Below are 144,179 nucleotides of genomic sequence, written 5' to 3'. Positions count from 1 at the left end.
CATGGCACCATCTTGTGGATATTTTATCAAATAGCTGAGCTATGCTAACATTTATATGGAAACATGGAGAATGAAGGCATTTGTGGAAAAATAAAAATAAAAATATTTTTCAGATTAAATTCTGTAACTTTTTTTAACACTATTGGTATGACTTTATTTTATAAAGCCATACAACTTTTAAGTGTACAGCTAAACAAAACATCATCTGCACATTGTATCATGTGAAATTTTTTTTATTTAATTGATTTAAATTTATTGTGTTTACATAGATTTAAGTGTCCCACTGAATACATCCACCCCACCCCCATGTTCCCCTCGACATTCCCCTTGCCCCACTTCCCCCAACACCCTCCAACCTTCCCTCCAGGATTTGCTTTCCTGCTCTCTATACGCTGTGTTATGTATATATAATTTCACCAATCTCTTTCCCTTCTCTGATCCCATCCTCTCATCCCCTTTTCCTCTGCCTGCTTTTCCTCTGGTCCCTTTGATCCCGCCTCTGCCTCTATTCCATTCCTCAGTTTACATTGTTCATTGGATTCCTCAAATGAGTGAGGTCATATGATATTTTTCTTTCTCTGCCTGGCTTATTTCACTTAACATAATAGTTTCCAGGTCCATCCATGTTGTTGCAAATGGTAAGATTTCCTTCTTTTTCATGGCCCCATAGTATTCCATTGTGTATATGCACCATTGCTTTTTTTTTTTTTTAATTTTATTTATTCATTTTAGAGAGGAGAGAGAAGAGAGAGAGAGAGGGAGGAGGAGCTGGAGGCATCAACTCCCCTTTGTGCCTTGACCAGGCAAGCCCAGGGTTTCAAACCGGAGATCTCAGCATTTCCAGGTCGATGCTTTATCCACTGCGCCACCACAGGTCAGGCATTCACCATTGCTTTTTAATCCACTCGTCCACTGACAGACACTTGGGCTGTTTCCAGATCTTGGCTATTGTAAACAATGCTGCCTTAAACATGGGGGTGCATTTCTTCTTTTGAATCAGTGTTTTGGTGTTCTTAGGATATATTCTTAAAAATGGGATGGCTAGGTCAAAAGGTAGTTCCATTTTTAATTTTTTGAGGAATCTCTATACTGTTTTCCACAGTGGCTGCACCAGTCTGCATTCCCACCGGCAGTGCAGGAGGGTTCCCTTTTCTCCACATCCTCGCCAGCACTTACTATGCGTTGTTTTGTTAATGAGTGCCATTCTGACTAGTATGAGGTGATATCTCATTGTGGTTTTAATTTGAATTTCTCTAATGATTAGTGATGTTGAACATTTTTTCATCTTCCTATTGGCCATCTGTATGTCCTTTTTGGAGAAGTGTCTGTTCATTTCTTTTGCCCGTTTTTTGATTGGATTATCTTGCTGGTGTTGAGTTTTACAAGTTCTTTATAAATTTTGGTTATTAATCCCTTATCAGATGTATTGTCAGATATGTTCTCCCATTGTGTGGTTTGTCTTTTTATTTTGTTCATATTATCTTTAGCTGTGCAAAAAGCTTTTTAGTTTGATATAGTTTCATTTGTTCATCCTGCCCTTTATTTCCCTTGCCTGTGGAGATAAATCAGCAAATATATATTGCTGCGAGTGATGTTGGAGAGCTTACTGCCTGTGTTTTCTTCTAAGATGCTTATGGTTTCCCGACTTATATTAAAGTTTTTATGCATTTTGAGTTTATTTTTGTGAATGGTGTAAGTTAGTGGTCTAGTTTCATTTTTTCTGCACGTAGCTGTCCAATTTTCCCAACACCATTTGTTAAAGAGATAATCTTTACTCCATTGTATGCTCTTACCTCCTTTGTCAAATATCAATTGTCCATTAAGTTGTGGGTTGATTTCTGGGTTTTTTGTTCTGTTCCATTGATCTATCTGCCTGTTCTTATGCCAGTACCAGGCTGTTCTGAGTACAATGGCCTTGTAGTATAACTTGATATCAGGAAGTGTGATACCACCCAGTTTATTCTTCTTTTTCAAGATTGCTGAGGCTATTTGTGTTCATTTTGGTTCCATATGAATTTTTGAAATATTTGTTCTATATCTTTGAAGTATGTCATTGGTATTTTAATAGGAATGGCATTGAATTTCTATATTGCTTTGGGTACTATAGACATTTTAATGATGTTTATTCTTCCTAACCATGAGCACGGTATATGCTTCCACTTGTTTGTATCTTCCTTGATTTCTTTTATCAATGTTTTATAATTTTCTGAGTACAAGTCTTTAACCTCCTTGGTTAAATTTACTCCTAGGTACTTTATTTTTGTTGTTGTTGCAATAGTGAAGGGGATTGATTCCTTAATTTCTGTTTCTGACAGTTCATTGTTCGTGTATAAAAATCTAATTTTTATTTTTATTTTTCTGAAGTTGGAAACGGGGAGGCAGTCAGACAGACTCCTGCATGCACCTGACCGGGATCCACCCACCACGCCCACCAGGGGGCGATGCTCCACCCATCTGGGGCGTCGCTTTGTTGCAACCAGAGCCATTCTAGCACCTGAGGCATAGGCCATAGAGCCATCCTCAGCGCCCGGGCCATCTTTGCTCCAATGGAGCCTTGGCTACGGGAGGGGAAGAGACAGAGAGGAAGGAGAAGGGGAGGGGTGGAGAAGCAGATGGGTGCTTCTCTTGTGTGCCCTGGCCGGGAATCAAACCTGGGACTCCTGCACGCCAGGCTGACGCTCTACCACTGAGCCAACCGGCCAGGGCCACCTCTGATTTCTGAGTATTAATTTTATATCCTGCCACCTTGCTGAATTCGTTTATTAGGTCCAGTAGTTTTTTGAGACTTTAGGGTTTTCTATATACAGTATCATATCATCTGCAATAATGATAGTTTTACTTCTTCTTTTCCAATTTGGATGCCTTTTATTTCTTATTCTTGTCTGATTGCTGTAGCTAGGACTTCCAGTACTATGTTGAATAAGAGTGGCGAAAGGGGGCAACCCTGCCTTGTTCCTGATTTTAGGGGAATTGCTTTTAATTTTTGTCCATTAATTATAATGTTGGCTGTGGGTTGGTCATAGATGGCCTTTATCATGTTGAGGTATGTTCTCTGTATTTTCACTTTGCTAAGAGTTTTGATCATAAATGGGTGCTGGATTTTATCAAATGCTTTTTCTGCATCTATTGAAATTATCATATGGTTTTTCTCCTTCCTTTTGTTTATGTAGTGAATCACATTAATTGATTTACGAATGTTGTACCATCCTTGCCTCCCCAGAATAAATCCCAGTTGATCATGATGTATGATTTTTTCAATGTATTGCTGGATCCGGTTTGCTAATATTTTGTTGAGGATTTTAGCATCTAAATTCATCAGGGATATTGGCCTATAATTTTCTTTCTTTGTGTTGTCTTTGCCTGATTTTGGAATCAGAATTATGCTTGCCTCATAAAAGGAACTTGGAAGTGCCCTGGCCAGTTGGCTTAGCGGTAGAGCGTCGGCCTGGCGTGCAGGGGACCCGGGTTCAATTCCCGGCCAGGGCACACAGAAGAAGCACCCATTTGCTTCTCCACCCCCCCTCCTTCCTCTCTGTCTCTCTCTTCCCCTCCCACAGCCAAGGCTCCATTGGAGCAAAGATGGCCCGGGCACTGGGGATGGCTCCTTGGCCTCTGCCCCAGGCGCTAGAGTGGCTCTGGTCGTGGCAGAGTGACACCCCAGAGGGGCAGAGCGTCGCCCCTGGTGGGCGTGCCGGGTGGATCCTGGTTGGGCGCATGCGGGAGTCTGTCTGACTGTCTCTCCCCGTTTCCAGCTTCAGAAAAATACAAAAAAAAAAAAAAAAGGAACTTGGAAGTGTTCCTTGCTCCTGAATTTTTTGAAATAGTTTGAGAAGGATAGGATTTAGTTCTTCTTTGAATATTTGGTAGAATTCACCAGTGAAGCCATCGAGCCCAGGAGTTTTGTTTTTTAGGAGCTTTTTGATAACTGTTTCGATCTCTTTTGTTGTAATTGGTCTGTTTAGGTTTTCTGATTCTTCCAGATTGACTTTTGGAAGATTATATGTTTCAAGGAATTTGTCCTTTTCACCTAGGTTGTTTAATTTTTTGGCATACAGTTCTTCATAGTATTTTCTTACAATATTTTGTATTTCTGTTGTGTTGGTTGTTATTTCTCCACTCTCATTTCTAATTTTATTTATTTGAGTCCTCTCTCTTCTTTTCTTGGTGAGTCTTGTTAAAGGTTCATCTATCTTGTTAAACCTTTCAAAGAACCAGCTCTTGGTTTCATTGATCCTCCATATTGTTTCTTTAGCTTCTATGTCATTTATTTCTGCTCTGATCTTTATTATTTCCTTCCTTCTACTACCTCTGAGCCTTACTTGCTGTTCTTTTTCTAGTTCTTTTAGATGAAGCATTAGGTTGTTTCTTTTTGTGTGTGTGATAGAGACAGAGAGAGTCAGAGAGAGGGACAGATAGGGACAGACAGACAGTAATGAAGAGAGATGAGAAACATCAATTCTTTGTTGCAGTTCCTTAGTTGTTCATTGATTGATTTCTCATATGTGCCTTGACCAGGGGGCTACAGCAGACCAAGTCACCCCTAGTTCGAACCAGCAACCTTGGCCTCAAGGTGGTGAGCCTTGCTCAAACCTGATGAGCCAGCACTTAAGCTGGTGACCTTGGGGTCTTGAACCTGGGTCCTCCACGTCCCAGCCCGACGCTTTATCCACTGAGCCATCACCTGGTCAGGCGAGTTAGGTTGTTTATTTGAGCTTTTTCAAGCTTCTTAAGGAATGCCTGTAGTAGTATGAACTTTCCTCTCAGGACTGCTTTTGCTGTGTCCCATAAATTTTGAGTTGTTGTTTGCTCATTATCATTTGTTTCTAGAAATTTCTTTTTATTTCTTCTTTGATTTCATTGTTAACCCATTCGTTATTTAATAACATGCTATATAGTTTCCATGTGTTGGAGTGTTTTTCAGTTTTTCTGTTGTGGTTGATTTCTAGTTTCATGCCATTGTGATCAGAGAAAATGCTTGATATGATTTCAATCTTCTTATATTTGTTGAGACTGCTTTTGTGTCCTAACATGTGGTCTATCTTAGTGAATGTACCATGAGCACTTGAAAAGAATATATATTCTGCTGCCTTAGGGTGAAAGGTTCTAAAGATATTTATTAAATTAAGTTGATCTAGTGTGTCCTTTAAGTCTGCTGTTTCTTTGTTAATTTTCTTTCTTGAGGATCTATCTAGTGATGTTAGTGGGGTATTGAAATCTCCTACTATTATAGTATTGCTGTTGATCTCACCCTTTATATCCATCAAAGTCTGCTTTATATATTTAGGTGCTCCTATATTAGGTGTGTAGATATTTATGATGATTACATCTTCCTGTTGGATTGCTCCCTTTATCATTATGTAGTGACCTTCTTTATCTCTTACTATAATCTTTGTTTTAAAGTCCATTTTGTCTAATATAAGTATTGCTACCTCAGCTTTTTTTTCATTTCCATTTGCATGAGATATTTTTTTTCATCTTTTTACCTTTAGTCTATGTGCATCTTTTGTTTTAAGGTGTGTCTCTTGGAGACAGCATATGTACAGGTCCTGTTTTCTTATCCAAGCAGCTACTTTATGTCTTTTGATTGGATCATTTAATCCATTTACATTTAAGGTTATTATTGATATGTAGTTGTTTATTGCCATTTTATTCTTTAAAGCTGTATTCCTCTTTTGCTATATTCTTTTCCCACTTTGATCTGTTTACAACAGGCCCCTTAACGTTTCCTGCAGCATTGGTTTGGTTGTAATGAATTCCTTGAGTTTGTTTTTTTTTTGTCTGAGAAGCTTTATATTTCTCCTTCAATTTTAAATGATAGCCTTGCTAGATAAAGTAGTCTTGGTGGTAGGCTCTTGTTCTGCATTACTTTGAATATTTCTTGCCATTCCCTTCTGGCCTCAAGTGTTTCTGTTGAGAAGTTGGATGACATCCTTATGGGGGTTTCTTTGTAGATGATAACCTTCTTTTCTCTAGCAGCTTTTAATATTTTCTCTTTATCGCTTAGCTCTGGTATTTTAATTATGATGTGTCTTGGTGTAGGTCTTTTTGGGTTTCTCTTTAATTTTTCTTTTATTTATTCATTTTAGAGAGGAGAGAGAGAGGGAGAGAGACAGAGAGAGAGGGGGGGCGAGGAGCTGGAAGCATCAACTCCCATATGTGCCTTGACCAGGCAAGCCCAGTGTTTCGAACCGGCGACCTCAGCATTTCCAGGTCGACGCTTTATCCACTGCGCCACCACAGGTCAGGCTTGGGTTTCTCTTTAATGGAGTTCTCTGTGCTTCTTGAACTTGTGAGACCCTTCCTTGCATCAATTTAGGGAAGTTTTCAGCTATGATTTGATTGACTAAAGTTTCTATCCCTTGTTCTTTCTCTTCTTCTTCAGGAACCCTTATGATGTGGATGTTATTTCTCTTCATGTTGTCACAGAGCTCTCTCAGAGTTTCTTCAGACTTTTTGAGTCTCTTTTCTTTTTCTGCTCTGCTTCCATGCCTTTGTTCATCTTGTCCTCCAACCTGCTGATTTGATCCTCAGCTTCATCCATGCTGCTTTTAATTCCTTCTATTGTGGTCTTCATTTCTGATATTGTATTTGTCCCCTCTAACAGATTCTTTTTTAATATTTCAATGTTCTTTTTTATACTTGTTATCTCTTTTTTTTATCTTATTTTTTATTAATTTTAATGCAGTGACATTGATAAATTAGGGTACATATGTTCAGAGAAAACATCTCCAGATTATTTTGACATTTGATTATGTTGCATACCCCTCACCCAAAGTCAAATTGTCTTTTGTCACCTTCTATCTGGGTTTATTTTGTGCCCCTCCCCTCCTCCACCCCCCCTCTCTCATTCCTCACCCCCTCACCACCCCTTACCCCACCCCTTGTTACTATCACATTCTTGTCCATGTCACTGAGTTTCATTTTTATGTCCCATCTATGTATGGATTTATATAGTTCTTAGTTTTTTCTGATTTACTTATTTCACTCCATATAATGTTATCAAGGTCCATCTACGTTATTATAAATCAGCGGTTCTCAACCTGTGGGCAGCGACTCCGGCGGGGGTCGAACGACCAAAACACAGGGATCGCCTAAAGCTATTTCTGTGTCTCTGCCTTTCCTACCAGCTCAGTGTGGTTCCTTTGGTGATGTTTGGTTATAGATTCCTCTTAGTTTAGTTCAAAGTTGGTTTTTCAAGATGATTGTTCCTAAGTTAAGTTGTAATCCACTTTGGTTCTGGGAGATGGGAGTTGTGATGTCCACCTACTCCATCACCATTTTTTTCTCCGAGGTCTTTATTTTTAATGTAAGCATTTCTCACTGTAAACTTTCCTCTAAGTATTGCTTTTGCTGCATCTCATCATTTCTGGCATGTTGTGTTTTTTGTTTTCATTTATCTCAATATGTTTTCTAATTTTCTTTTGACTTATTCTTTGACCGTATGAGTGTGTGTTGTTTATTTTCACATATTTGTATATTTTTCAATATTCCTTCTGTTATTGATTTCTAGTTTTAGTCCATTGTGGTTGGAAAAGATACTTGGTGTAATTTAAATCTTAAATTTGTTAACACTTTTTTGGGGACCTAACATATCATCTGTCATAAAGGATGCTCCATATACACTTGAAAAAATGTGTATTCTGCTGTTGTTAAATAGACTTTTCTGTGTATTCCATTAGGTTCATTAGGTCTATAGTTTTGTTTAAATCTGTTGCTTCCTTGTTTCTTTTCTGTTTGGATGTTATATTCAGTTTTGAAAGTGGGATAATGAAGTCTCCTACTATTATTGTATTACTCTTTATCCCTCCTTTAATGTCTGCCCATGTTTGTTTTGTATATTGAGACATCTAATGTTGAGTGTGCATATATGTGCATAATTGTTATAGTGTCCCTTTTTATCATTGTAGAATATTTTGTCTTTGTCTCTTATGGTAGTTTTTTTGTTTCTTTGTTTGGGTTTTTTTATCTTATGGTAGTTTTTATAAGTTTTTTAAAATTTTTATTTATTCATTTTAGAGAGGAGAGACAGAGAGGAGAGAGAGAGAGAGAGAAGGGGGGTAGGAGCTGGAAGCATCAACTCCCATATATGCCTTGATCAGGCAAGCCCAGGGTTTCGAACTGGTGACCTCAGCATTTCCAGGTTGACGCTTTATCCACTGCGCCACCACAGGTCAGGCCTTATGGTAGTTTTTAAATTAAACCAGCCCTTGGGTGATGCACTAAAAGACTGGGTATGGTGTGGGCATTCTTGACTCTTTCCCCTCCATTCTGAGAAAGAAATCTCAGTTATGTGCTTTTTTCCAATTTTGCAGAGCCATGCCAGCTGCAGGAATGTGTCCATTTCCTTAACTACCAAAAGCATATGGACTATGACAGTTCTTTCAGTGATCTTTGTGACATGAGACAGAAGTGGCCCCTTTACAAGTGCAATGAAAGGCCAGAGAGTTGGAAGTTGCCCCACTCTCTCTACCCCACCCCAAAGGAAAAGTCACAATCTATTGGTGCTGAGCTGTGATATAAATAAAATGAAATTTCTCTTTTACCCATTCAGCAACTGATTTCAGCTTTGTGCTTGTGTAGAATATTGCAACTTCTTAATTGGAGTCTGTACTTCTCATAATGGTATTTTGTTACATTGTTGTTAAATCTTTAGGAATCAAGGGCTAAAACTTCCTATTATCATCTATTATGAAGATAAATATGCTGAAGGTAAATATTTTATAGGGTTGACAGAAATTGTTCAATTTTGTTCTGTGTTATATATACAGTAAGGTCACTGTAGCTACCACATATAAGTATAATAATTATTTCTTATGAATTTCCCCAACTGTTTTTTGGAATACTTTTTGAAAATAATCTAAACTTAAATGACATAAGTATTTTCTGGTCTATGATATCAGTAAAAAAGAAAAAAAAAAAGCATCTTGAAACTAATTTTTTTTCTTTTAAAAAGTCTTTAATCAACAGACAGCTCACAGAAAGAAAATGCAAATACTTCAAACACATGAGTAAAAAAAAAAAATTTCCCCCTAAGAAAAAGACATTATAACTAAACTATGATATCATTTCCCTACATCAGCCAAAAAAAAAAAAAAAAAAAGGAAGTGGGGAAATAGAGGCATTCTCATACATTATTTTAATTGAGCATTTTATATGATTCCATTTTCTCTTTCTTAGCAATCAATTATACATATTTTTACATTCTTTTCATGCCCTAGAGATGGAATATATATTTACAACTAATCCAAGTCCACTTTCTACTAACACTATAAAACTTCATGGGTAGTGTGAGTACCATATAATAATACAATATCCTAATTACTCCCTCCCATTCCTTATATTATTGTCATTCATGTTACTTATATATAAGTATACACACATATAGAAATAATTGACTACATTTGGTATTATTTTAAATATACTGTTATATGTTGGGTCAATTGAGAATAATAAAAGTAAAAGTTTTTTAATTATTCTTTATTCTTTCTCTGATGATTTTCCTTCTCTCTAAGGACCTTCTTTAAATATTGTTTGCAAGGCAGACTTACTAGCAACAAATTTTCTCAATTTTTGTCTGAGAAATTTTTACTCTTCTTCACTTTTTCTTCTTTTTCTCCTTCACTTTTTTTTTTGTATTTTTCTGAAGCTGGAAACGAGGAGGCAGTCAGACAGACCCCCGCATGCGCCCGACCGGAATCCACCCGGCACGCCCACCAGAGGGCGATGCTCTGCCCATCAGGGGCATCGCTCTGTCATGGCTAGAGCCACTCTAGTGCCTGGGGCAGAGGCCAAGGAGCCATCCCCAGCGCCCGGGCCATCTTTTGCTCCAATGGAGCCTTGGCTGCGGGAGGGGAAGAGAGAGACAGAGAAGAAGGAGAGGGGGAGGGGTGGAGAAGCAGATGGGTGCCTCTCCTGTGTGCCCTGGCCGGGAATCGAACCTGGGACTTCCACACACCAGGCTGACACTCTACCACTGAGCTAACCGGACAGGGCCCTCCTTCACTTTTAAAGGATAATTTGCAGGATACAGAATTCTAGGTTGATGGTTTTTCTTAACACTTTAAAATTTTCTCTCCACTCTTTTCTTGCTTGCACGACTTTTTATGACAAGTCAGATGTAATTTATCTTTGTTTCCTTAAAGGTTAAGTTTTTTTTCCCTCTGGTTTCCTTCAGAATTTTTTTTTTATCTTTGATTTTCTTTAATTTGAAAAAAAATACCTATGAGTAGTTTTTTCATCCTGCTTGATGTTATCTGAGTTTCTGAATCTGTGACTCGATGTCTGGCATTCATTTGAGGAAGTTCTTAGTCATTATTTCAAATAATTTTTTTCTGTCCCTTTCTTTCTTCTCCTCCTGGTATTCATTCCAATGGCACATGTTAAGCTTCTGCATTTATCCCATAGTCCTGTTGTTTTTCTTTCTTCAGCTTTTTTTTCTCTTTGCTTTTCAGTTCTGTCGTTTTCTATTGATATATCTTCAAGCTCAGAGATTATCTGCTCAGCCGTATTCTGACTACTAATAAGCCCATCAAAGGCATTATTCATTTCTGTTATATGTTTTTAATCTTTAGCATTTATTTTTGGGTCTTGCTTAGGATTTCCTTCATTCTGTTTACATTGCACATCTGTTGTTCTATGCTGTATATCCATTAGTTCTCTTAGCATATTAATCATTGTTGTTTTAAATTCCCATTATGATAATTCCAACATTTCTGTCATCTCTCATTCTGATGCTTTCTCTGTTTCTTCAAACTGTATTTTTTGCCTTTTAGTATGCCTTGTAATTTTTTTCTTTGTAGCTGGACATAATGTATTGAGCAAAATAAACTGCTACAAATAGGCCTTTATTATAATGTAGTGGTATGATGTCAAGAGAGGAGAAGCAGTCTATAGTCCTATAATAAAGTCTCAATCTTTTAGTAAGCCTATGCCGTGAATGTGAACTTCACAAGTATTTCTCAGTTTACTTCTCAACCCTCAGGTGAAGTGGGATGGCTAAATGGGGTTGGAGTTGGGTATTTCCCTTCTCTAAGAACATTTAGGCTCTGATAATATCCCAGCAGGTTAGTCTCTAGCTAATTGTTTTTTCCTCAGAACTGACCCTGTCAAGAACAGAGTAGTCTGGCATATTTCAAAATGGTTCCTTTTCTCTTCCTCCTGTTGCAAAAATGAGATTTTTCTCCAGTTCTTACTGTGGAAACCTGGATGAATTCTAGGAGAGAAATCTCACGACTTTGTGGGGGCCCTCCTATGATTGATTTTACTGAAGTTTTCAACTCTCAGATTTGTCTACATTGAGCCTCCAGAAATTAATCAATTACAGTTTAGGTTTTCTTAGCCTGGCACTGGTTCCTGTTGTGGTTTCCCATCATGAGTCACCGCACTGGTAAGCTTTGACTCACTGTGTCACTTGTCTGTCTCTCTAATCTTGGGGGTGGGGATAGTTTTCCCTGTGTCCTCCCCTCTTTTATGGATCTAAATTGAGTTATTTGTTTTTCAATCTGTTCAGTTTTTTACTTGTTGTTCGGATGCAGTAGTGACTTCCAAGCTCCCTACATGTGTAACTGAAAACCAGAAGTCCTCACACATTGTTAATGGAAGTATATGATGGTATTTTCATAGAAGAAGGTTTGGCAAAATTTATAAAAATTGCAAATGTATATATCCTTTTAAATAACAATTCTATTTATATGAATTTATTCTACAAATTTATTTGCAGATATATACTGCTCACAAAAAATAAGGGATATTCCAAAATGAATATGAAGCTATAAAATATCTCCTAATTTTTGTGAGCAGTATGTGATATAACATGTAAAAGGTTATTCACTGCAGCAGAGTTTTATATTCATCAACTGGAAGCTTGTTATGTTCATACATTCATATAATGAAAAACTAAGCAGCTATACATATGAAACTAACACTAGTTACTTGATGATAAGGGAATGAAAATGGAAGACAGATATTTCATTATTCACCTAATTGTATCTTTTATATGTTGAACAACCTGAGTTTATAACCTTTAAAAATATATGTAACAGAATTAAGCCCTCTGCATTTGCAAACTTTGGTTCCCCAAATAATTCAGACCCAAGATAGGCATATCTAGGGTGACACATATGCACCCTGGAGATCAACTACACTGTGTGGATGATCTCTGCAACACAGTGGCATTATGGTCCCTGACTACTTGTAAAATCAGCCTCTCCAAGCTCTGATATACTAGGTAGACTCATAGTTACAACTGGTAGTTTGAAAATGCTGATTTGCCCTGGCCAGTGACTCAGTAGAACATTGGCCCAGCATATGGATGCCTCAGGTTCGATTCCTGATCAGGGCACACAGGAGAAGAGACCATCTGCTTTTCCTCCACTCCCACTCCCCCTTCTCTCCCTTTCCCCCTCCTGCATTCAGTGGCTTTATTGGTTTGATCGTGGCCCTAGGTGCTGAAGATAGGTCCATTGGAACACATCAGCCTCAAGTGCTAAAAATAGCTTGGTAGTCAAGCATTGTCCCCAGAGGTATTTTCTGGGTGGATCTTGGTCAGGGTGCATGCGGAAGTCTACCTCACTATTTCCCCTCCTTTCACCTAAAAAAAAAAAAAAAAAGAAAGAAGGAAAGAAAAAGTAAAAAGAAAATGCTGATTCAAGTTTACATGGATCCAGAGTGGAGTTGTGTCTTGCCCAAGGTCATGCAACCAGTACAGTCCCAGAACTATGTCACCTGTCTTCCAGACTGGTCTTTTTCTTTGCCCCCATTAAATAATTTTGCTTTTTGCAAATAAATAAAGGAATGAACAAATAGATAAATAAACAATCTCTAAATATTGAAGAATGCCAAGATTCACTTCTTAGTTCACTCCTTTTTTTTCTTTCTTTCTTTATAACTCCAGACTGGACTTTTCCTTTGAACTCTAGACATGTTTATCTAATCAATTCCTTTCCATGTTTGTTTAGATATTTAATATTATATGAAAATTAATATGTTAATTCTCTTTTTTTTAGATTCTTTTTTATGTATTGATCTTTTGAGACTGGAGGAAAAGAGAGACAGAGAAGGGGGAGGAGCAGGAACCATCAACTCATAGTAGTTGCTTCCTGTACATGCCTTGACCGGGCAAGCCCAGGGATTCAAACCAGTGACCTCAGTGTTCCAGGCCAATGCACTGCATCACCACAGGTCAGGCCTGAAAATTAACGTTGAAAACTGGGATTAACCTGCTGATTTTATATATTTGGTATTCTAATTAGCTCAACTGATTCAACTAATTAAGGACATTTAACTTTTTCTTTTTTAAGCAAAGGCTATCTTGCTATGTGTGTTGTTAAATGGAATTTAAGAGGGTGGAGATGTTGGAGGGGGGAATAAGGGTAAGAACAAGACTGAATTTCCATTATAGTAAGGTGACCAACCATCCTTTTTTAGGGAGGATAGTCCTTGTTTTGTAAGTTCCATCCTCTCTTGAAAAGTGTCCTCCTACATGTCCTCCTTTTTGATATTGGAAGACTAATCTGTAAATGTCCGTATTCGATTGATGCAGAGTCAATCCATTGCATGTGATGTGATGTATTTGTATCTAAATGAGTACTTTTTCTTACAATTATTATTAAAAATTAATAGTCATGTAAGCATTATTACAATTTAAAATATTACAAATGTTTTTATTATGCATTTATCATATTAGAGTGTATTATTGTTGCAGTTAATAAAATGTTTCTTTTATTTATGATATTTTTTTCTTCAATTTATTTTTGTCCTCCTTTTCATTTTAAAAAAGTTGGTCCCCTTAATTAAAGACCCAGGCAGCAGCCAGGACAGCAGAAGAAATGTGCTGATGCCTGGCTTCATGGAGTAAAGGGTTAAAACAGCCTTTGCCTTCAAGAAGGGCAAAAACAGGTTCATGCAATGATGCAACACTATAGTACTGGTGCCTGCTGAAACTTCATATAAGTTGTATTAAGAACAAGCAGGCAGCCTGACCTGTGGTGGAGCAGTGGATAAAGCCTCGACCTGGAATGCTGAGGTCGCCGGTTCGAAACCCTGGGCTTGCCTGGTCAAGGCACATATGGGAGTTGATGCTTCCAGCTCCTCCCTACCTTCTCTCTCTGTCTCTCTCTCTCTCCCTTTCTCTCTCCTCTCTAAAATGAATAAATAAAATTAAAAAAAAAATTGTTTGCCTGACCTCTGGTGGCGTAGTGGATAAAGCATCGACCTGGAAATGCTGAGGTTGCTGGTTTGAAACCCTGGGCTTGCCTGGTCAAGGCACATATGGGAGTTGATGCTTTCAGCTCCTCCCCCCTTCTCTACCTCTGTTTCTCTCTCTCTCCTCTCTAAAAAAAAAAAAAAAAAAAAAAAATATATATATATATATATATATATATATATATAACAAGCAGGCCTTGTGTTGGTTCACAATGAAATTGAACCATAAACCATCCAGCCTTTTACACAATACGACCTTTGTTACAATGAAAAAGATTGCAGCTTTGCAACAGAATCTTTGCAATTTCAAAATGTGTTTAACTGAAATCTATTTTCAAGACAACTCTGTGCTCTAGTAAACTTGGCAATGGAGCAGGAAGACTAGTGCAAGCTGTACTAGGGAACTGGCTAGATTTACAGTGGAAATAAAAAATGTGGTGTCAGGAAAAAATATCTGGGCTTGACCCCATTCTCTGGACTCCCTCTTGCCCCACCCAATGGAGCTTACACCCTGCTGAGGAGTACAGCCAGAGGTTCTTTCAGTGACTAAGCCTAACAGGCAGCTGGCAGGCGGAGGCAGATGTCAGGATGCCTTGGGACTTTTGATGACATTCCCCTGGCCCCAGTGCTGGTAAAGAGTGGGCTTGGTGCACAGCTTGGTCTTGATTGCTCACACCCCGGCCCAGCAGAACCAGCCACAAACTGTGGATTGCTAGTGGCTCTAAACAGGTTGCCAAAGCCCAGTCACAGACAGCGTCTGACATTGGCCTGCACCAGAGTCCCTCCCAAGAGGCCCAGAACCAATACACCCAGTGGCCAGATTCAGACAACATTAGAGCAAGATGCAATAAGCTGTACAAGCAGCATATCCAAAAGGTGATATCAGCAGACACCAAACCCTGTTGTGTTGAATTCCGCTTCGGTGAGGGTTGAACCTCACAGTCAGCCAGCCTGAGGGTCTATCCCATGTATGAACAAGCCAATAGCAATCAAGACCCAATTATAATAGGAAGGTCTACTTAACTCACACAAGGGACATAACTGGAGCGTCCAGTCAGTGATCAAGGAGATAGCACCAATGGGTCCCACAAGACACCTAGTACATAAGGCCAGCCCACAAAGACTTGGAGTCATAGCAGATCTACCTAATACCTAAAAATAAACACAAAGAGGCAGCCAAAATGGGGATACAAAGAAACAGATCCTAAATAAAAGAACAGGAGAAATCTCTAGAAAAAGAGCTAAATAAAATGGAGGCAAGCAACTTATCAGATATAAAGTTCAAAGTAATGGTTATAAGTATGCTCAACAGAATGAAAAAGAACTTAGTAACCATAAAAAAAGGACCTGTCAGAAATGAAAAATACAATATTTGAAATAAAGAATACACTTGAAGGAATAAATAGGTTGGATAAAGCAGAGGATCAAATCAGCAATTTAGAAGACAAGGTAAAAAAAACAAACAAACCACACCCAATCAGAGCAACAACAAAAAATAATTTTAAAAAATAAAAATAGGTCTTGGCTGCTAGCTCAGTGGATAGAGCATTGGCCCAGTGTATGGACATTCAGTTCGATTCCCAGTCAGGGCATGCAGGAGAAGTGACCATCTGCTTCTCCCTCACTCCCTCTCCCCCTTCTCTCTCTCTTCTCTTCCTACAGCCAGTGGCTTGATTGGTTCCAGTGTGGCCCCAGGTGCTGAGGATAGCTCCATTGAAGCGCATCAGTCTCAGGTGCTCAAAATAGCTCAGTAGTCAAGCATTGGCCCTAGACAAGGTTGCCAGGTGGATCTTGGTTGAGATGCATGTGGGAGTCTGCCTTACTATCTCCCCTCCTCTCACACACAAAAAAGAATAGTATAAGGAAACTTTGAGACAAAATGAAGTATAACAACATCCACATCAAAAGGTACCCGAAAGGGAAGAGAAAGAGCAAGGAATCGAGAACCTATTTGAAGAAATAATGACAGAAAAGTTCCCTAACCTGGTGAAAAAAAAAAAAAAGACACACAAGTCCTGGAAGCATAGAGAATGCCAAATAAAACAGACCCAAAGAAGCCTACACTAAGACACATAATTAAGCCTGACCAGGCAGCAGCACAGTGGACAGAGCGTCGGACTGGGATGCTGAGGACCCAGGTTTGAGACCCCGAGGTTGCCAGCTCAAACGCGGGCTCATCTGGTTTGAGCAAAAGCTCACCAGCTTGGACCCAAGGTCACTGGCTTGAGCAAGGGGTTACTTGTTCTATTGAAGGCCCGCGGTCAAGGCACATATGAGAAAGCAATCAATGAACAACTAAGGTGTTGCAATGCGCAATGAAAAACTAATGATTGATGCTTCTCATCTCTCTCTCCATTCCTGTATGTCTGTCCCTGTCTATCCCTCTCTCTGACTCTCTCTCTGCCTCTGTAAAAAAAAAAAAAAAAAGACACATAATTAAAATGGCAAAAGTTAAAGACCAAGAGAGAATCTTAAAAGCTCCAGTAAAAAGACAGTTACCTATAAGGGAGCTGCCATAAGACTGTCAGCTGATTCCTCAACAGCAACATTTCAGACCAGAGGTACCAGTGTAGTTTGTGGATCTCCTTTTGGGGGTGACGCATACTACTCTGGCCCATGGGAAACAGGGCACACTACTCAGGCACTCTGGTCATGTGATGCAGCTGCTCTGGCCTGCAAGAGGCAAGGGTATGGGCACTCTGGGTGTGCAGCATAGCTACCCTGGCCCATGGGAAGCTGGGCACAGCTTCTCTGGCACTGTAGGCAGCTACTTTGGTCCATGGGGCAGGGTGTCACATGTGATGCCACTGCTCTGCTGGGCTATGGGAGGGAGGGGAAATGGCCTCTACCCCAGAGCCAAAAACTCTCTGTCTCTGAGTTCATCCTCAAGATACCTTCAAGATAGTCTATACCACAGGCTCAGGCAACAGACTGCTCTGAAGGGCAGAGGGTGTGAACTCAGCTGGGTGGTGCAACAGGGAGCTAGGAGTGTAGGGCTTGTACAGTCCCCCCAGGTTGATGCAGTTTGGAAGGGAATGCTTACCTCAGGAAAGATGGTGTTTGTGGGAGGTATGGAAGAGGGACACAGAGCAGAGACCTAGTGGTTTTCCCTTCAGATTTCACTAGAAATACACACCCCAGTCTTACCTTGCAAGACTCTAGTCTGCTTTGAGCCACCTCCTCTCTGCTGGAGTGTTGGGTGAGTGGTTGTGAATGAAATTTTGTGTACTGGCTCTTGAAGAGTGCACCAGCATTTTTAGCAGATTTTGGTCTCTCCCTGGCAGTTAGAATCCCTGCTGATTTTCACAGCCAGATGTCATTTAGGCACCTCTTCCAGGCACTGTTGCTCCATGGTAGGGGTCCCATGGATTTGGGAGTTAAGACCTTACACTCCTCAGAAGGCACCTTTGTAGCTGAGATATTCCTCCTGACTCTCAGGCACCACATGCGGGTACAGGGTCAGCCATTTCTGCATCTCTGCCCTTCCTGTCAGTCTCAGTGTGGCTGCTTTTGTAAGTTCTTGGTTATATAAATTCTTTTGAGCTAGTCTTCAGTTGGTTATTAAGGTTGATTGTTCTATTGTTTAGTTGTAGTTCCAGTTTGGGCTGGGGCAAAGGTGAGTGTAACTTCCACCTACTCTGCCACCATCTTCTTCCTTTCCTTAAACAATGATTTTTGCCTGACTGGGCAGTGGAGCAGTGGATAGAGCATCAGACTGGGATGCAGAGGACCCAGGTTTGAAACTCTAAGGTAGCTGGCTTGATCATGGGCTCATCTAGTTCAAGCAAGGCTCACCAGCTTGAGCCCACAGTCGCCGGTTTGAGCAATGGGTCACTCAATCTGCTGTAGCCCCCCAGTCAAGGCTCTGCCCCTCCGGGGCATCGCTCTGCTGCGACCAGAGCCACTCTAGCGCCTTGGACAGAGGCCAAGGAGCCATCCCCAGTGCCTGGGCCATCTCTGCTCCAATGGAGCCTTGGCTGCGGGAGGGGAAGAGAGAGACAGAGAGGAAGGAGGGGAGGTGGAGAAGCAAATGAGCGCTTCTCCTATGTGCCCTGGCCGGGAATCGAACCCAGTTCCCCCACACACCAGGCCGACGCTCTACTGCTGAGCCAACCGGCCAGGACCTTATTATTTTTATTATTAATTTTACTAGGGTGACATCAATAAATCAGGGTACATATGTTCAAAGAAAACATGTCCAGGTTATCTTGTCAATCAATCATGTTGCATACCCATCACCCAAAGTCAGATTGTCCTCTGTCACCTTCTATCTAGTTTTCTTTGTGCCCCTCCCCCTCCCCCTTTCCCTCTCCCTCTCCCCCCACCCCCCGTAACCACCACACTCTTATCAATGTCTCTTAGTCTTGCTTTTATATCCCACCTACATATAGAATAATGCAGTTCCTGGTTTTTTCTGATTTACTTATTTCACTCTGTATAATGTTATCAAGATTCCACCATTTTGCTGTAAATGATCCGATGTCATCATTTCTTATGACTGAGTAGTATTCCATAGTGTACATGTAAAGTGGCACTGTTTATATCATATTTTACAATACTCATCATGGGTATCATAGGAGAGGAGTGCAAGAATGAGAAATAATTTCTTCATTATCTGAAAAACTAATGGCTGAAAAATTCCAAAATTTTAGGAAAGACATAAATGAATATAAGTTCAAAAATCTCCCTTTAAGATGAACTAAGAGACTCAAACCAAGACACATTATAATCACACTTTCAAAAGCCAAAACCAAGGAGCAAATCTTAAAAGCATCAAGCAATAAGCAAATCATCACATATACGTATTCCTTAATAAAAAGATCAGCAGATTTCACAGTAGGCCTGAAAACAACAGGCTAATATATTCATAGTGCTAAAAAAAAATATGTCAATCAAGAATCCTGTATCTGACAAAACTGCCCTTGGAAAGTGAGGGCAAATCAAGACATTCCCAGACAAACAAAAGCTGAGGGAGTTCATGACCACTAAACCTGCCTTGCAAGAAATACTCAAAAAAGTCTTGCAAGGTGAAATGAAAGGATACTAGAAAGTATCATGATGTTGTAAAGACAAATAAAGATCTTAATGTAGGCAAATACATTGGCAATTATAAAAGCTAGTATCATTGTAGCAATGGTTTGTAACTGTACTTTTTGTTTTCTACATGATTTAAAGGAATAATACATTTAAAATTTAAAAAATTATTACTAAAAAAGTAGCATTACTATAACTGGTGTCTCTAAATTTTTTTTCTACATAATTTAGGATGCCAGCACAATGAAAAACAATTATTAGTTTATGTTTTGGGGCAAACAATGTATAAATACGGAATTTTGTGACATCAACAACCAAAAGGGGTAAGGATGGGTATGCAAAGCAGCAGTTTTTGTATGTTGTTATAGTTAAGCTGCTGTCCATGTAAGGGTATCCAAATCTGTAGAAAATTTTTATGAGTTTATATGAGCAAAACAGAGGACACACCTAGAAGTAAGATTTCAATAGACTGAGAAAATTCCCTGGAAAATGATGGTTTTTCAATTTCGTAGTTTTTTTTTTTTAATGCATTTGGGATTAAGGAGAGAACTAACAAAGAGTACATGAAGGTAGGACAAAGCAAGGCAGGGAAATCTCTATGATTGGATTACAAAATAGTTAACAGGATTATGTGCTCCCTGAACAGTGGCTAGCCTCCTAGGGGTCTGAAAGAGTATTACAGTATTCTGGCATTTCAAAGTTGTATTAACCTAAATGCAGAAGAACAATGGACAGATCTTCCTTAAGGCAAAAAAAAAATAATAATAAATTTTTTTATATGCCTGGGTATGATTGCCCACCATAACCTGCCAGTTATGAACTTAATAATTAGACGACTCTATGAAGTTAATTTCAGTCAGCTTTATTACAGACCCTTTTTAAAATCCACCCTGATATAAATTCAAATTAAATGTTCCCACTTTAGGATATTAAATGTAACCCTAATGGTAACCACAAAGACAATAGCTACAGAATTTACACAAAAGGAAATTAAGAAGAAATTTTAACATTTTACTACAAAATAATCAATAAACACTAAAGAAGAAAGAAATCCATGAAACGAATAAAAACTATAAGACATATAGAAAACAAATAGTATTGATACAATAACAGAAGTAAATCCTTCCTTATTGATAATTGCTTTAAATGTAAATGGAGTAAACTTCAATCAAAAGACAGAGATTCATTAGACAATCACCTAGTTTACAAGTATTCCTCCCCCACAACCCATTTATATATCTAGTACCCATCTGGCACCATACAGTTACCATAATACTATTGACTACATTCCCTATTTTGTACTTTACATCCATGTGATAATTCTGTAACTATACATTTGTACTTCTTAATCTTTTCACTTCTTTCACCCAGTCTCAAACCCTACTCCCCTCTGGCAACCAGCAGTCCGCTTTCTGAGTCTATGAGTCTGTGTCAGTTTTGTTTGTTTATTCATTTTATTCTTTAGATTACACATATAAGTGAAATTATATGTATTTCTTTGACTAACCTATTTCACCGAGCATAATACCTTCTAGGTCCATTCATGCTGTCACAAATGGTAAGATTTCATTCTTTTCATGACAGAGTAATATTCCATTGTGTGTGTGTGTGTGTGTATGCTATCGCTTTTAAAATTTTTATTTTTAACTTATTGTGTTGAAATGGTTTCAAGTGTCCCACTCAATATAACACTCTCTACATCCCAATAACATGCCCCCCATGTCCCATGCAAAGCCTCTTCCCACCCTCACTTCCCCCCTCTCTCCATACCTTCACCCCCACTTTTGTACTACCACTTTTTTATCCACTCATATATTGATGGACACTCAGGTTGCTTTCATATCTTGGCTATTGTAAATAACACTGCAATAAACATAGGTGTGCATGTATAGTCTTTCAAAATAGTGTTTAGAGTTTCTTCAGATATATACCCAGGAATGGAATTACTGGGTCATATGCTGTACACCTGAAACGAATAAAAAATAATATTGAAAGTAAACTGTAATTGAAAAATAAATATAAAAAGAAAAGGTTAAACATGAAGGAAAAAGTAAAAAGTGAGAATTTATAATAAAATTTACTTTGATTATGTAACTAAAAGTAACATTTTGCCAGAAAATATTCTGAACACAGTACAATGTTGAATTTGGTGGAAGCTCTGGTATATGATAATTCTACTATATATTTTATACAAAAACAAATAAATGCTGAAATTTTAAAGAAATATTCTAAGCCATGCAAAATTTTTCTCATCTACAATTTTAAAAAATATTTTATTTATTGATTTTTTTTTTGAGAGAGAGAGGAGAGAGAGAGAAGGGGGAGGAGCAGGAAGCATCAACTCTCATACGTGCCTTGACCAGGCAAGCCCAAGGTTTCGAACCGGCGACCTCAGTGTTCCAGGTTGACACTTTATCCCACTGCGCCACCACAGGTCAGGCTTCATCTACAATTTTTTTTTAAAAACTGAAAGTATATTAATTTGTGTCTGAGGATATGACTAGGATGTGAGTATTTCTGAATCTCAACAGAAATATGATTCAGCACAACTGAAATTTGTGCAACTGGAATAATGATAATTTTCTTTATCTTGATTGTAATATTGGCTACAGTGTTTACATTTGTCAAAACTCATTAACGTATTCAGTTAATATTTTCACATTTAACTGTGTATAAAATATACTTTGTGTTGGTCAAATATGATATATATATTTGCTCGCTTGTAGTTTGCATTGGGTGTGGGAGACAGGCTGTAAGCAGGCAAGGTCCTTATAGCCTAAGGCTTAGTTTTAAGTCTAAGCTTTTCCACACACCCTTGACTGTTGCATGATAGGGGGTGGTGCACTCTTATGAGGAATCCCATTTATGCCTCAGATAAGTGACTTTGTATCAGAGACTTCCTTGTTTGTATATTGGATTAAAGGTTTTTGATTTCTACACTATAAAATGGGGCAGAGGAGCCCATACTGGAGGAGGGCAGAGAAAGGCAGAAAGGCCACATGGAGGAGAGGAGAAGCAGCCAAGATGGTAGAGTGTTGAAGGAGAAGCCAGTTTGTGCAGAGAGAAGGAGATAGGGAACAGAGGTGAATAAGCCTGGTGAGGTAGAAACCTTTGATTCTAGGAAACTCGGATAAGTCAGGTGCTTTAGGAGCCCTGAATGGAAAGGGAAGTGTTTTCCCACTGAGTGTATTTCTTGCCCGCCGGTGCAAGCTAGAATTAAAGCTAACGGCTCACTGTTCTTGGCTCTGTTGTTTCATTACCGTCTGTCCGAATCAAGTGCGAACCTGCATGGGCCAGGCTGTTATGATGGTGGCCGTGGCTACTGGCTTTACACTTTGATAAAAATTAAGTTGGAAGAAAAGGAAAAAAAGACAGAGATTGGAAGAATAGATTAAAAACACATGACCAATTATATGTTGTTTACAAGAGACTTAAGATCAAAAGACAAACAGGTTGAAAGTGAAAGTATGGAAAAACATAGTCCATGCAAATACTAATTAAAAAGATCCAGAGGGACTATAACAATATTATACAAAATGACTATTAAACCAAAAAAGTTTACAAGAGACAAAGAATAATATTACATATTAATAAAAGTTTCAGTACATCAAGAAAATATAATAATTATAAAGCATTTAGGTACCTATGACAGTCTATCAAAACATATGTACTGCCTGACCAGGTGGTGCTGCAGTAGATAGAGCATTAAACTGGGATGCAGAAGACCCAGGTTCGAGACCCCGAGGTCGCCAGGTTGAGCGCAGGCTCATCTGGTTTGAGCAAAAGCTCACCAGCTTGAGCCCAAGGTCGCTGGCTTGAGAAAGGGGTTACTCAGTCTGCTGAAGGCCCACGGTCAAGGCACATATGAGAAAGCAATCAATGAACAACTAAGGTGTTGCAATGCACAACGAAAAACTAATGATTGATGCTTCTTATCTCTCTCCGTTCCTGTCTGTCTGTCCCTGTCTATCCCTCTCTCTGACTCTTTCTCTCTGTCCCTGTAAAAAACAACAACCGATATGTACTGTACTAATAATGACAGGCCATCAAATCCTTATTGTACATCAAAAGGCACTATCCATTGAGTAAACAGGCAACCCACAGAATGGAAGAAATATCTGCAAATCATATATCTAATAAAGGATTTTGAGTAGATAGAGAACTCCTCAAACTCAATAATTAAAACATTTTTTCAAAAATGCACAAAGCACCTGAATACACATATCTTCCAAGAAGATGTACGAGGCCCTGGTTAGTTGGCTCAGTGTATAGAGTATCGGCCCAGCATGCAGATGTCCCAGGTTCAATCCCCAGTCAGGGTACACATGAGAGGTGACCAGTGACCATCAGCTTTTCTTTCCCTCCCTCTCCGATTTCTCTCTCTCTTCTCTCACAGCCAATGGCTCCATTGGTTCAAGCATTGGCCCCAGGCACTGAAGATAGCTCAGTTGATTTGAGCATAGACCTCAGAAAGGGGTTGCCAGGTGGATCCCAGTCAGGGCACATGTGGGAGTCTGTCTTGCTATCACGCTTCCTCTCACTTAAAAAAAAAAAAAGAAGAAAAGAAGAATGGCCAATAAGCACATGAAAAGGTCTTAATATCACTGATCATTAGGAAAATGCAAATCATACTACAATGAGATATTACCTCAGACACATAGGATGGCTAATATAAAAAACAGAAAACAACAAATGTTGACTAGGATGTAGAGAAACTGGAATCATTACGCACTGCTGACGGGAATGTAAAATGGCACAGCCACTGTGGAAAATAGTATGAAGTTTCCTCAAAAAATTAAAAATAAATTACTATATGGCTCAGCAAATCTACTTCTGTGTATATACCCAAAAGATTCAATAGGAGGGACTCATTGAAATACCTGTACACCCATTGTCATATCAGCATTATTCACAATAGCCAAATATAGAAACAACCTAAATGTTTATCTACAGGAAAATGGGAAAAGAAAATTTGGTATATACATACAATGAAATATTTTTCAGTATTAAAAGAAATGAAATTTTGCAATATGTTACAATATGAATGAGCCTTTGTGGTATTATGCTAAGTGAAACAAACCAGTTGCAAAAAGAGAAAATACCACATAATTCCACTTATATGAGATATTTAGTCAAATCATAAAAACAGAAAGTACAGGAGTGGTTGCCAGAGGTTAAGGGGTGGAGAGAATGGACAGTTACTGTTGAATAGGTATAGACTTTCCATTTTACACAGTGAAAAGTGCTATAGGAACGGAGGGTATACAACCATACCACCCTAAAAGCGCCAGATCTCATCTGATCTCGGAAGCTAAGCAGGGTCGGGCCTGATCAGCACTTGGATGGGAAAGGAGGGTGTCAACAACTGCCCAACAATGTGAATGTATTTAATACTACTGAGCTGTATACTTAGAAATGGTTAAGATAGTAAATTTTATGTTTATTTTACCACAATTTAAGAAAGCTCATAAGTCAGATCAGGTTACCCATCAGTTCAATATCCTTCAGTAGTTTCCATCTCAATCAGAATAAAAGTCAAAGTTCTTATTATGACCCACAAAGCCCTTCATGATTTGAATCCACTCTCTATCACTCTAACTTCACTTTACTATCTACCTCTCTCACATTCTGTTCCTGCCTCACTGTCCTCAAGGCCTCTGCCCTTGATAATCTACCTATTGGAATGTGCTCCCCATAGATATTAGATTGGCTCCTTTCTTTATCTCCTTCAGGTAAGGACCTCCTTAGGCACCCTACCTAAAACTGCAACAATCCTTACCACACACTTCTTATCTACATTCTCTGCTTTAATTTTCCAGCTAACATTTATAATCTGATGTGCAACGTATTTTGCTGATATACGTTTATCTTTTTATTAACTACATCTCCAAACAGAATGTAAATTCCATGAAGACAAGGGTCTTCTCTCTGATTGATACTATGATTTACATAAAATAATCAACCAATATTTATTGGATTAATAAAAGAATATGGTTTAAGAAATTAATCTAATATCTTACATGTATTAAAAAATGATTCATCTAAATCAGGCGTCCCCAAACTACGGCCCGCGGGCCGCAAGCAACCCCCTGAGGCCATTTATCCAGCCCCTGCCACACTTCAGGAAGGGGCACCTCTTTCATTGGTGGTCAGTGAGAGAAGCACTGTATGTGGCGGCCCTCCAATGGTCTGAGGGACAGTGAACTGGCCCCCTGTGTAAAAAGTTTGGGGACCCTGATCTAAATACTAGCATGGGTTATTAATTATAACTTAGAACTGTGCCTGTTTCACTAGATGTTTTCTTCTTTTCCTCTATGCCATAAATGAGAAATGAAATTGCAAGCAAAGGCCCAAATATATAGAAGTACATAGACTTTAGATTCTGACAAACCTGGATTTATATGTCAGATACTTCACTTGATAATGTAGGATTTTTCACCTCTATGTGCTCCATTCTTGTGTAGACAGTGTAAAAGAGTGAGGAAAGTACTTTAGCTTAAGGATCTGAATCTTGGGTTCCAATGTAGTTGCAACTTTGGGCAAATTGTTTAATATAGCACTCAGTCTCAATTTCCTTATCTATAAATTAAGGATAATATCTTCTTCATAGGGTTCTTGTAAAAATGTATAGTAAAGCACCTGACACAGAGGGTGACCAGTAAATGTTCATTTCTGTTACTAATATAGGATAAGTCATTAATTTTCTGCCCAAGATAATTCTGTTCATTGATGAAAAAGAATCCATCCTAAAGGGTTTTGTTGTTGTTGTTTTCATGACTTACCCTTCTAACAAGTCTAGGGAGATTGTGTTTCAATATAACTAGTAATCTATATCACTAGAGACTAAAACCAGAAGCATATTCCTATTAGCAAGATTTTACCAACAAATATACATTCTTAAGGGAATGGAAGGCAATAAATAGCAAGCACCACCACTGTCTGTTTTCTATTACAGGTGGAATCTCATTTTAATGAATACCATTTTAAACATCTGTTTCTAAACAGTGAGGCTATTTTTGTGTTCTAGCAGATGGGCCACAGGGACTGTGTTTTGTTGACTTGACTAAAACAAATTCTGAAAAAATGAACATTCTTTCTTACAAGTGCTATCTATGCAGAAACAAGTATATTAATAAGCAGAAATGATCACTTTTGTAAGTGATATACTCTGACCTAGGATACTTCTAAGAAAACAGAACAAGGGCTGGGTGGATTGAAGGCAAAGGGCACTGGAGAGCAAGAGAAAACTGGAGCAAAGCCCTCAAGTGAGAGCTGTAAGAAAGTAAGAACTTAATGCCAGAACTCCACTTATAAATGTAACCCCTCTTCTTCCATGGCGTACTTCACATGCTACCTTCTCTACTAATCCTTTCCAATTCCCTCTGTACATATAACTCAGTTCTCTGTCTCCTGTACTCTCAACACTTGTTCTGAATCTGTGTAGTAGCATTTACCAATGTTCATCTTACACCTTTAAAGATAATTGTTTTCTGTTCCTTTCCCTCACCAAGACTGAGTTCAGATCTCTAGGACAAAGAATGATTCAACTTACTATGACCAATACCTAGTATAAAGCCTAATACATAATAGATATTTAATAAGTTATTGACTTTAATATATATGAAGGAATATTGATGTGCTTCAGTTTTTGGGTTGTTTTTTTTTTAACCTATCTTGGATGTTCCTTGAAAGGAAAACGTGTTTCATATCTACAGGATTTGACATACAAATTCTCATTGCCACATGTTACTTGAAAAAGTATTACTGCAATTAGTATGCCAAAGTTGGTAAAAACCAAAGTCAAAATTTTGAACTTTAATCTCTTTCAGTACTTGGATACGCACATAAGTATACTACACATTGCCAAATCAAGCACTAATAGTAAATGACTAAAATATACTGTATGCTTTAGGGCAGTGGTCCCCAACCTTTACTGGGCCATGGACCGGTTTAATGTCAGAAAATATTTTCACAGGGCCCTGGCCGGTTGGCTCAGCGGTAAAGCGTCGGCCTGGCGTGCGGGGGACCCGGGTTCGATTCCCTGCCAGGGCACACAGGAGAAGCGCCCATTTGCTTCTCCACCGCCCTCTCCTTCCTCTCTGTCTCTCTCTTCCCCTCCCGCAGCCAAGACTCCATTGGAGCAAAGATGGCCCGGGCGCTGGGGATGGCTCCTTGGCTTCTGCCCCAGGTGCTAGAGTGGCGCTGGTCGCGGCAGAGCGACGCCTTGGAGGGGCAGAGCATCGCCCCCTGGTGGGCAGAGCATCGCCCCCTGGTGGGCAGAGCTTCGCCCCTGGTGGATGTGCCGGGTGGATCCCGGTCTGGCCCATGCGGGAGTCTGTCTGACTGTCTCTCCCCGTTTCCAGCTTCAGAAAAATACAAAAAATATATATATATATATTTTCACGGACTGGCCTTTAGGGTGGGACAGATAAATGCACAAAAAAAAATTATGCGACCGGCATAAAAACTGGTATTTTTAAAATATAATTGCCGAACTTACAAGACCAGTGTCAAGAGTGAGTCTTAGACGGATGTAACAGAGTGAATCTGGTCATTAAAAAAAAATAAAACATCGTTCAGACAAATATAAATAAAATGGAAATAATGTAAGTTATTTATTCTTTCTCTGCAGACCAGTACCAAATGGCCCACGGACCGGTAGCGGTCCACGGCCCAGGGGTTGGGGACCACTGCTCTAGGGGAAACAAAATCAGCTTAGGTCTCTACATTCTCATGGCCGGGTGGGAGAGGGAAGGGGGAGTAAGAAGAGGTAGAGACAAAGGCGATGGCTCCCCAGGACAGGGACTTGGAGGGGCCTGACACAACAGGCTGCCCGAGTGGGTTACTCAAAAGAACCAGAGGCCAGTACAGAGTGCGGAAATTGAGCTCCAAGGAGCCCACTGGAAGGACAGTGGAAACTAACAACCCAGGGGCTGGAGCCAACTGCCAACAGGAGCCACAATCCCCAACGAAGGTCCAGCTTCCGACCGCCCAGTCCCCGACTGCTCAGCCCCAAGTCTGTGACCCTCCACCCTCGTGGTTGGCTTAGTGCAGTGTGCTGGGCCCAGGCTTTCTGGCCTCATGGCTCCAGCTTCTGGTCGTGAAAGCGCAGAAGACTCGCCTCCCCTCCCAGCCAACGGAAGAGCAGGCCAGCGCTGCGGGTGGCCTTGCTGGTCTGCCTGCTCTTCACTTGCCCTTGCTGACAAGCTCTTGTATCTTTCACCCTTCCTAATGCTCCCAGCAAGCTTCAGACCCTCTGAGGGGGAAACGCCCCTGCTCCTCTCACTCCTGTGGATGTTCCGGTGGAGTCTCCCACTGCACGTCTGAGTTAGCAACATGTCACCATTATCGCCCCTGTTTCCTCTCGCTCCATTTCTTGGCACCCACTGGGCTTTGGAGCTTTGGAGTCGATGACTTCCCTCTCCGACCTAGAGTTCCAGGAAGAGCGTGTGCTTTAGTTGACTCCTCTGGCTTGCAATGAGGGTCCCCTTGCCCTGTTTATAAGGGAAAAGCCTGATTTTTTTTTAAAGGATGAAGAAAGTGCTAACTTTATTTTTTTAATTAAAAAATTTTTTTTGTGTGTGTGTGACAGAGACAGAGAGAGGGACAGAGACAGGAAGGGAGAGAGATGAGAAGCATCAATTCTTTGCTGCAGCTCCTTAGTTGTTTATTAATTGCTTTCTCATATGTGCCTTGATGGGTGGGGGGGGTGCTACAGCAGACCGAGTGACCCCTTACTCAAGACAGTGACCTTGGGCTCAAGCTGATGAGTCTTGCTCAAACCAAATGAGCCCGCGCTCAAGCTGGCGACCTCGGAGTTTTGAACCTGGGTCTTCCACGTCCCAGTCTGACACTCTAATCCACTGCGCCACCACCTGGTCAGGCAGTGCTAACTTTAAATTGAAAATGTTGCTCTATTCTGCTCTTCAGAATGGCCTTTGGTATAATGAGATAACCTCTTTCCCCCTGTTCCTTACAGCTAAGCACTTTTTAGAAAAAAAATTAATTTCCTACCACCTGCTAATTAAGGGAAAGGTCTAGACTGTAATGGTAATGAAGCATAGACACTTTGGGGGTACAAAGTAATATCTATGACTAACTTATTCCAAAATTAAGATTTGCTGAACCTCAAAAAGAATAAAGTGGCCCTGGCCGGTTGGCTCAGCGGTAAAGCGTCGGCCTGGCGTGCGGGAGACCCGGGTTCGATTCCCGGCCAGGACACATAGGAGAAGCGCCCATTTGCTTCTCCACCGCCCCCTCCTTCCTCTCTGTTTCTCTCTTCCCCTCCCGCAGCCGAGGCTCCATTGGAACAGGGATGGCCCGGGCGCTGGGGATCGCTCCTTGGCCTCTGCCCCAGGCGCTAGAGTGGCTCTGGTCGCGGCAGAGCGACGCCCCGGAGGGGCAGAACATTGCCCCCTGGTGGGCAGAGCTTCACCCCTGGTGGGTGTGCCGGGTGGATCTCGGTCGGGTGCATGCGGGAGTCTGTCTGCCTGTACTCCCCGTTTCCAGCTTCAGAAAAATACAAAAAAAAAAAAAAAAAGAATAAAGCATAGAACATGAAAAAAAGCAACCGGTTCTACTTATTATAACCAAATGTTTTTCAAAAGGAAATACGATTTTTTTCAGTCAAGAATGTGTATTTAAAGTTAGTATTCTATTTTTGAACCTCTATATTTATACTCTTCTCTGACTATATGCCAAATATAAATTTAACTGTTAGCCTATCTAATGTAATATACCTAATAAATAAGAAAAAGAAAGTTCAGTCAAAATAACCTAGAGATGTTTTCTCTGAACATATGTACCCTGATTTATCAATGTCACCCCATTAAAATTAATAAAAAAAAATTTGTCTCAGGGCTAATTCAGGCAGTTAGAAGAATAGTATAAGGATGCTAATTCTGCTTCTCAGGACACATCCTATAAAAGGGGCCCCAAGAAAATTGGCGATTTGGCTCCTCTGATATTGCCAATTGGATTTAAAAAAATAGGTCAGGAATGCCCTGAAATGGAACTAACAATACAAGGGCATAAATTTAAAGGACTTTTAGATACTGGAGCTGATATATCTGTTATTGCTAAGCTACATTGGCCTCCTTCCTGGCCCATTCACGCAGTGGCCACAGAATTACAAGGTATAGGGTAGAGTAAATCCCCTCAACAAAGTTCTAGTTTTCTACATTGGGAAGATTAAGAAGGTCATTATGGATTTTTTTAAAGCCTTATGTGCTCCCTGGATGGCCAGTTAATTTGTGGGGTAGAGATGTTTTGAAAAATACGGGCGCGCCTGACCAGGCGGTGGCGCAGTGGATAGAGTGTCGGACTGGGATGCAGAGGACCCAGGTTCGAGACCCTGTGGTCAGCAGCTTGAGCGCAGGCTCATCTGGTTTGAGCAAAAGACCACCAGCTTGGACCCAAGGTCACTGGCTCGAGCAAGGGGTTACTCAGTCTGCTGAAGGCCCGCGGTCAAGGCACATATGAGAAAGCAATCAATGAACAACTAAGGTGCTGCAACGCGCAATGAAAAACTAATGATTGATGCTTCTCATCTCTCTCCATTCCTGTCTGTCTGTCCCTGTCTATCGCTCTCTCTGACTCACTCTTGGTCTCTGTAAAAAAAAATACGGGCGCGTTGCTTGTCAGTCCTAATGGTTTAGTCAGTACTCAGATGCTTGATCGACGATTTTTGCCCACTAAGGGACTAAGGGAAAGATCAGTGAGGAATTCTCACCCCCATAGAAATGGCACTCAATACCAGAAGATGTGGATTAGGATATCAAAATTTAGCATAGGGGCCTTGGTAGCTCTTGCTAACTCACTAATGCATTGTACAGACCCAATTACTTGGAAATCAGATAATCCTGTATGGATAGACTAATGGCCCCTTTCTCAGGAGAAAATTAGGGCAGCGGTTCAATTGGTACAAGATCAGCTACAGCTTGGGCACATTGAACCATCTAATAGCCCATGGAATACACTTCCATATTCTGATATTGCCACCTCCTTGATTATCAAGGGGAATAGGTGACCCTTACAGCTTATCAGTTTTGAGCCTCAAAATTATTGTTGTTCCTTTTTTCAAAGGATCAACAACAATGGCTCTGGGAAACTTCCACTAAATGGCAAATCGCTCTTGCAAATCAATAGACAACTTTATACTGAAACTGTCAACTTAAAATCAGCTCAAAGACTAGAATTATATGACATTATCATGGCTTTTCAGCATTTGCCATATTCCTCCTTTAATCTATATACCGACAGCAAATATTTACTTATAGTCCACTATAAAGACTGCTGTCTTAGGGACAACTGCTGATGAACTATTTCAGCAGTTCCTCTTTCTTCAAAGACTTGTATGTCAACATAGAGCTTCATGTTTTATAGGACATACTCGAGCTCACTCCATGCTCTCTGGAACTTTAGCATAAAGGAATGCCCTTGTTGATCAAGCTACCCAAAAGAAAATTATTTGGAGCAACCATGACAGATCAAACAATTTAGTCTCATACTATTCATCACTAGAATGCTGCAGCCCTGTGTAAACAGCTTCAACTCTCTCGGGAAGCAGCACAGCAGATTGATAAATCTTGTCCAAGATGTCCTATACTACAATCTGTCCCTTCACTTGGAGTTAACCCTCAAGGACCCCTACCAGGACAACTTTGGCAAATGGATGTTACTCATATACCTTCATTTGGCAAACAGTCCTATGTCCACATTACAGTGGATACCTATTCTGGATTTATAGTAACCTCTGCCAGAACAGGAGAGGCTGTTAAGCAGGTCATAGCTCATTGTATGCATTGTTCTATTATTGGATTTCCTGAACTGGTTAAAACCGACAATGCTCCTGCATATGTAGCAAAAGCATTTACTGTATTTTGTCAAACCTTTCAAATTATGGGTATTTCTTACAATCTTTAAAGTCAAGGTATTATTAAAGCATACCCAGCAAATATTTTAAGGTCAATTTAAAAAATTTAAAAAGGAGGAGTCATATCCTGGAACTCCTACAGGTCTACCATATCATGCTTTTTACTTAAAAAAATTTAAATTTCTTTTGAATGCTGATGAACAGGAGACACCAAATCTTCTTCTCCTGCAAACTTCTACCTTCTTTATTTGATCCAGCTAATAACACTGTTTTGTCTTTTCCCAAATAGCTCCAGATATACAGAAAAGGTTTATATAGGTGGATGGGGATCCTCAAACCCCTCAGTGAGATCTTCTGAGCATTGCTTTTAAGATACCAAGAGGCAGAAAAAGCCCAATAGAGATCAGGGGAACTGCCAGATTTTAGGATATGCCCTTAAAGGCTCCAACACCCCAAAGGGGTCTCATAGGATGCCATCTGGGTCCTGCTTCAATAGTGAAAAGGAAGGTCATTGAGCTAAAGCCTGCCAGGCTTACATGCCTCTGCTGTCAGGAAACAGGGACACTGGAAGATAGGCTTCCCCCTCGCTCCTCTAAGGGAGGGTTCAGTCTCTTCCAGCCCTGCTCCAGCCACCTATGACCTAACCTTGCCCAGAATGCTGGGGTTTGCCACTGAAGGCTGAAGGGGCCCAGCGCCGTCGGCCCCATCTACGACATGAGCTTAGGGTATTTCTTCCAAGAAGCAGGTAAACTGATCTCATTTGCACAAGGGCCACTTAACTATGTCTTGCCTGAATAGTTAGGTTTTTTATTCTTCCCTCAAAGATCTCTGTTGTGGGTGTTGATAGTCCTATTTTCTGCTGCTTTGTTTAATATAGAGTGTTTCCTTTATTCCTCCTACCTCAATGCCCCACTCATATTTCAAGCTGGGACCCACTCCTAATTTAAAGCTCTCTTTCCCCCTTTTGCCAACTTTTATTGTGAATTTACCTTTGCCATCCAGCTTAGTGTATCCCAAGGTTCTTTTTACCACACCACAGTTGCAGAGCTCTAGGGGAAAGCACCCTGGTCTCATCTCTCCAGGCAGAGGAGAACAGAAGCTCCATCTCCACACATGCTGCAGATGGCTTTCCATTCTACCTGAATCATTACCAGCTAGAAGCAGCGATCATTGGGACTTGGACATGAGCTGCAAAGTATAAAATTGTGACAACAATCCCCGTGCCATGCAGACTTTTCCTGGATGTGGACTTTTCCTGGACTCCTGCTCCTTGTGACAGCTCCTAACGAACTGAACTGGGGTTGGGTTGCCTTCTCAGGGATTTGGAATGGTGTTGTGCCAACTTGGACTCGGTGAACATGTTAAGGACACTACTCTTTTATGGATTCTTGTTGTATTGACCAAGAGTTTGCTTAAAGACTTTAATCAGTGTAAAAAAAAAAAAAATATATATATATATATATATGACTGGATAAAGGTGATGTGGCACATATACATTATGGTATACTACTCAGCCATAAGAAATGATGACATCAGATCATTTACAACAAAATGGTGAGATCTTGATAACATTATACGGAGTGAAATAAGTAAATCAGAAAAAAACAAGAACTTTAAAATTTAATTAAATTAAATAAATTTAATTCTTGGATGGTAATGATGGTTGTACAACAATGAGAATATATATGATTCCATATATTGGTGGGACATAAAAATGAGACTAAGAGTCCTGGCCGGTTGGCTCAGTGGTAGAGCATTGGCCTGGTGTGCAGAAGTCCCGGGTTCGATTCCTGGCCAGGGCACACAGGAGAAGCGCCCATCTGCTTCTCCACCCCTCCCCCTCTCCTTCCTCTCTGTCTCTCTCTTCCCCTCCCACAGCTGAGGCTCCACTGGAGCAAAGATGGCCCGGGCACTGGGGATGGCTCCTCGGCCTCTGCCCCAGGCGCTAGAGTGGCTCTGGTCGCAACAGAGCGAGGCCTCGGAGGGGCAGAGCATCGCCCCCTGGTGGGCGTGCCGGGTGGATCCCGGTCAGGCGCAAGCGGGAGTCTGTCTGACTGTCTCTCCCTGTTTCTGGCTTCAGAAAAACACAGAGAAAAAAAAGAAAATGAGCTAAGAGACATGGAGAAGAGTGTGGTGGTTACGGGGGGGGGGGGGGGGGGGGGGGGGGGCGGGGGGAGGAGGGAGACGGGAAGGGGGAGGGGGAAGTGCACAAAGAAAACTAGATAGAAGGTGACAGAGGACAATCTGACTTTGGGTGATGGGTATGCAACAAAATTGAATGACAAGATAATCTGGACATGTTTTCTTTGAATATATGTACCCTGATTTATTGATGTCACCACATTAAAATTAATAAAAATTTATTTATAAAAAAAAGAAAGTTCAGAACAAATTAGGAGGTTGTACAAACATAGTAAAGTTGAGTAATGTAGAGTCAGATGGACCTCTAAAAAGCTATTTATTAGCAATGTATGACTTAAAGTAACTTTTTTATCTTAAATTTGGTTCTCCCACAACTAAGACCCTAAGTCAAGGATTACGGTACAAAGAACTTTATTTGGTTCTGTGTGAGATTGCTTGTAAAGTATGGTAAGGAAGTGAGACAAGGGAAGAAAGCCCATATAAAGTGTGTTAGTGAGCAAGTTACCACTGCAGGAAATAAATTTAATTCTTGGATGGTAATGACGGTTGTACAACAATGAGAATATATTTAATGTCACCAAACTGTACATTTAAAATGGTAAATTAAAAAAAATGTATTATGCTTTTCAGGTCAAAGAAAAGGGAATTAATATCAGTGCTGAACTAAACTACTTACACTGGGCAGCTACCATCTTCAAATTTAGAGGAGACTCTAACTCAAAGAATTTAATGTATTAAAGTGTTAAAAAGGAAAATGATTTTATGAGTATTAGAAAAGTAAAAAGTTTCAACAGGAAATATGAAACAAAGGCGATAATTGGCAACAAAAACTTTTATTTGGAAATATTTTAAGAATGATTTATAAGGTAAACAAAAAATATTAGTGAAATCATAAAAGCATCTATTTTAAAAAGATAAACAAGAAGAAATAAACTCAGTTCTACTTTATTAGCAAAAATAAGTTGGAAACCATAAGAAGTTTGACACAAAATATCAGATTACATGATATAAAGGAATTTTAAATTACTTTAACTCAGAAAGAAGGCAGTTAAAAAATACCAATTCTACATACTTTAAATATTAACAGTGTGATCTGACACATGTTGGTGAATGCATTGAGAAAAGCTCATGGGAATAAAAAAGACTTAGTAAGCATCTAAGTATTAAGTTCAAGCAACTCTCTTTGGGACAGTGAAAACAATCATTTCACACTAAAAATGAAATAGGTATGGTTTTAGTATGTTAAAGATTTTTAAAGATAATTCATTAGCATTTCAGATAGAAACCATATGAGCTGTTTAAATCACTGTATTCGAAAAATGTTTTATGTGTTAAACAGAAAATAAAAAGGGAAAAGCTCCACATTGTTTTATTTAAAGCATATTGTGGAGGATTATGATTTTTAAGTAGTTTAATAAATGGTAGAAACACTTGGCGCGTATTCTCAAAAAATTCACTTACCAGAATTTACCCAAAAGGGAAAGTAAAAGTTCTCTATTCTTCTCTACTTTTGTGAAACAAAAAATCAACCAAAATTAAAGAGTCACCAAATTACAGAAAGTTGTACAAACAGTACTTCAAGAAATCTTTAAAATAAAATAAATAATAGATTTTGGAAGTTATTTAATTTGTTTTTAAAAGCAAAGTAGAATAGCACTTTCAGAATTTATTTTTAAAAAGCTAAAATTCCTATGTTCATTTAAATTGGCAAACAATATGAGATTTACATGTGGTCAAATAATGGAATCTCCAGAACATTTTGAAAGAATTTCTCCCAGATCTACAAAACAATGAGTTCCTATATCCAAATGGAAGATGTCACAAATGATTCAAAAGTTGTATATGACATATTTAAATTGATAAGTGACAGAAATGAATCACAAAAAAGACTGGTATCTAGGGCAAAACATTCTGGAAAGAAGAAAAATGTAAATCTAGAGCTGTGAATTTCTAGTCAAAATCACATTTGAGTTATTACATCACATTCAAATAAAGCAAGTATATGAAAAAGAGTAATCACTACTTTCATTGGTAAATTCATGACAGTCTTTTCTCAAGTTGAATATATTACTGAAAGCTAAAAAACTGATCTTTCCATAAATACAGTCTTTTTTCTTTTTTAACTACAAAATTGCAGCATTGAGGGAAACACAGGAACATCTTTCACAAATGTAAAGCATAAATTATTCTGATGGATTTAAAACTTGAAGGTCAAGCAGTCTTATGCCAGATAAACAAAATGAGAAAATTAATTGTTAATTTTACATACTACTTAATGAGATGGAATACTTACCATCACAATTGAACTTTCATAGCCTGTTGCTTCAAGTACATTAAGTAAAAGAAAGAAGTGCTCCATAGGTCATGTTGCCACAATAAATTTAATAAGCTTTAGATCACAATGTTTTTCTTCATATTGTTAGTATTTTTTATGTTATTTCTTTTTTCTTTTTTTAGTGAGAGAGAGAGAGAGAGAGAGAGAGGGACAGACAAGGATGGACAAGAAGGGAGAGAGATGAGAAGCATCAACTCATAGTTGTGACACCTTAGTTGTTCATTGACTGCTTTCTCATATGTGCCTTGACTGGGGGGCTCCAGCCAAGCCAGTGACCCTTGCTCAAGCCAGCGACCTTGGGCTAAAGCCAGCAACCAGTGGGGTCATGTCTATGATCCTACGCTCAAGCCAGCGACCCCACACTCAAGCTGGATGAACCTGCGCTCAACTTGGTGACCTCAGGGTTTTGGGGTTTTTTTGTTTTGTTTTGTTTTGTTTTTTCAGAGACAGAAAGAGAGAGAGAGGGATAGATAGGGACAGACAGACAGGAACAGAGAGAGATGAGAAGCATCAATCATTAGTTTTTCGTTGTGACACCTTCGTTGTTCATTGATTGCTTTCTCATATGTGCCTTGACCGCGGGCCTTCAGCAGACGGAGTAACTCCTTGCTGGAGCCAGCGACCCTGGGTCCAAGCTGGTGAGCTTTGCTCAAACCAGATGAGCCAGTGCTCAAGCTGGTGACCTCGGGGGTCTCGTACCTGGGTCCTTCTGCATCCCAGTCCGATGCTCTGTCCACTGCACCACCACCTGGCCAGGCATAGGCTATATTTTTGAAAGTTAAAAAATTCTACAATTTTCATTATATAAGCTTATGTCATTGCATTAAAATACGTGTCAGGTTGATAGAGAAAAGTTTCTGGAGACATTATTTCTCTATGTGTAATATAAAAGAACTGTAATGGGGAATATTGTTACCTGAGACTTCCTTATACACCTTGAGAGAGAAATGAAGTTTCCAAGTACTTTTTCCTCTCCCTGAAGTTTCTATCAATTTATGTGTGAAGGTACTGCACATAACAGGGACTCCTTTAAATATGGGATTAAGCAGAGTATGAAGGAATATCACAGTGAGGTTGTAACAAGTCTTCTTTCTGGCAACAGATTATTTCTCTGTTGAAAAAATATATAAAATAGTTTTGGAATGCCTATGACTATTTCTTTTTCATTACATTAAACATAATGTAGCTTCCACCACAAATATGCTGGCAATCTTTTCTTTACCCATGTACATTTTAGAAAACAGAAGAATATTTGCAGAATAAGCAGGCCAGATGAGCTCCAGGACAGATGATCTTTTTTTCCCTTTCACCTACTCCAAAGGTGCTATATACACTGATTGGAAAAGGGAATGAAGATGCTCCCTTCTGTTATGATTGAACAAATAAGGAAGCCCAAACAAGGTTCAATTAGTTCTGCACTCATTTCACAGTGTTAAAATCCAAATCATGCCAAATATGCATGAGAAAGATGAAAAGTTGATCTGGGTCCCCCTAAATTCAGCTCCTTTTGTACAAAGCATGTGTCTGGGGGAGCACTCCTGGCCATTCCCTCTACTGTTAAAAAATACCCCTCAGGGACCTTTTTCTTCCTTAAATACCTTCTCACCTCTTCCTGTGGCTGGCACATTTTAACTCCTGGTTCATTTCTTCCACAACCTAAGACACCCCCAAACTTCCCTCGTCCCCTCTCTTCCAGGTTTACCTCTTTAACCTAGATTTATGTCTAGGAAATCATGCCTCAGTCACACTATGGTGCCTTCTTTCCATCTCTCTTGCCTTTTTCCTCTGCTGAATAAAGAGCAGATTAAACTGCAAGTTTTTTCTTCCCATTCCCTTTTGTTTATATACTGTTGATTGCTATTGGATATTTTAAAAATCAGATATTTCTCACTGTGAAGATTAATCTTTTATCAATAGCCCTCATTTGGCATGCATATTACATTCATATTCTTTACTAACATAATTCTTAGATATTTTTATGCTAAAAGAGCATCTGTCTCTACCGACCTTGAGCTACATTGCAAAGCCCTAGTATACTATTAACTTTGCCTTTCAAAGTGCCATGCCCAGTTGCCTCTTCCTGATTCTTTCTTTCTTTCTTTCTTTTTTTTTTACAGACAGAGAGTGAGTCAGAAAGAGGGATAGACAGGGACGGAGAGAGATGAGAAGCATCAATCATCAGTTTTTCATTGCGCGTTGCAACACCTTAGTTGTTCATTGTTTGCTTTCTCATATGTGCCTTGACCGCAGGCCTTCAGCAGACCGAGTAACCCCTTGTTGGGCCCAGCGACCTTGGGTTCAAGCTCGTAGGCTTTTTGCTCAAACCAGATGAGCCCGCGCTCAAGCTGGCGACCTCAGGGTCTCGAACTTGGGTCCTCTGCATCCCAGTTCGATGCTCTATCCACTGCGCCACCGCCTGGTCAGGTGCCTCTTCCTGATTCTTAAAGGGTTTTTTTTGGTTTGCTTTTGTTTTTCCTTGAGTATAGCAAATAGGGAGTACAGTAAGGGCGTTCTGCTCCTAGCTCTGAAAGACTTTACAATATAGTAGAAGAAAGCATCTTCCAGGAGCAGGAGCTCCTATATTTCCTTAAAGAGAGGGAGCTTAAGCATAGGCATTCTGGTTGGAAGTGAAACTTAAAGAACTTGTATTGAAGGTGAGCCCACGTAGCAAAACCCCAGTTTTTATTTTTTACCTTAATTTTTTAAATTTAATTAATTGTGTTTACATAGATTCTAGGGTCACCTCGAATGCAACCCCCTCCCCCTATTCCCCTCAACATCTCCCTTGCCCCCCTCCCTATAGCACCCCTCTTCCCTTCAGGTTTATCCCATCCTATCATCCCCTTTCCCTCTGTCCTCTTTTCCTTTGTTCCCTTTGATCTCTCCTCTGCCTCAAATCCATTCCTCTGTTCACATTGTTTTTTGGATTCCTCAAATGAGTGAGGTCATATGATATTTTTCTTTCTCTGCCTGGCTTATTTCACTCAACATAATAGTTTCCAGGTCCCTCCATATTGTTGCAAAAGGTAATATTTCCTTCTTTTTAATAGCACCATAGTATTCCATTGTATATATGTACCATTGCTTTTTAATCCACTCGTCCACTGATGGACACTTGGGCTGTTTCCAGATCTTCGCTTTTGTGAACAATGCTGCCATAAACATGGGGGTGCATTTCTTTTTTTCAGTCGGTGATATGGTGTCCTTGGGATATATTCCTATAAGTGGGATGGCTGGGTCAAAGGGCAGTTCCATTTCTAATTTTTTGAGGAATGTCCATACTGTTTTTCACAGTGGCTGCACCAGTCTGCATTCCCACTAGCAGTGCAGGAGGGTTCCCCTTTCTCCACATCCTCGCCAGCACCTATCGTGTGTTGTTTTGTTAATGAGCACCATTCTGACTGGAATGAGGTGGTATCTCATTGTGGTTTTAATTTGCATTTCTCTAATGATTAGTGATGTTGAACATTTTTTCATTTGTCTATTGGCCATCTATATGTCCTCTTTGGAGAAGTGTCTATTCATTTCTTGTGCCCATTTTTGATTGGATTGTTTGTCTTCCTGGTGTTGAGATTTACAAGTTCTTTATAAATTTTGGTTATTAATCCTTTATCAGATGTATTGTCGAATATGTTCTCCCATTGTGTGGTTTGTCTTTTAATTCTGTTCATATAGTCTTCAGCTGTGCAAAAGCTTTTTAGTTTGATATAGTCCCATTTGTTTATCCTGACTTTTATTTCATTTGCCTGTGGAGATAATTCAGCAAAGATATTGCTGCGATAGATGTCGGTGAGCTTACTGCCTAGGTTTTCTTCTAGGATACTTATGGTTTCATGATTTACATTTAAGTCCTTTATCCATTTTGAGTTTATTTTTGGGCATGGTGTAAGTTGGTGGTCTAGTTTCATTTTTTTGCAGGTAGCTGCCCAATTTTCCCACCATTTGTTGAAGAGGCTTTCTTTACTCCATTGTATGCTCTTACCTCCTTTGTCAAATATCAGTTGTCCATACAAGTGTGGGTTTATTTCTGGGTTCACTGTTCTGTTCCATTGATCTATATGTCTGTTCTTATGCCAGTACCAGGCTGTTTTGAGTACAATGGCCTTGTAGTAAAACTTGATATCAGGAAGTGTGATACCACCCACTTTATTCTTCTTTTTCAAGATTGCTGAGGCTATTCATGTTCTTGAAAAACTCCAGTTTTTAGATTGTATGTTTATTTGTGATGACTTGGGTAGAAGCCAATTGAAATTAAGAAAGGACTAATGTGACCAAATTTCTTCTGAGACTTTTAATATCTTTCAGGTTCCAGTTCTGACTCTATGTGATTTTGTGATACATTTACATGTAGGAGATAGGCTTATGGTGCTATACATAAACTACAAACAACCAAAGTAGGAGAGGGGAAGCAAAATTCATTCCAACAGGTGAAATATGTGATAGCTATATAAAGAAGGTGGCATTTTTACTAAACCTTGAAAAACAGGCAAGCTTTCAACAGGCAAAACAGTGAGTGAAAAACATTCTAGAAGAGCACAACTAGGTAAGTGATGACCAAAGATGGGAAACCTGGATATATTCAGGAAGTGAATATTCTGATGTGAAAAGCATGCATATACCTCAAATAGATGCATTGGGAGATAACTGAAGCAAAATCTAGTTTATTAATTAAGGTAGCAATGCTGTTAAGTATTGCAGTACAGACTTGAATTCAAATCCCATGTCTCCAAATCCTACATTCATCTGCTAGACCATGTTGCCTGCTTGAAAATAAGGAATTAGTAATGTCTTGGCACATTGTATGCTTTCTTTATTCATGGAAGATCTGGAATCCTATGCTAAAGTTTGAACTCTAAAGAGATATTGAAACTATTTGAGCAGGATTTTTGTCTTTTTTATCTTGCTGGCATCATGTATCTCAGTCTGCTTCAGAAATCTCCTTCGACTGTGAATTTAATATTTTGCTTTTTTTTTTTTACCCATGTGTAAGAATACTTCATGTCTTAGATATCTTCATTATTCCCTTTGTGAACCCTGAGAAAGAAGTATGTCCTAAGAAGGTCTCCTGGTGGTTAACTCTTCTCAAATTTTAAAAAAACAAAACCAACCAACAAACAGCCTAGTAGCCATTTCTACACAAGGGGCCTTCACACAAACTACACTTCAGGTAGAAGCCTGCTCTAAGATGCCTGCCTCCTGTACTGAACTGCATGCTTGCAATGTGTTCCTGCCATCTGAGCCAGCCCTTATAAAGGAGTTCCTGGAATTCTATTGCAGCCAATATGGCCGAGGCTTTCCCCTTCCAATTGGAGCTATGCAGTTTCAACCAACCAGAGCAGCTCTATTTTGACCAATCAGGATAGTGCCTTTGGACCAATCAAACTGCGAAGATTTAGAGTCCTTATTTGCATGAAGACAAACCAATCAGGGACCCAGGGTGGGGACTTTTGTCTATATAAGCCAGCTTCCATCTGGCTCTGGGAGCAAGATGTTTCCCTGGCTGAGCTGAAACACTAAAGATGTCTCACATTAGCAGAATGAAACCTGCCAGCACCTGCATGGAGCACAATAGAGGTGTCTAGCTAGAGAGGGGCTTGGCCCCAGAGCTATCTCACAACTGTGCTGTATCACAGTCAAGCTGTTTTGTACTGAATAAAGTTTCCTTCTTCTCCGCACTCCAAATTAGAGATTACTGTTGGCAATCAACTAATGCCAATGACTATCGGTTGACACCTTGAAGCAGAGATAAACTGTCATCCACTTCAGCTCTTCACTCTCCAAAGGTGAGGTGAGTGGATAGGTAGTTTGAGTGTTATATATCCCCCAAATAAATGTAAATTCTGAAGAAAAATTTTGTTAAATTTTTAATTTCATATGAAATGGTGTATTTGTTTTTGATTGTTAAAAACTTAGCATGGCTCAGTGGTAGAGCGTCGGCCTGGCGTGCAGAAGTCCTGGGTTCGATTCATGGCCAGGGCACACAGGAGAAGCGCCCATCTGCTTCTCCACTCCTCCCCCTCTCCTTCCTCTCTGTCTCTCTCTTCCTCTCCTGCAGCCGAGGCTCCACTGGAGCAAAGATGGCCCAGGCGCTGGGGATGGCTCCTCGGCCTCTGCCCCAGGCGCTAGAGTGACTCTGGTCGCAACAGAGCGAGGCCCCGGAGGGGCAGAGCATCGCCCCCTGGTGGGCGTGCCGGGTGGATCCTGGTCGGGCGCATGCGGGAGTCTGTCTGGCTGTCTCTCCCCGTATCCGGCTTCAGAAAAATACAGAAAAAAAAAAAAAAACTTAGCATCTTAAAACAACATAAATTTGTTATTTTGCAGTTACAGTTCTGCGTATTTTCTGAATAACAATGCGTTATTGGAACTATGCTGTAATAAAACCGTACATAGGGTAATATATCAGTTGCTTTTGCTGATTTTTGGCAGCTCCAAAGTAACAGAAAATAGTTGTCTGTGATAGAACTACAGACCCTATAAACAACTATTATTGATACTTGTTTTAACCATATTACCTTGAATGAGGCCAGATGTAGATCAAGAGAGAGAAACCAGAGGAGTTTTACAGTTTGTTAAACTCACAGTTCCCTGGAGAGAAACAGTATGTCACATAGGCCAACTCAGGTCAAGCACCAGGGTTGGTCAAGAGGCAGAGGGCGAGAGGGGAACAATGGGCAGGTGCCTCTATTTTGGTTTCTGCAGAAAGGAACTGAATGAGGCAGGGTTAGAATTAGCTAGTTTGAATCATTTCAGCAGGCTTTGTAATGTAGAAACTGTTCTTAGTCATCTGGTACCTAGCCCTGGAGCAGTTAAGCTGAATGTACAGTGGCCTGGAGTATCCCAGCCCCTTCAGGAAGGTGGTTGGGGCTATGGGCTTAATCGGCTGCTCAAGAAAGGGAACTGACTGGCCTCTAGTCAGGGCCTGGAAACTGGGTCAAGACAGTATATATAAAAAACTATATCACAACACTGAATATAAGGAAATCTTTCACATATGTAGCTTCATGAATGGAATGATATAAAATGTATTTAATGTATCAGACACACTTATAAGGTTGCTTATATGTAATAAGATGTGCTAATTATGTAGTATTGATCTGATTCGCTAAGACTTGGAAGTTTCAGATTGTTGTGGAAAAGATTAGCCTTTTTTTTCCTTTTTTTTTTTTTTTTTGGCCAGTTTTTAATAGATTAATTTATAGTCATATTTGATCATTTCAGAATGTACAATGAGATTAAATACAATAATTGCTCTTTTCACTTCAGAATTTCTTACTGGGATTAGAAAGAAATGGTAGAAAAATGGTAGCAGGACTTAAACAGTGATAACATTTCATGGCGTTGTAAAAGGGGAGTTCAGCCCATTCAGTAAACAGTTTACCATGGAAACTTCAGGAAAAGATTCACATTTTCAGTAGCAATCAGATGAACAATCTTAGAGAAAGAGTTTATTTAGGGTAGGAGAGATTTACAAACTTGAATTTGCCAACGAGTAGCAGCCTTTCAAGATATTTTGGAGTAGTGTTAAGATTACCCTGGAGCCCTGGCTGGATATCCCTGTTGGTTGGAGCATCTACTGGTAGAACATAGGTTGCTGGTTTGATCTCCGGTCAGGGCACATACAGGAACAGATTGATGTTCCTGTCCCTTTCTCTCCCTTCCTCTCTTGCTAAAATAAATCAATTAAATTTTTTTAATTAAAAAAATAAATAAAATTAACTAGTAATTAAAAAAAAAAGAATACTTTGAAGACTGTCTTCTAGGCTGGCTAAGCACTTACCTTATATTTGAAGTTTTGTTCTCTGTGCCCAAACAGCAGTTATAATTGCTCATGTGATAGAAACTTGGAAACTCCAGAATACCCTTCTTAGTTCATAAGCATTTGATTTCCTCCTTTATACTTACCCTCAGGTTACAAATCCATTAAGTTCTGACTTCGGTCCCATCTCCTTTTCAGTTGTATTGATATAATAAGTATTTTTTTTTAGATTTTTTTCATTTATTCATTTTTATTGGAGAGAGAGAGAGAGAAGAGGGGAGGAGCAGGAAGCATCAACTCCCATATGTGCCTTGACCAGGCAAACCCAGGGTTTCGAACCAGCAACCTCAGCATTACAGGTCGACACTTTAACCACTGCGCCACCACAGGTCAGGATATAATAAGTATTCTTGATGTGACAGCCATGTGTAATTTACTCTCCTGACAAACACTCCCATCCTCTCATACTGAAATCTCAGAGCTTTGGAGTTTGCAATGAATCCCATTGTCATGACTTTGTCTTTGTTCTGTTGAGACCCTTCCACTTATTACAGGTATCCTTAGGAAGCAGCAACATCTATAGTTAGAAGGGAATAGATTTCAGAAGTAACATTAATCTTCAACTTTATCTTATATGTTCTATAATATATTATCAATACTTATTTATGTGATTAAGTTCTAAAGCACCCTATAATAACTAAGGATTTCTTCTATTTGTTTTCTTAATTATAGTATTTATTTTATCAATTTTATATCACTCTTAGAAACAAATAATTTTTGTCCCTTTGGATAAAAAATTATATTTAAATAACTTGTTATACCTTTTCCAGTTGGCTTTTTAATAGTTTTATATGGATAATAAATGTACATGGAGTAGAAGTCAAAATATATTATACAAATGGATAGCCACAGTTAGAGAAGCTAAATTACATGAGAAATTTGTTTTCCTCTTAAAATTCAAATTAAAGACTTTCCAGAACAATGTATTAACATTTATTATTAGCAGTGTCAGTATTATTTGTACTTTGTAATTGCATATCTCTCAAGATTTTTTTTTAAGTGAGAGGAAGGAAGATAGAGACAGACTCCCACATGCACCCCTTCTGGGATCCACACAGCAACCTCTGTCTGGGGCTGACACTTTGCCCATCTGGGGCCATGCTCCCAACCAATCTGTTTTTAATGCCTGAGGTGGAGACTCCATGGAGCCATCCTCAGCGGCCAGGGCTGATGCACTTGAACCAATAGAGCCACTGGCTGCAGGAAGGGAAGAAAGAGAAAGAGAAATAAGGGGGAGGGGGAGGGAGAGGGGAGGAGATGCAGATGTCACCTTTTCTATGTGCCCTGGCTGGGAATTGAACCTGGGACATCCACATGCTGGGTGGACACTCTACCACTGAGCCAACCAGCCAGGGCCCAGATGTTTGTTTAAATCTGACAAAAGGCACTAACATAATGCTTTGTGAAGTTGATAATTTAATGAAAATAACAAAGTACTACATATTTTGTTCCTGTGCTAGACACTCCAAAAATCTACTTCTCAAAAACTATATTATATAGTTAATATTATATAGTTATATTATATATATAATATAGTTTTATATTAAGTAATTAATACCCACCAGAGAATGATACAACTACATGAAGAAAAGCAAACAGTGGTCTCTTGATGATATCACACCTGTCTAATTCAAGTCAGAAAAACTAATGCTTAAGTATTTGTCTTAGCTGGTGATGCATGTTTTTTTTGTTTTGTTTTTTTGCCTATGACCCAGTTTCCTTTTGGAAAAAGGTTGCAGTGAAAAAAATCTAGGAAAATGCAGAGGAAACATAAGGGGTAAAACTAGAAGTTTACCTTAGTGAAAGTCAACAGGCTATTCTGTTGTTTGCATAATAAATTTAATAACATAATTACCTATGTTATGTATGCTCTACTAATATAATGTTCAACATTATCTGCTTCTACATTCTTAAACAAAACTCCCTTGATACTGTAAAAAAAAATACTCCCAGTGATTGAATTAGTGACAAATATAGGCAATATCCCTTTATTGACAACTTAATCATTTTATGGATGGTAGTATGAAAATATACATTATCCTGAGGTAACCTTTTTAATTTACACTTGGTTATTAGGTGATTTCCTCAATACCTCTATCACTCTTATTTGCTTATGTGTTTATTATTTGCTTATCTTATTCTTATTTGCTTATGTGTATCTTATTTACTTATTGTTTGCCCCTCCCACTAAATTATCAGTCCCAGGACCCTCTTCTCTTCACAGTATTACTGGCTTCTGGACAGTGTCTGGGACATAGTAGGTGCTCAGTAAATAATCCTGGAGTTAATGAATCCCACTTCTATTGTGTAGCAATTCTTCAAATGATAGTATGAACCATTCATAGTTAAATCCCTACTGTGTGCTAAAGTACGAGCAAAATTTAAGAATGAATTTAAAAGAAGTGTCAAGGGACACAAGAGTGAATAATATATGGCCCTTTTCTTTATAGTACTAACAAAATTCCAGCAAGTTTTTAAAAATGTATACCTTTCTTACTTTCAGAAAGGATTTAAAGTAGTTTTCAGTGAAAGTCACAGAAATAGAATTGATAAAGCTATAAAAGATAAAATCTAGAGAAAAAATGGATGTCATAAAGTTAAAATTTGAGTATTGGAGTTAACATAATTCCATAATCAGGCATGAATTTTTGTTTGAACTTTCTAATATTAAGGCAAAGAAACTCTGGGTATTCTTATTATCTGATAAACACATGGTCAGTGGTCTGAAAAGAATATTTCTTGATTCCAAATTCTAAATGAAGTTTGTCACAGCATCTTTATACTGTATAAGGGACGCTTAGAATAATGTGATGGATAATATAGTTAATGTTTAGATGATTATTCCCTATGCCTATACAATCATTTCTCTATTATATCCTTGCTATAAAGACCTTGCTAGTAAGGTTCTGCCGTTGGGCTTGGCAGCCTTGGGATGGGCTCGCCCGGGTACCGGGCTCACTCCTGGCCCAGCCTTCCGGAAACCGAGTGAATTCCTCGGTCTCCTAGCAACGAGGGACAGACTGCGGACTAAAACCTGCGGTGCAGCCCAGATCGCCCGGCCCAAACGGGAGCCGAAAACCAGAGCTTGAAGGAGTAAGCAGGAAATGGCGGACCAGGCGTTGTTTTTGCTTCTCCATAGCGATATGATGTCAGGAATGTATAAGTACGCGGACCAGGGGAGGTGGAAAAAGGACGTTATTTCTAAGCTGGAAAACATAGGGTTTCGAGTGGGAGAAGGATTTTTGGAAAGGTTTACAAAAGATACCGCCAAGGTTCAAGAATGAATTAGGTATCATGAAGTTCTTTTGTAAAGATTTCTGGACTACAATATTGAAGAAACAAATCGACAATATAAGGACAAATCATCAGGGCAACAAATTTCATCTGCTAACTCAGAGGTCTGCAGGAAAACAGTAATTAGAACATGTATCTAAGTATTTAGTATTTGCATGTGGCTTAATGAGAGGTGACTTATCAAACTTGGTGATAAATAGTATTCTAACAAGAGGGAGAGGGTTGGGGGAGGGGAGGGGCACAAAGAAAACCAGTTGGAAGGTGATGGAAGACAATTGGACTTTGGGTGATGGGAATGCAGCTTAATCAAATGTCAAAATAACCTAGAGATGTTTTCTCTGAACATATGTACCCTGATTTATCAATGTCACCCCATTAAAATTAATTTTAAAAAAAGTATTCTAACAGCTGACTTGTCTTCAATGCCTGCCTGTGATGATAAAGAAGTTATAGAACATACTGAAATAGAAGGCTTCAATAGTGTAAAGAGTTAAGTTATTCACATGTAAAATATTTCAAGTAGCAATGATTTAATTACATTCTTGGACATTTATGCTGATATAAGCTACTTGCTAATTTATATATTGAAAGATGAGTCCTTAAGCAGGAGTAAGGCTGTATTTTATCAATGTAACGTCGACCAGGTTAAAGCAGATAAAGAGACATACAATAACATACTTTACTCAAACTATTCAGAATGAAAAAACCTGATCGTTATTTTGAACATTTTTATTTGCTTAGAGCAGCGGTTCTCAACCTGTGGGTCACGACTCCGGCGGGGGTCGAACGACCAAAACACAGGGGTCTAAAGCCATCGGAAATGTATTTACGATGTTCATTGATTGAGAAAGCAATCAATGAACAACTAAGGTGTCGCAACGAAAAACTGATGATTGATGCTTTTCATCTCTCTCTGTTACTGTCTGTCTGTCCCTATCTATCCCTCTCTCTGACTCTCTGTCTCTGTTAAAAAAAAAGATATCTTTGTAGAGATACTAATACATTGTGGCTTAGATATACTTTCTAATAGTGTCACTTATTGCAAGTAATATTTGATTATATTTGTATATCCTTACTATTTCAAGTTTCATTTGTCTACACCAATGGTCCCCAACCTTTTTTGGGCCACGGACTGGTTTAATATCAGAAAATATTTTCATGGACGGGCCTTTAGGGTGGGACAGATAAATGTATCACGTGACCGAAACAAGCGTCAAGAGTGAGGCTTAGATGGACGTAACAGGGAATCTGGTCATTTTTTAAAAATAAAACATCGTTCAGACTTAAATATAAATAAAATGTAAATAATGTAAGTTAGTTATTCTTTCTCTACGGACCGGTACCAAATGGCCCACAGACCAGTACCGGCCCATGGCCTGGGGGTTGGGGACCACTGGTCTACACTGACTTTGTGAAGAGCCAGATAGCCGTCAGTTCAAGATAATTGTCTGACAAGGATGCAATCATTTATTATTTCCTAAAGAAAAATATGTATTTTATATGATAAAAAAATAATAAAGCATATGCTCTGTTTTAAAAAATTAAGGAGATTGACTTTTACTCTCTCCAAATTAATACCATATTTGATAACCTTTTCCAGGTTTTAATATGTTTTCTGTTCATTAGCTAATTTAATCTTTCCAAACCCCCTAAGGTAGATGTAGTGGGAATGCTGGATCATATGATAGTTCTAATTATAATTTTTTTGTGGAATCTCCATACTGTTTTCTATAGCAGCTGTACCATTTTGCATTCCAACCAACAGTGTAGAAGAGTTCTAATTTCTCCATATTCTTGCCAACACTTATTATTGTTGGTTTTTTTTAGATGGCTATCCTAACAGGTGTGAGTTGATACCTCCTTGTGGCTTTGATTTGAATTTCTCTAATAGTAATGTTGAACATCTATTCATATACCTGTTGGCCATCTGCGTGTCTTCTTTGGAGAACTATCTATATAAGTCTTTAGCCCGTTTTAAAATTGGGTTATTAGTTGTTTTTTTTATATAAGGTGTAGCTTTTATATCTTGGAAATGAACAGACCCTTATTGGCTTGCAAATATTTTTTTTATTCTGTATGTTGACTTTTACTCTGTTGATTATTTCCTTTGCTGTGCAGAAACTTTTTAGTTTGATGTAGTTCCACTTGTCTATTTTTGCTTTTGGTATCAAATTTATGAAATTACTGCCAAGACTCATGTCATCAAACATTTTTCTTATTTTTTTCTAGAAGTTTTGCAGTTTCAGAAGATAATTGGTTTTTTATATAGTGATCTTGTATCCTGCAATCTTGTTAAACTCAATTTTTCTTGTTTATGTAAAATTCCACAGGTTTTTCTACATATATAATCATGTTCTCTGTGTCTCTTAGTTCATTTGAGCTGCTATAATAAAATGCCACAGTCCCTGGTCAGTTGGCTCACTGGTAGAGTGTTGGCTGGGCGTGTGGATGTCCCAGGTTCAATTCCTGGTCCGGGCACACAGAAGAAGTGACCATCTGCTTCTCCATCCTTCCTCCTCCCCCTTCTCACTCTCTCTCTCTCTCTTCTCCTCCCACAGCCATGGATTGGTTCGAGTGCATCGACTCTGGGTGCTGAGGATAAGTTGGTGGGGCCTCCACCTTAGGCACTAAAGATAGCTCAGTTACGATCATGGCCCTAGAAGGGCAGAGCATAGGCGGGGGGGGGGGGGGGGGGAGGGGTCCTGGTCGAGGCACATGTGGGAACCTGTCTCTCTATCTCCCCTCCTCTCATTTGGAAAAAAAGAAAAAAGTCACAAACTGGGTAGCTTATAAACAACAGAAATTTATTTTTCACTATTTGGTGCCTGGAAGTCTGAGATTAAGGCATCTGCATGGCCAAGTTTCATACCTGAAGAGATTCCTCTTCTTGCTGTTTGCTGTGTCCTCACATGGTAGAAGGGACAAGAGATCTCTGTGGGATCTTTTTCATAAGAGTACTAATCCCATTCATGAGGTATCCATTTTCATGACCTAAGTACTTCCAGAAGAACCCATGTTCTAATACTCATTAAATATAATACATACTAATATCACACTGGGCATTAGGATTTCAACATATGAATTGGGGGGGGGGCACAAAAATATTCAGATGATAACACTGAGAATATAAAAATTTCTTCTTTCTTAATCAAGATGTTTTTATTATTTTTTCATGCCTGGTTGCATTGTCTAGAACCTTCAGTGCAGTATTGAATAGAAATTGTGAGAGTGGGTGTCCCCATGTAGCTCCTGATTTTAGGAAGAAAGCATTCAGTCTTTTACCATTAAGTCTGATTTTTTTTTGGTAAGTGTCCTTTATCAGGTTGAAGAGCCTGATAACTAGGATTAAGTTTCCCTTCTATCCTAGTTGCTGAGAGGTTTGGTTTTTTTTTTTAAATCAAGAATAAATGTTGTGAGTTACATCAGAGAAGTGGCACCATGAGGGGTGCTCCCGATATCTCCCCTTGAAATTTCAACAAATTCAACAACTAAAGACAGAGAAAAAATCTCAGGTGCACCTGAAGTATATACACATCAGACAAAGGTATGATTGGGCGAAAAGGTGGCTGAATATATAACCCACTCTAAAGGAAACAAGACAGAGAATAGGGTTTTTCACTTTCCTCAAGAAAGGAGCGCTTTTGTCTGAAGCCGAACAAAGCGGAGGGTAGGAGGCAGAGGGAGGAAGGTGGGTTAGAGTGGATGATCAAGCAGAAGAAAGACCCTGCTAGCTCTGCCTAAAATCGCAGACAATGGGGCACACATGGGTGGTAAGCTCCAACAAAGGTTACCACTGTGGGGTGCCCGTGGGAGCTGGCACTGGTGCCAGCAGCTTTGTGCACTCCCAGCTCCACAATCACGGGCGGTGTGCAAGTGGCTCCACCTGGCACCACTGGCGTGGGCATGCAAACGCACGGACTGGAGGGCTTAGCCTGAGTTTATCGGCAATAGACATCTGCATGGGCTGTTGCCAGCATCTTTGTGCATTCCCAGCTCCACCACCGGCACGGGATGTGTGCAAAGGCCGGGATCCCTGAGCCTGGGACTGTAAGGGCAAGGTACCTCCAAAGGCCTGCATTCCTGGCTCTGACTGAGATCACAGGTGCTGTCCGCCTAAGTAGGCGGGTGCAAGCCTCTGTGTGCACTGCTGGAGTCATGGGGGCTGGCGCACAAGTAGCTTGCTGCAGGGTACTGTGCACAAGGGAGAAACCTGTGGAGATTAGACTCGCAGAGCGCTAAGGTGTACTAGGCCTTCTGGGGGGCCCTTAGAAAGGCGTTTGACGTCGGCCTAGCGTGCGGAGGACCCGGGTTCGATTCCCGGCCAGGGCACACAGGAGAAGCGCCCATTTGCTTCTCCACCCCTCCGCCGCGCTTTCCTCTCTGTCTCTCTCTTCCCCTCCCGCAGCCAAGGCTCCATTGGAGCAGAGATGGCCCGGGCGCTGGGCATGGCTCTGTGGCCTCTGCCTCAGGCGCTAGAGTGGCTCTGGTCGCAATATGGCGACGCCCAGGATGGGCAGAGCATCGCCCCCTGGTGGGCGGGCCGGGTGGATCCCGGTCGGGCGCATGCGGGAGTCTGTCTGACTGTCTCTCCCTGTTTCCAGCTTCAGAAAAATGAAAAAAAAAAAAAAAAAAAAAAGAAAGGCGTTTGATCTGCAATTGGCTCCCAGCCTACAGCACACTAAGATGTGCTAGACCTGTCCGCCAGCCCTTAGAAAGGTGCTGGGTCGGCAATCGACTCCCAGCCCTGCCTGCTTTTGCTGGTGGCTCTGGTTGGCACAGCCTTGCCCAGAACTGTGCTTTGAGTGGTACTGGAGGAAGGACCTGGCTGCTCTTAGAGGCTCTTGCTCTGCAAGCAGTGGCTGAGGCAAACCTCACAGCTAAGTCCTCAGGTTGCTTGCTCATGTGGGAGAGATGTGGGGAGAGGCACCTGGAAAATTGAGCCTTCCATTGTCAGAGATACCAAGCAACATAATAGCAAACCTCTGACCAAGAGCCCCACACTGTAGTACAGTGCCACCTGCCAAAAAAAAAGAGAAATAGCTACCTCTCAAAACCAGGAAAAAATTACATTTTTATAAATTTTTAAATCCACTTTAGTCACCTTATCTTCTTTCTTTTTTATTCTTTCCATTTCCTTTTGAACTTCATTATCAATAGTTGTTACATTTTTCATTCTTGTTTTTTATGAGGATTTCATTTCAAAAACCTTTAATTTTTTTCTTTCCCTTTTTCTTTTCCCCTTATTTGTCACTAATATTATGTTTTGGATTCATAATGTTCTTTGTGGCATTTTGCATGTTTTTTACTTATTTTTTTTTATCTTTTGTCATCTTTCCACAGTTCCTGCACCTTGTTATCTGTAGTTTTTGTTCCACTTCTCATTATACAATTTTCATTTTTCCACTGTATATTTTCAATTTTTATTTTATTTTTAAATTATCTTTTATTATTAGTGTTATTAACAATACCATTCTCAAATGCCATTAAGGAAAAAGGAATCAAATATCATGGATACAAAAGACAGAGATGTAGGCCCTGGCCGGTTGGCTCAGCGGTAGAGCGTTGGCCTGGTGTGCGGGGGACCCGGGTTCGATTCCTGGCCAGGGCACATAGGAGAAGCGCCCATTTGCTTCTCCACCCCCCCCTTCCTCTCTGTCTCTCTCTTCCCCTCCCGCAGCCAAGGCTCCATTGGAGTAAAGATGGCCCGGGCGCTGGGGATGGCTCCTTGGCCTCTGCCCCAGGTGCTAGAGTGGCTCTGGTCACAGCAGAGCGACGCCACGGAGGGGCAGAGCATCGCCCCCTGGTGGGCAGAGTGTCGCCCCTGGTGGGCGTGCCGGGTGGATCCCGGTTGGGCGCATGCGAGAGTCTGTCTGACTGTCTCCGTTTCCAGCTTCAGAAAAATACAAAAAAAAAAAAAAAAAAAAAGACAAAGATGTAGCTCAAATAGATGAAAAATCTCTAGAAAAAAATTTCAATTGCTTGGAAAGCTTAAAGTTAAATGACAGAGAATTAAAAATTAAAGTCTTAAAAATACTCAGGGAAATACAAGAAAGCATGGAAAGGCAATTTAGAGAGCTCAAAATACAATTTAATGAACAAAAAGAATACTTCACCTAGGAAATTGAAACTATAAAAATAAACCAAACAGAAATGAAAAACTCAATACATGAACTGAAAAATGAGGTAACAAACTTAGCTAATAGAACAGGCCAGATAGAGAAGAGAATTAGTGACATAGAAGACAGGCAACTAGAGATACTACAAAAAGAAAGTGAGAGAGACTCATGAATTTAAAATAAATGAGAAAGCCTGACCTGTGGTGGCGCAGTGGATAAATCCTTGACCTGGAATGCTGAGGTCACCGGTTTGAAACCCTGGGCTTGCCTGGTCAAGGCACATATGGGAGTTGATGCTTCCTGCTCCTCCCCCTGTTCCCTCTCTCTCTCTCTTCTCTGAAATGAATAAATAAAATAAAAAGTAATTTTAAAAAGTAAATGAGAAAGCCCTACAGGAACTGTCTGACTCCATCAGAAACAGCAACAAAAGAATACTGGGTATATCAGAAGGAGAAGAGAGAGAAAATAGAATGGAGAACATATTCAAACAAATAATTGATGAGAACTTCCCAAGCCTGTGGAAATAATTAGAGCCTTGAATCCAAGAAGCAAACAGAATACTGAGTTACCTTAACCAAAACAGACCTATTCCAAGGCATACCGTGATGAAATTATCACAAACCAATGACAAAGGAAAAATCCTCAAGGCAGCCAGGGAAAAGAAGAATACAACATATAAAGGAAGGCCTGTTAGGTTATCATCAGATTTCTCAGCAGAAACTCTACAAGCCAGAAGACAGTGGACCCCAATATTTAAAGTAATGAAAGAGAGGAACTTCTAGCCAAGAATACTATACCTATCAAAGCTATCCTTCAAATAAGAAGGGGAAATAAAAACATTCACAGATATAGAGAAGATGAGGAAATTTATCACCAGAAAACCCCCACTTCAGGAAATACTAAAGGGGGTTATTCGACCAGATACAAAAACCAAAACAAAACAAAATCACAAGTAAAAACTCCAACAAGATCACAATAAAAACCAGATTAATCTGTGACAACAAAAACAAAAAAAGGAGAGAGGAAAAAGATTAACAGTAACAAAGTAGAATGGAGTGCAGAAGCACTCATGAGATAATATACTACAATGAATATGATATATATTCTTTTTATTACCTAATGGTAACCACCCCTGAATAAACCATTTCAGAAACACATGACATAAAAAAAGAAGAAACAGAGGAAAGAAGTTTGGAATACCACCAAACAAAAACAAATGATAGAAAAATGAGAAGAACCAAACAAGATACAGAGCTATCAGAAAGCAATATATAAAATGGCAATAAGAAACCAGGCGGTGGCACAGTGGATAGAGCGTCGGACTGAGATGTAGAAGGACCCAGGTTCGAGACCCCGAGGTCGCCAGCTTGAACACAGGCTCATCTGGTTTGAGCAAAGCTCACCAGCTTGAGCCCAAGGTCGCTGGCTCAAGCAAGGGGTTACTTGGTCTGCTGAAGGCCCACATTCAAGGCACATATGAGAAAGCAATCAATGAACAACTACAGTGTCACAACAAAAAACTGATGATTGATGCTTCTCATCTCTCTCCATTCCTGTCTGTCTATCCCTGTCTATCCCTCTCTCTGACTCTGTAAAAAAAAAAAGAAAGAAAGAAAGAAAGAAACCTTCAAGTCTCAATAATTACATTAAGTGTAAATGGATTGAATTTACCAATAAAAAGACACAGAGTAGCAGAGTAGATCAAAAAAGAAAATCCAACTGTATGCAGCCTTCAAGAAACACATCTAAAGAGACAAGATGGCCATGGATTAGGTGGACGTTCCAACTCCCACATCCCAGAACCAAAGTGTATTACAACTTAATTTTGAGAACAGTCATCTTGAAAGACCAACTTTGGACTAAACTAAGAGGATTCTATAGCCAAGGACCACCAAAGAACCCACACTGAGACTGGTAGGAAAGGCAGAGATGCGGAAAGGGCTGCCCCACTTCCAGGAGTGAGCAGCAGCTTGGAGGGATTCTCGTGGTGGGGAGGATTGTCCAGTGAGTTATGGGTTGTGGGTTCTCAGCCCCAGAACTGGAGTTCTAGCCTATAGCCCTGAAGCCTGGAAGGGGCGAATGGACTATTTGGCTAAGGAGCCTAGATACTATTTGAGAGAAGGAGATAGAACTCTTGGATCGAGGTTCCATATTAAAGGGACCGCACAGAGCCTCTCTCACAGTCACCAGCCCGGAGCTCCAGCAACGGGGAGCACTGGGAAGACTGGAGTTTCCAGGGAAGAGTGTGGTCTCGGAGGCACAGGGGGAGACACTTTGAGGGATGGACATCCTAACTCCTGGGCTGAATCACTCCCCAAATGTAAAGTGAACAGTTTTCGTCAGGGCAGCAACACTAGCAAAGGGAAGAAATTAGTCCGTCCACAGGAGGCTTTCCTGCTCCAGTCAGAACACAGAGGTACTTAGATGCAGGCAGCACGTTAGGGACACAGGTAGTGAGTGCTGAGGTCTGAGCTACACTGCCCCCCAATGCTGCTGAGTGCTGGCCAGAGCTGGCAGGCTGGCTGGTGGTAGCAGGGCGTGGCTGCAGGAGTCAGACAGAGCGAGTGCGTGAGGGCACGCCCATGGAGGCAGGAGCCACAGCAGCAGACGCAGAGGTTGGAGTGAGCGTGCAAGCCCGCCTGTGGCTGAGCCCAGGTGCCTGCGAAGGTGGTCTGCGCAGGCACACACGGGCCTGTCCCTGAAGGTGGGAGCGGAGGCGATAGCCATGGCGGCCGCTGTGGAGGTTCAAGGTCACGTGCAATCCTGCCTATGGCGTGAGCCCGCCTTTAGCAGCGGCTGGGGCTTGGGCGACAATGGAAGTGGTCCAAACAGGTGCATGTAGGCTTGCCCACAGAGGCAAAGCTGCCCTGGCTGCTGCCGAGTTCCAAGCTAGCATGCAATCCTGCCCGCAGCATGAGCCTGCCCTTGGCGGTGGCTGGGGCCTGGGCGACCTAGAGGGCAGTCTGAGTAGATGTGTGTGGGCCCACAAGGGGCAACAGGAGCCGCAGTGGCAGGCTGGCACTAGCAGCACCCGAGGCAACAACAGCGGCGGTGGGGGGGGGTGGGGGGCTGGTGAACAAACCACATATTGGGAGCACAGAGTACACACCTACTGGAACTCTGAGACCACACCATTCAGGGTTCTGAAAAAGAAAAAAACAAAATAAAATAAAAAGTCTGGATAGAAAGACATTGGAAGCTAAGAGGCAAGCCACATCCAATACCGTACCTAATATCTGAATTACAGTACTGAGCCCAACAAGTAGCCAGCAAAAAGAGGCAGCAGGAAGTGGATCTCAGGGGAATTTGAACTTTTAAAGGAACTTCTCCTAGGCCAAGAGTAGATAAAAGCTAGTTTAGGAGTACAGCTAAGATGTACAACAGCAATGGGCCCAGCAGAGGCAGCCACAATATCTGGATTGCCTGTAGCTCCAGAAAGTTTGATAAGGGCCAGTCATAGGCAGTGACCCCCACTAAACATAGCTAGGCTTGGAGTACAAGATGGCAGCGGAGTAGGCGGATGCCCAGACGCCCAGCTCTCACCACCAAACTGGAATACAAATCAATTTAGGAAAAATCAGCATGAAAAACCAACTCTGAACTGCAAGAACAGCTCTCAAAAACCAAGGAACAAAGAAGAAGCCACAGTAATCCTGGCAGAGAGCGCCTGAATCTACTCTGCTTACAGGAATGGAGGGGGGGGGGGTGAAGCTGAGAGCCCAGAGGGGATCCCACATAGGGAAAAGAGCAGAAACTACTGCTCACAGCCACTTACCTGGTGACCAGGGAGCGAGGTATGTTGAAAAGACCAGCTTATCTCCCAAGTGGAAAGGACAGGGAGAGGGACAGACTGTGAGGGGCTAAGGAATGCAGGAAACGAACTTAAAAAGCTGACTCATCCATGCTGGAGGCGGCCATAGCTGGGGGAGGGACTGAACCTTTCACAAAACAGAGCTGAAGTGCTTTGGGAGCAGAGATCTCCGGACATCTATCCAGCTCCAATCAGCGCAACAAGACACAGCTGAAAACAAGAAGTGGGGAGGAGGGGCAGTAACTCAGGTCTCTATGGAGTACATGGAGATACACCTCCCCCTACTGAAGCTGAGAAAACACCCTGCCCCCAGTGAGATTAGCTGGCTGAAGAGGCCTTCAGAGTCTCAGGTTACATCCATCGCATTCCTGGATACAGTTTCAAGGAAGCCCCCTGCTGAGATCAGTAAACAAGACTATCACCTGTTAAGAAAACAAACAAATCAAGACTTCAAAGCTGCCCAAATCCGAAAGTGGATTACAGATAATGGCTGATACCAACCCAAGAAGACCTAGAAATAACACAACTGAAAACTGGAGGCAGACAACACCAAGCCTAGACTCAACCAACTCTACAAATAAAACACCCAAACACAATAAGAAGACAAAAAAGTGCAATCCAAATGAAACCACAAGTGACACCTTCAGGAGATGAACTGAGTGATATGGAAATAATCAAACTTCCAGATGCAGAGTTCAAAATAATGATTGTAAGGATGCTTAGGGATTTTAGAACAACAATGGATGGTCACTATGAACACCTAAATAAAGAAATATCAAGTATAAAAATGAATCAGTCTGAGATGACAAATACAATATCAGAAATAAAGACCACAATGGAAGGAATTAAAAACAGGATAGATAGAGCAGAGATTCGAATCAGCGAGTTAGAGGACAACTGGAATGAAGGCATGAAAGCAGAGAAGAAAAGAGAAAAGAGACTCAAAAAGTCAGAGGAAACTCTTAGAGAGCTCTGTGACAACATGAAGAGAAATAACATCCGCATCATAGGGGTTCCTGAAGAAGAAGAAAAGGAACAAGGAATAGAGATGTTGTTCAATCATATCATAGCTGAAAACTTCCCTAAATTAATGCAAGACAAACTCTCACAAGTCCAAGAAGCACAGAGGACTCCATTAAAGAGAAACCCAAAGAAACCCACACCAAGACACATCATAATTAAAATACCAAAGCTAAGCGATAAAGAGAAAATATTAAAAGCTGCAAGAGAAAAAAAAGTTATCACCTACAAAGGAGCCCCCATAAGAATGACATCCGACTTCTCAACAGAAACACTTGATGCCAGAAGAGAATGGCAAGAAATATTCAAAGTAATGCAAAACAAGAACCTACAACCAAGACTACTTTATCCAGCAAGGCTATCATTTAAAATCGAAGGACAAATAAAAAGCTTCCCAGACAAAAAACAACTCAAAGAATTCATTACAACCAAACCAATGCTGCAGGAAATGTTAAGGGGCCTGTTGTAAACAGATCAAAGTGGGAAAAGAATATAGCAAAAAAGAAATACACCTTTAAAGAAGAAAATGGCAATAAACAACTACATATCAATAATGACCTTAAATGTAAATGGATTAAATGATCCAATCAAAAGACATAGGGTAGCTGCATGGATAAGAAAACAGGACCCATACATATGTTGTCTACAAGAGACACACCTTAGAGCAAAAGACACACATAGATTGAAGGTAAAAGGATGGAAAAAAACGTTTCATACAAACGGAAATGAAAAAAAAAGCAGGGGTAGCAATACTTATATCAGACAAATTAGACTTTAAAACAAAGGATATAGTAAGAGATAAAGAAGGCCACTACATAATGATAAAGGGAGTAATCCAACAGGAAGATATAACTATTATAAATATCTATGCACCTAATATAGGAGCACCCAAATATATAAAGCAGACTTTGATGGATTTAAAGGGCGAGATCAACAGCAATACTATAATAGTAGGGGATTTCAATACCTCACTAAAATCACTAGATAGATCGTCAAGAAAGAAAATTAACAAGGAAACAGCAGACTTATTGGAAACACTAGATCAACTCGATTTAATAGATATCTTCAGAACCTTTCACCCTAGAGCAGCAGAATATACATTCTTTTCAAGTGCACATGGTACATTCTTTAGGATAGACCACATGTTAGGGCACAAAAGTGGTCTCAACAAATTTAAGAAGACTGAAATCATATCAAGCACTTTCTCCGATCACAACGGCATGAAACTAGAAATGAATCACAACAGAAAAGCTCAAAAATTCTCAAACACATGGAAACTAAATAGCAGGGTGTTAAATAATGAATGGATTAAGAATGAGATCAAAGAAGAAATAAAAAAATTCCTAGAAACAAATGACAATGAGCATACAACAACTCAAAATTTGTGGGACACAGCGAAAGCAGTGCTGAGAGGGAATTTCATAGCACTACAGGTACACTTTCAGAAGCTAGAAAAAGCTCAAATAAACAACTTAACTCTGCATCTAAAAGAATTAGAAAAAGAACAGCAAGTAAAGCCCAAATGTAGTAGAAGGAAGGAAATAATAAAGATCAGAGCAGAAATAAATGACATAGAGGCTAAAGAAACAATACAGAGGATCAATGAAACTAGAAGCTGGTTCTTTGAAAAGGTAAACAAGATTGATGAACCTTTAACTAGACTCACCAAGAAAAAGAGAGAGAGGACTCAAATAAATAAAATTAAAAATGAGAGAGGAGAAATAACAACTGACACAACAGAAATACAAAATATTGTAAGAAAATACTATGAAGAACTGTATGCCAAAAAACTAGACAACCTAGATGAAATGGACAAATTCCTTGAAACGTACAATCTTCCAAAAATCAATCTGGAAGAATCAGAAAACCTAAACAGACCAATTACAACAAATGAGATCGAAACAGTTATCAAAAAACTCCCAACAAAGAAAAGTCCGGGGCCCGATGGCTTCACAACGGAATTCTACCAAATATTCAAAGAAGAACTAACTCCTATCCTTCTCAATCTATTTCAAAAAATTTAAGAGGAAGGAAGACTTCCAAGCTCCTTTTATGAGACGAGCATAATTCTGATTCCAAAATCAGGCAAAGACAATACAAAGAAAGAAAATTATAGGCCAATATCTCTGATGAATATAGATGCTAAAATCCTCAACAAAATATTAGCAAACCGGATCCAACAATATATGGAAAAAATCATACACCATGATCAAGTGGGATTTATTCTGGGGAGGCAAGGCTGGTACAATATTCGTAAATCAATCAATGTGATTCTTCACATAAACAAAAAGAAGGAGAAAAACCATATGATAATTTCAATAGATGCAGAAAAAGCATTTGATAAAATCCAGCACCCATTCATGATCAAAACTCTCAGCAAAGTGGGAATACAGGGAACATACCTCAAAATAATAAAAGCCATCTATGAGAAATCCACAGCCAACATCATACTCAATGGGCAAAAATTAAAAGCAATACCCTTAAGATAAGGAACAAGGCAAGGGTGCCCCCTTTCACCACTCTTATTTAACATGGTCCTGGAAGTCCTAGCAACAGCAATCAGACAAGAAGAAGAAATAAAAGGCATTCAAGTTGGAAAAGAAGAAGTAAAACTATCATTAATTGCAGATGATATGATATTGTATATAGAAAACCCTAAAGTCTCAGTCAAAAAGCTACTGGACCTGATAAATGAATTCAGCAAAGTGGCAGGATATAAAATCAATACTCAGAAATCAGAGGCATTTTTATACACCAACAATGAACAGTCAGAAAGAAAAATTAAGGAAACAATCCCCTTTACAATTACAACCAAAAAAATAAAGTACCTAGGAATAAACTTAACCAAGGAGACTAAAGACTTGTACTCGGAAAATTACAAAGCATTGATAAAAGAAATCAAGAAAGATACAAACAAGTGGAAGCATATACCGTGCTCATGGTTAGGAAGAATAAACATCATTAAAATGTCTATATTACCCAAAGCAATCTATAAATTCAATGCAATACCAATTAAAATACCAATGACATACTTCAAAGATATAGAACACATATTCCAAAAATTTATATGGAACCAAAAGAGAACACGAATAGCCTCAGCAATCTTAAAAAAGAAGAATAAAGTGGGAGGTATCACACTTCCTGATATCAAGTTATACTATAAGGCCATTGTACTCAAAACAGCCTGGTACTGGCATAAGAACAGGCATATAGATCAATGGAACAGAACAGAGAACCCAGAAATAAACCCACAGCTCTATGGACAACTGATATTTGACAAAGGAGGTAAGGAAATACAATGGAGTAAAGACAGCCTCTTTAACAAATGGTGTTGGGAAAATTGGACAGCTACCTGCAAAAAAATGAAACTAGATCACACCACTCACAAAAATAAACCAGCTTACACCACTCACAAAAATAAACTCAAAGTGGATAAAAGACTTAAATGTAGGCCGTGAAACCATAAGCATCTTAGAAGAAAACATAGGCAGTAAGCTCTCTGACATCTCTTGGAGCAATATATTTGCTGATTTATCTCCACGGGGAAGTGAAATAAAAGACAGGATAAACAAATGGGACTATATCAAACTAAAAAGCTTTTGCACAGCTAAAGACAACAAGAACAGAATAAAAAGACAAACTACACAATGGGAGAACATATTTGACAATACATCTGATAAGGGGTTAATAACCAAAATTTATAAAGAACTTGTAAAACTCAACACCAGGAAGACAAACAACCCAATCCAAAAATGGGCAAAAGAGATGAATAGACACTTCTCCAAAGAGGACATACAGATGGCCAACAGGCATATGAAAAAATGCTCAACATCACTAATCATTAGAGAAATGCAAATTAAAACCACAATGAGATATCACCTCACACCAGTCAGAATGGTGCTCATCAACAAAACAACACAGAATAAGTGCTGGCCAGGATGTGGAGAAAAGGGAACCTTCCTGCACTGCTGGTGGGAATGCAGACTGGTGCAGCCACTGTAGAAAACAGTATGGAGATTCCTCAAAAAACTGAAAATCGAACTGCCTTTTGACCCAGCTATCCCACTTTTAGGAATATACCCCAAGGACACCATAGAACAGCACCAAAAGGAGAAATGCACCCTCATGTTTGTGGCAGCATTGTTCACAATAGCGAACATCTGGAAACAGCGCAAGTGTCAGAGGACGAGTGGATTAAAAAGCTTTGGTACATATATACTATGGAATACTACTCAGCCATAAGAAATGATGACATTGGATCATTTACAATAACATGGATGGACCTTGACAACATTATACGGAGTGAAATAAGTAAATCAGAAAAAAAACTAAGATGAATCCATACATAGAAGGGACATAAAAATGAGACTCAGAGACATGAACAAGAATGTGATGGCAACAGGGGTGGGGGTTGGGGGGAGGGGGGATGGGGTGAAGAAGGAGAGAGGGGTTGGGGGAGGGGAGAGGCACAAAGAAAACCAGATAGAAGGTGACAGAAGACAATTTAACTTTGGGGGAGGGGTATACAGCACAATCAAATGTCAAAATAATCTAGAGATGTTTTCTCTCAATATATGTACCCTGATTTATCAATGTCACTGCATTAAATTTAATAAAAAAAATAGCTAGGCTCTGGCCAGGGAGTTCTAGGGCAGGTATATCCAGTGGCCAGATACAGAGAGCATCAGTTCAGGACCTAACAACCCTTGTTAGAGCTGGAGCTTAAGAAAGGGCTCCTCACACCTGAACCATCTAAGAACTTAGAAAATGCCAACACAAATAGCAAAAAGAATAGTGATAGCAGATAAATAACCCACAGCAGATTAGAAACAACAGCTGATACCAACCCTAGAAGACCTAGAAACAACACAACTGAAAATTTGGAAGCAGACAATACCAACCCTAGACTCAGCTACCTACACAAAAAACACACCCAAAAGAAGAGTATATACACAGACAAAATGGGAAGACAAAGAAAAATGCAACCCAAATGAATCAACAAGAGAAATCCCCAGAAAAAGAACTGAGTGAGATGCAAATAACCAAATTACCAGATACAGAGTTTAAAATAATGATTGTTAGGATGCTCAATGATCTTAGCTGATATTTGACAAAGGAGGTAAGGAAATACAATGGAGTAAAGACAGCCTCTTTAACAAATGGTGTTGGGAAAATTGGACAGCTACCTGCAACAATGGATGGACATAATGAACACCTAAGTAAAGAGATAACAAGCATTATAAAAGACACTGAGGCCTGACTTGTGGTGGCGCAGTGGATAAAGCGTCGACCTGGAAATGTTGAGGTCACCGGTTCAAAATCCTGGGCTTGCCTGGTCAAGGCACATATGGGAGTTGATGCTTCCAGTTCCTCCCCTCTGTCTCTCTCTCCTTTCTCTCTCTCTCTCCCTCTCTCTCTCCTCTCTAAAATGAATAAATAAAATAAAATTTAAAAAAAATACTGGTGCTGCATTAAAAAAATAAAATAAAAAATAAAAGACATTGAAATCATAAAAAAGAACCAGAGACAGAAATGACAAACACAATATCAGAAATAAATACTACACTAGAAGGAATTAAAAGCAGGCTGGATGAGGCAGAGGATCAAATAAGCGACTTAGAGGACAAGATAAGTGAAAGCATGGAAGCAGAACAGCAAAAAGAAAAGAGGATAAAAAAGTCTGAGGAAACTCTAAGAGAGCTCTGTGACAACATGAGAGAAACAATATCCACTTAATAGGAGTTCCTGAAGGAGAAGAGAAAGAACAAGGAATAGAAATCCTGATTGAGGAAATTATAGCTGAAATTTTTCCTAAATTGATGCAGGAAAAAGTCACAAAGGTTCAAGAAGCAGAGAGAACCCCATTAAAAAAGAACCCAAAGAGACCCACACCAAGACATATCATAATCAAAATACCAAAGCTAAAAGATAAAGAAAGAATACTAAAAGCTGCAAGAGAAAAACAGTCAATCACCTACAAAGGAACCCCCATAAGGATGACATCTGACTTTTCAACAGAAACACTTGAGGCTGGAAGAAAATGGCAAGAAATATTCAAAGTAATGCAGAACAAGAACTTACAACCAAGACATCTTTATCCAGCAAGGCTATAATTTAAGATTTAAGGAGAAATAAAAAGCTTCCCAGACAAAACAAAAAAAACCTCAAGGAATTCATCATAACCAAACGAATGCTGCAAGAAATGTTAAGGGGCCTGCTGTAGACAGAACAAAGTGGGGGAGGGGAGAATCTAGTAAAAGAAGAATGTAGATTTAAAGAAAAATATGGCAATAAACTACTATATATCAATAATAACCTTAAATGTAAATGGATTAAATGCTCCAATCAAAAGACATTAGGTCTCTCTTCCCCTCCCACAGCTGAGGCTCCTCAGGTGCTAGAATGTCTCTGGTCACAACAGAGCAATGCCCCAGATGGGCAGAGCATCGCTCCCTGGTGGGCATGCCAGGTGGATCCCGGTCAGGCGCATGCGGAGGTCCGTCTGACTGCCTCCTCATTTACAACTTCAGAAAAATACAAAAAAAAAAAAAGACATTAGGTAGCTAAATGGATAAGAAAACAGGACCCATACATATACTGTCTACAAGAGACCCACCTAAAAACAAAAGATACACATAGACTGAATGTAAAAGGATGGAAAAATATTTCATGCAAATGGAAATGAAAAAAAAGCTGGGGTAGCAATACTTATATCTGACAAAATAGACTTTAAAATAAAGACTATAGTAAGGGATAAAGAAGGTCATTACATAATGATAAAGGGAACAATCCAACAGGAAGAGATAACCATTATAAATATATATGCACCTAATATAGGAGCACCTAAATATATAAAGCAGATTTTGGTAGACATAAATGGTGGGACTAAAAGCAGTACTATAATAATAAGGGATTTTAATAACCCACAAACATCACTGGATAGATCCTCAAGAAATAAAATTAATAAAGAAACAGCCGAGCCTTACCAGGCAGTGGTGGAGTGGATAGAGCATTGGACTGGGATGTGGAAGAACCAGGTTCAAGACCCTGAGGTCGCCAGCTTGAGTGTGGGCTTATCTGGTTTGAGCAAAGCTCACGAGCTTGGATCCAAGGTCTCTGGCTCGAGCAAGGGGTTACTCGGTCGGCTGAAGACCCACAGGCAAGGCACATATGAGAAAGCAATCAATGAACAACTAAGGTGTCGCAATAAAAAACTAGTGATTGATGCTTCTCATCTCTCTCCATTCCCATCTGTCTGTCCTTCTCTCTCTGACTCTCTCTGTCTCTAAAAAAAAAAAAAAAAAAAAAAAAAAAAAAAAGGAACAGCCAACTTAAGGGACACACTAGATCAACTGGATTTAATAGATATCTTTAGAACCGTAAACCCTAAAGCAGCAGAATATAAATTCTTTTCAAGTGCTCACAGTACATTCTCTAGGATAGACCACATATTAGGGCATAAAACAAGTCTCAACAAATTTAAGAAGATTGAATTCATATCAAGCATCTTCTCTGACCACAATGGCATGAAACTAGAAATCAATTACAATAGAAAAACTGAAAAACACGCAAACACTTGGAAACTAAACAGCATGTTATTAAATAACAAATGGGTCAACAATGAAATTAAGGAAAATCAAAAATTTTCTTGAAACAAATGAAAATGAGCAAACAATGCAAAATCTATGGGACACAGCAAAAGCAGTCCTGATTGGGAAGTACATAGCATTACAGGCATACCTCAAGAAGGTAGAAAAATCTCAAATAAACAATTTAACCCTGTAATTAAAAGAAATAAAAAAAGAACAGCAAGTAAAGCCCGGAGGAAGTAGAAGAAAGGAAATAGTAAAGATCAGAGCAAAAATAAATGGTATGGAGACTAAAAAAAAATAGAGGATCAATGAAACCAAAAGCTGGTTCTTTGAAAAGGTAAACAAGATCGATGAATCCTTAGCCAGACTCACCAACAAAAAAAGAGAGAGGACTCAAATAAATAAAATTAGAAATGAGAGTGAAGTAGCAACTGACACAGCAGAAATACAAAGGATTGTAAGAAAATACTATAAAGAACTGTACACCAAAAAAATTAGACAACCTAGGTGAAATGGACAAATTCCTTGAAATATCTATATATAATCTTTCAAAAATCAATCTGAAAGAATTAGAAAATCTAATTAGACCGATTACAACAAATGAGATTGAAACAGTTATCAAAAATCTCCCAACAAACAAAACCCAGGGCTAGATGGCTTTACAAGCAAATTCTACCAAATATTCAAAGAAGAACTCCTATTTTTCTCAAGCTATTTCAAAAAATTCAAGAGGAAGGAAAACTTGCAAGCTCCTTTTATGAGGCAAACATAATTCTGATTCCAAAACCAGGCAAAGACAACACAAAGAAAGAAAACTATAGTCCAATATCCCTGATGAATTTAGATGCAAAAATTCTCAACAAAATATTAGCAAACCAGATCCAACAATACATAAAAAAAATCATACATCAGGATCAAGTGGAATTTATTTCGGGGAGGCAAAACTGATACAATATTCTCAAATCAATCAATGTGATTCATTAAAAAAACAAAAGGAAGGAGAAAAATCATATGATAATATCAATAGATGCAGAAAAAGCATTTGATAAAATCCAGCACTCATTTATGATAAAAACTCTCAGCAAAGTGGGAATACAGGGAACATACCACAACATGATAAAAGCCATCTATGACAGACCCACAGCCAACATTATACTTAATGGACAAAAGTTAAAAGCAATGCCCTTAAGATCAGGAACAAAGCAGGGGTGCCCCCTTTCACCACTCTTATTCAACATAATTCTGGAAGTCCTAGCCACAGCAACCAGATAAGAAGAAGAAATAAAATGTAGCCAAATTGGAAAAGAAGCACTATCATTATTTGCTGTTGATTTGATACTGTACATGGAAAACCCTAAAGTCTCAGTCAAAAAACTACTGAACCTGATAAATGAATTCAGCAAGGTGGCAGGGTATAAAATTAATATTCAGAAATCAGAGGCATTTTTATACACCAACAATGAACTGTCTGAAAGAGAAATTAAGAAAACAACCCCCTTCACTATTGCAACAACAACAACAAAATAAAGTACCTAAGAGTAAATTTAACCAAGGAGGTTAAAGACTTGTACTCGGAAAATTATAAAACATTGATAAAAGAAATCAAGGAAGATACAAACAAGTGGAAGCATATGCCATATTCATGGTTAGGAAGAACAAACATCATTAAAATCTCCATATTACCCAAAACAATTTATAAATTTAATGCAATTCCTATTAAAACACCAATGACATACTTCAAAGATATAGAACAAATATTCCAAAAATTCATAAGAAGCCAAAATAGAACACGAATAGCCTTAGCAATCTTGAAAAGGAAGAATAAAGTGGGTGGTATTACATTTCCTGATATCAAGTTATACTACAAGGCCATTGTATTCAAAACAGCTTGGTACTGGCATAAGAACAGGCATGTATATCAATGAAACAGAACAGAGAACCCAGAAATAAACCTGCACCTTTATAGACAATTGATATTTGACAAAGGTGGTGATAGCATACAATGGAATAAAGACAGTCTCTTTAACAAATGGTGTAGGGCCTGACCAGGCGATGGCGCAGTGGATAGAGCGTCGGACTGGGATGCAGAAGGACCCAGGTTCGAGACCCCAGGGTTGCCAGCTTGAGCGTGGGTTCATCTGGCTTGAGCAGAAAGCTCACTAGCATGGACCCAAGGTCACTGGCTCTAGCGGGGGGTTACTCAGTCTGCTGAAGGCTCGCGGTCATGGCACATATGAGAAAGCAATCAATGAACAACTACGGTGTCGCAACGAAAAACTGATGATTGATGCTTTTCATCTCTCTCCATTCCTGTCTGTTTGTCCCTATCTATCCCTCTATCTGACTCTCTCTGTGTCCCTGTAAAAAAAAAAAGGTGTACGGCCTGACCAGGTGGTGGCAAAGTGAATAGAGCACCAAACTAGGATGTAGAAGACCCAGGTTTGAGACCCCGAGGTTGCCAGCTTGAGTGCGGGATAATCTGGTTTGAGCAAAAGCTCACCAGGTTGGACCCAAGGGCACTGGCTTGAGCAAGAAATTACTCGGTCTGCTGAAGGCCTGCGATCAAGGCACATATGAGAAAGCAATCAGTGAACAACTAAGGTGTCACAACGAAAAACTAATGATTGATGCTTCTCATCTCTCTCCATTCCTGTCTATCCCTATCTTTCCCTCTCTCTGACTCTCTCTCTGTCTCTGTAAAAAGAAAAAAAAAATGAAAAAAAACCCAAATGGTGTTGGAAAAATTGGACAGCTACCTGCAAAAAAATGAAACTAGACCACTAACTTACACCATTCACAAAAGTAAACTCAAAATGGATAAAAGACTTAAATGTAAGTCGTGAAACCATAAACATCCTAGAGGAAAACATAGGCAATAAGCTCTCTGACATCACTCACAGCAATATATTTGCTGATTTATCTCCACAGGCAAGGGAAATAAAGGACAGGATGAACAAATGGGACTATATCAAACTAAAAAATGGGCAAAAGAAATGAACAGACACTTCTACAAAGAAGGCATAGGTCAATAGGCAGATGAAAAAATGCTCAACATCACTAATCATTAGGGAAATGCAAATTAAAACCACAATGGGATATCACCTCACACCAGTCAGAATGGCTCTCATTAACAAAACAACACATTGTAAGTGCTGGCAAGAATGTGGAGAAAAGGGAACCCTCCTGCATTGCTGGTGGGAATGCAGACTGGTGCAGCCATTGTGGAAAACAGTATGGAGATTCCTCAAAAAATTAAAAATGGAACTACTTTTTGACCCAACTATCCCACTTTTAGGAACATATTCCAAGAACACCACATCACTGATTCAAAAGGAGAAATGCACCGCCATGTTTATGGCAGCATTGTGTACAATAGCCAAGATCTGGAAACAGCCCAAGTGTCCGTCAGTGGACGAGTGGATTAAAAAGCAATGGTACATATACACAATGGATACTATGGGGCCAAGAAAAAGAAGGAAATCTTACTTTTTGCGACAACATGGATGGACCTGGAAACTATTATGTTAAGTGAAATAAGCCAGGCAGAGAAATAAAAATACCATATGACCTCACTCATTTGAGGAATTCAATGAACAATATGAACTGAGAAACGGAATAGAGACAGAGGCAGGATCAAAGGGTCCAGAGGGCAGGCGGACAGAGGGAAAGGGGATGGTAGGAAGGGATGAAAGCAGAAAAGTGTTGTGGGGAGGAGGGCAAGGGGGATGTGGTGGGGAACAAGGGGGTGGGGGTAGGTATTCAGGCGGACACAGGAATCTATGTAAACCCAATAAATTAAAATAAAATATAATTTAAAAAACCATCTAAGCTGCAAGGATAAAAACAAATTCAAAGTGAAAGGTTGGAAAACAATTCTCCAAGCCAACAATATCCAAAGAAAAGCAGGTGTAGCCATACTCATATCTAATAATGCTGACTACAAGACAGCAAAGGTAATTGTTGTCTTACCTTTGCTGAGACAAATTGGTCATTTCATAATGATAAAGGGGACATTGAATCAAGAAGATATAACACTTCTTAATATATATGTACCAACCAAGGAGCAACAAAATATATAGGACATCTACTACCTGACCTAAAAATAGAAAACCGACAAAAATACAATTATACTTGGAAACCTCAATACACCGCTGATGGCTCTAGATTGTTCATCCAAACAGAAAATCAATAAAGAAATATTGGCCTTAAACGAAACACTAGAACAATTGGATATGATAGACATCTACAGGACATTTCATCCAAAATGCCAGGGTACACATTTTTTTTCAGTATACATGAAATATTCTCAAGAATTGACCATATGTTGGGCCACAAAACTAACATCAACAAATTCAGAAAGATTGAAATTATACCAAGCATAATATTCTCTGCCCACAAAGCTTTGAAACTAGAATTCAACTTCAAAAAAGAAGTAAACCCACAAAACTGTGAAAATTAAACAACATACTTCTAAAAAATGAGTGGGTCAGAGAAGAAATAAAAGCAAAGATCAAAAGATATATACAGACAAAGAAAAATGACAATACAATATATCAGAATCTCTGGGATGCAGCAAAAGCAGTAATAAGAGGGAAGTTCATATCACTACAGGCTTATATGAACAAACAAGAGAAAGCCCAAGGAAACAATTTAACATCACATTTTAAGGAACTAGAAAAATAAAAACAAAAGCTACTCAAAACCAGCAGAAGAAAGAAAATAATAAAAATTAGAGAAATAAATGAAATAGAGAACAGAAAAAGTATAGAAAAAATAATACAACAAAGATCTGATTCTTTGAAAAGATCAACAAAATTGATAAACTCTTGGCAAGACTCACTAAGGAAAAAAGAGAAAGGACTCATATAAACAAAATCCAAAATGAAAAAGGAGAAATCACCACAGATATCATAGATATATGCAAAGGATTATCATAGAATACTATGAAAAACAATATGCCACCAAATTCAACAATCTAGAAGAAATGGATAAATTCATAGAACAATACAATCTTCCTAGAATGAGTCACAAAGAAATAGCCTAAACAGACCCATAAGCATGGAGGAAATAGAAGGAACTATCAAAAACCTCCCAAAAAATAAAAACCCAGGGCCAGATGGCTATACTAGTGAATTCTATCAAACATTCAAAGAAGACTTGATTCCTATTCTACTCAAAGTCTTCCAAAAAATTGAAGAAGAAGCAATACTTCCAAACATATTTTATGAGGCGAACATAATGGTTATACCAAAACCTGGCAAGGACAACACAAAAAAGAAAACTACAGACCAATATCTCTAATGAATACAGATGCTAAAATCCTAAACAAAATACTAGTAAATCAAATACAACAACAGATTAAAAAAATAATTCATCATGATTAAGTGGGATTCATCCTGGAATCACAAGGATGGCTCAACATACCTAAAACAGTTAACATAATACACCATATCAACAAAACAAAGAACAAAACCATAATACCCTATCAATAGAAGCAGAAAAGGCATTCGATAAAATACATCAGTTTATGTTTAAAACACTCAACAAAATGGGTATATAAGGAAAATATCTCAACATAATAAAGGCCACTTATGACAAACCATCAGCTAACATCATATTAAATGGCAAAAAACAGAAAACTTTTTCTCTAAAATCAGGAACAAGACAAGGCTGCCCACTCTCTTCACCCTTATTCAATGTAGTGCTGGAAGTTCTAGCCAGAGCAATCAGACAAGAGAAAGAAATAAAAGGCATTCATAGTGGGAAAGAAGAAGTAAAAGTTTCACTTTTTGCAGATGATATGATCCGGTACATCGAAAACCCCAAAGACTCCACAAAAAGACTATTAGAAACAATAAACCAGTACAATAAGATCGCACGATACAAAATTAATATTCAGAAGTCTACTGCCTTCTTATATGCCAACAGTGAAACTTCAGAAAATGAACTAAAAAAAAATAATTTCTTTTCCAGTTGCAACCAAAAAAATAAAATACCTAGGAATAAACATAACAAAGAATGTAAAGGACCTATATAATGAAAACTACAATGCATTGTTAAGGGAAATAAAAAAAGATACAGTGAAATGGAAAAATATTCCTTGTTCTTGGATAGGAAAAATAAATATAGTTAAAATTACCATATTACCCAAAGCAATATACAAATTTAATGCAATTTCCATCAAATTTCAATGTCAGTTTTTAAAGAAATGGAACAAGAAATCATCAGGTTTATATGGAACTATAAAAAAACCTGAATAGCCAAAGCAATCCTAAGGAAAAAGAACGAAGCTGGGCATTACAATACCTGACTTCAAATTATGTTATAGAGCCACAATAACTAAAACAGCATGGTTGGCAGAAAAATAGACACTCAGACCAATGGAACAGAATAGAGAGTCCAGAAATAAAACCACATATATATGGTCAAATCATCTTTGATAAGGGAACCAAAAACACAATGGAGAAAAGAAATCCTCTTCAATAAATGGTGCTGGGAAAACTGGAGAGCCAAGTGCGAAAGAATAAAACTCGACTACAGTTTGTCTCCTTGTATCAAAATTAATTCAAAATGGATCAAAGACCTAAATATAAGATCTGAAACAATAAATTACATAGAAGAAAACATAGGTACTAAACTCATGGACCTTGGCCATAAAGAATATTTTATGAATTTGACTCCAAAGGCAAGGGAAGTGAAGGCAAAGATAAATGAATGGGACTACATCAGACTAAGAAGTTTTTCCACAGCAAAAGAAACTGACAACAAAACAAACAGCCAACTAAATGGGAGATGATATATTTTCAAACATCAGCTCAGATAAGGGCCTAATATCCAAAATATACAAAGAACTCACAAAATTCAACAACAAACAAGCAAACAATTCAATAAAAAATGGGAAGAGGACATGAACAGACACTTCTCCCAGGAAGAAAAATACAAATTGCCAATAGATATATGAAAAGATGCTCATCTTCACTAGCTATTAGAGAAATGCAAATCAAAACTACAATGAGATACCACCTCACACCTGTTAGATTAGCTATTATCAAGAAGACAGGTAATAACAAGTGTTGGAGAGGCTGTGGAGAAAAAGGAACCCTCATACGCTGTTGGTGGGAATGTAAAATAGTACAACCATTATGGAAGATAGTACAGTGGTTCCTCAAAAAATTAATAGAACTACCATGTGATCCAGCAATCCCTCTACTGGGAATATACCCCCAAAACTCAAAAACATTGGTATGTAAAGACACACGCAGCCCCATGTTCATTGCAGCATTGTTCATGGTGGCCAAGACATGGAAACAACCAAAAAGCCCTTCAATAGAGGATTGGATAAAGAAGATGTGGTACATATATACAATGGAATACTACTCAGCCATAAGAAATGATGACATAGGGTCATTTACGACAACATGGATGGACCTTGATAACATTATACTGGTTAAATAAGTAAATCAGAAAAAACTAAGAACTGTATGATTCCATACATAGGTGGGACACAAAATTGAGACTCATGGACATAGATTAGAGTGCAGTTGTTACCAGGGGGAGGGGAAGGGATGACAGGGAAGGGGTGGGGAGGAGGTAGGGGCATAAAGAAAACCAAATAAAAAGAGATGGAAGGCAATTTGACTTTGGGTGATGGGTATACAACCTAATCAAATGTCAAAATGACCTGGAGATGTTTTCTCTGAATCTATGTACTCTAATTGAGCAATGTCACACCATTAAAATTAATTGTCTAAATAAAAATTTTTTAAAAAGAATAAATATTGCATCTTATAAAAAATTTTATGTCTATTGACATAGATACATATTGATTATGTGGATTTTTTCCAAACTTGTTAATATAGTGTATTTCTTTGATTGGTTTTAAAATGGTAAATCAACCCCATATTCTTAGGATAAACTCCACTTGGTCATGAGGCATTGCCCTTTTAATATGATGCATTTACTTGCTAAAATATTGTTTAGAATTTTTGTATCTTTTCATGATGCATAACATAGATGCATTTTGCATTTATGTTTAATTTATAATTTCCTCTCTTTCTCTTACTCTTACTTTCGCTGTTGTTCTTGTCTGGTTTTGGTATCAGAATAATGCTGGCCCCATAGAATGAAAAAGATGTTCTCTTATATTCAAATTTTTGGAAGTGTTAGTGTAGAATTAGTAATAATAATTCTTATTTAATACTAATCCTTGAATGTTTGGTAGAATTTACTAGTGAAGCAACCTGAACATTGAATTTTCTTTATAGTAAGAATTTTAACTACAATTTCAATTTCTTCAATGGATATGAGTCTATATCATATTAGCTATTTCTTCTTGAATAAGTTTTGGAAATTTATGCATTTTTTATTATCTTATATTTTATTTATTTTTTAAGTGAGAAGAGGGTAGATAGTGAGACAGACTCCCGCTTGTACCCCAACTAGGATCCACCTGGCAACCCCCATCTGGGGCTGACACTTAAACCAATTGAACCACTGGCTGTAGGAGGGGAAGAAGGAAAGAAGGGGGAGAGGAGGAGAAGCAGATGGCTGTTTCTCATATGTGCCTTAACTAGGGATCAAACCTGGAACATCTACACCCCGGACCCATGCTCTACCACTGAGCCAACTGTCCAGGGCTGGAAATTTATATCTTTCAAGAAATATTTCCATTTCATGTAAGTTGTTAAATTTAGTATAAAAGTATTCATAATATTGCCTAACTATCCTTTTATGATCTGTAGAATCTATAATAATGTCTCTCTCTAATTTCTGATATTGGTAGTTTTTTCCCTTTTTTAAAGGAGAATTTTTACTACTTTTATGTACAGAAAGCTCAACAGTGTACATGTATCCCAGGAGAGTGGTCAGTTATTTAGCCTTTGCCTTTTCCAGCTAGGAAGTATGAGTTACCAACTTTGGACTCAAGACATTTCCTCCCTAGTGGCAGCAGATTTCATTATATCTGCCATTGTAATTGATCCAGATAGCTTGCATCAGCTTAGCCAGAGCTCTTTTGTCTTTCAACTTAATGTGTGTGAAGGCAATGGTGGTACAGATCTTTCTGTGGACGAGACACCTCAGCCTGGCTTTCCGCTTGAAAAGCAGTAGGAAAACCCCACCTATGGCACAGGGTGGGCAGAAGGACAAGCAGCTCAATGGGATACACATCATGTGAGATCACTACCAGCTGAGACTTCTTCTTTGCCAACGTGGGGACATTGTTAATCCCTGCTAGGACAGGTGGCCTCTTGGTAGGGACATCCCCTTTGCCAGCAGCTTTTATTCCTCAGCCCGTCAACAATTTCTGAGTCTTCTCTTGCTGTGTCTCTCATTTGTACTGGTGGGCCAGCTTAAGCCTTTGAGGCTTGGTCTGTTTGGCAGACCAAGGTCTAGGTGAACATGGTTAATCGCAGGAAGCTCTTTCACAGACGTAGAAAGAATAGTCCTTTGCCTCTGAGGACAAATGTAGCTGAGCCATTTGACAAAGTGAGTGAGGTCTCTTAATGCCAGATTCTTGGGCCTTTTCTCAAACAGGGGATTTACTATCTTCTTTTCTTCCTGCTTCATGACAGCAAGGGCTGGTGTCACCTTTCCCCCCTTAACTGTCTTTCCTTTTGGCATCTTGGACGGCAGGAGGGGAGACCCTTTTTTCTTTTTATTGATCAGTCTCGCTAGAACATTTTTAATTTTACAGATCTCGAAGAACCAACTGTTGATTTTACTGCTTTTCTTTATTGTTTTTGTTTTCTATTTCACTGATTTTCACCTTAGTTTTCAGTATTTTTCTTCCATTTAGTTTGCTCTACTTGTTCTAGGTTTTTGTTTCCTTGTTTTTTAATTGTTCTAGTTTTGAAGAATTTTCACACATTTTTTCTAATACTGCAGTTTTTTGGTATTGATTTGTTTTTTCCCTAAGTACTGCTTTGGTGGCATCCCACAAATTCTGATATGTTTTCATTTTATTTGAGTTGAGTGTCAATTAGATTCATTAGGACACATGGCTTCCAAACTTCCCTGGGTATCATCTCCATCCCAGTTAAGCCTAAAGGAGAAAGAACACAGAGAAAGATGCTTGGGAGCTTTTTATGACATCACATCCACTCCAATTCCATTGGTTAGAGCTCAGTCACATGGCTTCACCTAATGGTATGGGAGGCTGGAACATGTAGTCTAGCTTTTTGCCTGGGAAGAAAAAGAAAATGTATTTGGACAAACAGTCAGCAACCTCTATTTTCTGGAAGACCTTGTATAAGATAAGAAATACTTGAATCATGGGTATACAGTAGAAATTATAAAGTTATTTGGGCCTGCTTTTTACTTTGGGGTTAATTTTGTAAATGCTGATTCAATTTAATGGATACATGTTCATTTAGGTTTTCTATTACTTCTTGAGTCACTTTTTGTAATTCATTTTTTAGGTATATATAACTTAGTATAATTTTTAAAACAGCATAAATTTGTTGAAAGAATTTTCTTATTCTAATCTTTGCTAAAACTGTATAGTCATTCATTTTTAATATTGTTTACTTATGCCATCTGTTACATTTGATTAATCTTAGTAGAGATTTGTCGTCTTATTTGTCTTTACCAAAAATCTTAATTTGTTAATTTAAAAATCTTAATTTTGTTAATTTATGTTCTTTATTTTTTTCCTTTACATTATTTGGGCTTATTTTGCTGGTCCTTTTCAACTTGTAATTTGAATGCTAAGCTCATTATTTTTCATATTCCTTTCCTAATATATGCATGTAATATATGTATATATGCCATACATTTCCCTTGAATTTGGCTCCAGCTTTGTTACTGCATTTACAGAGTGCTTTCATTATTGGTTCATTTTATGTATTTCCATTGATTTCTGCTTTAATGCATGAGTTATTTGCAGTGTAATTTTAAATTTCTACAAGTATGGGAACTTTAGAGTATATATTAGGTTATTGTTTTCAAAATTAATTACGTTATTTTCAGACAATGTGGTATGTGTAATAATGATCCCTTTATTTTTGTTTTTTTGTTTGTTTGTTTGTTTTTGTTTTTTTATTCAGCAAGAGGAGGGGAGGCAGAGATAGGTTCTCGCATGTGTCCGGACTGGTATCCAACCGGCAAGCCCATTAGGGAGCAATGCTCTGCCCATCTGGGGCATTGCTCCATTGCTCAGCAACTGAGCTCTTCTTAGTGCCCGAGGCAGAGGCCACAGAGCCATCCTCAGTGCTCAGGGCCAACTTGCTCCAATTGAGCCATGGCTGCAGGAGAGGGAGAGAGAGAGATAGAGGGGGGGAGGAGGGAGAAACAGATGATTGCTTCTCCCATGTGCCCTGACCGGGAATCAGACCCAGGATATTCACACACCAGGCCGATGCTCAACCACTGAGCCAATTGGCCAGGGTCAGTAATGATTCTGTAAAATGTCTTTAGTCTTGCTTTATAGCCTTATTTATACATGCTAAGTTTGATATGTCTTCTCCTTTATTATGTTCTTAATTCCTTGCAACATTATCTTGTTTATTCCTTATTCTAATTCTATGAGATAAATAGTATGACTCCCATTTTTCAAATAAGTACATTAAAATCCAATCAACATAGTAATTAACTTTTCCAAGTTTACACATCGACTAAGTCTGGTATTCATCCAAAGCAGACACCAACTAGAAACAATCAGTATGGTCAAGTTTTTATATTGGTTGCATATGAGCCCTGCCTATATTTCACTGCAGTCTTTTAAACATCGGGGCAAGGATTCATTCTTATTTAAATAGATTTTTATCCTTCACTTGCTGCCTCAATCAGTATCTCACACATATTTGGTGTTGAATAGATGTTTGTTGAATTGGAGTAAACCTGAAACTGAAATCTGGAAAAACCCTAAGAGTATAATAAATAGGTAACTTGTGAATACTCAAAAATAAAACATGATTTGTATTTCTGGTATAATTGCAAAAAATAATCTGAAAACACTCATGGTACAGATATGCAGTAATTCTGGATAAGATATAAATACAAATATATGTGTATATATGTAACATTTAGATCTATCTCTATTTATTTGTAATTTTTATATATCTATATCATTCATACATCCTTTACCATACCTATCTAGGTATAGATAAAGGATATATCTTTATTTCTACATATATATATATGTTAAAGGATATATGGGCAGGGAAAGAGAGACTTACAAAGGTAATAAAGGTATAGACAGAGAATAGGGAGGTATAGCGTTGAATTTAGTTTACTAATGCTAAGACAAGAGAGAGAGAATGGTCAATAATAGTGACCTTTTGATTTTGTGTCACTTAAGTTATTTAATGACCTTGGAAATAGAAGTTGTGAAAAGTAGAAAATTTCATTTTAAGAAGTTTAGCTGTAAATGGTAAGAAAAAGATCAATTAAGCTGGAGAGGGTGTGGGTAAAGAGAGAGGGTTTTGCTTTTTGTTTTTTGCTTTCTTTATTTTAAGAAAGAAGAGTCATGACCTGATTTAAGACAATCTATTTAGCTAGCTCTCTCTTATTCATTCTGTAAGATTTAGCTCAGGTGTTACCATTAGGAGACTGTTCCTGCACTGGTCAAATTGTTTCTGTTGTCTTAACACTGTCAAGAGGTCATTATCATAGAACTTAGACTATTTTAATAAATATATCAGTTTAAATGTCCTGTCTTTTCCAGATTTAAACTCTATGATTATGGGTTATCTTTGTCTAGCCAATTCTTGGCAAGGGTTCAACAACAGAAAGTTCTCAAACAATGTTTTACTAAACTGTGGAGCCTTTTTTTTTTATCTTTCTCCTATCTCTTAATACCTCTTTCTGTGTCTATATTTTGTACTTATTTCTTCCCTTATAATACTTTTTAATTACGATTATTCTTTTTTACATAACTAAACAACATGCTTTTTTTTTTTTTTATAATTTTATTTTTTTAATGGGGTGACATCAATAAATCAGGATACATATATTCAAAGATAACAAGTCCAGGTTATCTTGTCGTTCAATTATGTTGCATACCCACCACCCAAAGTCAGATTGTCCTCTGTCACCTTCTATCTTGTTTTCTTTGTGCCCCTCCCACCCCCTATCCCTCTCCCATTCCCCCCTCCCCCCCGTAACCACCACACTCTTATCAATGTCTCTTAGTTTCACTATTATGTCCCACCTACGTATGGAATAATACAGTTCCTGTTTTTTTCTGATTTACTTATTTTGCTTCGTATCATGTTATCAAGATCCCACCATTTTGCTGTAAATGTTCCGATGTCATCATTTCTTATGGCTGAGTAGTATTCCATAGTGTATATGTGCCACATCTTCTTTATCCAGTCATCTATTGATGGGCTTTTTGGTTGTTTCCATGTCCTGGCCACTGTGAACAATGCTGCAATAAACATGGGGCTGCATGTGTCTTTACGTATCAATGTTTCTGAGTTTTGGGGATATATACCCAGTAGAGGGATTGCTGGGTCATAAGGTAGTTCTATTTTCAGTTTTTTGAGGAACCACCATACTTTCTTCCATAATGGTTGTACTACTTTACATTCCCACCAACAGTGTATGAGGGTTCCTTTTTCTCCACAGCCTCTCCAACATTTGCTATTACCTGACTTGCTAATAACAGCTAATCGAACAGGTGTGAGGTGGTATCTCATTGCCGTTTTGATTTGCATTTCTCTAATAGCTAAAGAAGATGAGCATCTTTTCATATATCTGTTGGCCATTTGTATTTCTTCCTGGGAGAAGTGTCTATTCATATCCTCTTCCCATTTTTTTATTGGATTGTTTGTTTGTTTGTTGTTGAGTTTTATGAGTTCTTTGTATATTTTGGATATTAGGCCCTTATCTGAGCTGTTGTTTGAAAATATCATTTCCCATTTAGTTGGCTTTCTGTTTATTTTGTTATCAGTTTCCCTTGCTGAGCAAAAACTTCTTAGTCTGATGTAGTCCCATTCATTAATTTTTGCCTTCACTTCTCTTGCCATTGGAGTCAGATTCATAAAATGCTCTTTAAAACCCAGGTCCATGAGTTGAGTACCTATGTCTTCTTCTATGTACTTAATTGTTTCAGGTCTTATGTTTAGATCCTTGATCCATTTTGAGTTAATTTTTGTACAGGGGGAGAGACTGTAGTCCAGTTTCATTCTTTTGCATGTGGCTTTCCAGTTTTCCCAGCACCATTTATTGAAGAGGCTTTCTTTTCTCCATTGTGTGTTGTTGGCCCCTTTATCAAAAATTATTTGACTATATATATGTGGTTTTATTTCTGGACTTTCTATTCTGTTCCATTGGTCTGAGTGTCTATTTTTCTGCCAATACCATGCTGTTTTGATTGTCGTGGCCCTATAATAGAGTTTGAAGTCAGGTATTGTTATGCCCCCAGCTTCATTCTTTTTCTTTAGGATTGCTTTGGCTATTCGGGGTTTTTTATAGTTCCATATAAATCTGATGATTTTTTGCTCTATTTCTTTAAAAAACATCATTGGAATTTTGATGGGAATTGCATTAAATTTGTATATTGCTTTGGGTAATATAGCCATCTTGATTATATTTATTCTTCCTAGCCAAGAACAAGGTATATTCTTCCATCTCATTATATCTTTTTCGATTTCCCTTAACAATGGCTTATAGTTTTCATTATATAAGTCCTTTACATTCTTTGTTATGTTTATTCCTAAGTATTTTATTTTTTTTGTTGCAATTGTGAAGGGGATTATTCTTTTGAGTTCCTTCTCAGTTGTTTCATTGTTGGCATATAGAAAGGCTATTGACTTCTGTATGTTAATTTTGTATCCTGCGACCTTACTGTATTGGCTTGTTGTTTCTAGTAGTCTTTTTGTGGATTCTTTGGGGTTTTCGATGTATAGGATCATATCATCTGCAAAAAGTGATACCTTTACTTCTTCTTTTCCGATATGGATGCCTTTTATTTCTTTGTCTTGTCTGATTGCTCTGGCTAGAACCTCTAGTACCACATTAAATAAGAGTGGAGAGAGTGGACAACCCTGTCTTGTTCCTGATTTAAGGGGGAAAGCCTTCAGTTTAGTGCCATTTAATATGATGTTAGCTGATGGTTTATCATATATGGCCTTTATCATGTTGAGATATTTTCCTTCTATACCCATTTTGTTGAGAGTCTTAAACATAAAATTGTGTTGTATTTTATCGAAAGCCTTTTCTGCGTCTATTGATAAGATCATGTGGTTTTTGTTCTTTGTTTTGTTGATATGGTGTATTACATTAACCGTTTTACGTATGTTGAACCATCCTTGAGATTCTGGGATGAATCCCACTTGATCATGATGTATTATTTTTTTAATATGTTGTTGTATTCGATTTGCTAGTATTTTGTTTAGTATTTTAGCATCTGTATTCATTAGAGATATTGGTCTGTAGTTTTCTTTTTTTGTGCCATCCTTGCCTGGTTTTGGTATGAGGGTCATGTTGGCCTCATAAAATGTGTTTGGAAGTATTGCTTCTTCTTCAATTTTTTGGAAGACTTTGAGTAGAATAGGAACCAAGTCTTCTTTGAATGTTTGATAAAATTCGCTGGTATAGCCGTCAGGGCCTGGACTTTTATTTTTGGGGAGGTTTTTAATGGTTTTTTCTATTTCTTCTCTACTGATAGGTCTGTTTAGGCTTTCTGCTTCTTCTTGACTCAGTCTAGGAAGGTTGTATTGTTCTAGGAATTTATCCATTTCTTCTAGGTTGTTGAATTTAGTGGCATAAAGTTTTTCATAGTATTCTACAATAATTCTTTGTATATCTACGGTGTCCGTGGTGATTTCTCCTCTTTCATTTTGGATTTTGTTTATATGAGTTCTTTCTCTTTTTTCCTTGGTAAGTCTTGCCAAGGGTTTGTCAATTTTGTTGATCTTTTCAAAGAACCAGCTCCTTGTTCTATTAATTTTTTCTATAGTTTTTCTGTTCTCTAGTTCATTTATTTCTGCTCTGATTTTTATTATCTCCTTTCTTCGGCTGGTTTTGGGTTGGCTTTGTTCTTCTTTTTCTAGTTCCTTAAGGTGGGAAGTTAAGTGGTTCACTTGGGCTCTCTCTTGTTTGTTCATATATGCCTGAAGCGATATGAACTTCCCTCTTATCACTGCTTTTGCTGCATCCCATAGATTCTGATATGTCGTATTGTCATTTTCATTAGTCTGTATATATCTTTTGATCTCTGCACTTATTTCTTCTTTGACCCATTCATTTTTTAAAACTATGTTGTTTAGTTTCCACATTTTTGTGGGATTTTTTTCCTCTTTTTTGCAGTTGAATTCTAGTTTCAAGGCTTTATGATCAGAAAATATGCTTGGTACAACTTCAATTTTTCTGAATTTGCTGATATTGTTTTTGTGGCCCAACATATGGTCAATTCTTGAGAATGATCCATGTACACTGGAGAAAAATGTATACTCAGTCACTTTGGGATGAAATGTCCTGTAGATGTCTATCATATCCAGGTGCTCTAGTGTTTTGTTTAAGGCCACTATGTCTTTGTTGATTCTCTGTTTGGATGACCGATCTAGAGCCATCAGCGGTGTATTGAGGTCTCCAAGTATGATTGTATTTTTGTCAGTTTTTGTTTTAAGATCAATAAGTAGCTGTCTTATATATTTTGGTGCTCCTTGGTTTGGTGCATATATATTAAGAATTGTTATGTCTTCTTGATTCAGTGTCCCCTTAGCCATTATGAAATGGCCATTTTTGTCTCTAAGTACTTTTCCTGTCTTGTAGTCAGCATTATCCGATATGAGTATTGCTACACCTGCTTTTTTTTGGATGTTATTTGCTTGGAGTATTGTTTTCCAGCCTTTCACTTTGAATTTGTTTTTATCCTTGTTACTTAGATGAGTTTCCTGTAGGCAGCATACAGTTGGATTTTCTTTTTTAATCCATTCTGCTACTCTGTGCCTTTTTATTGGTGAGTTTAATCCATTTACATTTAGTGTAATTATTGACACTTGTGAGTTCCCTATTGCCATTTTATATCTTGCTTTCTGTTAGTTTTGTGTCTTGTTTGATCCTTCTCTTTCGTTTTTCTATCTTTTGTTTTTATTTGGTTGTATTCCATACATCTTTCCTCTGTTGCTATCTTTTTTATCTCATGTGCTTCTGTGGTGGTTTTTTCAATGGTGGTTACCTTTGAGTAATGAAAAGGGTCCCTACCCTGTTCATTGTAGCGAACTATTTTGTGAGTACTTTTGCACTCCATCGTCCTTTGCTACTGTTAATCTCCGTCTTCTCCCCCTCTTTCTTTTTGTTGTTGTCACAGTTTAAATTTGGTTTTATTGTGTTCTTCTTGGAGCTTTTACTTGTGGCTCTGTTTTTTTTTGTTCTTTGTATCTGATTGGAGAACCCCCTTTAGTAATTCCTGGAGTGGGGGTTTTCTGATGATAAATTCCCTCATCTTTTCTGTATCTGTGAATGTTTTTATTTCTTCTTCGTATTTGAAGGATAGCTTTGATGGGTATAGTATTTGTGGCTGAAAGTTCCTCTCTTTCAGGACTTTAAATATTGGGGTCCACTCTCTTCTAGCTTGTAGAGTTTCTGCTGAGAAATCTGATGATAATCTAATGGGCCTTCCTTTATATGTTGTATTCTTCTTTTCCCTGGCTGCCTTGAGAATTTTTTCTTTGCTGTTGGTTTGTGTCAATTTCATTATGTATGCCTTGGAGTAGGTTTGTTGGGGTTAAGAAAACTTGGAGTTCTGTTTGCATCTTGAACTTGAGGCTTTAGTTCTTTCCACAGGCTTGGGAAGTTCTCATCAATTATTTGTTTGAGTATGTTCTCCATTCCATTTTCTCTCTCTTCTCCCTCTGATATACCTATTATTCTTATGTTATTCTTTTTGATGGAGTCAGATAATTCTTGTAGGGCTATCTCATTTTTTTTAATTTTTGAGTCTCTTTCTTCTTCTCTCTGTTGTGCCTTAAGTTGCTTGTCTTCTATTTCACTAATCCTCTCTTCTATCTGACCTGTTCTATTAGCTAAGCTTGTTACTTCGTTTTTCAGCTCGTGAATTGAGTTTTTCATCTCTGTTTGATTTGTTTTTATAGTTTCAATTTCCTTGGACATATATTCTTTGTGTTCATGGAGTTGTTTTCTGAGCTCCCTATATTGCCTTTCTGTGTTTTCTTGTATATCTCGGAGGATTTTTAGGATTTCTATCTTGAATTCTCTGTCATTTAGCTCCAAGGTTTCCAATATATTAAATTTTTTCTCCATAGATTTTTCCTCATCTAGCTGTGTTACCTCTCTTTCTTTTGTATCCATGATATTCGATTTTCTCTTCCTTAATGGCATCTGAGGGTGGTTTTGTTGATAGTATTAATGAGATTTAATAAAGAATAAAAAGTTAAAAAAAATAAAAAAATAACAAATCGAAAAGAGTTGTTTTTTTTAAAAAAAATTAATAATGAAATAAAGAAAAATAAAATAAAATAAAAATTTTTTAAAAAAGGAAATTATTCCCCCCCTCTTTTTTTCCTCTCCTCTCCTCTCCCCTCTTTCTTGAGAAAATCTTGTGGTGGATTGTGAGTTATAACAAACAATGCCTGTGATGGAGGGCCTGAATTGGGGAAAAGTAATAAAGGGGCAAAAAAGAGAGAAAGAAAAAAAAAAAAAAAAAAAAAAAAGGAAAAAAAAAAAAAAAAAAAAGAGCGTATGGGCCCACAAAAAGCAAATAAGGAAAAAATTTGGGTCAAGAATAAAATGATTTGCTTTTAGGTGTTGGTTTTCTAAGAGTTATGATGAGAGGAATAAGAGGAAAATGGAAAAATGGGGGGACAAATTAAAAACTTACTATTGTATTTAGTGGAACAAGAACTAGATAATATGGAGAGCCAGGGATGGGAGCACTGCTAGTGAGTTAAAAAGGTGAAGTAAAAACCCCCCAAAATGCCACAAACATAGGTTTGAGTCCCAGATAAGATAATTTGTTTGTTATTGAGGTTTGAATGAGAGGAGATGTAAAGGAGAAAGGAAGAAACTAATATAGAAGGAGAAAAGAAAGAGAGAGAGAGAAAAAAAGAGGGAACCACTAAAAGAAGAAAAAAGAAAGGAGAGAGAGAGAGAGAGAGTTAAGGGTTTTGGAGTGCAACCCTCATAGAGAGAAAGGAAGAGAAGAGAAAAGATAATGGGAGATGTAACACTTATGGGTAGTGTAGTTCCAGGAGAGGAGAGAGTAAGACCGGCAGAGAGTTAATCGGCCAAATTGGAGGAGGAAAAAAAAGTCTCAAGAATGAAGATAAGAGAAACAAACGAACAAATATAATAAAATGGGATAGGTTATAAAGTCTGCAGATTATTCTTGATTTTGAGAGGTTATCTTCTTGCTTTTTCTTTTCTCTCCCTCTTCCTGGTCGATGACTCTGTACCCCGGGTTCTGCCCCTTTGGCACGCTCAGGTAGAGGTTTGCAGTTGATAAGTCTCTATGGCAATGTCATGTATTGTGCTTTATTCTCGTTGGGAGTCGAGGCTCATTAGCATTTATAGGCTCCGACAGTGAGAGAGTCCGTGTTCCTGGAGCCTTTCTCCTAGTCTTTCCTTCCTCAATTAGTAGCCTGATAGTCCAGGTATGGGGTTGCTGCTGCCTCTGCCTGGATAGTAAGAGGCTCAAATTGCTGGCAACTCCCCACTCTATTTCCACTCAGCACAGGGCTCTGGGTAAGGCTCAGTCAGTCAGAGCTGCTAGCATAATCAGGCGGGCTTTCCGCCCACTCGAAGACCTCTGGCTCTGCCACTCTATCCGGTAACACAAGCGGGCGCCCACTTCCGGGGCGCTTGGAGGAAACTCTCACTCACTGTCTGCAACCAGGATATCCGGCCAGCAGTCTCACGCTCTGAGTGAAACCCCCAACCGCAGGGAAAAGTTGCAGCGTTGGAATTGAGTCTCGCTCCGTCCCCGTGTGCAGCTTTTGCAAGGCGCTGGGGCGTCCCGAGATTCCGCTTTGGCCCACACAAAGGCCCCTGACTCTGCCCCTCTGTGCGATAACACGGGCGCGCACTGCCGAGGCACTCGGAGGAATCGCTCACTCCTTATCTGCGCGCGCAAACCAGGATATGAGGCCAGCCGCGGTTCCCTCTGAGTGAAATAGCCTCCAGCACGGAAAATCTCCACTGTTGGGATTAGTTCTCACTCCCTCCCGTGCGTGGCTTTCCCAGGGCGCTGGGGCTGCCCAGAGACTCTGCCCTCAGCCCACAGAAAGGCCTCTGACCCTGCCTCTCCGTGGGGCAACACGGGCACCCACTCTCGGGGCCTAGGAAGAAATTCTCGCCCACTAACTGCGCACCGACCAGGAGACCGGGTAAAATGGCCGCTCCGCTTGTCTTTCTTTGTTTGGGTTTGGCGCGAGTGTTAGCTTGTATTGCCCGGGTTGCCACAGGATCAGATTTTCCTCGGCTTGGATCTCTGAGCCACAGCCTGGTTCGGCCGTTTTTGCTGCGGCAGCCTGGATCTATTCACCCCCTTTGCCTGCCTCAGTTTCTATATTCACAGTTACCAGAGAAAGCCGCCCTGTTTAGGTTAGTGAGGAAGGCGGAGCATTTCTTACTCCCTATTTCCTTCGGGGTTTGGTTATATATTTAGCCAATTTTTCACTCAATCATACCTTTGGGTGTATTGCGAAGAATCTGGAAGCTCCAAGTATAGGTTTTTCTGTTTCTGGTTGAAGATCTTGTTGAGTTTTGGGGGAGATTTATCGGTATCGCTTCCTACTCCGCCATTACTCTGACGTCATCCTCCCAACATGCTTTTATTATTCATGTTTGTAATGCTGACATCTAGCACAGTGCCTATCATTCACTCATTGACTGTTTAATTATTTCTTGAGTAACCAGTCATTAATTTAAACTCTGAGAATATCCATAGTGAAAAAAAGGACTTATCTTCTTATAAAGGAAAAGAAACAACAGACAATAAACCAATAAGTAAAGAAGATTATTTATCATGGTAATCAATAAAAACAAAGAAACAGGTGATATGGTAGAATGACTGTTGAAAGTGAAGAGTCATTACTTTAGATAGGATACTTAAGGGCAGAGTCGAGAAAGTAAAAATACTACTTTTGTATATTATGTTTCTTTATAATATATATTAGCTAAATCTTCGAAAGTGAGAGGAGATCTTAATGATCTCAGAGTCAAGGCTTTTCATTTTACAGATGATTTAGAGTGAAAGGCGACTTTTGGAAGGTATTTAGCAAATATGTAATTTATCTTTCTCTTGGTAAAGTGGTTTGGAAACTTTCAGATTCTTTATACCTCATTGGAATTCCCCTGAGATGTAAATGACTCATTTAAATCAGGGACAGGAAAGGTGTACTAATCAAACCTATTTTCTTCCCTAATGAAGAATTTTAAAAAATAATATGAAAAGAAGGACTAAGATCTTCAGGAGAAAACTGAGTGGGCTATAAACACAATAATAACCATAGAGATGCTACAAGGAGATCTATAGTATCCAAGTAAAGGAGTCAGGAATTACAGATGAAGTTTCAAAAATTTTTTTCCTAACAGTTCTAATATACTCATGGTGGAAAATTCAAATATACAGAAAAGTCTGGAGTGCAAAATTATAACTATAAGCTCTTACCCCAGGGATAACTAATGTTGATTATTTTCCTTATACATGTTTCTTTTTCTCTTTTTATCAATTGAGATCATATGATTTTCATATTTTTTAATTATTTGAGAAAATAAGAATGAAAATAAAAACAGAAGGACAAATAATAAAAAACACCCGTGTTTCCTACTAAATAAATATTTTTGGTCATATAAACTTCATATCTTTAATTTTCTAAAGAAATGAAACATTGTAGTGTTAAGTTTATGTTTTGTTTATAGACTCATTCTCCTCATTTCTTCTCCAAACACAACTTGTATGCATTTGGTACCCAATTTCCTATTTAATATCTTAACACTACCTTATGTAATATCATTTGAAATATTATACCATTTAAATTTACCTAGAGATTAAAGATACATGCATAAAATAATCTTTTATAATTTATTTGTATAGATGTTTATAATCACTTAACCAATGTTCTGGCTGCTGGTACTGTTACTTTGGGGATTGGTTTCTTTGCTTTGGCATCAGCTTTGTGGTTCCTGATTTGCAAACGAAGGTAAGTTTTATCAGAATATTTTACTTTAAAAAAAAATTATGAAGACTTCTTCTAATGGTATAAAATCAAAATAACTAAAATAGTATTGGTTCTGTAATTTGAGGTTTGTTTATAGACCCTTCGATTGGGAGGGAAAGCTCTACATGTTTAAAATAGCCCGAAAAGCCTGACCTGTGATGGCTCTGTGGATAAAGTGTTGACCTGAAATGCTGAGGTCCCTCCCAGGTTGGAAACCCTGGGCTTGCCTGGTTAAGGCACATACAGGAAGCAACTACTATGAGTAGATGCTTCCTGCTTCACTCACTCTTTCTCACTCTATCTGTTTCTCCCCTCTCTCCAAAAATCAATCAATCAATCAATAAAATAGCTTGAAAAGAGACATCCTAGTAGCATCATTGTTCAAATAGTATAATAGCTATCTTCATGCATTAAGAAATATGAGATCTAGCCTGACCTGTGCTGGCACAGTGGATAAAGTGTTGACCTGGAAATGCTGAGGTTACCAGTTCGAAACCCTGGGCTTGCCTGGTCAAGGCACATATGGGAGTTGATGCTTCCAGCTCTTCCCCCCTTCTGTCTCTCCTCTCCCCTCTGTCTCTTCCTCTCCTCTCCAAAATGAATAAATAGAAATAAAATAAAATAAAAAACAAAAAAAAAGAGAAAGAAATATGAGATCTATTGTATTCTGTAGAAGATATACATTTGAAATATAAGGTTAGAAATTTAAACTTTTTTTTTCATTACTAATAGAAGTTAAAAACATATTTGATAAGAGGACTCCCTTTCTTCAGGAGATACTTAAGAAAAGAGCTGTAGTCTTTTGCCAGACACCTCAGCTCCTTTGAACCCTAAAATTTGGTGGGTTTTATTTTAATTTATTGAGTGGCATTAGTTAATAAAATTATATAGGTTTTAGGTGTACAATTTTAAATACACCATTTGTATATTGCATTGTGTGTTCAAGTGGCCTTCCATCAACATTTATTCCCCCTTACCCTCTTTGCCCTCCCCCCACTACCCTTTCCCTCTGGTAATCACCGTACTGTTGTCTGTGCCTATATGTTGTTGGGGTTTTTTTGTTGCTTAATCCCTTCAACTTTTTCTCCCATTCCACTCAACATTCCTCCCCTCTGACAGCTGTCAGTCTGTTCTCTGTATCTATAAGTCTGTTTCTATTTTGTTTGTTAGTTTAGTTTAGTTTATTTATTAGATTCCACATATATGTGATATCATATTGTACTTGTCTTTCTCTGACCGACTTATTTCACTTAGCATAATATTCTCTAAGTTCATCCATGCTGTCATAAAGGGTAAGATTTCCTTCTTTTTTTACGACCAAATAGTATTCCATTGTGTAAATGTACCACAGATTTTTTATCCACTCATCCACTGATGGGCAAGTGGGCTGTTTCCAAATCTTGACTATTATAAATAATGCTGCAGTGAACATAGGGATGCACAAATTCTTTTAAATTAGTGTTCTGGATTTTTTCAGATAAATTCCCAGAAGAGGAATTGGTGGGTCATAAGGCAGTACCATTTTTAATTTTTTGAGGTAACTCCATTCTACTTTCTGTAGTGGCTGCACCAATCTACATTCCATCAAACAGTGCATGAGGGTTCCCTTTTCTCCACATCCTCACCAGCCCTTGTTGTTTGTTGATTTAATGACAGCCATTCTGACAGGTGTGAGCTGATATCTCATTGTAGTTTTAATTTGCATTTCCCTGATGATTAGTGATGTTGAGCATCTTTTTATATGTTTATTGGTCATCTGTATGTCCTCTTTGGAGAAATGTCTAATAAAGTGTACTACCCATATTTAAATTGGGTTCCTTGTTTTTCTGGTGTTTAGTTGTTTGAATTCTTTATAAATTTTGAATATTAACCCCTTATCAGATTAATCATAGATGAATATGTTCTCTCAGTAGATTGTCTTTTTGTTCTGCAAAGTTTTTTAGTTTCTTATAGTCCCATTTGCTTATTTTTGTGTTGTTTTACTTGTCCAAGGAGCTAAATATATATAAATTCACCATAAGAAATGTCTGAGATTTTACTGCCTCTAGTTTCTTCTAGGATTTGTATGGTTTTGAAGTTAACATTTAAGTCTTTAATCCATTTTGAGTTTATTTTTGTATATGGTGTGAAAAGGTGGTCTACTTTTATTTTACTTTTTGCATGTCTGTTCAATTTTCCTAGCACCATTCATTAAATAAACTATCTTTACTCATTGTATGTTCTTGCCTCCTTTGTCAAGTATTAATTGACCATAAAGGGATGAGTTTATTTCTTTGCTCTCTGATCTATATGTCTGTTTTTATGCCAGTACCATGCTGTTTTGATTACCATGATCTTGTAGTATAGTTTGATATTGGGTAGCGTGATTCCTCCAACTTTGTTCTTTTTTCTCAAGATTGCTGTGGCTATTCAGGGTCTTTTGTGATTTCCTATAAATTTTTAAAATATTTGTTCTAGTTCTGTGAAATACACATTGATGTCTTGATAAGAGTGGTGTTGAATCTATATATCTATAGATTGCTTTGGATAATATCAATATTTAATTATGTTAATTCTTTTTACCTATAAACACAATATATGCTTCCACTTATTTGTATCTTCTTTAGTTTCTTTCTTTAATGTCTTATAATTTTCCAGGTACAGGTCTTTTACATCCTTAGTTAAATTTATTCCTAGGTTTTGGTTTTTCTTTTTTAAGCTATTGTGAATGGGGTTGTTTTCTTAGTTTCCTTTCTGATAGTTCACTATTGGTGTACAAAAATGCAACTGATTTCTGGATATTTATTTTGTATTCTGCTACTTTACTGAACTAGTAGATTTACTACTTTACTTTACAGTTCTAGTAGATTACTGGCAGAATTTTTAGGGTTCACTATATACAGTATCATGTCATCTGCAAATAATGACAATTTTACTTCTCCCTTTCCAATTTGGATGCCTTTTATTTCTTCTTGTTTGATGGCTGTGGCTAGGACTTCCAGTACTATGTTAAATAAGAGTGGTGAAAACAGGACCTGGCCAGGTGGCTCAGTGGATAAAGCATCGTCATTCTAGTGCACTGAAGAGGTGGGTTTAATTCTTGGTCAGGGCACATAAAAGAATCAGTCAATGAGTATTACAACTAAATGGAACAACTAAGTAAAACAACAAGTTGATACCTCTCTCTCTCTCTCTCTCTCTGTCCCCCTTCCACTTTCTCAAATCAATGGAAAAAAAGTGATGAAAGCTGAAATCCCTGTTTTGTTCTCAATCTTAAAGGAAACCATGTAGTTTTTGCTCAATGAGTATGATATTAGCTGTCAGTCTGTCATATATGGCCTTTATTACAGTGAGGTATGTTCCCTCTATTGCCTCTTTGTTGAGAGTTTTCATCATAAATGGGAGCTGAATTTTATCAAGTGCTTTTATTGCATCTATTGCTATGATTATGTTGTTTTTATCCTTCATTTTGTTTATGTGATGTATAATGTTTATTGAGTTGCAGATGTTGTACCAACTTTACGTCCCTGGAATAAATCCCAGTTGATCATGGTATATGATGTTCATGTATTGCTGGATTCAATTTGCTAATATTTTGTTGAGGATTTTAGCATCTATGTTCATCAGGGATATTGGCCTGATTTCTGGTTTTTGTAGTGTCTTTGTCAGGTTTTGGAATTAGGATAATTCTGGCCTCATAAAATGAGCTTGGGAGTCTTCCCTCCTCTTGAATTTTTTGGAATAGTTTGAGAAGGATAGGGGTTAGTTCTTCTCTGACTCTGATAAAATTCATCTGTGAAGTTCTCTAGTCCATGACTTTTGTTTGTTGAGAGTTTTTTTATTACTGCTTCACTTTCATTAGTTGTAATTGGTCTAGTCAGGTTTTCTGATTCTTACTGATTCGTTTATGGAAGATTGTATGTTTTTTAGGAATTTATCTATTTTGTCTAGATTGTCCAATTTATTGGCATATAGTTGTTTGTAACATTTTCTTACAATCTTTTGTTGTTCTTTGCTGTAAGCTATTATTTCTCTTTGATTTTTTATTTTATGTATTTGAATCCTCTCTCTTTTTTACTTAATAAGTCTGGTTCAAGGTTTGCCAATCTTACTTATCTTTTCAAAAAACCAGCTCTTGGTTTCATAATCTTTTGTACTGTTTTTTAGACTATTTTGTTTATTGCTGCTCTAATCTTTATTATTTCCTTTCTCCTGCTCACTTTGGGCTTTGTTTATTGTTATTTTTCTATTACCTTTGAGTGTAAAGTTAGATTGTTTTTTAAAGATTTTTCTTATTTTTTGAGATAGGTTTGTAATGTTATGAATTTCCCTCTTTAGATGGCTTTCACTGTGTCCCATAGATTTGGGTTGTTGTGTTCTCATGCTCATTTGTTTCAAGGTATCTTCTGATTTCTTCCTTGATCATTGTTAACCCATTCATTGTTTACTAACACGTTATTTAGCCTCCATGTGTTTGTGTGTTTTTAATTTTTCTGCTTGTGATTTGTTTCTAGTTTCATACCATCATGGTCAAAGAAGATGTATAATATGATTTTTTTTTTTAAGTGACAGGAGGGCAGATAGTGAGACAAACTTCCGCATGTGCCCTTACAGGGATCTACCTGGCAATCCCTGTCTGGGGTGCTTCTCAAATCAACCGAGCTATTTTTAGCACCTGAGGCTGCTGTGCTCAGACTAACCAAACTAGCCCCAATGCTGGGGGCTGAGCCTCAAACTAATCAAGCCACTGGCTGTGGGAGGGGAAGAGGGAGAGAATGGGGAGATGATCACTTCTCTTGTGTGCTCTGACTGGGAATCGAACCCAGGACGTCCATACACCAGGCCAACACTCTATCCACTGAGCCATATTGACCAGGGCCAATATGATTTCAATCTCTTAAATTTATTGAGATCACAAGACTAGACTTTTGTTTATTTTTTATTTTTTACAGAGACAGAGAGTGAGTCAGAGAGAGGGATAGACAGGGACAGACAGACAGGAATAGAGAGAGACGAGAAGCATCAATCATTAGTTTTTCGTTGCACATTGTGACACCTTAGTTGTTCGTTGATTGCTTTCTTTTTTTTTAAACTAATTACCTGATTGTATTTTATTTTTTTAATTTATTTATTCATTTTTTTTAGAGAGGAGAGAGAGAGAGACAGAGAGAGAGAAGGGGGGAGGAGCTGGAAGCATCAACTCCCATATGTGCCTTGACCAGGCAAGCCCAGGCTTTCGAACCGGCGACCTCAGCATTTCCAGGTCAACGCTTTATCCACTGAGCCACCACAGGTCAGGCTTTGATTGCTTTCTCATATGTGCCTTGACCGCAGGCCTTCAGCAGACCGAGTAACCCCTTGCTGGAGTCAGCGACCTTGGGTTCAAGCTGGTGGGCTTTTTGCTCTAACCAGATGAGCCCGCGCTCAAGCTGGCGACCTCGGGGTCTCGAACCTGGGTCCTCCACATCCCAGTCCGACGCTCTATCCACTGTGCCACCGCCTGGTCAGGCCACAAGACTAGACTTTTAAGAATCATTTCTATAGTTCATTAAATTTATTGAGACTCGTTTTGTGTCCTCATATGTGGTTTATCCTAGAATATGTTCCATGTGCACTGAAAAGAATATATATTCTGTGCTTTGGGGTGAAATGTTCTGAAGATATCAACTAAATCCATTTGACCTAGTGTGTCATTTAAAGCTACAGTTTCTTTGTTGATTTTCTGTCTGGACTATCTGTCTATTCATGTCAATGGGGTGTTAAAATCCCCTACTAAGACTGTATTACTGTCAATTTCTCCTTTTGTGTCCATTAAGGTTTGCTTTATATATTTAGGTGCTCCTATGGTAGGTGCATAAGTGTGTACATGTGTTATATCCTCTTGTTGGAATGCTCCCTTTATCATTATGTAGTGTCCTTTTTTTATCTCTTATTATAGTCTTTGTTTTAAAGTCTATTTTGTTGTATATAAGTATTGCTAACCCAGCTTTTTAAAAAAATATCTTTTAAATATCATTTAAAATATCATTTTTCATCTCTTTTAGTCTGTGTATATCTTTTGTTCTGAGGTGGGTCTTGTGTACATAGAATATTTATGGGTCTTGTTCTTTTATTCATTCAACTACCCAATGTCTTCTGATTGGAGCATTTAAGCCATTTTTTGTTTTTGTTTTTTGTGACAGAGACAGAGAGAGAGGAACAGATAGGGACAGACAGACAGGAAGGGAGAGAGATGAGAAGCATCAATTCTTTGTTGTGGCACCTTAGTTGTTCATTGATTGTTACTCATGTGTACCTTTACCTGGGAGCTACAGCTGAGCAAGTGATCCTTTGCTCAAGCCAGTGTCCTTGGGCTCAAGCAGGCGACCTTTGGGCTCAAGCCAGTGACCATGGGGTCATATCTGTGATCCCTTGCTCAAGCCAGTGATCCCACGCTCAAGCTGGTGAGCCTGTACTCAAGCCAGATGAGCCCATGTTCAAGCCAGTGACCTCGGAGTTTCAAACCTGGGTTCTCTGCATCCCAGTCTGATGCTCTATCCACTGTGCCACCACCTTGGTCAGGCTAAGCCATTTGAATTTAAAGTGATTATTAAAATAATAATAATAATAAAATAAAGTGATTATTAAACAAATTAGTATTTCTGTCTCTATCTCTGTCTCTCGCCATTCTTCTCTTTCTAAGTAAATAAATTTTAAATAATTCTTCTTGTAATACTGGTTTGACAGTAAGAAACTCCTCTAGCTTTTTCTTGTCTGGGAAGCTCTTTAATTCTTCTTCAATTACAAATGTTAGTCTTTCTGGGTAAAGTAGTTTTGGTTGAAGGTTGTTCCTTTTCATCATTTTGAATATATCATGCCAATCTGGATAGCTTGAAATGTTTCCAATGAGAAATCAGCTGTCTTTTTTATGGAGGCATTATTGTAAGTAAGTAAGTAACTGTCTTTTTCTTGCTGCTTTTAAGATTCTCTCTTTGTCTTTAACATTTGCCATTTTAATTATGATGCACCTTGGTATGGGCCTCTTTTGGTTCATATTGTTTGGGACTCTATGTAGTTCCTGGACTTGTTTGCCTTTTTCCTTCGCCAAGTTAAAGATATTTTCAGTTATTTATTCAAATAGGTTTTTGAGCCTGACTAGGCAGTGGTGCAGTGGATAAAGCATCGAGCAGGGACACTGAGGACCCAGGTTCAAAACCTGGAGGTCACCAGCTTGAGCACAGGCTCATCTGGCTTGAGCATGGGCTCAACAGCTTGAGCGCAGGGTCACTGACTTGAACATGGATCATAGACATGACCCCAAAGTCACTGGTTTGAGCCCAAAAGTTGCTGACTTGGAGCCCTGGCTTGGAGCCCAAGGACGCTGGCTTGAGCCCATGGTTGCTGGCTTGCACAAGGGGTCACTGGCTCACTGGAGCCCCCATGCCCGCCCCAGTCAAGGCACTTACGAGAAAGCAATCAATGAACAACTGAAAGTTCCGCTACAAGTTGATGCTTCTCATCTCTGTCCCTTCTTGTCCATCTGTCCCTGTCTGTCTGTCTGTCTCTCTCTCTCATTAAAAATAAATAGGTTCTCAATTCCGAGCTCTCCCTCTTCTCCTTCTGGTACTCCTATGATGTGGATGTTGTTACACTTAATGTTGTCCCAAAGGTCCCTTCAACTGTCCTTATTTTTTAAAAATTATTTTTCTTTTTACTGTTCTGATTGGGTATTTTATGCTATCTTGTCTTCTAAATTGCTGATTTAGTCCTCTGCTTTATCCAAGCTACTGTTTATTCCTTCAGTGTATTCTTCATTTCAAATATTGTATTCTTTATTTCTGACTGGTTCCTTTTTATGGTTTCTATGTCCTTTTTCATGCTGTTGTAGTTCTAAGTTTCTTGAACATCCTTATATCCACTTTTTAAACTATATCTGATAAAGTACTTGCCTCCATTTTATTTAATTCTTTTTCTGGAGATTTCTCCTGTTCTATTATTTGGGGCTTGTGTCTTTGTCTCCCCATTTTGGCTGCTTCTTTGTGTTTGTTTTTGTGTATTAAATAGATCTGCTATGACTTCCAGTCTTTGTGGAGTGACTTTATGTAGCAGGTGTTCTGTGAGACATAGTGGCACAGTCTTCCTGATCACCCGAGCTGGATGCTCTATGAATATCTCTTGTGTGGGTTATGTGGGCCCTCCTGTTGTAATTGATACTTGATTGGCCCATTCATGTGTTGGGTCAATCCTTAGGCTGGCTGATGTGAGGGTCAATCTTGACCACAGTGTACAAGTTGCTGTGCATGTGCAGACCATTAAAGCAGAATTCACCTCTGCAGAGTCTGGTGCCTACTGAGATCCCCATTTGGATATGCTACTTGTGAAACTAATTGAATCATGCACTGAGGTTTTCTGAAGCTGGTATTTGCTTCTGGTACTGTTGGTTCTGGGGTCTCTTGGGAAGGACTCTGGTGAAGATGCTGCCTTTGACTAGCCCTAGGCAACCTGTTTGGAGCTACAAAGTGTTCCTCACTTTGTGGTTGCCTCTGCTGGGCCTGGGTGTGCATGGGAAAGACCAAGCTCCATTCCAGGGGTGATCAGCAAAAGTTCCAAGGCTCCTTAAGATTCACCTCTGCCTGCCTCTATCTGCCAACTATCTATTAGGCTTAGTCACTGAAAGAGCCTCTGCTAGTATTCAAGTTGCTTGAAATAGGTTCTCAATGAGTCACCAAATCAATACAGGTTTAAACTTGTGTTAATGTAGATCTGAGGCCACTCAGCACAAGTCCCAGGGTGTATCAAGTCAAGCTGCCTCCTGCTGGGTGCACAAACATATATATTTGTGATGGGGTGGGGTCTCAGAGAATCATCAGCATGAGGCCAGCAGAATTTACTAGGCCCAAGAGACCAAGAGTTGGCCACGTGCAGGAAGGGTTCTGCACTAGTTAGGCATATAAAGGAAAAACATCCTGTCATAGAGCCACAACACTCAGTCTGTCCCAGATTTTTCCCAGACCTCTGTGGGGTGGAGCCATTAGGAATTGGGAGATGGGGGCAGTAGGGGCCCAGAGATTGGGGCTAACAGGTATCCCATGAAGGAGAGGTGCCAGTCCGATTCACAGTATAATGGAGAGAATGGGTCCTGCCCCAAATCAGTTACTGACACACAACTCAATCATTGACATTCCCCAAGTCTGCCCAGACCTCTGCACCCTGACCCAGGCAGATGACTCCTCAGCAGGGCACAAGCGTTGCAGGGTGGGGTGCCAGGGAGTCCAGAGTGTGAGGCTATTGCATTCCACCAGACTGATGCCGCATGCAGGGGAGTGCTCCACACAAGAAAGATGGTGTTTGCAGTGTGGGAGAAAAATTCAGCTCAGTAATCCTGGCAGCTATCTCTTTAGCTCTCTCCCCAGAGTCACAAACTCCAGTCTCTCCCCATACAACTCTAGTTTGCTCTGCCCTCCCTCCACCAGAGCCCAAGGTGAGTGGCTGCAAATGAGATTTTGTGCATTGGTCTTTTAAGAGGGTACCTGTATCTCTAGCAACTTCTGTCTCTTTGATGGACAGAATCCCCAATGATTTTCACAGCCAGATGATATGTGGGTGCTCTTCCTGGCTTTGGTGCTCTCATCTGGGGTGCCCAGTTTGGGATTGAGACTCCACACTTCTCAGAGGGTACCTTTGCAGATAAAATATCTCTCCACCCTTAGAAGTGGAATCAGCCCTTTCCGTTTCGTGCCCCTTCCTTCCAGTCTCAATGTGGCTTCTTCTGTAAATCCTTGGTTATTAGACTTCTCTTTAGCTAGCCTCCAGTTGGTTATTGAGGTGGAATGTCCTCTATTTTAATTGTAATTCCAGTTTGGTCCTGGGAAGAGGTAAGTGTAACATCTACCTACTATGCCACCATCTTGGATTCTCTTTAAAATGTGGTGTTTTTAATTATTTAATCAGTTTTGTATTTTCCTTGTCTTATTTTTAAAAATATAAATTATAACCTGATCTCCCCACACACTCTTCCATATCAACAAATGAATACTTACTATCTATCCATTTAGAAACTAGAAATTATTCACTCATACATTATTTCAACAAATATTTATTAGGTGCCTGCCATTGTTCTGTGAACAAGGCAGACAAGGTTTCTGTCTCATAGACTTGCAGTGACACTGAGAGGAGATAGATAATGAACAAGGAGATAATGTGCTCAGAGGATATCTTTTCAGGTGGGCAGTATTTAATCTGAGAGCTAGTGAAATGGAGACATACATGAGAAGACCCCGTGGAAGAGTTTTCAAAGCTAAAAAGATGGCAAGTTCAAACATCCCAAGTGGGAATGATGTTGGTATTGTTCAGTAAACAGAAAGGCCAGTGTAAATGGACTGTATCAAGATGAAAATGGGCCCTGGCCAGTTGGCTCAGCAGTAGAGTGTTGGCCCTGCATGTGGAAGTCCCGTGTTCAATTCCCAGCCTGGGCACACAGGAGAAGCACCCATCTGCTTCTCCATCCTTCCCCCTCTCCTTTCTCTCTATCTCTCTCTTCCCCTCCTGCAGTAAAGGCTCCATTGGAGCAAAGTTGGCCTGGGTGCTGAGGATGGCTCCATGGCTTCTGCCTCAGGCACTAGAAAGGCTCTGGTTGCAACAGAGCAAAGCCCCAGATGGGCAGAGCATCGCCCCCTAGTGGGCATGCCGGGTGGATCCCAGTCAGGCACAGGTGGAAATCTGCCTCCCTGCTTCTCACTTCAGAAAAAATATTTTTAAAAAAGGAAGAAAATGATGAGATTGAACAGTAAATAAGGGCCAAATCACACAGGATTTTGTAGGCTAGAACAGAAATTTTCAACCTTTTTCATCTCATGGCACACATGAACTAATGACTAAAATTCTGCAGCACACACACAAAATATATATTTTTTGCTGATATGACAAAAAACTTAGGTATAATTTTGATTCATTTACATGGAACTATTATTGTGTTATTGTCATTTTTTGTGTGTATGACAGAGACAGAGAGAGGAACAGATAGGGACAGACAGAAAGGGAGAGAGATGAAAAGCATCAATTCTTTGTTGTGGCACTTTAGTTGTTCATTGATTGCTCTCTCATATGTGCCTTGACCTGGAGGCTACAGCAGACCAAGTGACCCCTTGCTCAAGCCAGTGACCTTGGGCTCAAGCTGGTGAGCCTTATTCAAGGCAGATGAGCCCGTGCTCAAATTGGCGACCTCAGGGTTTTGAACCTGGGTCCTCTGTGTCCCAGTCCGATGTTCTATCCACTGTGCCACCACCTGGTCAGGTGGTTATGGTCATTTTTTTTGACAGCCTAAAAGAGAAGAGGTCAATGCCCCTGATTAAATAGTCAGGTATTGCATGTTTTAAAAATCATTATGGTACACCAGTTAAAAATTGCTGGTCTAGGATATGGTATTTTTATTTTAATATTTGTGCTATTAAGATTTAAGCAAGGGAATCACACTTTATCATTATAATAATAACATTAAGTGCTTACTACATACTAAGGGATTTATATATATATAATATCTCATTTAGACTTCATAATAGATCCATGAAGTAGCAGTAATATTATACTTATTTTAAAGGTAATAATGTCACCTATAGATTAATTGTTTTTATTAACACTTCTTAAAACTTGAGATATAATTCACATACAAAAATGTGCATAGTTTTTAAATGTATTATGATGAATTTCAACAAACACATTCCCATGTAACCACAATCCCAGTCAGATTAGAACTTTTCCATCATCCTGTAAAGCTCCTTTATATTCCTTTCCAGTAAATATTCTCTACCTCTTATCCAAAGGCAATCATTATTCTGACTTTTATTATCATGGATTAATTTTGCCTATTCTTGAATGTCATATAAATGGGATCATATGGACTTTCTGTCTTTTTCCGCTTAACATATATATTTTTTTGTATTTTTCTAAAGCTGGAAACGGGGAGAGACAGTCAGACACACTCTCACAAGCGCCCGACCAGGATCCACCCGGCACGCCCACCAGGGGTTGACGCTCTGCCCACCAGGGGGCAATGCTCTGCCCCTCCAGGGCGTCGCTCTGTCGCGACCAGAGCCACTCTAGCGCCTGGGGCAGAGGTCAAGGAGCCATCCCCAGCGCCCGGGCCATCTTTGCTCCAATGGAGCCTCGCTGAGGGAGGGGAAGAGAGAGACAGAGAGGAAGGAGAGAGGGAGGGGTGGAGAAGCAGATGGGTGCTTCTCCTGTGTGCCCTGGCCGGAATCGAACCTGGGACTTCTGCACGCCAGGCCGACGCTCTACCACTGAGCCAACCAGCCAGGGCAGCTTAACATTTTTTTTTTAAATTTCTTATTAATTTTATTTTTTTAATGGGGTGACATCAATAAATCAGGATACATATATTCAAAGATAACAAGTCCAGGTTATCTTGTCGTTCAATTATGTTGCATACTCATCACCCAAAGTCAGATTGTCCTCTGTCACCTTCTATCTTGTTTTCTTTGTGCCCCTCCCCTCCCCCTTTCCCTCTCCCATTCCCCCCTCCCCCCCGTAACCACCACACTCTTATCAATCAATGTCTCTTAGTTTCACTTTTATGTCCCACCTACATATGGAATAATGCAGTTCCTGTTTTTTTCTGATTTACTTATTTCGCTTCTTTCATGTTATCAAGATCCCACCATTTTGCTGTAAATGTTCCAATGTCATAATTTCTTATGGCTCAGTAGTATTCCATAGTGTATATGTGCCACATCTTCTTTATCCAGTCATCTATTGACGGGCTTTTTGGTTGTTTCCATGTCCTGGCCACTGTGAACAATGCTGCAATAAACATGGGGCTGCATGTGTCTTTACGTATCAATGTTTCTGAGTTTTGGGGATATATACCCAGTAGAGGGATTGCTGGGTCATAAGGTAGTTCTATTTTCAGTTTTTTGAGGAACCACCATACTTTCTTCCATAATGGTTGTACTACTTTACATTCCCACCAACAGTGTATGAGGGTTCCTTTTTCTCCACAGCCTCTCCAACATTTGCTATTACCTGTCTTGCTAATAATAGCTAATCGAACAGGTGTGAGGTGGTATCTCATTGCCGTTTCGATTTGCATTTCTCTAATAGCTAAAGAAGATGAGCATCTTTTCATATATTTGTTGGCCATTTGTATTTCTTCCTGGGAGAAGTGTCTGTTCATATCCTCTTCCCATTTTTTTATTGGATTGTTTGTTTGTTTGTTGTTGAGTTTTATGGGTTCTTTGTATATTTTGGATATTAGGCCCTTATCTGAGCTGTTGTTTGAAAATATCATTTCCCATTTAGTTAGCTTCCTGTTTATTTTGTTATCAGTTTCTCTTGCTGAGCAAAAACTTCTTAGTCTGATGTAGTCCCATTCATTAATTTTTGCCTTCACTTCTCTTGCCATTGGAGTCAAATTCATAAAATGCTCTTTAAAACCCAGGTCCATGAGTTGAGTACCTATGTCTTCTTCTATGTACTTAATTGTTTCAGGTCTTATGTTTAGATCTTTGATCCATTTTGAGTTAATTTTTGTTCAGGGGGAGAGACTGTAGTCCAGTTTCATTCTTTTGCATGTGGCTTTCCAGTTTTCCCAGCACCATTTATTGAAGAGGCTTTCTTTTCTCCATTGTGTGTTGTTGGCCCCTTTATCAAAAATTATTTGACTATATATATGTGGTTTTATTTCTGGACTTTCTATTCTGTTCCATTGGTCTGAGTGTCTATTTTTCTGCCAATACCATGCTGTTTTGATTGTCGTGGCCCTATAATAGAGTTTGAAGTCAGGTATTGTAATGTCCCCAGCTTCATTCTTTTTCTTTAGGATTGCTTTGGCTATTCGGGGTTTTTTATAGTTCCATATAAATTTGATGATTTTTTGCTCTATTTCTTTAAAAAACTTCATTGGAAGTTTGATGGGAATTGCATTAAATTTGTATATTGCTTTGGGTAATATAGCCATCTTGATTATATTTATTCTTCCTAGCCAAGAACAAGGTATATTCTTCCATCTCATTATATCTTTTTCAATTTCCCTTAACAATGGTTTATAGTTTTCATTATATAAGTCCTTTACATTCTTTGTTATGTTTATTCCTAAGTATTTTATTTTTTTTGTTGCAATCATGAAGGGGATTATTCTTTTGAGTTCGTTCTCAATTGTTTCATTGTTGGCATATAGAAAGGCTATTGACTTCTGTATGTTAATTTTGTATCCTGCGACCTTACTGTATTGGCTTGTTGTTTCTAGTAGTCTTTTTGTGGATTCTTTGGGGTTTTCGATGTATAGGATCATATCATCTGCAAAAAGTGATACCTTTACTTCTTCTTTTCTGATATGGATGCCTTTTATTTCTTTGTCTTGTCTGATTGCTCTGGCTAGAACCTCTAGTACCACATTAAATAAGAGTGGAAAGAGTGGACAACCCTGTCTTGTTCCTGATTTAAGGGGGAAAGCCTTCAGTTTAGTGCCATTTAATATGATGTTAGCTGATGGCTTATCATATATGGCCTTTATCATGTTGAGATATTTTCCTTCTATACCCATTTTGTTGAGAGTCTTAAACATAAAATTGTGTTGTATTTTATCAAAAGCCTTTTCTGCGTCTATTGATAAGATCATGTGGTTTTTGTTCTTTGTTTTGTTGATATGGTGTATTACGTTAACCGTTTTACGTATGTTGAACCATCCTTGAGATTCTGGGATGAATCCCACTTGATCATGATGTATTATTTTTTTAATATGTTGTTGTATTCGATTTGCTAGTATTTTGTTTAGTATTTTAGCATCTGTATTCATTAGAGATATTGGTCTGTAGTTTTCTTTTTTTGTGCCATCCTTGCCTGGTTTTGGTATGAGGGTTATGTTGGCCTCATAAAATGTGTTCAGAAGTATTGCTTCTTCTTCAATTTTTTGGAAGACTTTGAGTAGAATAGGAACCAAGTCTTCTTTGAATGTTTGATAAAATTCGCTGGTATAGCCGTCAGGGCCTGGACTTTTATTTTTGGGGAGGTTTTTAATGGTTTTTTCTATTTCTTCTCTACTGATAGGTCTGTTTAGGCTTTCTGCTTCTTCTTGACTCAGTCTAGGAAGGTTGTATTGTTCTAGGAATTTATCCATTTCTTCTAGGTTGTTGAATTTAGTGGCATAAAGTTTTTCATAGTATTCTACAATAATTCTTTGTATATCTACGGTGTCCGTGGTGATTTCTCCTCTTTCATTTTGAATTTTGTTTATATGAGTTCTTTCTCTTTTTTCCTTGGTAAGGCTTGCCAAGGGTTTGTCAATTTTGTTGATCTTTTCAAAGAACCAGCTCCTTGTTCTATTAATTTTTTCTATAGTTTTTCTGTTCTCTAGTTCATTTATTTCTGCTCTGATTTTTATTATCTCCTTTCTTCGGCTGGTTTTGGGTTGTCTTTGTTCTTCTTTTTCTAGTTCCTTAAGGTGGGAAGTTAAGTGGTTCACTTGGGCTCTCTCTTGTTTGTTCATATATGCCTGAAGCGATATGAACTTCCCTCTTATCACTGCTTTTGCTGCATCCCATAGATTCTGATATGTCGTATTGTCATTTTCATTAGTCTGTATATATCTTTTGATCTCTGCACTTATTTCTTCTTTGACCCATTCATTTTTTAAAACTATGTTGTTTAGTTTCCACATTTTTGTGGGATTTTTTTCCTCTTTTTTGCAGTTGAATTCTAGTTTCAAGGCTTTATGATCAGAAAATATGCTTGGCACAACTTCAATTTTTCTGAATTTGTTGATGTTGTTTTTGTGGCCCAACATATGGTCAATTCTTGAGAATGATCCATGTACACTGGAGAAAAATGTATACTCAGTCACTTTGGGATGAAATGTCCTGTAGATGTCTATCATATCCAGGTGCTCTAGTGTTTTGTTTAAAGCCACTATGTCTTTGTTGATTCTCTTTTTGGATGACCGATCTAGAGCCGTCAGTGGTGTATTGAGGTCTCCAAGTATGATTGTATTTTTGTCAGTTTTTGTTTTAAGATCAATAAGTAGCTGTCTTATATATTTTGGTGCTCCTTGGTTTGGTGCATATATATTAAGAATTGTTATGTCTTCTTGATTCAGTGTCCCCTTAGCCATTATGAAATGGCCATTTTTGTCTCTGAGTACTTTTCCTGTCTTGTAGTCAGCATTATCCGATATGAGTATTGCTACACCTGCTTTTTTTTGGATGTTATTTGCTTGGAGTATTGTTTTCCAGCCTTTCACTTTGAATTTGTTTTTATCCTTGTTACTTAGATGAGTTTCCTGTAGGCAGCATACAGTTGGATTTTCTTTTTTAATCCATTCTGCTACTCTGTGCCTTTTTATTGGTGAGTTTAATCCGTTTACATTTAGTGTAATTATTGACACTTGTGAGTTCCCTATTGCCATTTTATAGATTGCTTTCTGTTAGTTTTGTGTCTTGTTTGATCCTTCTCTTTCGTTTTTCTATCTTTTGTTTTTATTTGGTTGTATTCCATACATCTTTCCTCTGTTGCTATCTTTTTTATCTCATGTGCTTCTGTGGTGGTTTTTTCAATGGTGGTTACCTTTGAGTAATGAAAAGGGTCCCTACCCTGTTCATTGTAGCGAACTATTTTGTGAGTACTTTTGCACTCCATCGTCCTTTGCTACTGTTAATCTCCATCTTCTCCCCCCCTTTCTTTTTGTTGTTGTCACAGTTTAAATTTGGTTTTATTGTGTTCTTCTTGGAGCTTTTACTTGTGACTCTGTTTTTTTTTTTTGTTCTTTGTATCTGATTGGAGAACCCCCTTTAGTAATTCCTGGAGTGGGGGTTTTCTGATGATAAATTCCCTCATCTTTTCTGTATCTGTGAATGTTTTTATTTCTCCTTCATATTTGAAGGATAGCTTTGATGGGTATAGTATTTGTGGCTGAAAGTTCCTCTCTTTCAGGACTTTAAATATTGGGGTCCACTCTCTTCTAGCTTGTAGAGTTTCTGCTGAGAAATCTGATGATAATCTAATGGGCCTTCCTTTATATGTTGTATTCTTCTTTTTCCTGGCTGCCTTGAGAATTTTTTCTTTGCTGTTGGTTTGTGTCAATTTCATTATGATATGCCTTGGAGTAGGTTTGTTGGGGTTAAGAAAACTCGGAGTTCTGTTTGCTTCTTGAACTTGAGGCTTTAGTTCTTTCCACAGGCTTGGGAAGTTCTCATCTATTATTTGTTTGAGTATGTTCTCCATTCCATTTTCTCTCTCTTCTCCCTCTGATATACCTATTATTCTTATGTTATTCTTTTTGATGGAGTCAGATAATTCTTGTAGGGCTATCTCATTTTTTTTAATTTTTGAGTCTCTTTCTTCTTCTCTCTGTTGTGCCTTAAGTTGCTTGTCTTCTATTTCACTAATCCTCTCTTCTATCTGACCTGTTCTATTAGCTAAGCTTGTTACTTCGTTTTTCAGCTCGTGAATTGAGTTTTTCATCTCTGTTTGATTTGTTTTTATAGTTTCAATTTCCTTGGACATATATTCTTTGTGTTCATTGAGTTGTTTTCTGAGCTCCCTAAATTGCCTTTCTGTGTTTTCTTGTATATCTCGGAGGATTTTTAGGATTTCTATCTTGAATTCTCTGTCATTTAGCTCCAAGGTTTCCAATATATTAAATTTTTTCTCCATAGATTTTTCCTCATCTAGCTGTGTTACCTCTCTTTCTTTTGTATCCATGATATTTGATTTTCTCTTCCTTAATGGCATCTGAGGGTGGTTTTGTTGATAGTATTAATGAGATTTAATAAAGAATAAAAAGTTTTAAAAAAATAAAAAATCGAAAAGAGTTTTTTTTAAAAAAAATTAATAATGAAATAAAGAAAAATAAAATAAAATAAAAATTAAAAAAAAGAAATTATTCCCCCCTCCTTTTTTCCTCTCCTCTCCTCTCCCCTCTTTCTTGAGAAAATCTTGTGGTGAACTGTGAATTATAAGAAACAATGCCTGTGATGGAGGGCCTGAATTGGGGAAAAGTAATAAAGGGGCAAAAAAAAAGAAAAAAAAAGAAAAAAAAAGGGGGGTATGGACCCACAAAAAGCAAATAAGGAAAAAAATTTGGGCCAAGAATAAAATGATTTGCTTTTAGGTGTTGGTTGTCTAAGAGTTATGATGAGAGGAATAAGAGGAAAACAGAAAAATGGGGGGACAAATTAAAAAATTACTATTGTATTTAGTGGAACAAGAACTAGATAAAATGGAGAGCCAGGGATGGGAGCACTGCTAGTGAGTTAAAAAGGTGAAGTAAAAACCCCCCAAAATGTCACAAACATAAGTTTGAGTCCCAGATAAGATAATTTGTTTGTTATTGAGGTCTGAATGAGAGGAGATGTAAAGGAGAAAGGAAGAAACTAATATAGAGGGAGAAAAGAAAGAGGGAGAGAGAAAAAAAGAGGGAACCACTAAAAGAAGAAAAAAGAAAGGAGAGAGAGAGAAAGAGAGAGAGAGAGAGTTAAGGGTTTTGGAGTGCAACCCTCATAGAGAGAAAGGAAGAGGAGAGAAAAGATAATGGGAGATGTAACACTTATGGGTAGTGTAGTTCAAGGAGAGGAGAGAGTAAGACCGGCAGAGAGTTAATTGGCCAAATTGGAGGAGGAAAAAAAGTATCAAGAATGAAGATAAGAGAAACAAACGAACAAATATAATAAAATGGGATAGGTTATAAAGTCTGCAGATTATTCTTGATTTTGAGAGGTTATCTTCTTGCTTTTTCTTTTCTCTCCCTCTTCCTGGTCGGTGACTCTGTACCCCGGGTTCTGCCTCTTTGGCACACTCAGGTAGAGGTTTGCAGTTGATAAGTCTCTATGGCAATGTCATGTATTGTGCTTTAGTCTTGTTGGCAGTCGAGGCTCATTAGCATTTATAGGCTCCGAGAGTGAGAGAGTCCGTGTTCCTGGAGCCTTTCTCCTAGTCTTTCCTTCCTCAATTAGTAGCCTGATAATCCAGCTATGGGGTTGCTGCTGCCTCTGCCTGGATAGTAAGAGGCTCAAAGAGCTGGCAACTCCCCACTCTATTTCCACTCAGCACAGGGCTCTGGGTAAGGCTCAGTCAGTCAGAGCTGCTAGCATAATCAGGCGGGCTTTCCGCCCACTCAAAGACCTCTGGCTCTGCCACTCTGTCCGGTAACACAGGCGGGCGGCCACTTCCGGGGCACTTGGAGGAAACTCTCGCTCACTATGCGCGCGCGCAGACCAGGATATCCGGCCAGCAGTCTCACGCTCTGAGTGAAACCCCCAACCTCATGGAAAAGTTGCAGCATTGGAATTGGCTTTCGCTCCATCCCTGTGCGCGGCTTTTGCAAGGCGCTGGGGCAGCCCGAGATTCCGCTTTGGCCCACACAAAGGCCCCTGACTCTGCCCCTTTGTGCGATAACACAGGCGCGCACTGCCGAGGCACTCGGAGGAATCTCTCACTCCCTATCTGCGTGCGCAGACCAGGATATGAGGCCGGCCGCGTTTCCCTCTGAGTGAAACCCCCACCAGCATGGAAAATTTCCACCGTTGGAATTAGTTCTCGCTCCCTCCTGTGCGCGGCTTTCCCAGGGCGCTGGGGCTACCCAGAGATTCTGCTTTCGGCCCACAGAAAGGCCTCTGACTCTGCCTCTCTGTGGGTAACACGGGCACCCACTCCCGGGGCTTAGGAAGAAATCTCTCGCCCACTAACTGCACACTGACCAGGAGATCGGGTAAAATGGCTGCCCCGCTTGTCTTTCTTTGTTTGGGTTTGGCGCGAGTGTTAGCTTGTATTGCCCGGGTTGCCACAGGATCAGTTTTTCCTCGGCTTGGATCTCCGTGCCACAGCCTGGTTCGGCCGTTTGTGCCGCGGCCTGGATCTATTCACCCCCTTTGCCCGCCTCAGTTTCTATATTCACAAGTACCAGAGAAAGCCGCCCTGTTTAGGTTAGTGAGGAAGGCGGAGCATTTCTTACTCCCTATTTCCTTTGGGGTTTGGTTATATATTTAGCCAATTTTTCACTCGACCATACCTTCGGGTGTATTGTGAAGCATCTGGAGGCTCCAAGTATAGGTTTTTCTGTTTCTGGTTGAAGATCTTGTTGAGTTTTGGGGGAGATTTATCGGTATCGCTTCCTACCCCGCCATTACTCTGACGTCATCCTCCAGCTTAACATATTTTTGAGGTTCATTTATGTTGTTACATTTATCTGCAGTTTATTTTTATTGATGACTAGTATCCCATTGTATGAATATACCTGAGTTTGTTTATTCAGTCTTCTGTTAATGAACATTTGGGTCATTTCAAGTTTTCAGCTGTTAGGAATAAGGGTGCTGTGAACACTCTTGTATAAATACTTTTGTACGTGTGCTTTCACTTCTGTGGAGTAAATACCTAAGAGTGAATTGATGGATTATATGATTAACTTTATAAGAAACTGCAAGTTTTCCAAATTGGGTGTACAATCTGATCTACAAAGTATGAAAGTTATGTTTATATTTTTAAGATTTTTCTTGTCTGTGAAACCTGAGTTTTAATGGAGCAAGGGTGAGAGCAGAAAGACAAATTAGGAGGCTGTGCATAATCTTCATAGAGGTGACCGTGTCTTGGACTAATATGGGAGTAGAGGAAATGAAAAGAGAGGGTTGGGTTTGGAATATGTTTTGCAGGTTAAGTTAGCGGGCTTGTTGATAGATTTGATGAGATAAGGAAAGATAAATGAAGGGGCTGAATTAATGCTAACATCTTTGTATTTACTGTGAGCAACTGAGTAGTTCTTCATGTCAGTTAGTGAGATAAGGAGATGATTAGAAGAGAAACTAGCTGAGGGAGTAGTGATACACTAAACTAAGAGTTTGTAATTTGGATGTACTTTTGAAAGCCTATTAGAGATCCAACTAGAAACTTTAAATAGACAATTGGATATGATATGTATGAACTTAGGGAAAGAAGCCAGGGCTGAAGATTTAGTCTCTCTAAAGTCATAGAACTGGATGGGACTAACCAGGGAGTGATTGTTGAAGGAGAAAAATGTAAGGGCTGTACCCTTCAGTCCATCAACATTTAGAAATCTAGCAAAGAGTACAAAGAATCAACCTCTGGGAAATGTGGCAAGGAAGGCAAAATTATGACATTATGAAAATGTTTCAGGAAGAAGGCAACAGCCAGTTATATTCAAGGTGCTTAAGACATTGAGAAAAGTTAGGCTAGAGAAATAATTTTTGAATTTGGCAGTTTGGAAGTTATTGGTGGCCTTAAAGAATTTAGGTAGAATGTCTGACCAGGCGATGGCGCAGTGGATAGAGCAGGGGTCCCCAAACTACGGCCCGCGGGCCACATGCGGCCCCCTGAGGCCACTTATCTGGCCCCCACCGCACTTCCAGAAGGGGCACCTCTTTCATTGGTTGTCAGTGAGAGGAGCATAGTTCCCATTGAAATACTGGTCAGTTTGTTGATTTAAATTTACTTGTTCTTTATTTTAAATATTGTATTTGTTCCCATTTTGTTTGTTTACTTTAAAATAAAATATGTGCAGTGTGCATAGGGATTTGTTCATAGTTTTTTTATAGTCCAGCCCTCCAGTGGTCTGAGGGACAGTGAACTGGCCCCCTGTGTAAAAAGTTTGGGGACCCCTGGGATAGAGCATCAGACTGGGACGTGGAGGACCCAGATTCAAAACCCTAAGCTTATCAGCTTGAGCACGGGCTCATCTGGTTTGAGCAAGGCTCACCAGCTTGAGCCCAATGTCACTGGCTTGAGCAAGGGGTCACTTGCTCTGCTGTAGCCCCCTGGTCAAGGCACATACGAGAAAGCAATCAATGAACAACTAAGGTGCCACAACCAAGAATTGATGTTTTTCATCTTTCTCCTTTACTGACTGTCTGTCGTTCTCTGTCACAAAAAAGCAGAGGCGAGGGCAGCCTGACCTGTGGTGATGTGGTGGCGCAGTGGATAAAGTGTCTCAGAATGCTAAGGTCGCTGGTTCAAAACCCAGGGCTTGCCCGGTCAAGGCACATATGAGAAGCAGCAGCCACTTAATGCTTCCCATCACCTTTCTCTCTCTCTCTTTTAAAATCAATAAATAAAATCTTTAAAAAAGGGAATTTAGGCTGGCATGCAGGGGACCCGGGTTCGATTCCCGGCCAGGGCACATAGGAGAAGCGCCCATTTGCTTCTCCACCCCCCCTCCTTCTCTCTGTCTCTCTCTTCCCCTCCCGCAGCCGAGGCTCCATTAGAGCAAAGATGGCCCAGGCGCTGGGGATGGCTCCTTGGCCTCTGCCCCAGGCGCTGGAGTGGCTCTGGTCGCAGCAGAGCGACGCCCCGGAGGGGCAGAGCATCACCCCCTGGTGGGCAGAGCATCACCCCTGGTGAGCATGCTGGGTGGATCCCAGTCGGGCGCATGCGGGAGTCTGTCTGACTGTCTCTCCCCGTTTCCAACCTCAGAAAAATACAAAAAAATAAAATAAAATAAAATTAAAAAAAAGGAAATTTAGATAGAATGATGAGTTCAGAACCTTACCTTTGAGTAAAACACAAGAGGTGAGAAAATTGAGGCAAGTATAGACATTTCTTCTTTGCTTGTGTTTGTGTGTGTGAAGGGGAATTGATAAATGGGGCAGTAGCTGGAGGAGAATGTGGGGTCAAGGAAGCGTGTTTTTTTTACCTCTAAAGATAGAAGACATACTTGATATCTCCCTTACTGTTTTCCATTCCCACTAAATTTGAACCATCACCATGTTCTATTTATTTTACCTCATAAACTGCTCAACTCTATCCATTTCTCTCCATTACCACTGCCACCACCTTCTCCAAGTTACAGTTGTCCCCCACATACACTACTGCAGTAAGAGTTATAACTGACCCACTATGTTCACTATCGCCCTTGTTTAATTTCTTCTTTATACTTAAACCAGACATAGCCCAAATACAATTTTTTTTTTTTTCTGAAGCTGGAAACAGGGAGAGACAGTCAGACTCCTGCATGCGCCCGACCGGGATCCACCCGGCACGCCCACCATGGGGCAACGCTCTGCCCACCAGGGGGCGATGCTCTGCCCATCCTGGGCGTCGCCATGTTGCGACCAGAGCCACTCTAGCACCTGAGGCAGAGGCCACAGAGCCATCCCCAGCGCCCGGGCTATCTCTGCTCCAATGGAGCCTTGGCTGCAGGAGGGGAAGAGAGAGACAGAGAGGAAAGTGCGGCGGAGGGGTGGAGAAGCAAATGGGCGCTTCTCCTGTGTGCCCTGGCCGGGAATTGAACCCGGGTCCTCCGCACGCTAGGCCGACGCTCTACTGCTGAGCCAACCGGCCAGGGCCCAAATACAATTTTGATAAAATGAATACCCTTGCACTCCATCCCCCTATATGATGAAGTCTTCCCATTGCTTTTCAGATAAAGATAAAATGATATGAGTTTTAGTCCCTAGATGATCTTCCCATGCATAGTCTTGTTTCATTTCCCACTTTCCCTCGTCTTCTGTGCTTCTGCTGCACTGTTCTAATTTGTACACTAGGTCTTTGGACTTGATATTCTCTCTGATTAGATTATTCTTACTCCTCCCACATCTCTCTTCCATCACACTCTTAAAACTCTTCTTCAGATATCCAATTCAATCATCCCTTCCTCAGAAAAGCCTTCTCTGACCTGTCTAACCAGATTAATTCCCTTTGTTATATAGGACTCACACAGTACCAGGTAATTATCCTTAATAACACTTTCCACACTTGTAATTTTTCATTTTCTTGTGATTATTTATTTGTTTTCCTTACTAGGGTTTAAGCTCCATGAGAGCAATGGCATCACCACCCATTAGACATTAACATTATTATTTAAATTATTAAGTTTAGAATGACTTAGAAACTACATTCCATTATATATAACTGTTTTTGACCATCTGGGAGTTTACTTGCTGCTTTATTATTTAAAACCCTCTCTCAAAATTGTTTGTGGTTGCATGGATAAAGATCACAGTTACTCTTCTTTTGTAAGTCATTAGTTTTAATTTTGTTTCCTCCCATTTACTTTTATAAGAGATATTATTAAATATAAAACTGACCATTGAGTTTCATTTCACTTAATTTCCTTTGCCATTAAAGGCAAATTTATGAAAAGGCTAACATTAAAGTCAATTAATTATCTCATAAGCAAAAAGAAGAATACTAAAGATCAAAATAAACAAACAAAATAGAAATAGACTCAGAGATACAGAGAACAGACTGATGGTTGACAAGGGATGGGGATTGGAGGACTGAGTGAAAATGGTGAAGAGATTAAGAAGTAAAAATTGGTAGTTACAGAATAGTCATAGAGATGTAAATTATAGCAAAGGGAATATAGTTAATAATATTGTAATAACAACATATAGGGCCAGGTGGATACTTGAAATGTTGGGCAGAGCACTTCGTAAAGTACAGTACCTGATTTTCTAAACCACTATGCTGTACACCTGAGACCAATACAGAACAATATTGTATGTAAACTGTAATGGAGCCTGACGAGGCGGTGGCGCAGTGAGCCTTGGACTGGGATGCAGAGGACCCAGGTTCAAGACCCCCAGGTTGCCAGCTTGAGCACGGGCTCATCTGGTTTGAGCAAAGCTCACCAGCTTGGACCCAAGGTCACTGGCTCGAGCAAGGGGTTACTGAGTCTGCTGAAGGCCCGCGGTCAAGGCACATATGAGAAAGCAATCAATGAACAACTAAGGTGTTGCAACGAAAAACTGATGACTGATGCTTCTCATCTCTCTTCGTTCCTGTCTGTCTGTCCCTATCTATCCCTCTCTCTGACTCTCTGTCTCTGTAAAAACAAACAAACAAACAAAAAACCTGTAATGGAACTTTTTTTTATTAAGTGAGAGAGGCAGGGAGACAGAGACAGACTCCCACATACACCCAGATGGGAATCCACCCAGCAAGCCCCCTGTTGGGCAGATAAAATGTATTATGCTCACTTTGTTAAAGATAACACGAGGAGGCCAGGCTGTCGCCCAGGTGATATTAATGTGTGTTGGGGTGGGCTAAAGGCAGGCAGAATCCTTGTAGCCTGGGGCTTGGTTTTGGGATTAAGCCTTTCCTACCCTTTTTTGATGTGGGGTGGTACAATCCAGTCATGCCTCAGAAAGTGACTTTGTATTAGAGACTTCCCTATTTTGTATATTGGATTAAGGGTTTTGAATCTACACTATAAAGTGGGGGCGGAACGGGAGTTTGCGCTCTTGGTTCCTGAGATTATCATTAGAAGAGAGAGAGCAGAGGAGAGCAGAGAAAGGCTACGTGGAGGAGGCCAGGAGAAGCAGCCAAGATGGCGGAGTGCTGAGTGAAAAGAGAGTTGGTGCAGAGTTTGTATCTGGGATAAGGAAGGAGATGGGGAACTGAGGAGAATAAGGCTGGTGAGCTAGAAACCTTTGATTCTAGGAAACTCGGATAAGTCAGTAGTTTTGTGAGCACTGAATGTGACTGGGTTTTGGAGCCCAGTGTGTGTTTTTACTTGCCTGCCGGGTGCAAGCTAGGATGAAAGACTATGGCCCACCAGTTTGTGGCTCCGTTGTTTCTTTACCGACTGTCCCAATCCAATGCGAACCTGCATGGGCCAGGCTGCTCTGATGGTAGCCCTGGCCATGGCTTCCGGCTTTACACCCCCTATAGGGTGATGCTCTGCCCATCTGGGTCATTGCTCTGTTGCTTGGCAATTGAGCTATTATAGCACCTGAGACAAGGCCATGGAGCCATCCTCAGCGCCCAGGGCCAACTTTGCTCAAACCATTTAGCCATGGCTGAGGTGGGAGAAGAGAGAGGAGAGAGAGATACAGGGAGGAGAGAGGTGGAGAAGCTGATGGTCGCTTTTCCTGTGTGCCGTACCCGGAAATCAAACCCGGGACTTCCACATGCTGAGCCAACGCTCTACCACTGAACGAACTGGCTAGGGCCTGTAATTGAACACTTTTAAAAATTAGAAAAACTCATGATTGACCTTCAAACTGCATAAGAAGTAGCTTAATTTACGTTCTATGAATAAAATATAATTAAATTAGTAACATGAGAAGGGGATATATAAGGTGATAAGTTGATTTGTGCCTTTAAAAATAAATATGTAAGCCCTAGCCAGTTGGCTCAGTGGTAGAACATCAGCCTGGAATGTGGATGTCCCAGGTTTGATTCCTGGTCAGGGAACACAGGAGAAGCAACCATCTGCTTCTCTTCCCTTCTCCCTCCCTCTTATCTCTCTCTCTTCTCCTCCTGCAGCCATGACTCAATAGGTTTAAGTGCATAAGCCCTGGGCACTGAGGATGATTCCCTGGAGCCTCTGCCCCAGGCACTAAAAATACCTTGGTTGTGAGCATGGCCCCAGATGGGCAAAGCATTGGTCCCAGATAGGGGTTGCCAGGTGGATTTCCGCATGGGGGAGTGTTGGGCAGATAAAATGTATTATGCTCACTTTGTTAAAAATAGGCACTGCCCACGTGAGGCCTTCGCCCAGGTGATATTAATGTGTGTTGAGAATCCTTGTAGCCTGGGGCTTGGTTTTGGGATTAAGCCTTTCCCACCCTTTTTTGATGTGGGGTGGTACAATCCAATCATGCCTCAGAGAAGTGACTTTGTATTAGAGACTTCCCTATTTTGTATATTGGATTAAGAGTTTGGATTTCTACACTATAAAATAGGGAAGGAGCGGGAGCTTGGGCTCTTGGTTCCTGAGATTATCATTAGAAGAGAGAGAGCAGAGGAGAGCAGAGAAAGGCCACGTGGAGGAGGCCAGGAGAAGCAGCCAAGATGGTGGAGTGCTGAGTGAGATGCCAGTTTGTGTAGAGTTTGTATCTGGGATAAGGAAGGAGATGGGGAACAGAGGTGGGTGAGTCTGGTGAGCTAGAAACCTTTGATTCTAGGAAACTCGGATAAGTCAGTAGCTTTGTGAGCACTGAATGTGATTGGGTTTTGGAGCCCAGTGTGTTTTTGCTTGCCCGCCGGGTGCAAGCTGGAATTAAAGACTATGGCCCATCAGTTTTTGGCTCCGCTGTTTCTTTACCGACTGTCCGAATCCAATGCGAACCTGCAAGGGCTGGGCTGCTCTGATGGTGGCCCTGGCCATGGCTGCTGGCCTTACAGTGGCCCTGGCCCTGCCTCCTGGCTTTACAGGGAGTCTATCTCTCTATTTCCTCTCCTTCCACTTAGAAAAAAATAATAAAAATAAATAAATAAATATGTAGTAATATATATATTCTAATATTAAACCCTTATGTATAACTATTGGAAATAAAATAATTTTAATTGATTTACAATATAATTCATTTTTATTAACATTGTCTATAAAATATTTTTCAGGGAAATATTTCAAAATTCCTATTTTAAAACAACTGATGAGAGATGCAACCAAAGACCATTAAAGGAGAAGAGTGAATCTCATTCTCAGAGTATTTTTATATCTCGAAATTTTCATACTGGAGTATTCCAATTACAGGTAGAGTGCAATTTTTTCAAATAATTTTTTGATATCATGTTATTAGCATTGTTATCTTCCAGGTTTGAAAGACAGAGTATCTACTGGTATTTTTTTAATCTGAGGGACAATAACATGAGCTAAATTTAAATTACCCAAACTAGTTAGGGTTTACATTATAGGATACTGAAAAACTAAATGAAAATGTCTCCTTTGATATTTGCTTTGCTTTATCTCTAGCCTGAGAACCTACATTCCCATGTTGTGATTGTTACAAGGATGAAGATAAATGGCTAAGAAAAATAAAGCAAAATTGCCAGGCCTATCAGAGGAAAGACATGGAGATAAGAGAATACTCAGATAAGCAGATAATCTAATGGAACCAACTAAGTAAAATTAAGGATTTTAGCCTTCATATCCAAGCTCTGCGTTTCCCTCATTGAGGAGAGTAAGATATGAACCCTACATTTGAGGTGCTAGCTAGTACACATGTGAAAGGCAGACACATAATTAACTTTTTGTTATGTGTCAAAACAGTGCTGAGTAAAACAAGGGAGAGATCAGTAGAAACTTAAAACTATGATATAGCTAAACAAAACAAATACTTTAATGGTTTTATAACATTAATATTAAAATAGCAACAAAATGATAAAATGTCAAAGTTTCATTATACATCTTGAATATTGAACTCAAGTTGAACTCAGTGTTTATTCATCTGTTCAATAAACATTTTTTGAGTGCCTTAAATATGGCAACACTAGTTTTGGTACTGAGTCTATATAAATAAGACATGAGCCAAAGCACTAGCCAGGTAGCTCAGTTGGTTAGAGTGTCATCTGAATACGCCAAGGTTGCAGGTTCAGTCCCTGGTCAGGAAACACAAGAATCATCCAATGAATGCATAAATAAGTGGAACAACAAATTTATGTTTTTCTCTCTTTCTCCTTTCTTCTCTATTTAAAATTAAAAAAAAAAAAGACTTGAGTCCAGACCTAGATGAGCCCAAAGTTAGTAGAGAAGAAAAATATATAACTAAAAATGAGAACATAATGTGATAAAAGACACAAAATTGAAGAAATGCAGACAAGGGAGCATAAATTAAGAAAGACTTCACAGGCTCTGGCTGGTTGGCTCAGTGGTAGAGCGTCGGCCTGGTGTGCAAGAGTCCTGGGTTCGATTCCCGGCCAGGGCACACAGGAGAAGTGCCCATCTGCTTCTTCACCCCTCCCCCTCTCCTTCCTCTCTGTCTCTCTCTTCCCCTCCTGCAGCCAAGGCTCCTTTGGAACAAAGTTGGCTCAGGGAACTGAGGATGGCTCTGTGGCCTCTGCCTCAGGTGCTAGAATGGCTCTGGTTGCAACAGAGCGATGCCCCAGATGGGCAGAGCATCGCCCCCTGGTGGGCATGCCGGGTGGATCCCGGCTGTCTGTCTGCCTCCCTGTTTCCAACTTCAGGAAAAAAAAAAAGAAAGACTTCACAGAAAAGACATTTTTAGCTGGGTTTTGAGAAGCGAATAGAAGTTTGACAGGAGGAAAGAAAACAAAGGAAATGAAAGGACACAACATTTTCAGAAAAATGTTATAATGTTTGGAATCTAGGGTTTATAGAAGGGAGTGGTGGGAAAAGATTCTGGAGATAACATTGTGAAGAGCCTTATTTGCAGTTTAAGAATTTTGGATTTTACCGCATAGGCTCCACAGACCGCGGGAGGCATTATGGGATTATGATCAAGAGCATAGACTGAAGAAGTTAGAATCCTTGCTCTACCACTACTAGCTGTGTAATTTTAGGCAAGTTATTTTACTTCTGTGTGTCTCAATTTCCTCATCTGAAAAATGAGGATGACTTCATCGCCTTAGAGTTGTTACGGGAATTAAATAAATTGCTATATAAAAAACACTCAGAACAGTACCTGGCCACATAGTGAGCACCATGCAAGTATCAATATTATTATTACTGGAAGACTTTAAGAAGACATGTTTAATGATCAAATTAATTTTAAAGATTCTTAAAGCTCTGACTTTCAAATGAAGGATGGTTTGAAATAAAGATCATTACAGAGAAAAAAATGTTTCTATATATACATTTAACACTAATTGAATATACTGATACCCATCACATGTTAGGAATTTTGCTAGATACTACTGATGTAATGGTGTCTTCATAACCAATGGTGGATACATTCAAAAAGACAATTACAAAAATGTCATGAGTGTTGGCCCTGGCCAGTTGGCTCAGTGGTAGAGCGTCGGCCTGGCGTGCAGAAGTCCCGGGTTCGATTCCCGGCCAGAGCACACAGGAGAAGCGCCCATCTGCTTCTCCACCCCTCCCCCTCTCCTTCCTCTCTGTCTCTCTCTTCCCCTCCTGCAGCGGGGCTCCATTGGAGCAAAGATGGCCCGGGCGCTGGGCATGGCTCCTCGGCCTCTGCCCCAGGCTCTGGAGTGGCTCTGGTCGCAACAGAGCAACGCCCGGGAGGGGCAGAGCATCGTCCCCTGGTGGGCGTGCTAGGTGGATCCCAGTTGGGCGCATGCGGGAGTCTGTCTGACTGTCTCTCCCCATTTCCAGCTTCAGAAAAAATACAAAACAAAATACAAAAAAAAAAATGTCATGAGTGTTATGATGGAAGAAGTACCTATATAGGAGTACTAAATTTTAATTAGGTTGTTTATTATTCATTCAGTAAATATGCAATAAGTGTTTATGTGCTAAGCACTGTTCTAGGCATTTGAATATTTGGTGGTGAACAAGAGAGACAAGAGCCCCTGTTCTCATGAGATTTACGGGCTAGTCAGAAAGATATGGTAAATAATGTACTAGTAAACACAAATTATTATTCAGGACTCTTGATAGTGAAAGGAACCTTATTCACAAGAAAAGATCGTGGAAAACATAGTATGAAAGAATAAGATAGTGTTGATCTCATCCACAATCAGTTTCAGTATGTAAGAGACTTTCATATTGTCCCTTTTTCTTGTCTCAGTTTCGCCTGTGTTCTGGCCTCTTTCTTTGCTACTACAGCAGACAAGTAGGAACATGTAAATTATTTTTAAAATATGGTTTAAATTAATATAGAACTATAGCATGGTTTCTAAAAGAGCTTTTATTGTGAAATACAACATACACACAAAAGAGAACTCACACACAGTTTAGAGAATAATCAATGTAATAATTACTTATACCCACCACCCAGAATAAGAAACAGCATATTACCAGCACCTTTCAGGTGTCCTGAGTCTTTATCTCTTATATCCCACACTTTATCCCTTTGCTGAAGGACTGACTCACTATCCTACAATTGCAATGAACTATTTCCTTGGTTTTCTTTATGGTTTTACCACAAATGTTATAGATCCTTGAACAATGTATTATTAAATTTTGTACATTTTGGGGCTCTATGTATAATATACTCTAACTTTTTGTGCAATATTACATTCTGAGGCTCTTCCATGTTGGTGCATGTACCCATAGTTTATTATTTTTACTATTGTATTCATTCTATTGTATGAATATATCAGATTTTATGTTATGGACTTTGGGGTTGTTGTTTAGTTGTTTTTTAGGAAATTTCTATAGGGAATGTATATAACAGTAGAATTGCTGACCTATGGGGTATGTGCATGTTCAATATTATTAAATAATTCTAAATTGGTTTCCAAAGTAACTATCAATATACATTCCCCCCAGGCATGTATAAGTGCTAGGATTGCTCCATGTCTTCAAATATATATTGATATTTTTAGGCTCCTAAATTTTTGACAATCTGATGACTGTAGAATAGTATCTCACTATAGCTTTTCTTAATGGACTTTATTTTTTAGCAAATTTAAGTTCACAGCAAAATTGAGCAGGAAGTATAGAGTTCCCATTATACCCATTGTCCCTCACACCCTCCCCACTATCAACATCCAGAAAGGTACATTTGTTACAATTAATGAACTTGTATTGACACATCATTATCACCCAAAGCCCATAGTTTACATTAGGATTTACTCTTTTTTTTTTTTTTTTCTTTTCATTTTTCTGAAGCTGGAAACAGGGAGAGACAGTCAGACAGACTCCCGCATGCGCCCGACCGGGATCCACCCGGCACGCCCACCAGGGGAGACGCTCTGCCCACCAGGGGGCGATGCTCTGCCCATCCTGGGCGTCGCCATGTTGCGACCAGAGCCACTCTAGCGCCTGGGGCAGAGGCCACAGAGCCATCCCCAGCGCCCGGGCTATCTTTGCTCCAATGGAGCCTTGGCTGCGGGAGGGGAAGAGAGAGACAGAGAGGGAAAGCACGGCGGAGGGGTGGAGAAGCAAATGGGCGCTTCTCCTGTGTGCCCTGGCCGGGAATCGAACCCGGGTCCTCCGCATGCTAGGCCGACGCTCTACCGCTGAGCCAACCGGCCAGGGCTAGGATTTACTCTTGGTGTTACACATTCTATGGGTTTGGGGAAAAAAATATATGTATCATATATGATACATATTTAATATTTAATACATATTTAATATATATGATATATTGCATATTTAATATATATTAAATATTATATATGTGCATATTTAACATGTATGATATATATTATCAAACCATGGAATAGAGCGAGAGAAAGAGAGAAGATGGGAGAAGGGAAGAGAGGGGGAGAGAGAGCTCCACCATTATACTATCATACAGAATAGTTCCACTATCCTACAAATATCATTGTTCTTTGCCTGTTTATTCCTCCCTTCCATCTAACCCCCGGCAAGCACTGAGTTTTGCCTTTTTCAGAATGTCATAACGTTGAAATCATATAGTATGTAGCCCTTTTAGATTGGCTTCTTTCACTTAGTAATATGCATTTAAGGTTCTCCAGAACTTTTTAAGGATGGATAGCACATTCTTTTTCAGTGCTGAATAACTATCCATTGTATGAATATACCAGTTTGTTTATCCCACTCCCTTACTAAAGGAAATCTTGGTTGCTTCCAAGTTTTGGCAATTACGAATAAAGCAGCTATAAACATCTGTGTGCAGGTTTTTGTGTGGACATACATTTTTAACTCATTTAGGTAAATAGCAATGATCATAATTGCTGGACAGAATGGTAAGAGCTGTTTAATTTTGTAAGAAACAGCCAACTGTCTGCCAAAGTGGTTGTACCATTTTACATTCACACTAGCAATGAATGAAAGTTCCTGATGTTTCACATCTTCACCAGCATTTGCTGGTCAGTGTTTTGAATTTTCACCATTATAATAGGCATAGTACATTTTGTTGTTTTCATGTGTATTTCCCTAATGACATATTATGTTGAATGTCTTTTCATATGATTATCTGCCATTTGTGTATCTTCTTTGGTGAGTTATCTAAATAATTTGATCATTTTTTTGTGTGTGACAGAGACAGAGAGAGGGACAGATAGGGACAGACAGACAGGAAAGGAGAGAAATGAGAAGCATCAATTCTTTGTTGCAGTATCTTAGTTGTTCATTGATTGCTTTCTCATATATACCTTGACCAGTGGGGCAGCTTCAGCAGAGCGAGTGACCCCTTGCTCAAACCAGTGACCTTAGGCTCAAGCCAGCAACCATGGGGTCATGTCTATGATCCCACGCTCAAGCCAGTGACCCGGCACTTAAGTGATGAGTTTGCACTCAAGCCGGCAACCTCGGGGTTTCGAACCTGGGTCCTCTGCATTCCAATCTGACACTCTATCCATTGTGTCACCGCCTGGTCAGGCTCTTTTGCTCATTTTTAATTGGGTTATTTTCTTATTGTTGAGTTTTAAGTGTTCTTTATATTTTTTATAAGTGTATTAGATATATCTTTTGCAAACATTTTTACCCAGTTTGTGACTTGTCTTCTCATTCTCTTGATATCTCCTTATATACTGCTCACAAAAACTAGGGCATATTTCAAAATTAATATGAAGCGATAAAAAAAGAAGCATTCGGCTCAGTGGTAGAGCGTCGGCCTGGCATGCAGGAGTCCTGGGTTCGATTCCTGGCCAGGGCACACAGGAGAGGCGCCCATCTGCTTCTCCACCCCTCCCTCTCTCCTTCCTCTCTGTCTCTCTCTTCCCCTTCCGCAGCCAAGGCTCCACTGGAGCAAAGTTTGCCCGGGCACTGAGGATGGCTCTGTGGCCTTTGCCTCAGGCGCTAGAATGGCTCTGATTGCGGCAGAGCGACGCCCCAAGATGGGCAGAGCATCGCCCCCTGGTGGGCATGCCGGGTGGATCCCAGTCAGGTGCATGCGGGAGTCTGTCTGACTGCCTCCCTGTTTCCAGCTTCGGAAAAATACAAAAAAAAAAAAAAAAGAAGCATTTGATTTTTTAAAATGTTTATTTTATTGACTTTAGAGAGAGAGGAAAGGAGAGACAGACAGACAGAGACAGGAACATTGATCTGTTCCTATATGTATGTGCCCTGGTCGGGGATTTTTCTTTTATTAAACAAGAACATCACAAAAGCAAATGACAAGTTAAACAAAGTTAATTGATTATGCAGATGAGATGCAAAACCAACTTTTATTTCATTGGTGAAAATGCACTATACAAAAGGCTGAAAGTACTAGAGTATCTGCATGTTCCCTGATCCCCTAATTTTTGTGAGCAGTGTAGTTTTAATTTGTATTTTCCTGCTAAAGAATGAGGTGATTGTCTTTTCTAAAGTTTATTGACTATTATGGTTTACTCTTATGTAAAAGGCCTGTTTAAATCTCACCTCTTTTTCTATTAGTTTGTCCTTTTATTATAAAACGTTAAAGTTATTTATTCTGGATAACTAATCTTTTGTCAGTTATGTTAATTTTTATGTCTTCATCCAATTTGTGGCTTTCCTTTATTTTAACTATTTTTATGGCATGTTTTGATAAACAAAAATTCCTTTTATTTTATTTTTACAGAGACAGAGACAGAGAGAGAGTCAGAGAGAGGGATAGATAGGGACAGACAGAAATGGAGAGAGATGAGAAGCATCAATCATTAGTTTTTCGTTGCGACACCTTAGTTGTTCATTGATTGCTTTCTCATATGTGCCTTGACCATGGGCCTTTGGCAGGCTGAGTAATCCTTTGCTCGAGCCAGTGACCTTGGGTCCAAGCTGGTGAGCTTTGCTCAAACCAGATTATCCCGCACTTAAGATGGCGACCTCAGGGTCTTGAACCTGGGTCCTCCGCATCCCAGTCTGCCACTCTATCCCCTGCGTCACTGCCTGGTCAGGCTCCTTTTATTTTTAACATAACATAATTACTCAGCCCTTCCTTTTGTGATCTATTTCATTGATCTATAGATGTATCCTTATACCAGTACCACACTGTCTTGATTACTATAACTTTGTAGTGTTTTGATATTCAGAAGGTCTTCAACTTTGTTCTTTTTGAAGATTGTTTTAGCTATTATAATTTTACCTTTTATATTTCTATCTTTAATCTATTTTTAGTTAATATTTTTAATTTTTATATAAGGTATGAGGTTTAGATCAAATTTCATCTAGGGGAACTCCTGATGTCTAATTGTTCCAGTATTGTTTTTTGAAAAACAGTATTTCCATTTAAATGCTTTTACAACTTTTGTCAAGAATCTGTTGGGCATATATGTATGGATCTATTTCTGGGTTTTCTATTTGCACCATTTATCTGTATGTTTTTCTCTCCCAATACCACACCCTAGCTGAATAATAGGTCATAGATTGAGCAGCACAATGATTCAACATTGTTTTAGTTTTTATTGTTCTTTTGTCATGTAAATTTTAAGATAAACTTATCTCTACCAACAAATAATCTTGTTGAGATTGTAATGAGAATTACTTTTGGTTTATATATTAGTTTTTTAGTGAATTGCCAAGGTTACTACAAGCGTTTATATTGAACTATGTTCTGTGACCTTTACAAATAAATTTGTTACTTTGCCTGACCTGTGGTGGCGCAGTGGATAAAGTGTCAACCTGGAAACACTGAGGTTGCCGGTTCGAAACCCTGGGCTAGCCTGGTCAAGGCGCATATGGGAGTTGATGCTTCCTGCTCGTCCCCCCTTCTCTCTCTCTCTCTCTCTCCTCTCTATAATGAATAAATAAAATCTAAAAAAAAAAATTTATTTGTTACTTCTAGTAGTCTTTTTGTGGACTCCATAAGATTTTCTTCATATACAATCATGTCCTCTGCAGAACACATCAGTCTTACTTTTTTTTTCAATCTTCATGCTTTTATTTTATTTTCTCATCTTACTCCATTGGGTAGGAACTCTAGCATAATAATGAATCAAAGTGTTGAAAGCAATTATCCTTTTTGTATTCCTAATCTTAGAACACATTTAGCTCTACACTATTAAGTAGGAGGTAGACTATGAGAGTTTTATAAATGCAAGTTGAGAAAATTCCCTTCTATTCTTAGTTTACTGAAAGGCTTATTTTTAAAAATCAATAAGGAGCGCTGAATTTTGCAAAATGCTATTTCTGCATCTTTTGAAATTGTTCACATGGGTTTTCTTTTTTATTTTATTCATGTGGGTTACATTGAATCTCAAATTTTAAACCAACCTGTATTCCTAAAACAAACCTCATTGAATTTGATATAATAATTTAATTTAAAGAATTTTTGTGGCCCTGACTAGCTGGCTCAGCAGTCTACTGACCTGGCGTGTGGAAATCCCAGGTTCGATTTCCAGTCAGGGCACACAGGAGAAGCAACCATCTGCTTCCCCACCCCTTCTTCTCCTCTCTCTCTCTCTCTCTCTCTCTCTCTCTCTCTCTCTCTCTCTCTCTTCTCCTCTTGCAGCCATAGCTTGAATGGTTCCAGCAAGTTGGCCCCAGGTGCTGAAGATGGCTCCATGGCCTTGCCTCAGGCATTAAAATAGATAGATTGCTGAGCAACGAAGCAGCAGCCCCAGATGGGCAGAGCAGCACCCAGTAGAGGCTTGCTGGTCGGTCCTGGTCAGGGTACATGTAACAGTCTGTCTGTCTGCCTCCCTGCCTCTTACTTAATAATAAAAATAATAATAATTTTTGCATCTGTGTTTACAATGGATATTATTGTTATTTTCTTATCTTGTAATATCTTTGTTAGATAGTAATATCAATATTCACAGGATGAATGAAAAGTGTTTCCACTTCATCTATATTGTTTCCACTTCATCTATATTGTTAAGTTTATTGGCATAAAGGTTTTAATGGCATCCTCTTATTATCCTAATATCTGAAGACTCTTTAGTGATGGCACTCTGTATTTCTGATTATCTCTCTCTTTTCTTTAATCAGTATTGGTAGAAGTCTTCAATTTTATTATTCTTGCACTTTTCTTCTTTTCTAATATAAGCATTTAATATTCAGATTTTGCTGCATCCCACAAATATTTGTGTTTTGTTTTCATCATTATTCAGTTAAAAATATTTTAAAATTTCTTTTATCTTTCATGATATTGACATTTTTGAAGAATACAAGCAAGTTTGTTTTATAGATCATAGACTGTTCCTCAATTTGGCTTTTCCTTGTGATAAGATTCAGGTTATCACATCTGGAGGCATGAAGTGTTCATTTGCCCTGCACTATGGAATTTAGTTAATCACAAAGATAATGTCTGTTCTTTCACCCAATGTATTATTTCTATTTTTTCTTCTTTTTTTCCAAGTAAGAGGAGGGGAGATAAGACATACAGACTCCTTCATGCACCCCCACCCGTATTCACCCAGCAACTCCTGTCTGGAGCTGATGCTCTGCCCATCTGGGACCATGCTTGCAACTGAGTCACTTTTAAAGTAACAGATTTTATTCATTTTTGTTTGTTTGTTTTTTACAGAGACAGAGAGAGAGTCAGAGAGAGGGACAGATGGGGACAGACAGACAGGAACGGAGAAAGATGAGAAGCATCAATTATCAGTTTTTCGTTGCTTAAGCCAGCGACCTTGGGTCCAAGCTGGTGAGCTTTGCTCAAGCCAGATGAGCCCGCGCTCAAGTTGGCGACCTTGGGGTCTCGAACCTGGGTCCTCCACATCCCAGTCCGACGCTCTATCCACTGCGCCACCACCTGGTCAGGCCAACTGAGTCACTTTTAGTGCCTGAGGTGAAGGCTCCACTCGAGCCATCCTCAGTGCCTGGGGTGATGCACTCAAACCAATTGAGCCATGGCTGGAGGAGGGGAAGAGAGAGAGAGAAGGGGAGGGGTGGAGAAGCAGATGGTCACTTCTCCTATATGCCCTGACTGGGAATTGAACCCAGGATATCCACACACCAGGCTGACACTCTACCACTAAGCCAACTGGCCAGGGCTCTGAGCTATTCTTAGTGCCTGAGGCTGATGCCCTCCAATGGAGCTATCCTCAGAGCTGGGGCCATACTTGAACCAACTGAGCCACTGGTTGTGGGAGGAAAAAAGGAAGGAAAGAGGTAGAAGATGGTCACTTCTCCTGTGTGCCCTGACCTGGAATTGAACCAGGACCTCCTTATGCCAGGCCAACGCTCTATCCACTGTGCCACCGGCCAAGGCCTATAATTATAATATTTTGATGCTCAAATTTTCCTAAATTTGGCCCTGGCCTGTTGGCTCAGTGGTAGAGTGTTGGCCTGGTGTGCAGAAGTCCCGGGTTCGATTCCCGGCCAGGGCACACAGGAGAGGCACCCATCTGCTTCTCCACCCCTCCCCCTCTCCTTCCTCTCTGTCTCTTTCTTCCCCTCCCGCAGCCAAGGCTCCATTGGAGCAAAGATGGCCCGGGCGCTGGGGATGGCTCCTTGGCTTCTGCCCCAGGCGCTGGAGTGGCTCTGGACGCCCCAGAGGGGCAGAACATCGTCCCCTGGTGGGCGGAGCCTCGCCCCTGGTGGGCGTGCGGGGTGGATCCCGGTCAGGCACATGCGGGAGTCTGTCTCTCCCCGTTTCCAGCTTCAGAAAAATACAAAAAAAAAAAAAAAAAAAAAAAATTTTTTTCCTAAATTTAACCAGTGGGCAACCTTTCAAGGTTGTTCCTCTGTCTTTTTTAAATGTTTGCATATTTTTGGAATTCTTACTTCTGATAATACAGTATCAGTTTTAATAGTTGGTAGAATATTAATTGTACTAATATCTATGTATCAAAATACATTGAGGCCCTGGCCGGCTGGCTCAGTGGTAGAGCATTGGCCTGGTGTGTGGAAGTCCCAGGTTTGATTCCCAGCCAGGGCACACAGGAGAGGTGCCCATCTGCTTCTCCACCTCTCCCCCTCTCCTTCCTCTCTGTCTCTCTCTTTCCCTCCCACAGCCAAAGCTCCATTGGAGCAAAGTTGACCCAGACACTGAGGATGTCTCCATGGCCTCCGCCTCAGGTGCTAGAATGACTCCCGTTGCAATGGAGCAATGCCCCAGATGGGCAGAGCATCGCCCCCTGGTGGGCATGCCAGGTGGATCCTGGTTGGGCACATGTGGGAGTCTGTCTCTGCCTCCCCACTTCTCACTTCAGAAAAATACAAAAAACAAACAAAAAAACATTGAGCCTGGCCAGATGGTGGCACAGTGGATAGAGCATTGGACTGGGATGCAGAGGACCCAGGTTCGAGACCCCGAGGTCGCCAGCTTGATTGAGCACAGGGTCATCTGGTTAGAGCAAAGCTCACCAGCTTGGACCCAAGGTCACTGGCTCGAGCAAGGGGTTACTCGGTCTGCTGAAGGCCCGCAGTCAAGGCACATATGAGAAAGCAATAATGAACAACTAAGGTGTCGCAATGAAAAACTAGTGATGCTTCTCATCTCTCTCCATTCCTGTCTGTCTGTCCCTATCTATCCCTCTCTCTGACTCTCTGTCTCTAAAAAAAAACACAACAACAAAAACAAACAAACAAAACAAAACAAAATCCCCCCAAAAACATTGAACTATACTGCTCATAAAAATTAGGGAATATTTCAAAATGAATATGAAGCGATAAAATATTCCCTAATTTTTGTGAGCAGTGTATTTTCTTACTCTTAGAATTTTCTATTGCAGGTTTAAAAAAAAGCTAAACAATGTTGTGATGAGCATACTACTAACTGAATATTTATATATCCAAAATTATTTTTTAGCATATTTCTAGAAATAGATTTGTTAAATTGCCTGCTGGAAAAATGCTGCCAATTATGTGTAGCAATATATAAGAATGCCCATTTTGTCATTCCCTTAGTTTGGATAGAATTTTAATCGGTCTAAGGTTTTACTCTGTGGTTTCCAGGCCAGCAATATCAGTATTACATGGGAGCCTGTTAGAAATGCAGAATCTAATGAGTCAAAACTACACATTTTAACTAGTTCCCCAGATAATGCATAAGTACATTGATATCTCAGAAGCAATGGTCTAATACAGTTTATATGAGTCACAGATTGAATTGTTCCTACCTTACCAGGCGGTGGCACAGTGGATGGAGCATCGGACTGGGATGCAGAGGACCCAGGTTCGAGACCCTGAGGTCGCTGGCTTGAGCGCGGACTCATTTGGCTTGAGCAGGGGCTCACTAGCTTGAGCTCGTGTTCGCTGGCTGAGTGTGGGATCATAGACATGACCCCATGGTCACTGGCTTGAGCCCAAGATTGCTGGTTTGAGCCCAAGGTTGCTGGCTTGAGCAAGGGATCACTCATTCTGCTGTAGCGCCTCCCCCCCCCCCGCCCCTGGTCAAGGCACATATGAGATAACAATCAATAAACAACTAAGGTGCTGCAATGAAGAATTGATGCTTCTCATCTCTCTCCCTTCTTGCCTTTCTGTCCCTATCTGTCCCTCTTTCTGTCTCTCTCTCTATCTCTGTCACACACACAAAAAACTGAATTGGTCCTAAATCCAGGCAAGGTAAGATCAGCAGCCTATACTGGCATTTATAGTAACAAAAGGTAAAAGTGACTAAGTTGATTGAAAAAGTGCTTAATATATATATATACAGCCTATATATGTATATCTTAAGCAAGTCCTTTAGGGGGACAGAACAATGTGATCAGCACAGAGTACTAATAACACTGTTCCCCCAGAACACAAGAGGCAATGTTCTCTTTCCAGCCTCAACTTTACCTGCTCTATCCTAAATGTTCTGTGCACCAGCTCATTGTCTTTCTTTTTATTTTTTTACATGGAGTGTGTGTGTGTGTGTGTGTGTGTATTTAGAAATTAAATTTAGTGGAGTGACATTTATCAATAAGAGCACATAGGCCTGACCTGTGGTGGCGCAGTGGATAAAGCGTCGACCTGGAAATGCTAAGGTCGCCGGTTCGAAACCCTGGGTTTGCCTGGTCAAGGGACATACGGGAGTTGATGCTTCCAGCTCCTCCCCCCGTCTCTGTCTCTCTCTCCCTCTCTCTCTCCTCTCTAAAATGAATAAATAAAATAAAATAAATAAGAGCACATAGGTTTCACTGTTTTTCTTTTTCTAATGGTCAATGGAAAACTAATACCAGAAGTAGCTGTGGTGTGTGTTACAATGCACATTCTCAGAGAATATGCTTCAGTAGTCTCACGTGTTATATCCAAGAATCATTTTAACACCATATATGATAATTCTGCTGCCATGAAGTTTGAGAACTACTACACTACCCCACTTCCCACAACACACCTGGAATGTATTGTTTTATCAAATATTTTATTTGCTTCAAACGTATAGTTGTATTTTTATAAAAGCCTTCAGCAAGAATTGACTTTGTTGTTGTTATTTAATGAAATAAATAAGTCTAGGAACTCTTTTTTTTTTACAGGGACAGAGAGAGAGTCAGAGAGAGGGATAGATAGGGACAGACAGGAACGAAGAGAGATGAGAAGCATCAATTATCAGTTTTTCATTGCAAAACCTTAGTTGTTCATTGATTGCTTTCTCATATGTGCCTTGACTGCGGGCCTTCAGCAGACCGAGTAACCCCTTGCTTGAACCAGTGACCTTGAGTCCAAGCTGGTGAGCTTTTTGCTCAAGCCAGATGAACCCGCGCTCAAGCTGGAGACCTTGGGGTCTCTCGAACCTGGGTCCTCTGCATCCCAGTCCGATGCTCTATCCACTGCACCACCACCTGGTCAGGCTAAGTCTAGGAATTCTAATTACTTTATTATTCCTTTCTAGTTCTAACCAAGTGGCTCTTCGTGAGGATGGAGAGAAGTAACCCTGTTGAACTCTATTGAACCCTTTCATTCCCTATCCTGCAGACTGCCTGCTTGAACCATTCCACATTCTTTTCAGATGATACCTGAACACTTTTTCTTTTCTTTCAACATATTTTAGTGAGATAAAATCTTATCACAGAGTCTGATCAGGTGGTGGTGCCATGGGTAGTGTTGACCTGGGATCCAGATTCACCGAGGTCAGTGACTTCAGTGTGGGCTCATTCCACTTGAGCTCAGGCTCACCAGCTTGAGCACAAGGTCACTGGCTTGAGCGTAGAGCATCGGATCATAGATAGGACTCCATGGTTGCTGTCTTGAGACCAAAAGTTGCTGGCTTGAAACCCAGTGGTTGCTGGCTTGAAGCCCAAGGTCAAGGGCTGGGCTGGAGCCTCCCACCCTCACCCCCTGTCAAGGCATGCATAAGAAGCAATCAATGAACAACTAAAAATGTCACAACTATGAGTTGATGCTTCTCATCTTTCTCCCTTCTTGTCTGTCTCTGTTTCTCGCAAAAAAAAAAAAAAAAAAAAAAAAATTCTTATCATGGAAAAAAACATTACTCCATCAAAAACTTATTATGCGCCCTGGCCGGTTGGCTCAGCGGTAGAGCGTCGGCCTAGCATGCGGAGGACCCGGGTTCGATTCCCGGCCAGGGCACACAGGAGAAGCGCCCATTTGCTTCTCCACCCCTCCGCCGCGCTTTCCCTCTCTGTCTCTCTCTTCCCCTCCCGCAGCCAAGGCTCCATTGGAGCAAAGATAGCCCGGGCGCTGGGGATGGCTCTGTGGCCTCTGCCCCAGGCGCTAGAGTGGCTCTGGTCGCAACATGGCGACGCCCAGGATGGGCAGAGCATCGCCCCCTGGTGGGCAGAGCGTTGCCCCTGGTGGGCGTGCCGGGTGGATCCCGGTCGGGCGCATGCGGGAGTCTGTCTCTCCCTGTTTCCAGCTTCAGAAAAATGAAAAAAAAAAATGAAAAAAAAAAAAACTTATTATGCTAAACTGTAATTCTTATGTAAGTATATAAGTCAAAGAAATTATATTAAAACTATTAAGTATTTTAAATACAAATAATTTTTTTATATAGGAGGAGAAAAGAAAAAAAGAAACAGCACATATAAAAGGTACTTTTTCTCAAAAATTTATTAGAAATTATAATCAAGTGAGAGTACTTTACATCTTAAAAAATCAAAAGGCTATCCTAAATGTTATCTAAGTATTTTTAAGAGCCAAAAAGTTCAAGAAAAACATTAATTTAATAGTATGTAAATGGGCATATATTTTTAGAGAATATATCTTATATTAAAATGTTATATTTTAAATTAAAATGTGAAATTTTAATTTTTGTCCCGTATTTATATCCAAAAGTATGATAGTCATTGCCATATAGTAATGCAAGAAGGTCAAAAGACCTGTTTTATAATCCTTTAGATAGTGCATATTATGTCTTAGTATCACAAAATAGTATCCTCCTACATAATTTTAGAAATGCTGAATATAAAATGCAACAAGGTATTTAAAGCAGCCCTAAAAATTAATGTTACACATTAATATAAAAAATATTTAAAATATAGTAAAAGATATTTGAGGATATGATAAAAATGTGATCTTTTCTAAAACAACATATTTAATACCACTGTCAGCATAAATAATATAATAGTAGAAGTATGAGACTTAGAGTAACAAAAATCTAGATTGACATCCATTTTGTATCTGACCTGTGGTAAGTCATTTCTCTAATTCTGTCTTCTCTTTTGTAAAGTGGTTCAAATAAGACACCTTAAAGAATTACTGAGAGGGTAAATGAGATATGGAAGTTCATTAAACTGCTGTGTAAATTGTAAGAAATGTTAGTTGTTACTTTTGTTGGTATAAGACCAACTCATAGGCCCTTTCTTCTGAGGATCAAACATGTTGTAATCTGCCTACTCAAGAAGGCATTTTTTAAATTTATTTTTAAAATAAGGCAATATTTACCTATAAATAGTTAAGAAATTATCTGTCTTTACTGATTTTAAGGGACATTCCAAGAACTGCAATTTCTAACCTGTTTTGTAGTCTTCTTCTGTTTATAGGTTGATTTAATTTAGAATAAACTTTTCTACTCTTGATTACCATAAAAATATTGCTAATTCCCAATTACATATTTAACATTATACATAAGATGATAGCAACTCAGAATTTTCACTAGGTCATCATCTTGTCTATTATAATCCTCAAAAGATTCTGAATTTTTAAAAGAAACATTGTCCTTACAATTAAAATTTGGCAGATGAATATGTAATATTCATAGTAAATCTAATTTTCTTTTTACAGCAAGTGAAGATCACTCTGAAGATGAATTCTGCCTTGCAACAGAAAAAGTCACTTGTGACTCTTCAGAGACTAGCTCAGCAACCAATCACAGCAATGTTACCTTAAGCTTATTGAATTCACCATCTGATTCTTGTTACAGCCAAACTATAGAAGCAGCTGACGACTGGTTTTTTGATGATTCTCTAGTGAAAACAAGCTCTCCAGTGCCTTCTCTCAGGGAACCTCTAATGGAAAAAGTATTTTCATACCTGTCAACCATTCCATTAGAAGATGGTACTGAATATGACAATTATGATGATCAGAAGGATGACAGCATTAAGGAAATATTTTCAAGAAATACAGAGGTTGAAATACAAAACCTTCAACATGATATTGAATGACTTATCTTTTGAAACTTTGAATACACTAAAATCAGTAAAGTTAAAAGTGAATCACCAGCTTCTCTGTCTCTTAACATGTCCATGCTAATATTGCTTTTCTTTTTCTTTACCATAGAGTAGTCTTACTTCCTCTGCTGATTCTTATTTCTAAAAAGAAAATACAGGGAGAACTAGAGTGATATCATAAACATCAAGTTTAACTCCTTAAATTTCATCAAAGGACATAATAAATAATATAAATATATTTCCAACATACAAAAGAAATACTTTAAGAAATTTTCAGCATAGATATATTTTTAAATAAAACATTCACAGCATTTCCTTATACTTTAGACATTTTCAATTTAATTTCAATGTGGGTAGGGTTGGGTAGAATAACTTCCTTGGCTTTTCTGAATTTTAAATATTACATAAACCATCTATCATTCAAATATTAATATATCATGATGTCAGCAAGCATTATAATTTTGCTCCTCTAGGGGGATCTAGAACAATCTGCAGTGTCCAGAAAATATTTTTTTATTTCCCTTGTCCTGTGTTTGTTTCTCAAAATGGTCCCTCATTCCTTATCCCACAATAATAAAAATGGGAGCAGCTATGTTCATAGGCACCTGACTCAAGCTAGATAAATCAGAGTTCCTATCTAATCTGAGAGACCCTTGGCCAAATTTCTACTTACAGTTCTCAGGGATTTCTGACACCCACCATGTAATTAATCTTTTCTTTTTCTTTCTCCTAAATAATCTCCATGTAGTTAGTCCTTTTTTTTTTCTTTCTCTTGGGAAAAACTATTAACAAAGTATGATATTACCTTCTGTGTTTAAATTACTCATAACAAGACCTGCGCATATCTTTCCAAGAGATAAATACCTGTTTATAATGAAGATAAACTTGTCTCAAATAAGACAAGAGCATTATCCAGGCCTATTATTTCTGTCCCAGGAGAAATATTTAAAAGGATTAGAACACCTCTCTCTTTTGAAACACTTGACCATTTCTACACATTGTATTTATGGGTTGTGAGAACATCTCCTTATATCTACTCCCAAATCTAAGTAATTTCAGCTCAAGGTCTTTAAGGAGCAGAAAAAAATACGTCTTTTGGTGTTCTACAACTTCTCTTTTACTTTTTGTTTTAGAGAAAGAAGTTATCTCTAATTTTAGTAAGATCCTAAAACTACCCTAGAAATTTGAGGTTAAAGATTAGAGATTCTAGCCTTGGTCTAAGTGTTGGAATAGAGGAAACATAAACTGAGGACCCCTGGCCTGCTGTGTCCCACCTTGTGCTTTGGGTATAAAAACAACAAATCTGCAGTTAAAGACCAATAAAGCATTTGCAAAGTGATAGGGTTGCAGGTGGGGCCATGACCCCCTCCTCCCTTAAGTGGATAAAGGGACATTGACAAACTAGACCAGGGGTCCCCAAACTTTTTACACACAGGGCCAGTTCACTGTCCCTCAGACCGTTGGAGGGCTGGACTATAAAAAAAACTATGAACAAATCCCTATGCACACTGCACATATCTTATTTTAAAGTAAAAAACCAAAACAGGAACAAATACAATATTTAAAATAAAGAACAAGTAAATTTAAATCAACAAACTGACCAGTATTTCAATGGGAACTATGCTCCTCTCACTGACCACCAATGAAAGAGGTGACCCTTCCGGAAGTGCGGCGGGGGCCAGATAAATGGCCTCAGGAGGCTGCATGCAGCCCGCGACCTGTAGTTTGGGGACTCCTGAACTAGACATTCCAGATCACCTTCCCCCAGGCATCTGGACTGACTCACCTGGATGTGGAAGGTCCCCTAGTTTACTTAGGGTTAATCCCCCCCATCCCCCCCCCACCAGTAACGACTACCAGCTCCCACCCTCGAGTCCCCTATTTAACCCTTCCTATTAAATCTGCTGCTGACCTCTGCCTTAGGAGTCAGCCTGGCAGGATGGCCTTCTAATAAACTTTTCTTGCCTGAATGCAGGTGTCATTCTTCGGCCAACCTTTCACAAAGCAGAAAGCAGAGATGAGAAACCAGGAGACCATGATCCCTGGCTTTCTGACAGTGTTCTATTCCCTTGTTCCAGCCCTTCATTAAGCTTGCCCTTGGCTTGGCAGGCACCATTGTATATTAATAATGATCTTCCTTTTTTGCTTAAGCTAGTAAGAGTTCATTTCTGCTACTGGCCACCATCCCTGAAATCTGTTTTTAACAGTTGTTCTTGGCTTTTGTAAGGTACCCCAGTAATTTCACAATAAATTCTCCTCTGTGTGTGTGTGTAAACTAGAAGTATTGTTTTTAGCACTATAACCAAAGCAATTGTTGTCATTACAAATGAGAAATAAAGAGCTCTGTGAATATAAAATAATTGCTATGCTATAATGATATAATAAATTGAATTTAGTCAAAGTAACATATTTACTTGTTTATTAAAATATTACTCTGTGTCATAGGTGTATACATTGTTCTCTTTAAAAAGCCCAGTGACCAGTACATATTAAATTATGCCAGTCTAAATTTACTTTTTTGAGAGAGAGAGAAAGGGGAACAGAGAGTAAAAAGCATCAACTCATAGTTGCTTCACTTTAGCTGTGCATTGATTGTTTCTTTTACATGCTTTGACCAGGAGCCCAGCCTGTGACCCCTTGGTCAAGCTGGTGACCTTTAGGCTCAAGCAGTAACCTTGAACTTAAAGTCAGCAACCTTGGGATCCGATGATACTGTTGTAAAGTACCATACCACACTTTCACAGGTTTATGTAGAGACACCAAGTCCAGATGAATTTTTAAGGGTTTTATTAAAAGGATGAGATTTCTTAAATATGCCAAACACATATGGCTAACACGGGGCATTGCAGACCCATATCGTGTGCCCAAATACATCTCAGAGGCTGGTTATATACTCTTTGACCACATACAGGTTGGGAGGAGCATGACATCACGACACAAGCTTATAACATTTTTTTAGGGAATTCATAGAAACATTAAAACTTTTAAGGTAATACAATCAAAGACATTTACAAATCTTTTAGTATCTGTCTCCCCTTCTTTGCCTAGGCCCTAGAGGTATGTTACTCTCAGGATTCCAGGAAGGGAGGAAGAGCCAAAATCAATGTAAGGTGGTATGTAAATTCTGTCTCTTATTGTAAGAGAAAAGAAGTTCCTCAGACAACCTTTATTCTATAGTTAAAACTAAATGACCCATTGTCCTTGAAAGTCAGGAAGATTCTACATTCTTTTCCCTCCCTTCACCAAGGAAAGGACAGAACAGAAAGCCTGACATTTTCTCCTAAAATATCAATATTAATTTTGCAGCTTTATGGTACCTTACCACATTCACCACTGGTTTTATATTTTAAGTCAAATCTTTGACTTAATTTAATGGTAGAGCATGAGGCTGTTGAGTAGGAATATCAGCTTATAACATGTAAAAGATATTTAACAGACAGCATTAATAGCAATATAGTTCATTAAAGCAGTGATTTTCAACCTTTTTTGAGCCGCGGCACATTTTTTACATTTACAAAATCCTGGGGCACACCACCTACCAAAATGACACAAAATGACACTCTAACACAGTACATATTATACATATAGTTAATAATATAGTTTCTAAATGTATTTATACTCACACCTGACCATGTCTCATGGCACACTAGTGTGCCGCGGCACACTGGTTGAAAAACACTGCATTAAAGAAACAAATGTTCCTGATTAATTTCTTATAAACTGTACAGACCTTCTGTAACTTATATAAAATCAACTGGTTTTTCTAATTATTCTTTTCCTGTTGGCAAAATTTTTTTCTAATTGGTTGCTAATAAACCTTCAGTAATAAGGTTTTAGTAAAGTTATTAAAATTTCCTAAAAACCCCACTGTTTTATATAACATCTTTATACTCATTTGAATTACTACGTTCTGATTCTGAGGCAGACTGGAAGAATATAAAATAAACAACAAAATTAAAGTAGCCAATGCTAACAGACACTATAACTGTCCTAATACAATGAAATGATTAAAGCCTATTAGATTATTAAGCAAAGTCTTAACTAATACAATAGGATTTAAAAATAAAATTCTTACAGTGTTAAAAGTCCTTAATATGTTAATGTAATTTCACCAAGTCCATGCTGACACCACCACTGCTTCATACCACCTGCAAATGCAACCCAATCCCCACCTCAGTCTGAGAATTGTCCCAAAGAGCAGGAGTCACACATATTCTGGAAAAGTCCAAAAGACACTGGAGTTGTAGTCATATTTCTACACTTTGCAGCTAGAGTCCAGGTACCAATGCCCATGCTTATAGCTGGCAGTGATTCAGGTAGACTGGAAAAGCCCTCTGCAGCACATATGGAGACGGAGCTTTCATTTTATTTAAACTGGAGAGATGAACCCAGGGGGCCTTTCCCTGGGGCTCTACAACCCTGGCGTAGTGAAGAGAACCTTGAGATATACTATGCTGGGTGGCAGAGGTAAATTCATCTAAATTAGGAACAGTTCCCAGCCTAAAATAGGCATGGGGCATTGAGACAAGAGGAATAAAGGAGACACTATACATTAAACAAAGCAGCAGAAAATAGGACTATCAATACCCACAACAGAGATCTTCAAGGGATAAATAAAACCCAAATATTCAGGCAGGGCATAGTAAGTGGCCCTCATGTCTATAAGAAACGAGATTAGTTTACCTGCTACTTGGAAGAAGTACCCTAGGCTTGTCCACAGTGTTGTAAGATAGGGCCGATGACCTTGGGTACCTTTAGCCTTTAGTGGCAAGTCCCAGCAGGCTGGGCAAGGTCAGGTCACAGGTGGCTGGAGCAGAGCTGGAAGAGACTGAACCCTCCCTTAGAGGAAGCAAGGGGGCAGTTTTCCTTCTAGTGTCCCTTTTTTTCCACAGCAAAGGTACGGCCCTGGTGGGAGCTGAGAAGCCTGGCAGGCTTTAACTCAATGACCTTTCTTTCCACTCTTGAAGCAGGGCCCTGATGGAATCCTATGAAGCCCCTCAGGGCATTGGAGCCTTTAAGGGCATATGCCAACAGGGGTCCCCAAACTTTTTACACAGAGGGCCAGTTCACTGTCCCTCAGACCATTGGAGGGCTGCCACATACAGTGCTCCTCTCACTGACCACCAATGAAAGAGGTGGCCCTTCCAGAAGTGCCGTGGGGGGGCCAGATAAATGGCCTCAGGGGGCTGCATGCAGCCCGCAGGCCATAGTTTGGGGACGCCTGTGCCAAGATATAGTATTTTTCCTGATCTCTTTTGGGTTCTATTTGCCTTTTCTGTTCCTTTTTTGGTCATTATAGACCTTAAAAGTCATGCTCAGAAGATCTTGCTGAGGGGCTTGAGTGTCCTCATTCCACTTATATAAACTATTTCCATATATCTGGAAGTGATTGAAAAAAGACAAAAACAGCATTATTAGCTGGATCAAATAAAAGAGGGTAAAAGTTTGCAGGAGTAACAGGTTTGGCATCTCCCGTAGGATTTCAGAGTCTCTCTGCTGCTGAATAACTCTGTACATTAGCATTCAAAAGAAATTTTTAAGTAAAAAGCATGATAAAAATAGATTTGCAGGAGTTTCAGGATATGACTCCCCCCCTTTTTTTTATTACTTACAATTGACCTTTAAGCATTTGTTGAGCCCACTTTATTCATGCTGTAATTTTATTGTTAGGCTAATCAATCATTTTACTCTGGGTTTTGGTGACCTAATACTGAACAATACTGTTTTAAAATGATAATAAGCTGAACATTTATACACTACATAAAATAAATTATTAATAATTATTATATATTTCCTAAATATTTAAACCACGATTTCAATATTATAGGGCTATGGAATAGCAAATAAAAAGAATTAATAAAAGACTTTTGAAATAATGCAGATATTTTTAACCTAATGCTCAGGAAACTTATTAGTCAATATAGCCAGATATTAACAGTACAATAATTGAAATTTATTTTGAGAGCCAAATTTTAAATTTAAGCTATATAGGTAGGCACACTCTCTACCGAGGTAGCACCCATACATGGCACTCCATTGGAGAGCTGCACCCAAGGGAGCAAAAGGCCTCATGTGGTCTGTGAGCTGTTTGCGAGTGGCAGTTTGCCAGCCAGGGTTCTTAGGGAAGGGGAAGAGGCAGAGCCATCCAGCAGGCCTGTCCCTTCTTGCACAACCCAGCATTTTCAAGAACTAAGCTGACTTTCACACACACACACACACACACACACACACACACACCCAGAGCAGCTGTTTAGCTTTATTTCTTACAACCAAAGCAGCAAATTAAAAATCATAAATTTTATAAATTTACCTTCTTGACAGTGGGCTGCTTTAGCCCACGTGAGGTTTTTAATTTCCCCGCAATTTTCTGAGAATTCTTTTTATAATTTTTTTTTACTATTATGACTAAAGCATTGGGTCTCCCTCATGAATCCCATTTCTCCCACGTCAGACAACAATCATGCCACATGAAGGAATTGGGGAAAGGTAGGGGGAACTTGGAGGGGACCCAACACCCACCTTGGCCTTGCAAGAGAGAGTTGAAATCCTTCTCCCAGTGCTAGTTTTGTACATTTTATACTTATTTTCTCTTCTATAATTTTTACACCAGTGGAGGACAACAAGCTACCACCCCCAACCCATGGAGGACCCACGTGACCCCTATGTCCTAGGGAGGGGAAGGGGAGCAGCAGCCGGAGGGCCTGTTCCTGATAATCCATTACTTATTTTGGAGTTGCCATTTATTTTAAGGAACTGATAACCAGCAAGGTCCACACCCGTGGTTTGTTAATTTTTAAATTTTTTTATTTGACCCTGTTTTCTTTTCTTTTTAAAGATTTTTCTAAAGCAAAGTTCTAATTTTTAATATTATTCCTACCCTGTATTTTCTAAATGGGAAAAGCCTCTTCTGGTCAGTAGATGAATATCTGAATATCTGAAATTAGTTTCTGTTCTATACTTCTTCCAGTCACCTCACTCTTACTCTGGCGCCCTTCCCCTGCCGCTCCACACACAGCATGTCCCGGCCCTGATTTCCACTTTTTCTCTCACCCAAATCACTTACTTGCCAGCCCTTCCCCCCAGAGGCTGGAGAAACACTGATCTTTCCATTCAGGGATCCCAAAACCACTGACTCATCCGAGTTTCCTAGTATCAAAGGTTTCTACCTCACCAGCCTTATTTTCCCATATTTAATGTCTAGGGCGCTGATTTACAAAATTGAAACTATCCGGGAAAATCCAGGAATTAGCACACCAATAAAAGGCAAGAAAGATAAGACAGACAATAATTAGTACTCAGAATAAAGGATGTTTGACTATAGAGGTATTAATTATTACACAAGACAAGGGGAAAGAGCCAACAGAAGAGAATGATTTCTTCAAGGGAGAAGTCTAACGGAGTACTCTGAAGCCAGAGGTCTTGGATTCAAGAAAAAATATGTAGTGGCTTTGAGGAGAGAGGTCTAAACCATGAAATGTCACAAGAGATTTCTCGGATGAACAAAGATAATCTACAGTACAGACAATTCCCCATTTAAGAATCTTTAATACTTTTATGAATTTTAGTAAGTTTTATAATTTGCAGGCTCCAGCAGATAGCCACTAACCTAATATGAAATTTATAAATTTCCCTTTACTTTACCTTTTGGTTTTAAGACAGAAACTTCCAATTTTTGTATGCAAGACACATTTAAACATTCAACGAAGACTTTACATACACAAATTATAACTCAAGAAATTTACATAAGCATGCTTTACTTATTCCAATCAAAATTATACCAGATATTTTTCTGAGAAAACAAAAATACAAAACAGATTACTTACTATTTAAGCACACAGCTCAATAGACAAGGGAAGAGGTTTTAGACAGAAAGACAGAAACGTTAAAAGCAAATGAGATCTGACAAACACTTGACAAACATAGAGATGTCTCTGGAAGTCTGGGGCGAGACCAATTAATCCTGGTTAACTCAGTCTCCACTGATGCAGTGCGATGTGAGACCGATTAATCCTGGCCAATTTAGTCTCCACTATGCCTTCCTAGAGCATGAACACTAATACCCACTAATGTCTCCCTCTGAGAGCACTACTAGATGTCTCTGGAACTTCTGGGCAGGATGAAGTCCCCACTAATTGTCTCCCTAGAGAAACAGATGTCGCTGGAGGTCCAAGGCAGAACTGACTAACCTGGTTAGCTCAGTTCCCACTAATGCCCTCCTAGAGTATGAGCAGATATCCCTAGGAGTTCAAGGCAGGACCTAATCTCCACTAACCATCCTTCCAGAGTACAGCCAGACGTCTCCCAGAGGAGCCCAAGGCAGAACCAAAAAACTCTCCATTGACGTCTTGGTCTTGGAGAGCCCACCACATGAGTAAGATTGTGTCCAGTTATCATATGGCAGATCCAGACAGACTAGTTCCCAAACAGTAAAGCAGAAGATTGGCCCTACCTACACATCTCCAGAGTCCCAAACAGTAAAACAGAAGACCTGCCTTACCTACATATCTCCGGAATCACAGACAGCAAAGCCAAAGATCTGCCTTACCTACATATAGTCCCAAACAGATAGACTAGTCCCAAACAGAAAAGCAAGAATTTAGAGGAAGCTAGAATTCAGTAAAGCAAAAGAGTTGCTTTACCTAACTCCTTGATTTCTCTGCCGAATTGTCCAAATTGTCGAATTTGGGAACCAGGAGGTGTCTACCAAAGAACTGTCTGAACCCACAGGAAAACAGGGAGTCCTGAAAACGTCTCAGGTGGTGCCTCTCCTCAAGATTCCAGTGGGTTCAGGCAGCCCCCTAGAGAGACCAGCAGATCCGGGGTGTCTCTACCCGGTGACATGAAACACCGTGGCCCCAAATTGGGCACCAAATGTTATAAAGGACCTATTGTCCTTGTAAGTTAGGAAGCTTCTACATTCTTTTCCCTCCCCTCACCAAGGAAAGGGTGGGACAGAAAGCCTGACCTTTCCTCCTAAAATATCAATATTAATTTTTCAGCTTTTTGGTACCTTACCACAATACTGCACTCAAGCCAGTGTGAGCCTGCATTTGAACTGACAAGCCCATGCTCAAGCCAGCAACCTTGGGATTTCAAACTAGCAACCTCAGTGTTCCTGGGTTGACATCTTATCCACTGTGCCACCACCAGTCAGGCTAAAATAATTTTCCTTTTAAGGTCTGAGAAGCTGAGATTTTACCATCCATGTAAGCTGACAAGTTGGTGGGACTATAAATTGGCTCAGCCACTATGGAAAACAGAATGGTGTTTTCTCAAAAATTAAAAAATAGATCTACCATTATGATCCAGCAAATCCACTTCAAATATATTATATATTTGAAGGAAACGAAAATCACTATCCTGAAGAGATATCTTCTCCCCATGGTCACTGCAGCATTAGTTACAGTAGCCAACACTTGGACACTACCTAAATGTCTATCAACAGACCACTGGATAAATACAATGTAGTGTGTGTTTGCATGTGTGTGTGTGTGTGTGTGTGTGTGTGTGTGTGTATTATTCAGACACTTAAAAAGAAGAAAATTTTTCCATAAGCAACAACATAAATGGACCTTGAGGGTATTATACTAAGTGAAATAAGACCCTGAGAACAGATTGGTTGGTGTTTACCAGAGGTGAGGAATGGGAAGCGGGGAAGTGGGTGAAAGTGATTAAAAGATAAAAAGTTCCAGTTGTGAGATGAATAATTTCTGGAGGTGTACTGTACAGCATGGTGACTTTAGTTAACAATCCTGTATTGTATATTTGATGTTGCTTTAAAAATATTATCTCAAAAATCTTCATAACAAGAAAACATTGTAACTGTGAGGCGATGAACATTAACTAAACTTATTGTGGCAATCATTTCTCAATTTATACATGCATCAAGTCATTATGTTGTACTCCTTAAACTAATACAATGTTATATTAATTATATCAAGAAAACTGGAAAACTTTTTTTTTCTTTTACAGAGACAGAGAGTCAGAGAGATGAGAAGCATCAATCATCAGTTTTTCATTGTAACACCTTGGTTGTTCATTGATTGCTTTCTCATATGTGCCTTGACCGCGGGCCTTCAGCAGACCGAGTGACCCCTTACTCGAGCCAGTGACCTTGGGTCCAAGCTGGTGAACTTTTGCTCAAACCAGATGAGCCTTCACTCAAGCTGGCGACCTTGGGGTCTCGAACCTGGGTCCTCCGCATCCCAGTCCGAGGCTCTATCCACTGCGCCACTGCCTGGTCAGGCTGGAAAACTTTTAATAAAAATAAAATTTTAAAAAAGAGTGAGTCATGGCTTTGAAGGGCATTTTATATGCAAATTTGGGTTTTCACTCTTCATAGCTCCCTCTTTCCCGGAATTTCCTCCCATCCTAGATTTCTAACCACTCTGGCAGTCCCAAATTGTTTTTTTTGATTACTCAGTCAATAAGATTTAGCTTTCCCCTTGCAGTTCTAGCCTCCAGGTACTGCAAAGATTCAGGAATACCCTCAGGGGTAAAGCCTATTAAACATAAACATATCTTAGCTAATGTACCTTCCTTCTTTCAAATGCTAAATTTACAGTTTCTGCTGCCTTCTGGCTGCCCTCCAGTATATGATTGCCATTTGCAAGATAGTTCATTTAATATAAACAATTGTGCCATTAGTGGGTTGCTTCATTTTAAAAAGAAAAATTTCTCACCTGACCAGATGGGGTGCAGTGGATAGAGCGTCAGCCTAGGTTGCTAATGATAGAACCAGTCAGAGTCCAAAAGACCAGTGGAACAGGCTTTTTTCTTTTTTTTTTAATTTCTCTGAAGTTAGAAACGGGGATGCAGTCAGACAGACTCCCGCATGCGCCCGACCGGGATCCACCCGGCATGCCCACCAGGGGGCGATGCTCTGCCCATCTGGGGCATCGCTCTGTTGCAACCAGAGCCATTCTAGCGCCTGAGGCAGAGGCCACAGAGCCATCCTCAGCGCCAGGGCAAATGCTCCTCCAATGGAGCCTTGGCTGCGGGAGGGGAAGAGAGAGACAGAGAGGAAGGAGAAGGGGAGGGGTGGAGAAGCAGATGGGCGCTTCTCCTGTGTGCCCTGGCCGGGAATCAAACCTGGGACTCCTGCACGCCAGGCCGACACTCTACCACTGAGCCAACTGGCCAGGGCCAGAACAGGCTTTAATGAAAGGAAACCTGCTGCCTGTCTCATAAGGGAGAGCAGCCCCCAGTTATCTAGTAGGTAGGGTTAAATAGGATATTTGAGGGTGGGGGCTGGTAATCATTAAGGAAAAATGTATCTTTCAGCAATTTATGTAAGATTAACTGTAAGTAAACTAGGGGACCTTCCACACTCGGGTTAGTCACCCGAATGCCTGGGGGAAGGTGATCTGAAACATCTAGTTTGTCAATGTCCCTTCATCCACTTAAGGGAGGAGGGGGTCATGGCCCCCACCTGCAACCCTATCAGCTAAGAATCCTGACTCAAAATCCCAAGGTTGCTGGCTTGAGCAAGTAGTCACTGGCTTGGTTAGAACCCCCCCTCAAGACACATATAAGAAAGCAATCAATAAACAACTAATGTGCCACAAACTATGAGTTGATGCTTCTCATCTCGGTAAGGTATTCCCCCCCCCCACCCCCGAGGAAGAAGGAAGGGCAAAGGCACGAAGTGTGGATAAGCAAAAGCTTTATTTAGTACAGTGCTTCCCGGACGATGTTCTCTGGTCCTGGGGGACAGAGA

At 39.4% G+C, this 144,179-nt stretch overlaps 1 protein-coding gene and 2 pseudogenes across 1 annotated transcript; 2 read left to right on the top strand and 1 right to left on the bottom strand.

Annotated features, from left to right (window-relative positions):
• Positions 1-47,507: 47,507 nt before the first annotated feature.
• Positions 47,508-48,543, top strand: LOC136330028 (trafficking protein particle complex subunit 6B pseudogene; annotated as a pseudogene).
• Positions 48,544-75,104: 26,561 nt separating this feature from the next.
• On the bottom strand, positions 75,105-75,857 carry LOC136329061 (large ribosomal subunit protein eL8-like; annotated as a pseudogene).
• An 11,352-nt stretch (positions 75,858-87,209) lies between these two features.
• C3H1orf185 (chromosome 3 C1orf185 homolog) lies at positions 87,210-132,454 on the top strand. The gene is made up of 5 exons (XM_066266549.1): positions 87,210-87,222; positions 88,240-88,345; positions 115,622-115,757; positions 130,846-130,882; positions 132,075-132,454. The coding sequence occupies exons 1-5, from the start codon at positions 87,210-87,212 to the stop codon at positions 132,452-132,454; spliced, it is 672 nt and encodes a 223-aa protein (XP_066122646.1).
• The last annotated feature ends 11,725 nt before the right edge of the window (positions 132,455-144,179 follow it).

This window comes from Saccopteryx bilineata, chromosome 3, assembly GCF_036850765.1.
Source record: "Saccopteryx bilineata isolate mSacBil1 chromosome 3, mSacBil1_pri_phased_curated, whole genome shotgun sequence".
NCBI classification, from domain to species: domain Eukaryota; kingdom Metazoa; phylum Chordata; class Mammalia; order Chiroptera; family Emballonuridae; genus Saccopteryx; species Saccopteryx bilineata.
Note: the sequence above shows the minus strand (reverse complement) of the source record. Positions and strands in the feature narration are given on the sequence as shown.

Coding starts and splice junctions, on each gene's coding strand:
- C3H1orf185 (XM_066266549.1), top strand. Junction 88,346..115,621: donor TTCCTGATTTGCAAACGAAG/GTAAGTTTTATC, acceptor AATATTTTTCAG/GGAAATATTTCAAAATTCCT. Junction 115,758..130,845: donor CTGGAGTATTCCAATTACAG/GTAGAGTGCAAT, acceptor TTTTTTATATAG/GAGGAGAAAAGAAAAAAAGA.